Source organism: Sturnus vulgaris, chromosome 12 (genome assembly GCF_052056855.1).
Source record: "Sturnus vulgaris isolate bStuVul1 chromosome 12, bStuVul1.hap1, whole genome shotgun sequence".
Lineage (NCBI taxonomy): Eukaryota > Metazoa > Chordata > Aves > Passeriformes > Sturnidae > Sturnus > Sturnus vulgaris.
The window spans coordinates 5,825,530-5,934,874 of NC_142254.1; the positions used below are offsets into that span (position 1 = coordinate 5,825,530).

General features: G+C 40.1%; 2 protein-coding genes across 6 annotated transcripts; one reads left to right on the forward strand and one right to left on the reverse strand.

Annotated features, from left to right (window-relative positions):
• The first annotated feature begins 10,756 nt into the window (after nt 1–10,756).
• LOC106856340 (neural-cadherin-like) lies at nt 10,757–71,569 on the forward strand. The gene is made up of 34 exons (XM_088172252.1): nt 10,757–11,473; nt 11,636–11,768; nt 25,367–25,564; nt 26,643–26,868; nt 29,138–29,342; nt 31,023–31,134; nt 32,295–32,544; nt 35,324–35,466; nt 37,764–37,936; nt 38,917–39,085; nt 39,876–40,046; nt 40,581–40,753; nt 41,774–41,941; nt 42,138–42,387; nt 42,485–42,612; nt 43,472–43,658; nt 44,407–44,550; nt 45,622–45,905; nt 46,416–48,030; nt 49,090–49,183; nt 50,360–50,544; nt 50,757–50,986; nt 53,850–54,121; nt 54,928–55,142; nt 56,154–56,281; nt 56,837–56,964; nt 58,262–58,385; nt 58,936–59,116; nt 59,974–60,140; nt 60,846–61,110; nt 63,358–63,538; nt 64,458–64,702; nt 66,187–66,341; nt 69,273–71,569. Exons 1-34 carry the CDS (start codon nt 10,757–10,759, stop codon nt 69,660–69,662), a joined length of 8,406 nt encoding a protein of 2,801 aa, XP_088028378.1. The 3' UTR covers nt 69,663–71,569.
• A 1,923-nt stretch (nt 71,570–73,492) lies between these two features.
• On the reverse strand, nt 73,493–107,173 carry DPY19L3 (dpy-19 like C-mannosyltransferase 3). 5 transcript variants are annotated; one of them, XR_015806197.1, is made up of 20 exons: nt 107,030–107,173; nt 105,732–105,874; nt 104,168–104,301; nt 97,707–97,797; nt 96,736–96,857; nt 96,386–96,531; nt 95,041–95,164; nt 94,458–94,592; nt 92,680–92,811; nt 91,609–91,710; nt 91,079–91,152; nt 90,670–90,828; nt 89,943–90,065; nt 89,475–89,586; nt 88,896–88,952; nt 84,600–84,682; nt 82,408–82,502; nt 77,876–78,008; nt 77,050–77,208; nt 73,493–76,435 (listed from the first exon to the last, which is right to left on the reverse strand). XR_015806197.1 is itself a non-coding variant. In XM_088171843.1 (19 exons), exons 2-19 carry the CDS (start codon nt 105,832–105,834, stop codon nt 76,274–76,276), a joined length of 2,142 nt encoding a protein of 713 aa, XP_088027969.1. In that variant the 5' UTR covers nt 105,835–105,874; nt 107,030–107,172; the 3' UTR covers nt 73,493–76,273. The 5 variants fall into 5 exon arrangements, 4 of the variants coding, with proteins under 4 accessions (XP_088027969.1, XP_014737655.2, XP_088027970.1 ...); XM_088171843.1 differs by lacking the exon at nt 82,408–82,502 and having other exon boundaries at nt 104,168–104,292; nt 107,030–107,172; XM_014882169.2 differs by lacking the exon at nt 82,408–82,502 and having other exon boundaries at nt 107,030–107,171.
• Between the last annotated feature and the right edge of the window lie 2,172 nt (nt 107,174–109,345).

Here is a 109,345-nt window from a genome sequence, read left to right on the forward strand (position 1 = left end):
CCTCTCACTCTTCTCCAGACCAGGTCCCACAATCCCTCCTCATCACAGAGATGCTCCAGACCCCTCGTCATCTTTGTGGTCTCTGCTGGACTCTATCCAGCAGCTCCTTGACTTTCCTGAGCTGCCCCTTTTGTGGGAGCTGCCGGCATGGGGAGCGCAGCGGGACGGGGCGAGCCTGGGAGTGCGCTGTGTGTGAGAGCACGGCCCGGGAGTGTTCTGTGTGTGAGGGCACGGCCCGGGAGTGTTCTGTGTGTGAGGGAACAGCCCGGGAGTGTTCTGTGTGTGAGGGCACATCCCGGGAGTGTTCTGTGTGTGAGGGAACAGCCCGGGAGTGTTCTGTGTGTGAGGGCACGGCCCGGGAGTGTTCTGTGTGTGAGGGCACGGCCCGGGAGTGTTCTGTGTGTGAGGGAACAGCCCGGGAGTGTTCTGTGTGTGAGGGCACATCCCGGGAGTGTTCTGTGTGTGAGGGCAGATCCCGGGAGTGTTCTGTGTGTGAGGGCAGATCCCGGGAGTGTTCTGTGTGTGAGGGCACGGCCCGGGAGTGTTCTGTGTGTGAGGGCACATCCCGGGAGTGTTCTGTGTGTGAGGGCACGGCCCGGGAGTGTTCTGTGTGTGAGGGCACGGCCCGGGAGTGTTCTGTGTGTGAGGGCAGGGTCCAGGAGCGTGTGAAGGCACGGCAGGTTGGGCACAGACCAGGAGTGCTCCGTATGTGAGGGCACGGCCCGGGAGTGTTCTGTGCGTGAAGGCACGGCAGGACGGGCAGGGTCCCTCTTGGGCTGATGGTACACCGAGGTTTTACCGTGTCCCTTTGTGCCTGCTACAAATGTCATTATGGACTGGTGGCCAGGGCTCTGGGTCTGCCACACGTCCTGTGATTTCCTCTAAAAAGCAGCCATGGGCACACAAATCGGTGGATCATCCTACGGGAGCAGCAGGGAGTGGCGCTGCCCCCAGCTCCACTAAAGTGCCTCCCTGTGCTGGGTCCCCCTGCTCCCTAGTTCGGCCCACAGTCCTCAACGGGGACTAAAAGACATCCTGACCTTCAGCCACGGCCTTCTCCCTGGAATCAAATAGAAAAAAACCCCAAACTCCCCCAAAAAGGTGACAAAGGTACTGGCCTTCATCAGACTGGGTACAAAGACACTCTAATGGCGTCAAAATAGCAATGCAAGTACTACTGACACTCTCCTTTAATAGATTAAATCATGTTTAAAAAGTAATTTTCACACCTCGAATTTCAGCCTTTATTGTTGGTCACACTTCTTACTAAATGCTGTAGGTTTTCCACTCGTACTTTAAGATTTAATTTAACAGAAGAAACAGCCCCAAAAGCTGCTCTAACAAGATGGATAAACCACAACTCCCTTGAAGCAGGGCTAATAAAAATGCATTACCAACTACTTCTGGTCTAGTTTTAAACAGTAACAAAATGTTACTGATGTTACAAAATGTTACTGAACAAAATGTGTCAAGTGCTTGTTCCTTTCACAATTCTTGCAGGGAACGAATGCAGACAAAATTAGTGGAGTAAATTTTCTCTGGATCACAGGAGCCGGTCCATCCTGCCTGGAAACTCGCATCCATCCTCTTGTTCCGAGAACCATGTTCAGATCGGAAATCAGGGCTATTTGGGGATCAGTTTTTAGCGGCGGGGAAGGCAGGATTTGGTTTGTCCTTTCCCGTGGGCAGCAGAGGGAGCCCTCGTTCTGCACAAGAGTATTCGGGGCTCATTGTTAAACCAGGAAACAAAACAAAAAATTGCTGGTTTGTGGGGTTTTGTTTTGTTTTGTTTTTTTTGTCGCGCAGTATGTTCTCCCAGATGAAGCTTTAATCTATATCGTACATCTCTGCTGCTGTAAATTCATGCTCTATTATACCACCATATGCTTGGCTTCGCTCAGAGAAAGCTGCAGTAATCCTAATACTTCATCTCGCTTTATAGATATTTGTGTTGCGGCTTTCACTGCGTATTTTTGCTCACACACTTAAAGGTTATGTCTTAATAAGTTGTTCTGGATGAGTTTATTAGCAGGGAGCTGGCAGTTGATGAGTTGCTGTATTTTGAGAAGGTGTCATTGTCAATTACAATATGAGACTCAGGAAGCAAAAAGGGAGAGTTTGGTTCATTAAAGAAATCTGGAGGCAATAGTGCTTTAGGTTGTATATCATTTTTGGCTTGTCAGCTTCCTGGTTTCTTTTTCAGCTGCTCCCAGGTATAGATCATTTCATTTGCAAACTGGGCAGCTCTTAATGTGAAAACATGAAAGGATGGACCAAGGTTTTTCAGAATCAGTTGAGTTGTTTATAGTGTTCAGAACCTTTAGTTGTGATGCAGAAATTGTGGATTCCTGAAAGTTCTAGACACTTTCGATATATCCACAGAATTCTGTGTATCATTTATATTGATGAAGGATGGTAAACAGAAAAGAGATGCTTTTAAAGACTGCTTTTTCCATTTTTTTTTTAATTATACTCTGTGTTCTTTAGGAATGTCAGCTGTCAAAAATGCTCAGTATGAGTTGGTTTGCAAGTAATAATGCAGTATGTGTACATTAGGAATTCAGCAGAGTTATCAGGACTACTTAAGATATGTAAAAATCTCCAGGAGATCACTTTCAATAAGCAGGATCCTTCACAAGCCCTTTGAGACTCAATTTCAAACACTAGAGGGCTAAAGAAAAGCTGCTGATTTTTTCCCCCAAGGTTTTAATCACTATAAATGGTGTCTTTCTTTAAGTAATACTCACATTGACCTCGTAATCATCCTCAGAATGACACCGTATTAGAGTGATGAGCAAAAAAAACTCATGAGCAAAACATTTCATTCCTCAAACAATTGTAAATAAAGCAAAATAGTGATGGTTGTGACAGCACTCTGCAAACTCTGTGTTTAGCACTTCTGCTTGGAACATACAGTGGAAATCCTCGTTTGATGAAATCCTTGCTTGATGAAATCCTTGCTTAGTCATCTCTGGCCTAAATTAAAATTTTAATAAAAAATTAATCACAGAAACATTGCTATAAAAATTGGCAAACATTGCAACACCTTCAAAATAAACATTACGAGATTTTTCCACCTTACAGAAGCTGAAGTAAGATACCTTAAGAAAAGTAATATTAAGAAAAAAATTAAAACTGAATTGTTTGATGAGAAAGGAAATAAGAAAAAATTACAGCAAGAGCGGAAATTACAATCTTCAATAATTAACAGTGAATTTTAATCATCTAATTAGTAATTATACAATAACATCGTACCTGTTCCAAATCTTACTGAAACCATAGAAGATTTCCCCTTTAATTTCCATTGTCCTATAAACAAACACACCAATGCAGATGAGGATTATTTGCAATGCAACACTGAATGGTGCTTCAGCAGTGGGCACTAATTAATAAATAAATGTGTCATGAGAAACATTGTGCCCAGGCTGGATCATGGCTTTACAAAGATTTGTATGCAATAATAGCAAAATATAGTAGAATAGAATTGGAAATGGAATGATGTCCATGTGTGAGGAGATCTCAGATAGTAAAAGACAGGAGTGAGAAAAGAAAAAAATATTACTCTTCACAGTTTTGTTGGCAGACTTTTTAACTACATTTAATTACAAAGACTAAATAGCAAATGTTTTGTAGGAACATAATCCATATAGTGCCATCAAATGTGAGGAGCACATTCAGGTATTTCCATATTTTGTATATATAAAGTGGGATACAGAAGCAGCTAGGATTAGGTGATAGTATCTTGCAGATTTCAGTAGGAACTGAATTGGGGTTTAAGTCCAACCCGCAAACTACTTCAGTTCATGTGTAATTTTCAGCCTATTGAAATTACTATATGTATATATATACATATTTCCTATTTTAGGATTGTCATCACTGATGGATTTGCTCTGCTACATAGGTGTCCATAGGTATTTTAACCTGGCTGAAGCCATTAAGGGGAATTTTTATTACTATATATATGCTCTTACAACTTAATAATTTTTTAAACATCTGTGTTAAATGTGGTTTGGGTTTTTAGGGTTTTTTTTGCGTTATCAAGAAGTAGAGCATGAAAGCCTTTGAGTTTTTTGGCTAAAATCTCATATTTCAGGTAGTTCATTCTCCTTCTGGGTATTGTACTTGTGCCCCAGGGAAGCAGCTGTGTGTAATGAGCTGGAGAATAGCAAAGCAAATGAAACAGGAACTCTGCATTATCAGCACATCTATGAAGTGAGGGTGGACTGTGGCTTAAACCAATTCTTGTTTTTCTTTTAGAATTGTAATATTTTCCTCTGATAATATTTACTGTATTGTTAAATTTCTATAAGAGTAAGTACTTAGTCACTTATTTGTTGGTTTGGTTAATGAGCTATGTTGACTGTATTGTTTTACTGTCCCTTCTTAAAGACTTTTTTCCCATATTTCAGGTTCAGAGTAGGAATTAACTTGAATGTGACAACTGTATTGACAGTTTAGGACCATTGCATTCAGCTGAGCAGGTTAAGCACTGCCTGTAAGAGATCAGGATTGTCCTTCTTCCTTAGCTCTCCTTGCAGCTGAACATTGCTTGTTCTGAAACACATTCCACAGCTCCCAAAAAAATATCTGAACTATGAATTACAAGGAGTAGACAATTTAGAAATATCCCTCTAAGGTAAAAGCTCTTGCAGTTGCCAGTAGAATTGTTTTATTTAGTAAAATTAGATACTCTCACTTTTATAGAAGTGTTCATTTAGGAGTTTTATAACTGTTGCTATATATAGATGTAGAAGTTTATCCTTGTTCTCCACCAGAATTACTTTTGCTTTAAAAAAAATCAAAACAACCTGAAAGAAACCCTTCCATATTCTTTAAACTTCATACATTTGAAGCATGGCTCTATCAAAAGATACTGCTGTGCAAAAAAGTGATGCATTAAGCCAGCAGTTCTCTCCTGGTAGTGAATAGATACTTGCTCTAGTAACAGACATGAACTAGTGCTGGTTTTTTACTTATTTTTGGAAATGACAGAGGTATGAGATGCACTAGAGTTTTTTTTTCATTGTAAATATTTATTGGATTCTAACTATTAAATTTTGCTGTAGTTTATGAAAAAATGTCTACTTTAAATGGTCTGGAACACTATTGGTTCCAATTATTTATTTAACAGCCCATGGAATAAAAGATTTAAAAAAATGAGGTTGCCCACTTTACCTCACTGTTTCCCCTTTTGACTGCTGTTTCACTGAAATGAAAAGATAGAGGAATAAATGGAGGGCAGATTTCACAGAAAGTTAGAAAGTTAGCTCTAGAAAGACTAGAGCTGGGAGAGGAGAGGTGAGACTGGGGTAACAAGTAGTGCTTGTTTATGTTTTACTTCTGTCGTTTCCCTTTGCTCAGGTCAAGGTGTGCTGAGAAGGCCCGAGCTGACCCTGCAGAGCTTTGGCTGTTCCAAAACTGTTCCATGAGCTGTTCTGGGAGAGGGGAGCAGAGCAGGACAAAAGTGAATATCAGAACTGTATTATGAGGAAAGCAGGGGATCTGCTGCCTGAGCAGTGCTTTACCTGCAGTTATTTCCAACAGAATTAAACAAGAGGTAGACTGACTGCCTCCAGCTTGTCTCACCACACTTTCATATCACATGAAAGATGAATTCTTCACAGAGGCATCATTCCTTACTGATTCCTTGGGCTGTACAAACAACATTTTCTCTGTATCCCCCATACAGCAGCCATAGGCTTTGGTTTCCAAATTTCCACCATTAATATGCTTGAGTATTTTTAACATGTAAGAGCATAAAATGCAAGTTAGATAAATCAGAATGTTAGTTTAGGTTTGCATCGCTGTCGAGCTTCTTTAATTTTCAAAGACGAAGATGAGATAATTACTTTATAGGTGGTTTCTGCCCTCGTTGATAGCATATTATTCTTTATCACTGATTAAACCAGAATATTTCTTATAATACTGTTCTGATTGACACCCTTGCTAATTGTGATGTACAGTATAAGATACCTCAAATGAGCCAGACATCAGTGCATGGCACTGTCACTGTTTGGAGTTATTTAAACAAATGTTATTTTCAAAGGATTGTTTATAGAAACAGCTTGTAAGTACCTTTCTGTTAAATGTGCTGATGTGTGACACTTCGAAGTTTGCTTCCTTCCATCTGGGAGCAACCCCTCCTCAAACCCAGGAAGTGTCTGTGGAGGAATGTTGCTCTGGACACTGGATCTAGGTTAGTCCATCTGTGGCTTTCAGAGCTACTGACCTTGGCAGATGTGGGCTCCCTGATTTTGTAGCAGTCGTCTGCTCCAGACCCTGGAAGCCTTCACATCCCAAGCCATAGGGCTGCAGTCCAGTGATGTCCTTCCCAGAACTGGGGAATCTGAAATCCAGCAGCCCTTTAGGCCAGATGCTGAGCAGCTCACCAGAAGCCTGTCTGGCTTCTGCTGGATGCTGGGCAGAATGGAATCAGATACATTTTCTTTGCCAAATCTGCGCATTCTGACAATGTAATTTGTTCTTCTGATTAGTTCTGCTGAGGTAAAAATAGTTTGGGTTTCACACACAGAGAAATGTGATGACCAAAACAAAAGATACTGAAGTTATGGAGGATTATACTTGTGAATAGGAAAAACAAGCAAGAATAAATGGGTTCTTTATGTTTATTGCACATATACAAATAATTGAAAAAAATTGGAACAAGGTTTACTAAGATTTAGTGTTGTGCATATGTATTTACTGTGTTTTATGTATTGAATGTGAAATCAGCAGTCTTCTTCTCACAGACATTTTATTAAGGCAGTATGGGGATAGAACATAGTTTTGAGAAAAATTATTTTTTAGAGAGTAGGATGAAGTAATGCAAAAATCACTATTAAAAAAAAAAGTTAAATTACCCTTTCTGTGTCAGTCACAAGTTGAAAAAACTTAATCATGTCAAGACTTAGGGGCTTAAGAAAAGCTTTTCTGTAAAGATTTTCAAACTGTTTAGTGACATCATTAATAATGTGTTTCTATTGGTAAGCAGTAAGGCACCAGCCAGGGAAAACAGAGTATACCTTTAGAGTATGATTCAGTGTCAATCGATGGTTTCAACACACCTCAGGTTTCCCTTTTTGATATGGTTGTATAGCTGATTGAATTTGATTATAAGTCATGCAGGAGGTGTTTCCAGCCACATAGGTATGTCCATTTAGGTACATTATTGTAATTAAAACATTTGCTCTAACCTTCTTGGACTTGTATATAGCATATCATGCTTAACGGCAGAAAGGGTCTTCCAGCTGGTTGAAATAAACTGGAAAGTAATTGTTATAAAATACTGAAAGATACTGAAAATGTCACAAGCTTTTCTCTTTTGGAAGAAGAATTCTGCTTTTAGCATGACAGAAGGTGTTTCTTGCACTCATCTCAGCACTAGATTCCAAGAAAAATTTGTGACTTATAGAGAGAAAGCTGCATAAAGAACTAGCAAGGATTAGACAACAGCAGCTGTACTTCTGAATAATTTAGGTTTAATTTGCAAAATTATACAGGAAAGGATTATCACTTGTACTTGCATTTGAGAAAATGGAGCTACAAGTGTTGTTATAAAAAGTGACAATGTACAAACCATTCAAATAGCACGGGGGCTGTTGTGTCACTCTGGGCTGGATCCTGCAGAGCTGCTTGCCAAGACACTTGTAGAATCCTGAGTGGGGAGTAAATAGTGCAGGAAGAGCTTCCTTTGTCTGGATACACAGCAGAGCAGAGCCCTTCCTGAAGGTTTAAACTTGTGCTTGAGAGGAATGTCTGTCGGGTGCACCCGGTGAGACATACAACATCTTGCTCCGGAGGGGTCAATTAATTCTGTTATGATTATATATTTAGTTATTTATAGTAAAATATCTTAGGGGACTTCCAGCCCCTTTCTTCTCCTGGAAAGCCAGCTATTGAGTATGTGGCAGTCAAGAGCACTCACTGCTTCAGGCATATTTGCCTTTTGATCAAAAGCAAAGCTGATTGTCCCACTTTTCCCTAAGCCATCCTGCTCTTCAGCTACAAGGTATATGTAAACCAGGAAGAGTGTCTTGTTCTTCTCTCCTGCCTCGATATTGACACCGCAGTCCCATAAGGTTAAGGCAAGATTTTCCTCAGAATGTTTCCTGCTCATATTTCAGAGGAATTCTATTTTGTAAACTGCAAATTCTGCATGAAATGCTTGTCATGATGTTTCTGTAAAAAATTAAGTTTATATATAAATCACTAAGTTACCGACTGTTACATTTCAGTAATTTCCAAACATGAATTTATAATATTGACAAAGATTATGATTTTGTCTTGGCCTTGACATCACCTGGTCACACAGCTGAACCTCAATAACCAGCAGGTTGGTTTGGCCTGATGCTGTGTGCGACCAGGAGATATCTGTGGTCATGTGAGATTTCTGGAAATGAAGCTCACCTGCACTCCAGGCTTGCAAGAATCTGTGCAGCCTGTGAGCCTGGGCAGGAGATTTACTCCCAGGTAATTAGGTGTACCTTGAGGGTTGTAAATCCTGGATTTTACAGAGAGAAAAGAGGCAAACTTCAAGTTACTGTAATAAAAGATACATACATGTAATCCAAGACAGGACCAAAAAAATTTCTTGCTTTAATGCAAGAACTGGTGCATTTGACAAATCCAGATTTAGAGGTAATAGAAATAAATGTTTTCGTAAATGGGAGAATGGTCTGGAACATTCAGAGTCGTGATGGGACCTCAGAGAGTGCTGTTCAACAATCAGGAAAAGGAAGCAAATTATGTGTAAAGTTTATTGTGTTCTAGATCTCAACAAACTTGTGAAGTAGAAGACCTGAGGAGCTTGTAGTGTAAAGCCACCATGGCCAGGATTTCTGGAGGTAGGCTGAAGTCAAAAGGATTCTGACTACACAATATCCAGGGCACCAATTCAAATTCCCACTGATTTGCAGAGTTGGTAATAGGGTTAGAGAGTCTCAAGTATTTACCACAGGGCACTGAACTATAAAACAACTTCCTCTTATTTTTTAAATGAACAATGGTATGAGGTTTCTATTTTTTCTAAAAAAACCTTGTGCAGTCTCCCAGTTTCTTGCCCACATTAAGATAATGTAGGTTGAGTTCTGCATTTGAAATCACGCATGAGGCTCATCTTTAGTCTGTTAAAACCACATCTGTGTTTAAATTACTTATCTGTCGAACTTCTGATGCAGAAGTGAAAGATCTTACAAAATATAGTACTGTTACTGGTATGTTTTTATGGAGGGAAATCCTAGTGGGTGTAGAAAACAGAACACACCAAAATGCTCTCACAAAATGGTTTGATCAAAATTGGATCAAATACTAATTGTAGATTCCTTGTAGTATCCTACTAGTTATGAAACTCTGGGAAAAAATCCTTATATCTTGAAGCCATGTAAATCTTTGTGACCAAATTATGGGTTCTTCCCATCCCATTCCATTCTTTAATGCCCTTTCCTCTATACACATCCACAGACTCCACAGATTTTCCATTTCAAGGCAAAGAAGAGCCTCCACAAAAGCACTGAAGATAACATCCCATATAGGAGGGTGCTTTTATAGAGACATTTCAATATGAGGTGTAAGTGGAGAGAATATATTACATTATTAATGTGTGAAGTTGATGATTTGTATCTCCTTGATTGCTTGCAGGATGAAATGGAGACGGTCACTCTGTGTTGGTAATAGTAGAATGCTTGGATTTTTCATTCTGAGTCTCCCATAGGCTTCCTGCTTGATCCTGGACTGCCAATTCCCCAAAAAGGCAACTAGTTTCTCTAAAAGGCTTACAAGAAGGCACAATTTTGTGTCTATAAACTTTGTTGCAGTCTTGAGTGGCACACGTAAAAGAAATGCACTGTTTTATAAGAAATGTAAACATTATTCAATCTCATGAAATCTGAGTAATGTGACCAATATGGAGTATCTTTTATTATTTTGCTGTTCTTTCATCTCAGAATGATTCTTAATTTTAGATGATTCATGTACTACATAAACACAGCCAATCCCCATTTTATATTGTGTTGGACTTTATTCTTGAAAGCACTGATCTGTTTTGAAGAGGAATTGCATAATCTAGTAACTTTTTCTACAACATCCCTGATTTATGTAGTCATAACATGGCAAAATTCAGTTTTATTGGGTTTTTAGTTTTACTCCAAAAATCCAAACAAGCAAATAAATGTTGAATTATATTTCTCTCTGGTTATCACCAGACACATTCTTCAATCAAGCTACATTTCATCAAGAATTCTTTTCCCTTCACAAATGGGCAGGTATAAGGGAGCTGATTAATTGACCAAAGATGTGACTTTAGGTCAATGATAGCACTCAAGTACAAGCTGAGAGCAAAACTAGAGTTTTAGAATAGGTAGCTGTCTAGAAATCAACAATTACATGTTACCGGAGTGCTGGAGGAGCCTGTTTGACGTGTGACAGACTGCAGGACATCACCTGTGCACTGATGCCCGCTGCGCGCGGACGAAGAACTCGGCTGCTGGAGAAGGCGGCAGCTAGAGGAGGTAAAGCGAGCGGTAGGTTGTTACCTCAGCGGGATCATTCGGGCAGTTCCCCGGCGGGGACATCCTAAAGCAGGCGCACGGGACGGTTGGTTCGGCGTGCGCTGGGACTGGGGGAAGGCAGGGCGGGGGCGGGAGCGGCCCCGCGTGCCCCAGCCCCTCCCCGCCCGCCCACTGCGGGCAGGGCCGGGCCGGGCCGGGCAGCGCGGGGAGCGCCGCGCACCCGCCCGCAGCCGCCGCCGCTCGCAGCCGGCATGGGCCCCCGCGGAGCGCGGCGCGGAGCCCGGCGCGCCGCCGGCTGCCTGCTGCTGTGCTGGGCTCTGGCCGCCGCCCCGCGCAGGACACCCTCGTTCGACGGGCACGTCGCGGAGAACCGGCCGGCGGGCACACGGGTGCGCGGGCTCAGCATCCCCCTGACGCGGCTGGGGCCCGAGCCCTGGTGCGCCAAGGTGCAGGGGCGCCGCTGGCACCTGCAGCTGCTGGGCGAGGGACACTCGCACTTCCAGGTGTCGCTGGACGCGCGCACGGCCCGCGTGTGGCTGCGCACCCGCCGCCCGCTGGACCGCGAGGCGCGGGCGGTGTACTCGCTGCGCCTGGGGCTGTGCTGCAAGCGCTGCGCGCCCCAGGGCGCCGCGCCCGCGGAGCTGGCCGCGCTCACCGTGCGCGTCCTGGACGACAACGACAACGCGCCGCGCTTCGTGGGCCCCGGCTCCGCGCAGCTCCGCGTGGAGGAGACGCTGGCGCTCAAGTCCCAGGTGTGGCAGGCGCGGGCCGAGGACGCGGACGCGGGAGCCAACGCGGAGCTGCGTTACTTCGCCCTCCCGCGCAGCGCGCACTTCTTCGTGGTGCCGCGCAGCGGGCGCGTGGTGCTGGTGAGCTCCTTGCTCCACCTGCGCGCTCCCATCCCGCTGCGCCTCTACGCGCGGGACCGCGGCCGGCCCGCGCTGCTCAGCGAGCCCCTGGAGCTGGAGGTGCTGCCGCAGCCCAAGCGCCTCCCGCCGCCGCCGCCCCGCCGCCGCCGGGCCGCGCTGCCGCCCGCCGCGCCCCTGGCGCTCGCCCTGCCCGAGGATGCCCGCCCGGGCACCCGCCTGGCCACCCTGGCCCCCGCGCGCTTCGCCTCCGCGTGGTTCGAGCTGCTGTCGCCGCCCGTCGAGGAGTCGCCGGTGAGCGTGGAGCGAGAGAGCGGCGAGGTGACGCTGCGCGCGAGCCTGGACAGGGAGGCGGTGGCCGCCTGGGAGCTCGTCGTCCGCGTCCAGGAGCGCCGAGGTGGGTGTTAGGAAAAGTGTTAGACAAAGCAATGGTCTTGTCCCATCAGGGAGTCGGAGGACAGTTTGTCTCCAGGTGACAACAAGCACCTAACGGTGGTTTAGCATCAGGTGTCATACGCAGTGTTGTGGATTGTACTTTTGCTCTTTTAAATCTGTAAAACGCTAGTATTAAAAACACTAGAAGTGACAAGAGACACTGTGTAGCTTAGGGAAAGTGGACTGCACAGCTGTGTGAAAAGGCTTGGAGCAGTAAGGTGTTCGGCAGAATTTAGGTGTTTCCATCGGTTAGAATTCTTAGTTGTTATTGAGTGTTTGAGGCACCGCATGTTACATACAGCACTCTTCTTACGTACAGGTGTTTGCTGTTAAAATGCTCTCTATAGCTCTTATCCAGTATCCTTACTTGAAGCATGCAGCTGAAGGAAGCCATTGAGTTTTGAGTCGTTATTAAAGTTGAGCATGTTTGACTCAAAAGCATGATGTGAGGTTTTGCAGGAATGGAGCCTTTGTATTTAGGCAGCTGTTCTTTTCAAAAAATATCTCAGGAGTTCAATGTGCACCATTAAAATGGCACGCCTGTGACTTAAATTGTCATTTTTCACAAGCTCTTACTCAAATTGATGTAATAGCCAATTTCATTTACTGATTAAACGTACTGCTTTTTAAAATTCTCTTTTCCTTTTTATTTGTCATCTTGGCTAATATTTTTCACTTACAAAAATACAGATTAGTTTAAGCATATTTTTAATTTATGAATGGTGGATATCTCTGCACATTCATCATGTCGCTTTTTAAATTTTTATGTTACTTGCGATTGTAACAAGGTTCCAAAGATTGCCCAGAATGAGTATTCTGGAGAAAATCTTAACAGAAGAGATGCGTTGGTTGGCCTGATTTCATCTTGGACAGGTTCAGGAAGGGTTTGGCATGATGGGACTTGTCGTGGCCGTGAAAACGATTAATTGCTCAGCAGTGCAGCTGCTCAGAGTGATTTCCCTCAGCCACAGAGCAGCGCAGGCGGGAGAGATGAAAAGCTTCCCACGCCATTCCTCTCCCTTATCTCGTCTGTTTTCTGACTGAGGGGCAGCCCATAGGAGTGAGAGGCAGTTTATTCCTCGGTGTCTGTGAAATCCCTGAGGATGCCTGCAGGGCTCTAATTAGCGCTGACAGTTTCTGTGACACGGGTACTTCCCCTGTGAAGCAGGCTACACCAGCAGCTCCTTTCGCTCGAGTCCTGAGGAGCAGCTCTCAGATCCTCCTCTCGTTCTCTCTGGGGTTTTGTCGTGCCTGTCGCTGTCGCGTGTTGGTGTCAGTCACTCGCACTGGCTTTGTGCTGTGTTCCAGCCTGAGCTTTGGCCGCAGACCAAGAGCTTGATAGACCAATTTCCAAAAGACAGCACTCTGTGTGTCCTGCCGCCGCTCCTCAGTCTTGAGCAAGGCTACCTGCCAAAGGGAATGTCATTGCTCCGAGGCAGTGACAGAATCCATCGGGGCGATCCGAGTGTGCTGCTGGGATGTTCACCCACTCTGTCATGTAGCTCAAGTTCCAGCCCTTTGCTGGTGTCACAGCTCCCTCTGTCAGGATCAAGAAATGTTAGAGAAGTCGTAGATAACCTTGCCCCCGGTTACTGCTGGTCTCACCTTTGTGATCGTTTTTTCCCTTACCTAGTCTGAATATAGAAGTCTGAGATTGCCCGGAACAAAGCTTGTCATTCTCTCATACCTGAGATTTCACTTCCAAGGTAATGCTTGCTAATGCAGTTTTAAAAAATCTGAAACCGGTTTTAATCTAATTTCAGGGAATTTTTTTACCATCATGTAGTTTCACTAAGTAGTTTGGAGCATTTTCCACTAGCCTAATATATCACTGCTGGTTGTATGCAGTAGTAAGAGAGTAAATCTCTAAGAAATCTGTAGGACTAAGTTTTGACTCTGAGATTAGGTAGACAGCAATTAATTGTGGACAGTCCAAATGCCATATTTGTGATGATTTTAAGTTTATTCGTTTAAAGGAGACTAAATTCAAAATAAATCTTATTAATACTATTGTTTTCATAAGTTAAAGGTTAATAATGACTCAATACTTTCAAAACTTTTTTAAGTTTCAGAATTCTTTCATACTCCTTTTATAGGTGTCAAACTACCTTTAACATAATACTTTGAAACAGATTTATAAAGTTCTGTCTCTCTCCTTGCTCACAATCCAAACTGTAGTAATCTGAGAAGAGAAAACCAAAAGGAAGGGGTAGGAGAAAAATGCCTAGCATAACTATGTGTTTTACTTAGTCTGATACAGTTGCAGAATATTGCAAAAGCTCCAGGAGAAAACCCAGTATTTACAGAAGTGAACTTTCAGGATGAATTACAGTGTGGAGATGGCTACACTGAATTTTGTTGTGAATAACAGTGCAAGGTCAGGTTCTTTCTCCAGTTTATTTGCTTTGCTTTTAACATTTGTGGTCACTTATTTTACATTACACATACCCATAAACATTTTAGTAGCTCTGGGTCTCTAGTATTAGATCTTGTGGTGTCAGGTATCTATCAGGTATCAGTATTAATTTATTAATATTTTTTTTTTACTTTCCACTATTCTTGCTGCCTTGTAATTGAGAACTGAAAATGAACAAATAATTGATTCTGTCATTACTCTCTTCTTCAACCCAGGCAATGATGTCAAGGATAAGACAAGATGTTTAAATGCTTTAGCATATAAAGTCTACCCTCTTTTCCTTTCTCTTTTCAGTGTAGTTTAGTCTGATTCATTTGTAATGTGCACTTCATTATCTACAGCAGTAAAAAGTGCTTAAAAGCATTGTGCACAGCCTCCACTCCTGAGTTCATAAATGGGACTGTGTAGGAGATGTCCTTTGCTTGAATTAACTTTTCTTCAAGTGACATGTAGCAGGCTGTATGTTGGTTTATTTTTTTCTCCTTCAGCTGAAATAGAATTTTGAATATTTTTCTGTTTACTTCTTCTCAATTCTGTCCTGGATAATCAGCACAGCAGCGTGCAGGGCTGCTGTTCCAGATGCAACCAGACCTTTAGCATCTCAATATCCAGCCATCTTCCACATCTTCATGACAAGGAAGGGTTTTGTCTCTCTGAGTTGCATTTTGCTGAAGGTATGAGTTAAGTGAGCTCACTCCACTTGGCCTGGTCAGTACCTACCAATGTAAAACTCACTCATCACTGCCTGGAGTATTTCTTAGTAGACCATAGGCTTTGTGCTGGTGTATGTTTTCCCATGTCTGGGTAGATTTGAGGGGCTTTTGTAGTATGAAGGACTTGTCAGCATTCAGGGTAAGGTTTTCTGGCAAAGCTGCAGTTGAGCTCTAAGATTTTTGGTAGTGATGTGCACAGATCACTACTATAATTATTATCATAATTACCAGTGCATTACATGATTGCTTTGTGACTGGACATATTTTGGTTATCAATGTCATGATTTTATTTTAATGCAGATGCCAAAAAAACAATCCTTTTTTAATTCTTTGAAATAACAGTTTGGTCTAACTGCAATCTGTAGAGGAAATAGTATGTTACTAGTTCTGTTTATTCATTGTGCATCTCTTTGTTTTTTTGATACTTTGTAGACTTAGTTTTATCATACTTTTTGTTTTCTGGAGGCAGTAATTAGTTGCTAGAAAGTAGCAACAAAAAAATCTGGACCTGTAGTGCTCAGTGCTTTTTTAATGGAATGGGTTCTCTTGTGCCTGTGGAGGAGTTTCAGGGCCTGACAAGAGAGGACATAGTGCCTTGGCTGGTATTTCAGCTTCAGGTGAGCTCTTACCCAGCCTTGACTTGAACACTGCCAGGCTGGGATCATCCACACCCTCCCTGAGACACCTGTTCCAGTCTCTCACCATGCTCACAGTAAAAGATTTCTTCCTAATATCCTAACCTATATTTCCCCTCTTTCAATTTGTACCCATTGCTCCTGTTCTTGTGATGCAATTCCTGACAAAGGATGTCCCTGTGGCTTCCCTGCAGGCTCCTTCAGATCCTGGAAGGTGCTGTGAGGTTCTGCCTTGACACTGGAAAGAAAAATCAATCTTGAGAACTGAAAACGCTTGAAATTGAAGTATGGCCTGGAAATCCTTACAGTTTTCATAATTAGCAAACATTTTATCCAAAAGAAAAGAAACCAAAACACGAAATTTACAACCCCAAACCAAAGGAAAGCACCAGGAAAATCTTATGCATTAGTTTCTGCCTTGAAATGCTAAAGAAAATGACAGAATTTCAGAGCTTAACATGGTTTTTGACACATGGTCCTTGAGGAGGAGTTGTCTCCAGTGACCCCACTGATCACTCAGCCTTGGGTTATATTCTTCAGTTAACCTTGCCTGGAAGGTTATGCTCACACTTTTTGGTGGAATTTCAGGATTTTATGCCATTCAGTTTATTGGGACACAATTTATTCTTTGCAAAAGCATGATGCTATTTTAAGTTTTTACCCAGTGAGCAGAAGGTAAAATTTCTTAGACTGTCATACACATTAATATTTCATCATGGGGTAGCATTTAATTTGAGAAGGAGCCATTATTATTCCATTAGTGCTTGGGGGAAGTGCATTAAAGATCCTGCCTCTCTAATCCTGCTGTCTCAAGCTCCCTTGACCTGACTTGATCCATGGGCATTAGCTTTGTAATCTCCTGTCGTTCATTTTTTCTTATCAGGGCATTCACCAAGGGTGATGTTTGGTGTGCCTTCCAACAGTTAACAGCATCACTTGTATTTTAAATATATTTATTCTGTTTAAATCAACATAGAGAGTGGAGATACCAATTTTAGTAATATTTTCACTTTGAAGGATTTCAGGCTTGGAAGTCAAGGATCATCTGTTTTAATTTTATCTTAGGCCTTAGTCTCTTACTGGCTGTATTGATTCTGGGGGGGAAGGGGATCATCCCTAAGAATTAAGTAGCTTCTGGGTGATGTTTTGCCTTTTACATTTCTTATTACCTCTTTCATGAATTACAGCTGTCAACAGCTACACTTCAAGCTGAGCTTAAGTTGAAATCATCATCTATAATCCAGCAGATGGGTTTCATTAAACTGCAGTGGGTTTCATGCAATTAAGTAAAAAAAAAAGTGTGTTCTGTGTGCATTCAGGACAGCTATGGGTGTTTACAGGCTTGGAATATTACTGATTTGTGGTAGAATGTCTGAGGAAGCTGTGGAGCACCATCTTGATGTTTGATCAGTCTGAATATTTTGAAATTTTCTGCTTTCTATTCCAAGCAGTCAGATAAAAAATATCTTTCTGAGACTGCTATGACTTGAACACCAAAGGTGTTTAGATTTTCTAGCTGTTTATCATCTCAAACATTGTTTCTTCAAAAGAAATGAACTTCTTTTTTTTCTCAAGATCTAACTAAATTTCAGCACAAATTTGACAATTTGATAGAACTAATAAATTATAGAACATACAGGCCAGGTTGGATGGGGCCTGGAGCAGCCTGGTCTAGTGGGAGGTTGCCCATGGTATGAGGTTGGAATGAGATGAGCTCTAAGGTCCTTTCCAACCCAAATCATTCAATGACTCTGTAATGATCCAAGGAAGTACAGCAGGCTCTGTTGGTCAGGCTAATGATTGTGGTGGCATTTTTACCTTTTTTTTTCTCCTTGCTTACACATTAAAGACTACAGAGAAACAAGCTGGATTTTCCCTAAGAAATTCTAAGGAAATTTCCAAGAGAACTTCCCATCTTAAGGTGGCACAGTAGCTTCTCCTGCTTTAGCCAAGTTCTCTACTTATGATAATGCTTTTTGGCAATCAATAATAATTCATTCAGACACATGTTTTGTTATTTAAGGATGTCTGTTGTGATTATTAATTTGCAGTCATTATTTCACATCTGGGCATGCTTGGTTTCCCTGACTGCCAGCCTTAGAAGATTGATGCCACACTGGGAAGTCCCTGATAACATGGTCATCACCTTAATGTCTTTTAATTGGTTATTTATGCTAACATCCTTTCTGCCATGATCATTCAGCTCCTCTGATGCTTTCTTTAGTTTTCTGGTTTGCTTTAACTTCTATTTTAAAAGCCATATGATGGTAAAGAGCAGAGACATGCCAGACTGTCATTATTCTGTCTGCAAAAAAGATGAGGCATAATAGGAGAGAACGTGGGCTGTCCCCAGCTTGAGCCCATCAAAGTTATCTCTTTAGAAGGTTTATGTTTTATGAATGAGCAAACTACTGTACTTAAAAGTAGCCCATCATATACCTCAGGAATTTTCAGAAATGACAGTAGAGAAATGTTTGTGCATAATTGTCCTATTTTTGGAAGGATATACAGTAGGACTGGGTACAATAACCAGTAGATTTTATCTCATGTTATGGTATGAAAATGGGAAAAGAGATTTCTCCTGATTGCAGCTAGAGGCTTAGGGCATTAAGATATTTTTCTGAAAATGTATCTTCCCAAACTCTATGCCAGTAGGTATTTTACATGAAGACATATTATAGAGTAAGGTTTTAAAATAGCACAGTGTGATATTTGCAGAGTCTTCAAAACTTTGATATCCTCTCAACCAACTCCAAACATTTAACTTTAAGTAACCCAAACAAAAACCCCCTGAGTTTTCAAGAAACACTTGTCTATTTAAGGTAAGAAGTGGGAGCAACCTAAAAAAACCCACAAGCCATAAAGAAAAATACCAGCTTGAATACTTAATTTGCTGATGGATGTAGGGCAGTATGTAATAGCAGTAGTAACCTCAAGGCTTGCAAGACTTTTAACACTCTCCTAATCTCCTTTTAAAAATAAATTGTAATGACCTGAAAATGCCAGGAGCAACATAGCTTCTCACCCATTGTTGTTTAATCATGATAATATAATACCTCTTCCCTCAGTACATTCAAGGAATGTATTATGTTTGTCCACAATTCCAGAGACATGTTCACTCAACTACATATTCTCTATTGTCAAACTTTAAAAATCAGGATGTCAGGCATTGTCAGTTTTATCAATTACACTGATGCAGAGAAGCCTACATTTTTAGTGAATATAAGGATTTTATTTTCAAGTCTCATCTTATAGAATTATCCATTGGATTTTTGAGAGAAAAGACAGTCATATAATCCTAATGCAATCAGAAGTCTGAGAATATGTTGGATTTCACAGATTGACAGCATCTTTTAAAATTTGACGTGGTGAAAAGAGATGGTTTCAGAGGCAGCTCTGACCTACAGTATTTGAAACTGCAGTCAGACTGTTTCAGCAGACATGATTTTCAAGGCTTGGTTTAACCAGAAGAGCCTTCAAAAGTTGCAGTTAACTGAATGATTAAGAATTAAATTCTTTGCCTTATTCCTGCCACCTTTGGTGTAACTTTATTGGTAGATGGGGGAATATTTTTTTCGAGTTGCTGTTTGAAATGACAGGATTTATCAGTTTGCAATGAACCTTTGTAACCAGCTGCAATAGCAGGTTGGAGGAACTGGTTTGTGTTACTTTATGTTAAAATCCCTTCCCAGAAAATTAATGGTGAACATCACAGAAGAGATTTTTCAGATAAACCTGGATTCAGAAAAGCTGTGAAGAACCTAAAGCAGAAGAGAACCATTATCTCATCAAGATACATGATTGCTTTTTGTAATTTTCAAGTTTGTAATTTTCAATTTTGACACGTCATTAACTTGAACTGTCCCAAGAAGCTCATGATCTTGAGAGGGCTTTCCCTTCCTAAGTTCCTCTATATATCTTAAATTTGATGTGAGTGATATAACCCAGTTTTCATAGTATATGAGTATTAAGGCTTTTTCCTGTTTGATTTGTTTAGTTGCTGTTGTTATTGCTGTTTAAATATTTTAGAGACTTTCTCTATTTTTTTCCTGACTCATTACCATTTATTTCCATTTTTACTATGATTAAACTTCTCAGCAAGTTACTTAATTTTTTGTTTGTTTGTTTTTCTTTCTTTTTCCCTAGGGATGAAAATAATGAGTGATGACATATCATATATTTTCTGTGAGCAGAAACTTGGCCAGCTAGTGTATTACCTTACCTAATGTGGTTGGATTTCAGAGCAAGGCAGTATAATAAATTCTTCTGTTTATCAGTTTTCAACCACAGATAGGCATGAAAAATAAGCAATTATAGATAGATACCTATGATGAGGTTTCAGCAGTGGATTATGAAGATTGATTTTGGTGATAGGGAATGAATTTCAGTGCTGCAGCTTTTGTCAGTAATATTAAGTTAAAAGGAAGTAATTCCAACTGGAGGGAATATCAGAGAGAAAAAAAGCAGACTTCAGGATGAGCTGCCCTAAGAAGGATTTTTGATGATACACGAATTGACTCTAATAGGGAATTAAGCAGCTAAAGTAGGAAAAACCTCTGGACTAGAGTTTATAATTTTAGTTTTAGTTTTCTGTATAAATTGAAAAGAGAGCTGTAGAGGGGGCTAAGATTTGATACTGTGAAGGGCAAATAAGTGGTGTTTGCAAATATGTGGGAAAAAGCAATCTGCTTACAGAACCTGTTTTCATTAGTTTCCACACTGAAGAAAAATAAGAGGAAAGATACTTTGATTTACCCTTTTGAATATGAAGCATTGTTTTCTCTATGACTTCTAAAAAGACTCATTTTTGACATAAGATGTTCCAGTGTTATGTTACTGTCATGTTTGTGATCAGCAAGGGCCATTTTGTGTTTTATCTCCTCTTGCTCAGTATCTGTGAGAAAGCAATTTAAATTTTTCTGTTGTCTGAAGCTAGGGAAGGAAATCTGTCAAATGCAAAATGAGTGTGTGTGCCAACAATCTAATTAGCAGAACCATTCTTTGAGTAGGATTTCTTTTGAATGGATGACATTGTGTAAGATATTCTGGGTGTGCTTGGCTTGAAAGTCAAACATCTAGCATTTAATATTGAGACAGTTGTAATTGGTATTGTGTTACACAACAGTTTGAAAATTCTTTTTGGGAAAATGAAGCCTGGGTCAGATTCCTGAGTTAGGATCTCAGCAGTGGTTGACTTGCACTGTTGGATGTAGTGGCAGATATCTCCACTGGTTGTCAGGGCCTGGTAGTGGGAAAGATAATTTCAGTAGAACCTCTCTGTGTGTTGGTAGGACTTAACCCAAATCCACAGAGGATTATCAGTTTTAAGCTGTTTCTGCTAAGATTTGAGTGGAATTGTAACATTTTATTTTCTCCCATAATGTAGTAATATTACTGCACATATACTACTAATAAATTCCTATTAATCATAATTTATGAATGCAGATTCATGATCATGTACTGTTACTATTAATATACTGATGTACATATATAATTAATGTATCCATAAGGTACATATGGGGGATGTTTTGATGGACAGAGACATTGAGACACCTGAACTATAGAGAGGTGTATATTTCTAAAATTTCTATCTATCCACTGTATTAAAGGACCAAAAATTTTCATAAGTAAGGGAGAAAATTAATTTAATGTACCTTATTCAAAACGAGTTGAAAATCTGGTTTAAGGTCTGTTCTGCAGGCAAGCAGCTGTGTCAGATACAAAACACAAGAGACTGCTTTTTGTGTGTGCTGTGGTAATTACAATAAAGCAAAAACTTGGAAATACTTGCTGTGCTAATTGGAATGTGGAGTTATGCTTATAAAAATCATGTACTTTGAAATCCTTAATGCTTTGTCCTGCTAGACACCCACATATTACACAGACATTATTGTTGCTGTCAGTCTCTTCATCACATTGTTGTCCTCTGGCAAGTCCTTGTCCAGTCATGCTTCACTGGACACCCTGATGTTGTTTCCACAAGTTGTCAGGTCACATTTGCAGGTCTCTGCAGGGAAGCCCAGTCCTGTTCAGTGTTTCTGGTGTAGTTTTTCCTTTGATATATGGTATGCAGTCAAGGAGGGGAAACTTACTTGCAGTCATTTTCCTCCAGAGTGCCTTTATCTAGGAAGTCATGATGGTTTATTCAGCATTTTTTCTTATGTATCAGATTGTCTGGGGTTGATGGAAGAAGATAATATACCATTGAGATCTGTAGAGTCATATGCAGTGGAAATGGATGCTGGTCAAGAAAGGCATTTAAATTCTGTCTCTTCCACTACCTGCACTGCAGTTCCTGCTGACTGTCCTAACAAAATTCTGAAGATTATTCACATGTTTCAGAAGTAACCAACATAGTACTGAAAGCTTTGGTCTTGCCAAGATCTCAGAATGACACTAAAGTCTCTTAAATGCTAAAATAAAAGTACCTAGAGGAGCATGCCTAAGTCCTTTGAGTTTTTGAGCAATAAAGTTTGTTCGAGTATGTGAGGATTAAGCTTGGTCCTTATGCACTTTTGCACACTTTTATTACAATGTTTCTCAGTTACAAGTATGTTCTAAGTATCAGCATATTAATTTTCAGTGAATTGGCATTGGTTAAGTGATGAAAGTGGGATTTATTTCTACTTCTTTAATTAAAATAAATTATTCTTAAATTGGGACTTTACTTTTTGATAGAGGAATACATAATACATGCATATTAGGAACCCTAGCAGGACTTGAACCAGAGTAAGTTCAGGGGTTGATTAAGAGAGTGATTTCCAGACTCCAGAGAGACAAACATCAGTAACCTTTCTACTCTTAGCAGGGTTACCAAGGTAGCATTCAAATCCTCAGTAGGTCTTGCTATTATAGGGGCAGATTTTCAAAGGTTCTTAATTCAGCTTCTAATTTAGTGCTGCTGCTTTAAGCCCACAGTATGCCCAGTCAAACCAGGCTCATAGTGGCTATTTACAAACTTGGAGCAGCTTTCACCAGAGCTGTTCTTTTGAGAAGAGACTGGCAACTTTGATATTAACTTCTCCCTTTTGCAACTACTCTGTTTGGACACCTTTTAATTAAAAATTTAGGAGTGTTCAGGCAGTCACTGATTGCGTTTGGCACTTCTCATTTAGAACTCATCCTGGTGTGGGCTGCCGTGGTGTATTTTAACCTTAGATCAATGTCCAGCACATTCCCTCCTCTGCATTTTCTTCAGGTGTCTTGGACTGGCTGACCTGGGACTTTTGGGACACACGTTCTGACACGAGAACAAGTCTATTTAAAACACATCTGGTACTGTTTAGTACAGTAGTGAGAAGTAATACACGTGCTGCTGCTTTCGACATATTTGGGGATTTTTACAGGTTTTTTCAGCTTCTTGTGGCCTTTTTTTTTAATTTTTTTTTTTTTGGTGCTACAGAGAGGAGAAAGCAAAGCAGCTGCTTTCAGAGTCTGTCTGAATGCTGAAGGGAATTATACCTGGGTGACTACAAGGCAAGTGCAGCAGCAGAGTGGGCAATTGTGCCCTCACCCTGGGGTGTGGCAGCTGTGTGTTGTGGGCAGGCAGTTTGAGTTTGTCTTTGGAAACTTTGGCTTCACAGGCACTGTTTTAAAGAACATCTGTCTACAGAAGCTGAATTGACACAGGGTCTCCCTACACTTCTGTCTGCAGAGGTGCAGTAATACATAACACACAGGTGGTCTCACAGTCAGGAAGGCTGTGTAAGACTTGGATGTACATGGAAATTGGGAATTTTGCCACGAAAATGTCAGAACAAGTGTTCCATGTATCCATGTTCTACAGTGGTGCAAGGCATATTTAATGGGCAAACCCAATACAGGCTCTTTTTCAGAACCAATAACTTCTGTAATTTACTGCTTGATAAATTAGATATTGGGTTTTGCTATAAGCACTGTTTTTTCATATGTGCTACTGTAAACTGGTATTATACTCCCTGGAAGTTAGATTCTGGGTACAGGGTGTAATTACAAATAAATTAATTTGGATTTATCAAGTTACTGTCAATAAAATTTTTGTTGCTTTTTAGAGAAAAAAAAAAAGGCCATGTACTTACAGGTTTACAATACAGATGAATTAATACAATTTTACAAGGTGAGCTCAAGAGAGCCTCAGTGATTATCCTGGATGTGTGCTGATTTTTTCTGGGTAAAAATAGAATGCACTCAAAGGTCGTGATGGATTAAGTCTCAGGAATCTAAACTAAGAAATTTATATTTGACTTTGCCAGTCCCAACACCAAGGAGTTTTCTTTAAACAGTCCACGAACTGGTTGTTCACAGATGGCAGATTCTGATGTGCTGTGCTAAACTTGCCACGTGCCAGCAGACAGCAACTTCTGAGGATGGAAAGCTGAAGCTGCAGGAGGTGGTGACTCTGTGGGAGTGAGGGGATGTCTGTAAATGCACACCTCACCCAAGGGGGCAGTTTTCAGCTGGAATATGGATGGTTTTTGTAAAGGGATGTCACTCTGCAGTAGAGAGGGAAAAGGAGTGCAGCCTAAGTGAACTTCCTGGGAGAACAGGCTTCCTTAGCAACATAACACTGTCTGCAAGATTAGATATTTTGGCAGCACTTTCTACTACAATATATACTTAAATAACAAGGTCTTTGTATTAATTAGATTTAAATTAAAATTGGTCGTTTTAGATGTTCCTTTTTGCACGTTGTTTCAATTCCTGTAGAGCTGTTTTGAAAATAAATGCTTGTCCGTATGTTTTCATGTATGTATAAATAATAAATCAACACTGAAATCAAGCATTAACACCATCAACTTGAAAAATTCTGAATTCACATCCATTATTAAGCTTGTGGATAAGGCACGTTGTAAGTGTAGATGGCTGTTTTTACCTGGGCCACATTCCAGGCTGCAGCACAGTGCAGTGCCAGTGCAGTAGTGCTGCCTTTTCTGCAGCCACAGGCATTGGGTATGGCCTGCAGGAACACTCAGCCTGGCTCCTGCAGCAGAGCTATGCACAAGGTCAGTGCCAGCCTGCCCAAGTTTTATTCATACCGTGCTCCCTGATATTACTGATAATTATCAGTTAAAAAAAAAACAACCTTTGCTCCATCACTGTCTCAAGTGTCTTTTCTGCCACCTTTTCAGCAATACCTGGCTGATAATTATTACTTGTTAGAAGCTCTGCTATTTCATGGGCTAATTTAATAGTGGTAAATGTATAATAATATTTTTTCCTCAATTTTTAAGGATCTTATGCTGTTGATTTTTTAGAAAATTTGATAGATCCAGTTTGTGGTGGTTTGTCCTTATGGATTTTGATTGTATGTACCTAATATTTAAACTTAAATAGGAGTGAAAGCTCTATTAGGATTTCAGTGAACTTTATAGAAGGGCAAACCACTGGTTAGGTAGATTAGAATTTTTTGACATCAAGTATTTAATTTTCAAAATTCAGAGTTGCTGTGACTGCATAAACAAAACATTTGATGCTTTTTTTTTTATTCTTTAGAAAAAAAAGAAAACATCTTTTAGAAAATAGGTATTTAAAGTTTGAAAATTTGAAAATGTGTGATTTTTCGTAAGAAGACATCTCAGAAGAATGTGATATGGCTGGCCCCAATCTTGCAGTTCAGTAGTGCTTGTGCTGGTTATTTCTTCCTCATGTTGTGTCTTCATTCCAGAAGAACTTCAGACTCCTTCAGACTCCAGGTTTTTGTGGATTATGTGCCAGCAGTACTGCAGGAAGTGCACACTCAGGCTGTGATAGATCTCTGTTACTCTCAATGCCATGAAGGAGCTGCCTAATGATTTCTTCCTTTTCCTGTGACCTTTAGGGAAGGATTGGTACTTGGTGCACGTGTCACTTACTGTGACAGATGTGAATGACAACGTCCCTGAATGGGCCATGGAGCCCTTCCCCTTCCTGGCTGTGGTTTCCCCTGAGGCTGCAGGAGGTACTGAAGTGTACAAGCTGCTTGCTGTGGATGCAGATGAAGGGATCCATGGAACTGTAGAATATTTTCTCTTGGAAGGTAAATTTTAACCCTGTCATTCCCTGAGTATTATGCCTTACTCTTGTGACTTTTTTATTCTCAGCTTCATTTTCCTGTTCTCCTGCAAAAGATTCATAAACCTTCAGCTCTCTGTGTGAGAAAAATCAACTTTTATTGATACATGGACAGATTTCTTTTCAAAGTTGAGTTCCTGCCCATATATATCCCTGGGGATGATGGGGACTGGAGCAGTCAATAATCCCAAGGCTTTGGCAAGGGGGTGGCAGTGGGGACTGTATTTATGAGACAGTCTGGGGAGGAGTAGTTTGTTGGGTGGAGAGGAGGGTTAATGTTCCTCTCCCTTGGGGGAGTCATGCTTCTGGTTCATTTGTAACAAACTTTTAAAGGCCTGGGTTGTGCAAAGCTGATATAAACTCGGTGATTTGGGTGTCTTCTTTTAAGAAACTTTAGTAATAGTTTAAAGGTGTCTGAGCAGATGAGGAACAACAATACCTCTCCAGTGGAGTATTTTCTGGTAAGGGATACTTGGGGGTCAAGCAACAGCAAAGTTTTGGAGGATAAAAGAAAGATGGAGAGAGACTGTTCAAAGAGCCTGGAGTGACAGGACAAGGGGGAATGGCTTTAAACTGACAGAGAGTAGGTTTAGGTGGGATATTGAGAAGAAATTCTTCCCTGTGAGGGTGGGGAGATGCTGGCACAGGGTGCTTACAGAAGCTGTGGCTGCCCCTGGATCACTGGAAGTGTCCAAGGCCAGGTTGGACACTGGGGCTTGGAGCAAGCTGGTCTTGTAGGAGATGTCCCTGCCATGGCAGGAGGTGGAAGGAGATGAACTTTGAGGTCCCTTCCAATCCAAACTGTTCTATAATTCAGTGAAAAAGAAGAGTGATAATTGTCCAGAAGGTGAAATGGAATTTGAAGTGCAATCATGAATGATGAATGTAATGACTGATTTCTAAGTTCTGAACAAACTTTTGAACCTTAGTGTGTATGCAGATCCTAAGCCAAAGCCAGCTTGGGAATTGACACTGTATTGTCCTAATTTTAATCAAGTAAAAATGTTCTTGCTGATGACGATTTGTGAACCTGCTCCTTTTAGGTGGTGAAGACAGATTTGAAGTTGAGAAGGACACTGGCTGGATTAAAACAACAGGTTTGCCATTGGTGAGGGACAAGGAGTATTTGCTGACTGTATTAGCAGCAGATAAACTTGGACTCAGAGGGTCCCCAGCCTCTGTTTCTGTAATTGCTGGATTTCGACCACCACAGTTCACCAACATGTCCCACTTTGTGTATGTTCCTGAGAGCACCCTGCCAGGAGAACCGTAAGTAACAGCTCAAAATAATGCAGTGAGGTCCTGGTATTGTTTGTGAATCACAAATAAATACTGTGAGAAGCAATTTAGGCCTCTGTATACAAGTGATCCAGACACAGGATTAGATGTTGGTTGTTTCTTAATTTTCAAACAAAATGCAGAATACAAATTAGTAGTTACATCATGAAGAAAGATACTCTGTGTGAAAGAATACATTAATTTTATGTGTCAAATTTGGAGAAGTGCCTTCTCCACCAAGTGAAAATTGGAAAAACCAAGATTCATTTTCCTGTCTTCATCACAATGACAAACTGAGCTAAAATGAAGATGTCACAGGACTTGTCATCTTATTTCTCCATCCTTTGTATAACCATGTCAATTGAAATATCACAGAAAATGTTAGTAACATAAGTCCACCTGAATACTCAGTCTCTTCTTTTCCAAACTGTTTTGTTCTTACAAGTATTTTCTCTTCCACTTGAATTGAGAATACTTCTGTCCAGTCAATGTGTTTCTTCTGTGGCAGTTCAACTATTATTCATACTATATTATCTGTGGTGTTAATGTTCAGTCTGCAACATTCAGTTTTAAGTGTCCAAATAACTAAGGACTGTTAAGATTTAAAAAAAAAAATATTAGTAGATAACAAGGTTTTTCTTTAAAACTGCAATAAAATTAAATTGCACAGGCATAAAAGAGATTGAATAAGTGCAAAATACTATAATATTTAACAGGTACCTGCTGTCTTGGGTTCAATAATGTTTAGAATTTAAAAAAAAAATTCATAACTTTATCATTATTAGAAGTAGGTTTGCACACCTTAGAGGGTAGTAGATTAGTGAATTCTTCAACTGACTTGGTAATATCCTAAAAGGAGTGAAGTATTTTGTGTGATTATTATATTTGAAAAGCTTTGAATATATACAATGAAAGTGTGAAAGTTGTTTCTGTAATGTATTGACCAGAAATAGCCATTTAGAATCCTTAAGTTCTCATATTTAAATTGGACCAGTTACCAAAGTAATGCAGGTGTAGTGATTTTGGTTCACCAAACCAGAACAGAGTTGCTGTCATGCACTGGATTTCTGGGTTTAGGATTTCCTAATTAGAGGCTGCTGCTGGGCAGAGGAGCATTACCAAATCTTTCCCTTCCTTTGGTCTGCCTGTAACACCAATGAGCTACAGTTGCATGGGCAGGCTGAGCTGAGGAGATAAAAAGATAAAAAAGGCAAGAAAAGTTTTCAGTTGCTTTTTAAAATGTGCTCCCAGAGCGGCCTTGAGATTTTCAGTGCTGGCAGGAGAGGAGAGATGCAGCCAGAGCAGGGATCTGGAAGGAGAGCAAAATAATTCCTGTTAGCAGGAATTTCAGCACTGGCTGAAACTGCCTGTGAGACCTCAGCCCAGGAAAATACAGGAGAAAACTAAAGTGAAATAATGACTTAGAGCAGTGTTGTCCATTGGTTCAGCAGTGCACCAGAGGGAAGTGAGACACAGCAGCATGGAGGAGGAAAGGAGTTTGCACAAAATGTGTTTGTGTTTTCTGACTGTAATTGCCAGAGGATCACGTTGGTGTGTTCTCCTGGGAGATGGAATTCTTTTTCCTAAGAAACTTGCATGTTAAAGCAAGAGAACTTGAGGAATTAGTTCTCTGGTTTAGATCCTTTAAAAATACTTAGTTTTAAATTTCTTCTTTTACTTCTTACTTGTGGGTGTTTCCACTTGAAGGCTTTAAACACATTGGACTTCAGTAGGAAAACAGATAGTGCCAGATGAGCTACAAATGCACTTCCAGTGTAAGCTGTAACACACGCTGCTCTTAGGGCCTGGCTTTTATCCTTTGGCAGTTATTTATTGGAACTTTAGGATGGTATGACTGCAGCAAACTTACTGTGCTGTTATTAAAACAAATCTTTTTCATCTTGCTTTATCTTTTAGTTTCCTGCCTGAAAACCATCACTACCATAGAAGGAAATTGAAGTAGGCAAATTCAGTTGCAGCAAAAATTAAATCCTCTGTTCCTGCATTTTTAATCCTTACTGTGTTCTGCTTCCAAGAATCCTGTCTTTATCTGTTTAACCCCAAGGTGATAGAACCAGTGTGTAACAAAATGCTTGAATTTGGTGTTTAGATACAGCTGTCACTGACTTCATTGAGGATACCTCTGAGCAGACCTACAGGGTTGCACCATCATTCTGATAAGCATCGCTTTTGTCACATTTTTCAGAATGTCGTATTATGTCCTTGAGTTCCTCTCTTTTCATTTTTTTTTTTACTGCAGCTTTCTTACAGTCAGTGCTGTGTCATATCAAAAGAAATCCCTGAGCTACAGTTTGCTCACTAATCCTGGGGGTCTGTTCAGTATTGATCAGACAACAGGAGAGATCAGCCTAACTCGGAGTGTGGATTATGAGAGTGACCCCCACCAGTACCTCCTTTTGCTCAGGGCAGAGGAGAGCGAGGAGCAGCTCAGCAGTGCTGCTGAGGTAGGTGTTCCCCTCCTGCAGCCTGGCTGCATTTCCACCTTCCTTCATCCTTTGGAATCCTGTACAGATTCACCAGCAGCTCCCGTTTCCCCATGCTGCCCACTCTGCTGTCCCTTGAAAAGTCTTGCTGTCTATGGGGAGATGTTGACGAGTGTTTTAGGTACTCCTAGATTTCACTCTTGCAGATGCTCTAAAGGTTGTTTCTGAGGGATCAATCTGCCATCCCATCATAGATCCCAAGCCTTATCTGGTAACACATGGAAATGGATGTGGCTAAGCCAGGCATGAGGTTATGTCTTACTCTGCATTCATCAAGTATGAGGTACACTTGAGATTATTCTACTCTAAAATAAAGGCAGGGCAAAGAATTATTTGTTTTGTATCAAGAACACGAAGTGAAATTGTAAAACAAAAAAGTAATAAAAAAATCACTGATATTAAAAGCTGACATTTTGTAGTATTTTAGAAAGCTGTTTGACAGCATAAATATTTCTTAATATAATTATTACAGTTATTTGCATTCAGAGGTTCACTGAGCTAGGAAGAGCATACTATGTGAGTTTGTTCCTCTGCGAGAAGTAGGATAGGGAACTGGAGACAGGATTATTAGGATTAAGTGTGAGGACACAGAGAGACAGGAAGCAGTATGCCAGTGTAACTAACACTGTAGCACACCAGAACCTGATAGTTTCTGTTCACCCTTGTGTACTACAAGATGAAGAATGGTAAAATACGCCTCAAAAGAAGATTATGAGATGATTTTATATGTTTAGCCTACAGGTAGTTTAACTTGCACCTGCTTTACACTGATACAACCTCAACACTGGAGAGAGCAGCTCTAGCTCATGCATGTCTGCTCTGCAAGGCTCATGGAATACACCTCTGCCTGGTGCTCTGTAATGCAGAATGCCTCCCTAACTGCATGAGATGCAGCAGGATGAGCCACCAGAAGGGCTCCTTACACTCCTTTCTGTTGGGAGTGTAAACTATGCAACTGTGCACTCATATTTGACACAGGAATAAGAAAGCATTTGTAAAGATGTTAGAGCCAAAATTGTATCTCTTACTTGGTTTACCAGAACCATGGAATATTCTGAGTTGGAAGGGACTCACAAGGATCAAGTCCAACTTCTGGCCCTGCACAGACACCCCAACAATCCCACCCTATGCCTGAGAGCACTCCCTGAGCTCTGCCAGGCTTGGGGCTCTGACCACTTCCCTGGAGATCAGTTCCACTTATATCTGATTTGTGCTGCTGTAATTGAATTCAGAACTTGGTCTTGGAGATTTATACTGCTAAAATGTAATATGCTTGGCAGTAGAGTTTTTAGTGTTACAAATCACAGAAGTGTTGCAAGATAAGATAATGGAAAAAGAGTGCTTGGCAAGCAGATGGTCCATTTTCCTTTAAATTAGTAATAAGGAATAATCAATGGAGATGAAGGGTGAGTGGAAAACATTGCTGCAGGGTCAGGGACTTGGCAATTGCTAGTATCTTGGAATGTAATATTTCAATGGCACTCAGCAGGAAAAGAGCAATGTAAGAAAAATGTCTTATCCTATGGCTGCTGAAGACTTCAAGGATGTTTTTGGGAAATTCTTCCATGCGATATTTCCAGAGCAGTAAGGTCATTCCCTTGATTCACTTTGCTGTTTAACATTCCCCTCTTCTCCATAAAGGTTTTGGTTGTAATCACAGATGTGAATGATTGCGCCCCTGAATTTCATCAGTCGATTTACAGCAAAGTCGGTGTTCCTGAAACAGTTCCTATGACAACTGCACTTCTCCAAGGTTAGTGCTCCTGAAGCTATTTATTACATTCACTGTATTTTTCTCCCTTGCACTATTTAAAATTCAGTCCAGAAAGCAAAATTACCTGTCCCAGTGTGGATAGTTTCAGCTCTCTCTGAAGGCAAATGACATCTTGTAGATTCATGTCAGAGTTATTTACTACTGCCACAGCCCTAACAATTTTGGGGGACAAGAAGATAAAGGAAACAGATTTTCTTTGTGGAATTCTGAAGTAACAGAGCTTTGTTGTGGTTGGTATTACAGCAGCAGGCTGATAGTAGGTAGCAGTCTTGCTATATTTCTTGAAGGAAGAGAGTGAAGTTATGGACACCTCAGCTCACCTTCTCTGCCTGTCTCTGAGAGTCCTGTGTGGGCTTGCTGTAGGAATTCTGCTCTCCTGCATTAAAAGCCTCTTGTACAGTTTAACTCTTCTATGTGAGGTTTTGTTTGGATGCTTGGCAAGGAGACTTTTCTTCTTCCCAGTGAGACCAAGAATTTGAGCTTCAAGTGGTGGTGCTCTGTGAAGTGTAGCAATAAGGCAAATTTGTTTCAATTAAGCAATTGTACAAGGGCCTTGTATTAGTTTTTAACTCTTACATAAGCTTTCTCTAAATCTTGAAGGGGCAAAGGAAATTCAACTGCAGGAAAATTGCTTTTCCCTAATAAATAGGATTCTATAACCTCCTACTGTTCTACTTAGTGATTTATCCTGTAGTAGTGGTAGTTTGTCAGTTACTGGTCTGGAAACTGTGCTTTTAACATAGATATTTGTAGGTTATGAATGGGATCTGCCAAACACATAATGGACATCAGTTGAATAATGTAGGTAAATATTCCATCTTTAATTGCACAGTGTGTGATCTGAGTGATTTGAAGTCAGCAGTGTACACTTCTCTATGTGGGAATATATTCTTGATGATACAGGACTCCTTGACAAAGTCAAGATCTAGCATCCTAATTCTCCCAGGACTTCGCTTTTGTTTTTTTAAATGCCTTATTTTTGAGTAAGGGTTAGTTCACTAAAAAGCACAAGGGACAGCAGTTTTCTGACTGATTTCAAGCACCACATGCCAAGGCAAGTCCTGCTACAGTAGTAGTAAATGTTCTTCCAGTTCCAGTTTACTAACTTTGATCTACACAATGTCTTTCCCTTCTACCAGTGACAGCCACTGACTGTGATTCGAAGGAGAATGCCCAGTTGCTGTATTACACTCTGAGCCAGGACTTCAGCATTACTTCTCAAGGCATTATTTTCCCAGCAACACGGTTGGACTATGAGCGCCCGAACCACCTCTACGAGTTCATCATTATGGCTGTGGATCAAGGGGAAGAGCCCAGGACTGGGACAGCCACTGTGAGGATCCATGTCTCCAATGTGAATGATGAAGCACCTGAGTTTTCTCAGACAATGTAAATAGATACTCTTCAGACTCTGTTATCTTTTACTGTTGCTTTTTGTATTTTGGTTGAAAGGCTGCTCACAGGATGGTAACTGGCTTTGCTTCAATCAAAGCTGAGAGCTGGTCTGACAAATGTGGGGTGATATTTGGACTCTGAGACTCCCAGTTAAAAAAAAAAGGCAGTATATAGACAATGTATTTTATTATGTTTTTATTTCTTGTTGTTGATCATATCTCTTTTATGCACTTTTATTTTTTCCCGTGTGTACTGGAAGATATGGTGGAATAATTTCAGGTTTTACAGTTCAGTTATATCAGTTCCTCCACCACCAAAGGAAATCAGGCAGAAGAAGCAGGCAGTTGTTGCCATCAGCCCTCATCCAGAGACATGGGGGAATTTTGCCTTTTAATTAGGCAGTTTAAACTTAGAGTCAGCAGTCTGCATCCCTGGTTTATAGCTGTCAAAGAAAAATGCTTAGATGACACAATCCTAAATGGCAGCTGAATTACAAAACCCACAAGATAAATGCCATTAACAGGAGTTCACTTAATTTCACTTAGTCTCATGTCCTACAAACTGTATGTATTTTTTTTTCTTCTAAATGCATGTAAGGACTTTTCTTCCATAGCTGGGACTCAGAAGCATCCAAAGCAATGCCAGAAGTACTATAAACTTATACTGGTATTAGAGACTTAGTAATGGAATTTCCAGTCAACTTTTGCACCAGCCTTCTATTCTTAAAAGTAGAAGTTGCTCAGAACAAAACCAAGGCAAAGATTTCGGTGATGCTAAGCTTGGGTTTTAGCTGAACAAAACATCAAAGCTTTCTGACAGTCCTTGTTTTATGTGCAGATAAACTCTGGCTTCAAAATCTTGTGCCTTCCTTTCTTTTCTAAACATTGCTGAGGAGATATGACTTGGAAAAATTTGATCTTTTGCAATTTATTATTGGATATCTCTACATTTTCAAATACTAAACCAGGTTACATTTCCTACTCTTCTGCTGATGCCTATTTTTAATTTATTTATTTATTTTACTATTCAGAGATATTGAATATTTATCTGCATCTGTTCCTAATATTTTAATCAGAAGCAAGTGATACTATTTAAGATGCTGTAAACATCTCTAACAATTTGAAACAGAAAACATAGTTTGAAAAAAAACCCCTGCCAGCTCTTGTACTTAACGTTTACTGAAGAATATGATTAAAATGAATATAATTTTAAATTACCAAACCTTCACAAGAAGCTTTTCTGTTCTTTCTGCAATAGCAGGGAAACTACTATTGTGTGTACCTGTAGTTAGGCATTAGAATTGAATTAATCTCCTGGAATACAAACTATCTCAAGTTTTTGGTTACCTAGGCTTTGATTTTGCTTTATCTTTCCCATTATGAAAAATATCTTGAACCCAGAGGTAAATTTCAGACAGAACTTAGTTGAAATTTTCCATGAAATAGAGCCATTGTGAACACAGGTAAATTGGGGCCTGTTGAGTGCCTGTTTGCAGTTAATGTTGTGCTCTGTGGCAGTCTAGTACAAATCTAGGTGATGATGTTGTCCTTCTAGCCCTTTGTTCAAACAGATTTATAGCCCAGTATAAACAGATGATTCCTTTCCATGAGCTCTTTTTCATCACAGTTATTCTTTATCTCAGTTATGAAATGCTTAAGACTGCCACTCTATTTTATGTTGTTTTACTTTCTTTTTTAAGAGATCTCTTCTTAACTCCTCTCTCCCTGTATTTAATGTAAAAAATTATCAGAATTACTGTTCATATGCTTTTGAGATTCAGAGCTAAGACAGTGTCTTGTCTTGATCGTTGTGACTGAGCTAAACTAGAATAATTTACTTCACTTACTTCATTGCATATAAAATTGGGAGAAGAAAAGAAGCTGTTTCTGGGGAGGTTTTTTGGAAAACGTGTCTTGACAACAAAAGCGGAGGAAAAGCTTTTCTGTGCATTCATTTTGTTTTCCTTTGAATTTTTTGCTGTTCTCAGCATCTGGCCAGTGTGTCCATGAGCACTGTAACCCTGTGGTGCATCTGTGCTATGCTGGACACAGCCAGATGCAGTTCATTCTTACAGCTGAGCTTTGGGATATCTACTGGGGACAGGCCTGGTGGATGCTTAGTGTGACACACGCTCAATCCAGTCAGATAAAATAATAAATATTTGGGACTTTGCTAAAGCAGGGGGCTTTTCTACTCCAGAGAGCATTAAGCTTAGGCTGATAATGCCTCTTAAGAGCTTACAATGTCAGTGATGTGTCTGGACTTGAGCAGAGATTTTTGTAAAACTGACATTACACACAGATCCTCCACATCGCATTCTCATCTTAGTCCTGCTGGGGCAAGGACTGCACTGAAAGTATTTTGAGGGCTTGTGTCAGAAAGTGCTGTAATGAGAACTGCTCGAACTTAACAAATGTTTGCTTGGAGTCTGTGAATCAGGAAGCTCATTTTTTTTTAAATTAAGACACCCAAGTGAATTCTGCATGTAGCACAAGTCTTGTTGCACAGCTCATCTTCAAGGCTGTGATGCTGCTGGAAGTTTGGAGTGGAAATGTGGGGGTAACAACAGAAAGATGTGGATGGTTGGATAGATCATCAATGCTGTAATTTCACTGCTTAACAAAAAAGCATCATATCAGTGTAATTGCATTAGAAAATTACAAATTCCTGCAGTGCCCTTTGAACAGGTAGTTAGTAGGTGTTGTAAAGCTTACTTCTCTATATATTATATCCTGGTTAAATTAATGAATGTGCTGTCTGGATTTTTTAACAGCTACAGGAGCTTTGTTTCTGAAGATGCAGGCCCAAACACTCTGATTGCCACAGTTAATGCTGTTGATCCTGATGGAGATGGTGTGACATATGATATTCTGTCTGGGAATCAGAAAGGGAACTTTGTTATTGACCCTAAGAAAGGTAATTAAATATTAGATATTTGCTGCTGTGGTCATAATGTTGATTCTGTTGTGATGCACCTTGAATTTGGTCTTACTATCAAACTGAATAGCATACACTGTCTTTGAAGCCTAATTTTAAAAAATGCAGGGAAGGAATGCATATGCTTTCTTATAATATTTTTTAAATGGTATCATTTCCTAAAATCTGTGTATAATTGACCTCTCATAGCTGTTCAGTGTTGGCTTTAAGTCAGTAACTAAATAGAGGGCATTATTATAGATAACAGGTAGCTTAAGAGACAGTCACTTAATAGAGAATGTTATTATTGATAACAGGGTGACATTCCAAAATGTCAGACAAGTATATGAATAGAATTTAATATAAGAAACTGGACATCTGGGATTTTAAATGAGGCTTTTCCCACCCATGCTTGTGTCAATGTCCTGATTATGCTGGTGAGAGCAAACATTTCTTGGCTGAACTTATCTGTGTTATGGTGACACACAAGATGAGGTGGAATGTGTTCCACCTCCAACTTCACTGTTTTATTTCAGTGAAAGTAAAAGTATATAAAATCTGAATTAAATAAGTATATTTTTGATTTAAGGCTAAAATCATTCACATGACCAGTGTTGTTTAGCCAAGAATACTGCATGCATGAGAAAAAAAGATGTGTGGAAAATACTTTGCAGTTTAAGGCATTTGTTCTGAAATGCCAGTTTTTGCATCTTTTTCAACTTTTTTCAATAGTCATAAATTTTCAAAACATGAAAAGAAAAAAGGTTCCCACCACATTGGAGTCTTCATTAAAAAAAAATAAGTGCACAAACACCAACATCTGAGTAGGTTGGCATATCCCTTTAAATTAATAGGATTTATTTGCTGTTGATTGCTTGAAAAAACAGAAGAGGATGTTTTGAGATTGAAACAGGCAAACAAATTGAAATCCCATTGAAGGATTGAAGTAACTTAATTAACTTCAGTTAAACTATTTTGTATTTTGAACTGCAGTCAAAACTGAACTTAGATTTTCCAAAGTAGAAGCATTGAATACAAAGGAAGGAGTAAACTGTCCTTAGTTATTCCTTCCCTTTCTTTCACAGAGTTCACTTAACATGATGATTAATTTCAGTGCAATCATGGTTTTGAAATATTAATGTTAGATTCTGAAACGTTCCCAAAAATATGGTCTGCAGGTAACTTGCAAGCATTGAATCATGACCCTGAGTTTACTATGAGATCCTTTACTTCCTTTCTAACTTAAAAATAGACTTGCATGTTCTGAGAGTTAAATTTCTACAGATGCTTTGCACCTGAAGAGGAACAAAGGTTTTGAAAGTGTCTAAATGCTACAGCACTAATATACCTGACACTTCTGAAAATCTTTTTTGTAAGAAACAGATTTTTTTGATCAAAGCATCCTAACATTTGATTGATAGCATCTCTTGGGGTTAGCTCCACAGTTTTAATATAGAAAATCTTATATAGGTACATTTATACTTTTTTGCCAATTAAGTTTATAGTATTTGAAACTTAACTTTAGGAACATTAGCATTTTTTCCAAAACACTTCTAGGCTTTTGTTGCTGAATGAACCAGTAGAAGTTTATAGAGTGACTTACAGCAGTTTCTTTTCAGGAATGATGTCAGGGGAATAGCCTGTACCCCCTTGTTGTAGAGATGTGGAGGTAAAGTGGAGAAGTGTCAAAGATAAATGCTGCAGCTAGAACAATAAATTTTCAAGTAAATTGAGTGACACTGATGCTGTGAAAATACTCTGTTGTGATGACAATTGTGATTATTCTTGATGAATAACAGCTGTGATGGATGGTGGAGCAAAAGAATGACAGCCTCTTTCTGCAGGATCTCAGGCAGCTGTGGTCCCTTTTGCATTTGTAGCTCCTTTCTTTCTTTCTTTCTGTGTCCCAGCTGTGGGAATTCTGAGTGGCAGAACAGGGGTTTCTCAGCCTGTGCCTCTGTAGCTCAGTGCTGCTGTGACTGAGCTGCAGGAAGGAAACTTGAAGCAGTTCAGCTGAGCTGTCCATGGGAGCTGCAGATTGATGAAAGCCATTATGTACAGATCAGCTGAGTTGTGGCTGTTGGCTCAGTTTGCTCTGTAGACAAACCTGTTGTGATGTCTTAATTTTGTTTTAATGTGGGACTGCAGTAAAAACACTGTAGTTAAATTAGATAGTACAGCCTTATGGTTTATTGGTGAATAGGTAAGCCAGAGTGCTTTGTTGTCATGCTTACTAGTGAGGAGAATAATGGGAATGGGTTAATGCAGCAAAACCCCACAACCTGTTGGTTTTACAGGGCTAGTAAGACTTCGTGCAAGCCCATTTCCTAAGCTGCAGGGGACAGAATATGTCCTGAATGTCACAGCCACTGATGATAACGCCTCTGGAGGGCCCCATCCTCTCTCAAGTACTGCCCAGGTTGTTGTGAAAATTGATGATGTCAACAATAACAAACCTGTCTTTCAGAAGGTAAATATATGAGCCTCTATCATTTGCACTGGACTGTGTAAAAATGTTTTAACACTGTTGGCACTGCAGGTGTGCAGCAGATGATCTGGTCAAGAGGTGCTCTGCTTCCCTCTAAATCTTCTCCTTCTTTTCCATCCCTCCTTAAGGCCTTCAGGGTTTGTTCTGCTCATGTGGCAGAACAGCTCCTGTGAGCTCCTGTCTGTTCCCTGAACCTCATCTCTGGCATTTCAGAGGGTGAGGCCAAGTGAAACACTTTTGGAGATCCCATGTGACACATGTGAGCAGGAATCCATAGGGACAGCTGTCTGTGCAGTGGGCTTGTTCCAAAATACTCCAGAATACCTCTCTAAATTACATAGGCTTCCTTTGATGATTGTGTGTCTGGAACTAATGAAAGAGAGAAGAATGAGTGTTTCAGGTTTAATAGTGAAGTACTGTAAAAATAAATGCTTGAATTCAGTTTCAGAATGTTAAGTTGTGTTAAAGATCTTTTGTCTCAAAGTTTCAGGTGTGGTACTGATGTTGATGACAATGTAGCATGTATTAAAAAGTCAGCAACTATTCATGTTAGTCTTAGAAATTCTCAGTAATCTCTCCTTGACAAAGTTACTTTGTGTAGAAATCCCTTTCTGATCAAAACAATTCTGTGGTTTGGGCAAGTGTATGCCCTCTTTTTCATTAGACCTTTGCTAATACAGAAAAAGATTTGCATTTGGAAGCAACTTTTTCTCCAAATATTTGCATTAGCTAGAGATGCTCAGAGGCCTCATGTTGTATGTTGTTTGCAGAACCACAAAATAACAAGGGAAATTTAAATTAATCGTGGTACAGATAAGGCTTTAACAGCAGAGCATAGCAGTGCAACTGTAGCTAAATAATTCTTTTTTTCTCCTGCTAGTAATCAAATCAAATGGCAAGGGAAGCCCTTTGTTTTTCTCTTCTTAAAATTTTTCTTTCTTTCTTTTCCTCCCTTCTCTTAGTGCCAGTATTATCGGGAACATGCCTCTGTCCTGGAAAATCAGCCTTCAGGGACTGTTGTCCTGCAGGTTGAAGCCACTGATGCTGATGAAGGGGCCAATGGTATAGTGAAATATGGCTTGATGCACAGAGATGGTGTCCTACCAGCATTTAGCATTCATCCTGACACAGGTAAGGCAAACAGAACTGATAATGGTGTAGAGAAACCACCTTGTAACACTGTTGGAGAAAAGGCTTAGATAAAATCAGACTTCATGCTTTTTCATTTAGTGTTTTGGCAGCAGACCAAATTTAAACTGTATTAACTGCATGAACAAGTCTTCCATGAAACTAAGTTTCATACACGTCCAGTAGTGAACTAAAACTCTTATTCTAGCAGGAAGTTCTGCTTTGTGAAGTAATTTGTGTGTTTTTGTAACTGGATTTAAAAAACCCAAACAAACCTATTTTAAGTGTACATTATCTTGCAACATTGCTAATGGCATATAAGTGATTTATCCAAATGACAGCAGTCTTACAAACAGCAAGGGAACTAAATCTTAGAAGGCCAAAACTTCAGTTTTGAAGTTCAGGCTGAACTTCTGGAGGATAAAAGATATAAAACATTCCTTTAGCCTGTACTTACAGCTCTTCAAAAGAAATATTTTTTTGAGAAACTCATTCTCTTAGTTTGTACTTATCTCCATTTTCTAAACTTAAATTACACTTCCATTTTAATTCAAATTCCTATTGCATGTAGATGTAAGTGTAACTAAAGTTTGAGTCTGCCTGAGCAGTACAATGTCAGCTGCTGCAATTTTTAAATCTTGGTGTTTGGATCCTTGAACCTGAAGCCAATGTCATAGGTGTACTTAACCTACTGCTTTGTATCGCAGTGTATTGACAGAAGAATAAACATCTGCATGTACAATATTGCCAGATGCACAGAATTTTAACTCTTTGATATTTAATTTGTTTTCAGGAGTTCTGACAACTGTTCAGGTATTTGATCGAGAAAAGCAGAGGGAATATCCAATCACTGTGACAGCAACAGATCAGGCAGCGGAGCCACTCATTGGAATATGTCAGATAAATGTTGTCATCCTGGACCAAAATGACAATGATCCCAGATTTGAAAACACCCACTATGAATGTAATTGAGAGTCATTGGATAGAGTTTCAGTGCCTTGAGTGTGAGCGTACCCCATGTCTCAGATATTTGGGTTTTTGCCTTTCCTGGCAGTAGAATATGTGACAAATTTTGATGCATCCAGAGATGCACTTTGCTTATTTATTGCAGAGCTGTTAGTCTGTGTAATGTGTGATATAACATGTAATGTGTGATATAACATAGACCTGCCTTATGGGAAAGTTCCTTGAAACAATAGCCATGTCATTCATACAGAGCAATTATTCTCTGAGTTAAAACACAGTTAAAAGAAGTATCTTATAAGAAATAAGAATTCCAGGTTATGACTGGGGTAATATGAAGTTCAGATATGATCTGTAGCTCTGGAGTGATAGCAGCCCTTTGAAATACTCAGTGTGTGTGGCCATTGTTCCAAGGAAGAGAAAATTATACAAAAATAATGATGTATGGCAGTTATTTCTTTCGGACTTACTAGAATGTCCATGGTAGAGTTTAGCAAATTAATGATCAATTTGAAATATCCTTTCCTTACATTAGATTTCCTCAGAGAGGACACAAGAGTTGGGACCAGCTTCCTGCGTGTTGCAGCCCGTGATGATGACTACAGCTCAAATGCTGCCATTACATATTCCATAGCAAGTGATGAACCAAATTATTTACAGATTAATCCTACCACAGGCTGGGTGTTTGTGAACCAACCCATATCTCAGGTATAGTGTTTGCTTTCCTTTTTAAGCTGACTATTTCAATATATTGTAGGAAGGACTGAGGTGATGAGTTTGGGTTACCCCCACAGGTTAAAGGATCAATGCAACTATTTAAATTAAACATGAGTCTCAGGCTTTTAGCTGTTGGGTTCATGGATTGTGAATTGCATATGAACAAACCCTGCTTTCAGCTGGGAAGCAGCAGCCACAGCATTGCCTCTGAGACTTGCTCTTCCCATTTCCCAGGCTCTGGCATGCTGATTCCAAGGGCTGGAAGTCTGGGGTCATAAGCAGGGGAGAGGGAGCCCAAGTGCAGGACTTCATTGTGTTAACAGGCAATGAGTCAAGACACAAACCTGAATGGGAACAAGCATGAAATTTTGGTCCTGATACAGATTGCCAACTTGATATATGTCAGCTGTGTTGCATTAAGCATAGCTGTCCCTCAGGAAGGTGAAAGCATAATTCATTTAGTTATCTAAAATTGATCAGTTTCAGCTATTTCTAAATACCTATACAAGAAGTTTGATATTTTCAGGTTTTAAAGTAATTTGTTTTGAAATGGAACGATAGTTGTAGATGTCAATCTTTAAAAAGATATTTTTAATACTGACATTTAACTTCTAAGTAACTGCAGTACACACAAAACTTTGGCAAAGGGGTATCCTTCTATCATATTTTCTTTAATGAATCTAAGAACCCTATAGACTTAATAACAAGAGCTGTTAATAGGTAAGCTTGAGAACTTCATAAAGTGGTTTTTTTTTTTTTTGTTCTGTTTGGTTTTAAATTTTGTGTGACATTTGCTTAGGTTTATTGAAACATATAGCAAAATTTGACAACCATCTTCAGTAAAGTAAATAAAATTTTCAGCAAATTTACACCTAGTTGATATTTTGAGTCCAGCTTCAGATCTTTTTCCTCTGTGAGGGTTATTTTTAAGTGCACCTTTAATTTTATGTATTAATTTATTTTGGAGGCCTGCTCAAAACCTTCTGTAATGAAACCTTTTTTACTGTTCAGAAGTCATCTATAATTCGCGAGATTATTGCTACAGATGGAGGCAACAGGAGCAGTAAAGTTGAACTTGCTGTAACTGTAACCAGTGCAAAAAACCAGCCTCCACAGTGGGAAAGAGACAGCTATGAAGTTGTTATTCCAGAGAATACCACACGGGATGCCTCAATTTTGGTAAGATTGCCTGTCTGTCTGTAGCTCTCAGGCTGCAGAATTACTGAACATTGTTTATTTGCTTAAATGTAGAGAGCTTTTATAAGAGTTTTGTGTTTTGTAGCTGAGTATCTGGGAGCATCAAAACACAAAAGCTTTTAGAAATGTTGCTGTACTTACAGAGGGGTTGATTACACACACTTTTTGAACTGTGCAGACAATCAAAGCAACTTCTCCCCTTGGAGATCCCCGTGTCACTTACAACTTGGAAGAGGGGCTTGTCCCAGAGACCAACATGCCAGTTCGTTTCTACCTGACTCCAAACAGACATGATGGTTCTGCTTCAATCCTGGTAGCTGAGCCACTGGATTATGAAACAACAAAGAACTTTCTGCTGCGGGTGCGAGCACAGAACGTGGCTGCAGTTCCTCTGGCAGCATTCACCACGGTCTATGTTAATGTCACAGGTGTGTGAGCTGTTCAGTGATGTCACAGTATAACCCTGCACTATTTTCCTTTGAAGTTTTATGGTTTTCTCTCTGTGTACTCTTTTTGATGTTCTAGATGTCAATGATAATGTCCCGTTCTTCACTTCATCCATTTATGAAGCCTCGGTAACAGAGGGAGCTGATGTGGGGACATTTGTCACTCAGGTGTCTGCCACCGACCTTGACCTTGGTCAGCATGGTGAGGTGAGAGTGTGGGGACCTTCATGTCCCCTGATGAAAGATGGAATAACTTCTGCATGAGCAATGGCTAAATAGTCTGGAAATCTTCAACCTAGAAAAGGGATGACTTATAGGGAAATGTAGAATGAAATAAAGTAGTTAATTACATACTTCTCTCTCTTGCCTTGTGAAAAATGCAACAAAAACTAGTAGATGTGAGAAAGAAGACAAAGAGGAAATATTTACACAGCCTGTAGCTTAGTTGAAATGCTTGCTGTAGAATACCCTTGTTTGGAAAGTTCTACATAGACCTAAAATGAGATTGGATAGATGAACGGAAGAAAAGCTGTGTTGAAACCTTCTGTGAGTTAGAAATCATTGGCAGTACTGCAAACTGAATCCTTACAAAATATGGCAAGTTAACACCCAAACAGGATGTATTCCTTGCTGATTAAAAAAATGGAAAATTGACACATCCTTAGAACAAGAGTGCAAGCTGAAGTCAAGTCACAAAGCCATTCATGTAATAGAGGGTAGAACATGGCCTGTGATCCTGAGCAGGTTCAAATGCAGCTCACCTGTGGCTGTTGTAGGAATACTTGGGATCATTAGCAGAGTTTGAATGCTGCAGCACAAGCACTGTACAAACATGTGCTAGTGAAAGCAGGAGCTGATTAGACAAATTATTTTCCTTTACAGATCAGCAGTCAAGGAAGTTAGTTGGCTTTAGACCAGATTGCTGAAGCTGCAGTTTTACCCAGTTTCCTTGGTCTGATCAAGTACTTGGACATGGGACAGCTCTTCCTCTCTTTAAGTATTATTCTAGTTGTGAGCTATTCAAACAAGGAAAGTATATACTAACCACTTCTTTTTAATCCTGTAGATAACTTATTCCCTGTTACATGACAGTGGCAGAGACTACACCTGTTTTCGCTTGGACCCCCAGACAGGCTCCATTTACACCACCTCAGTGTTTGACAGAGAGGAGAAGGGCTCCTACCTTCTGGAAGTCAAGTCAGTGGATGGGTCTGAATCAGCTCGACCTGGAAAGCATGGGAAGCCAAATTCTGGTAAGAGACAGATGGCTGTGCTAAGTGTGATATTATTTGGATTGTGTCTGAAAACAGAAGCTCTGAAATACAAGTTTAAATGGTAATTTCTTTTTTTTTTTTCCCATGTCTTATGAAAGAGTGTTTTTCTGGTTTTGTGGTGGCTTTTTCACCCTTTATCTGTGCAACAGTTTTGTCAGAGCTGGAAGATAAACTTTACATGATGATCAAGCAAGGTTTTTGTTCTGAAATTAAAAAAACCTATAGACCTTCATATTTAGAGTTTATAGAGTGTTTTCTAGCTAGCAAAGATGTGCCTGTTTTTTGTAGGATCCAAATCTTTGGGCTGTTGCAAGTGTTTCTCAAAGCACTCATATGTTACGGTATTCAGTCAAAAATAATTATGAAGCAGGAATATACAAGATAGAAAATCTTTTTCTCAATCGATCGCCCTGCTTAAATAAAAACTTAAAATTTTGTGGCTTCAGGATGAAAAGTTATGACCAAACACTGTACAACTGCCATATTAGGCATCAATTATTCAATTATTCATGTGGTATGTGTTTAAACAAATTGGATGTGACATTTACTTGATACCCAAGTGCTTTTGAGTAATGTTGGTATATATACAGTCCACAACCCTAAGGGTTTGTTTCTGTATTGTCTGCATATTTGTCTTCATTTAATGTGCAGGCAGGCAGGTTAAGGGATTGTAGCTGACAGAAGTGGCACAGCTGGGATTTGAATCTCTGGCTCCTTGTCTCTGCAGACACAGCCTATGTGCGAGTGTCCATCAGTGATGTCAACGACAACCAGCCCGTGTTTGCCCAGGGTGTCTACGAGGTGAACGTGGATGAGGACCAGGATGTGGGATCCACCATCCTTACAGTCAGTGCTAATGATGAGGATGAAGGTAAAGCACTGGAATCCCCCACAGCTCTGTCCAAAATATTAATCAGTTGATCTCAGCACACCAAGACTTACTTGGTGGTGTGAGAAAGGGAAATGTCTTTCTGTCTCTACATTTTAAAACTTCTTTTAAGTGTGCACTGATCAGGCATGAGCATTAGTTCATAATAGAGCTGTGAGGCACAATCTCTTATTTCAGGAGACATGCACTAATATAGGATGATAGGAGATAATTTTTGTGCCCACAGATACAAATTTTTTATAGATCAGATCATTTTCTTACAATAGAGTGCCAGTAAAAATGTCCTGGTTAACTAGCATAAGACAGACTTGATTTCAGTGAGATTAATTTGCTTTCTCTATGATGGATAGTATAGCTTATGTTTGGTTTGTTTGTTTTATTTGAATCTAGACTTCCTAAATGCATATGATGAATTTTAACTACACTCTTTTATCCACAAATCAGCCAGAAATTCAGCCACTAATCACGTAGAAGTACATAACCAGTGCTTGTAAAAGAGAGAGGGATCAGTACATGCTTCCATCTTTTGACCATGGAGCACTGCTAATTCAGCTTCACTGTATGGTGAAACACTGCTTTTTTTGTTGTTGCACAAGTCCCAGGGACTGTTCCCTGTGTGTTTCTGAAGTGCAAGGAAATCCTGACTGCACTGGATTCCTTCCACTCTGTAGGAGGCTGAGGCAAATGTGGTGATGTTCTGCAGATTTACCTACTCAAGGAACTTTAGTTTGGTACTGTAAATCTGCTCTATAGTGTTGGACAGGGGACCTGATGTGATGTATATATGGCACTTCATTTCTGCTCTCTAAATAAAGTAAAAACAGAATTATTACTTCATTGCATAGACACATTTTGTAGAGACAAACTACAGTTAGACACACCAGAACTGAATAGACTGCTAAGTAATCTGACATAGCCACTTGTTTTAAAAGACCACAAAAATGATAAAATAAAAATAATACTACTAATCAGTCATGGTGTGATTTGTACTTCATCTCACCATCAGTCTACTTCAAGAAATGTGTGTTTTCTGACTCTGTTGGTAATTGACAGGAACAAATGCTAAACTACGGTATCAGATCACAGCTGGAAACACAGGAGGAGTGCTGGATGTAGATGCAGAAACAGGAGCCATTTTCATTGCCCAACCACTGGACTATGAAGAAACAAAAATGTATGAGATCCACTTGTTGGCTTCTGATGGGAAATGGGAGGATTATGCAGTTATCATCATCAACATCATGAATAAAAATGATGAGGCTCCAGTTTTTTCTATCAACGAATACTATGGAAGTATAATTGAGGAACTGGATGTGTTGCCAGTCTTTGTACTTCAGGTAGTGTATGCAGTTCCACAGATTATAATATTTCAATGAAAGAGCACAGATTACTGTGGTACAATTATGTTAAAAATAACTCAGTGCATATATATTAATGAAGTTTATTCTGACAAATTTTTTTTGTCACTGAAGAGAAGAAATGGACTTTTGTGGAAAAAAATACAAATTACAGGGATAGTAAGTAGGATAAAGAGGATGCATCATTTGTTGATCCTGAAAAGCAAATAATTAACAATTTAAAGTAGCTATCATAATTTCATATTTAAATTACCTGTATGAATATGAAAAGTAAAATATTATTTTAGTACTAAAATTTTTTAATTGTTAACATTGTTACAAATGCATATTTGCCTGCTCTGAATTGTACCTGGATTTGCTGTCCTTTGGCATGGACATGTCATATGCTTTTGCTTGGACTCCTTTAGACTGGAGCAGCATACAGGATGTGATGCAATCACTGCATGTTTCATACTTTCTATGCTTGTTTCTTTTTCAAAACTTGTGCAGGTTATGGCCAGCGATCCTGATAGTGTTGTTGATGGAGGAGATTTGAGATACTCCTTGCATGGGTATGGTGCAGGTGATATTTTCACAATCGATGAGAGAACAGGCAGCATTTACTCACACAAGAGGCTGGACCGGGAGGAGAGAGCACTGTGGAGATTCATTGTGTTGGCTACTGATGAGGGTGGAGGAGGACTTACAGGGTTTGCTGATGTGATCATCAACGTGTGGGATATAAATGACAGTGCACCCACGTTCACGTGCATGCCTGATGACTGCAATGGCAATGTCTTTGAAAACTCTCCTGCAGACACCTTAGTCATGGAAATGGCTGCGCTCGATCGCGACGACCCAAACGTGGGTCTAAATGCTGTCCTGGCGTACAGGATAACGGAGAATGTGAAGAACGAGTTTGGGACTGACATGTTTAATATCAATCCCAATACTGGGACCATCCACGTGGCAGGGGGACTGCTAGACAGGGAGAGGACTGAAAGTTATTTTCTTATTGTTGAAGCAAGAGACGGGGGAGGGCTAACAGGAACTGGCACTGCCACTGTTTGGGTTGCAGACGTCAATGATAACGTTCCGAAATTCACAAAGAAGTTGTGGCAGGCAGCAATTCCTGAGAACAGTGCCATCGACTCAGAAGTCCTGCAAGTGTGTGCTATGGATGCAGATATTGGGGAAAATGCAGACTTAATGTTCAGTATCATCGGGGGAGACCCAGATGAGAAGTTTTATATTGAGAACGACAAGGAACAACAATGCGGCACTGTTCGACTGAAAAAAAAGTTGGATTTTGAGAATGCCCGTGAAAGACAGTTTAATCTTACTATTACTGTGGAAGATCTGGATTTTTCTAGTGTTGCAGTGTGCCTGATTGAAGTGGAAGATTCAAATGACCACAGCCCAGCTTTCCTTTCTCAGTTTATTCAGACAAAACCTGTATTTGAAGACGTGCCTGTAGGTACTACAGTAACCACAGTGAGGGCTACAGACAAGGACTCTGATTTGAATGGGAAGATTATCTATTCTATCAAGTCAGATTCAGATCCTATGAGACAGTTTGTGGTTGACCAGTTTGGTCACGTGGTTGTGGCAAATGCACTTGATCGTGAAGCCATTCAAAAATACACTTTAATTGTACAAGCTGCAGATCAGGGGACACCTGCCCGCACTGGAAGTGTTACAGTTTTAATTAACTTGCTTGATATTAATGACAATGGACCAAGGTTTGAGGCACCATACATGCCTGTAGTTTGGGAAAATACATTGAAGCCTGAAATAGTGCATATGAACCATACATCAAAGCTGCTTCATGCGTTTGATCCAGACAGTGAGGAAAATGGGCCACCCTTTACCTATTCATTGCCACCAGATTATCAGAATTCCTTGGATTTTTCTCTTACTGACAACAGAAATAACACAGCAACTATAACAGCTTTGAGGTCCTTTGACAGAGAAAAGCAGAAGGTGTTTCACCTGCCAATAGTTATAACAGATAGTGGGATTCCAGCTATGAGCTCCACAACCACCCTGACTATAACAGTTGGTGATGAGAATGACAACTGCCATGAGTCTGGCCACAAGGACGTCTATGTGTACAACTACAAAGGTAAGTGCTAGATGGATATTAGATCAGATTCTGGATCTTACATCAGATTCATGAAATGGCAGAGTTTTACGCTTAATTTCTTTCTTGCATTCTGTTAATCTATTTCTTTAATGATTTACATACTTCAAAACTGCAGCTTCTGTTCTGTAAACTACTAAGTAAAGTGGAGTAAGTGAAATGTATTTGTAAAACTCAGACCTTCGTGTGTAAAAGATTATCTACCAAAAAGCTGTTTGCTGCAAACAGGTATATATTGAACTTGCAGGAAAAGCAGTATTTTTATAAACCCATAAAATCTATTTTCTATTAATGAATGTTCACCTACAGCAGGTATTTTACAGTTATATTTTCTGAGTTTGGATTGCCTAAATTAGAGAAAGATGTGACCAGACCATACTGTAGAAATGAGAGAACGAAGCATGTAGATTGGCTTGGCTCCAGACTGAACCTTAAAAGTCTCCCATGTTGCTGAACCTGCACTGTGGATTTCAAAAGTCTCCTTCCCTGGATTTGTTCCTCTTGCTGTTTTAGAAAAATTGATTGGATACTCCACTTCTATACCAGCCCCCAAGGGCCTGGAAAAATCACCAAGACCTGGCCCAGCTTGGTGCCTTCTTGCCCTTTTCCTTTTCCCAGTCATGTCCTTCTCTCCCAGCTGTACCCCATAAGATGCTCCTTCTTTTGCTGGGTTCCACTTGTGTGCTTTTTAAAATAATAGAGTAGCAATGAAACATTTGGGATTAACTCCTGATGTGGTGATTTTTAATATTTCTTTTGTCTGAGAATTTTTTTTAGAGAATTGTATTTATGTATAATTCTGGTGTTTCGTGCTGTTTCCAGCTTTTCTTCTTTCATGTGACATCTCCAGTGTACTCACACTGCCAGAACTGGCAGAAATCATATGACAGGCTATGCATTGTTTTAAGAATCCTGGATCATAACCATCACTAAATTGAGCAGGAGTCTGAAAATAATAAATGCAGTAATGAATGTGACAGAATATCAAGTGCACTGAAAAGCAAAAATTAAATGCAGATTTATTATAATTTATCTCAACAGGAAAATGGTCAACAACAGTGCTTGGGGAAGTGTTTGCACCAGATCAGGATGACTGGGACAATAAAACATTTCTCTCTGAAGGAAAACTGCTCAAGTGAGGATTGTATTTCTGTCAAAATGAGTAATATTTATGCTTCTGTAATTATTTAGCTCACCATGTATTTCTCTGTGTTCAGGATGTGCATAAAAGACAGGGTTATTGAGTGTATTAAGGGATGTACCTTGTGAATGCTCTTTTTCTTTTTCACTTGAGTTACTAGGTATTAAGAAATTATTGCATGAAATATTTTTTCCAAGACAATGCAGGATCACACTATGATGTTGATTTTTAGTCAGATGTCATAGTTAATTTACATAAAAATATGCATTCTGTAAGCTCCAGTTTAAAAATAGGCCGAGTTTCTAATGCTTGCTCTTAGATGTTAGGGTTGATGGAATACAAATCCTGAATTTAAAAGCAAAGAATTGAGTAATTTCATTAAAAGTGGAAGGGAATTTGGTGCTCTCCTTTGATGGCTAAATTTACAATTGCATGTGAAAACCATGACTCAGATTAGTGGGGTTTTTTTTCTGTTAATTGAAATGTTGAATTGGATCCTTAATTTCTACTTAGACATTAGTTGTTCGTATCATAAAGTGAGATGGTTTAGGGCATAACTATATGCTGTCCAAAAGGGGAAAAATGGATGTGAAAGTGAATGTGAATTTTAGTCTGTGCTGTGACTAAAAGTTTAACAGCTTTATGTAGCCCAGAATTAAAGACTTTGTCCATCAGCAGCCCCTGGGACCTGTTTCCATGTTAAGAGGTCACTGTTCCATAATAATGGTCATGGAATATTTCCATAACTGCTGATCACTGGCCCTTTGAGGTATCAAATGACGATGCTGTGAGAGATTTTATACAGACTTAGCCTGTTCCAGACAGAGATGTGAGAACCTGGAATGATCAGTGTGGGTTTGTCACTCCATTACTGACCTCAGAGGCTTGCCCATGATGACTGTGCTGAAACACGTGGTTCAACTGCATGTGTGTTCTGTTCAAATCTGGGAAAGGCTGAGTGGCAGGAACATCTCTTTCTAAGTTCTACACATTGCCATTTCTCAGTTAAGGTGGCTGAAGTGCCTTTCTGAGGTTGTTGGATAATTCCCGTTAAGTTTTGGCCCTGTAACCTTCACAGTAACATTTAAGGCTGCCTGAATGATGTTAATGAATAAAGTGAGTCTTCAACTTCGATTTGTGAAGATTTCCTAATTGAAAGTTTCTGTCTAGATCTTTCAGATTAAATCAGAGGACTGGGTCTTTGCTGATGGTGGATAACACCCCTCAGGGAATATACAACTTAAGAGTTAGAGTTTCTGATGGAGTTTGTCCTGATGTTGTATCTACAGTACAAATCCATGTCAGAGACCTGGAAAATGAAGCCATACAAAACTCAGCCACTGTGCGTTTCTCAGGTTGGTTTTATTTGCTAGTGAGAGTTTAGATGGCTGCTTCTCTAACTGACTGTTTATGTGATGTGGGTATTATTACATCAACACTTGATTTGCTTACCACTGTAGGGCACTTTCTGATATGTTTCCATATTGTTAAATAAGAAATAAGTAGAGAAATTAACCTGTGAGCTCCCAGTTGTTCACGTTTATCTATTTTTGAATCCCCTGACCAGATGTCACAGCAGAGGAGTTCATAAGGAGAGATGAACATGGCAAAACGAGACATGGAGAGTTCAAGGAGTTCCTTGCAAAACTGTTGCCTGCCAAGCTGAGTGATGTGATTGTCTTCAGTGTGATGAGCAGGGATGGAAAACAGACAGATGTGAGATTTGCAGTCCATGCTGGTTTGGCCTATTACAGACCTGAGAAACTGCATGCAGAGATGGCAGCATTTAAAACTGAGGTTTGTTCTCTGGGATCATCTGTGGAACTCACCCAAACACTGAGTTTGTAGGGTGTATATCCCAAAGCTCAGTGGAAAAATATACTGCACCTACAGATAAGAGTTTTATTGCTTCACTCAGGACAGAAACACTTGTCAACTGTTTAATTCAAGCTTTCTCCCTTCTTTTTAGTGCCATACATATTGGCATTGTATGGCTGTACTAACTTCTGGTTCAATGAATAGTCACTGAAGAGCTGCAGAAAAAATGGGTCTGCATTGCTGTCATGGGTTAGATACCTGTGTTTTCTCCAGTCAATGTTTCATTGTGTAATCTCCAAATCCCCATATCAGTCTGAGCTTGACACTTAGAGTGGAGGCCTGATGTCACCTTTACAGAAATTCTGCAGTACAAAGAGGTGACACTTGAGAAGAAAAGTCCTGCTGGAAGGAATGTGCGGGTTAGGGAACAGTTGCAACAGGTGAGCAAGATGGAGACAACCAATCCTGTGGTTGCATTTATCTCACCAAAGGACAACTTCAAATACAAAGTGACACTCTCCCCCAAATTCTTGTACTGTTGTAAGGGGCAAATATTTTTTGGATGGAAGATATTTTCCTCCCCTTCTTAGTGTTCCCTAACTGTCCTGCTCTCTAACTCAGTTACACAGACACAGTCTGTCTTGGATTTTTCTGTAGCCCTGCCCAAAGGCAAAGTGACACTGCTCAGCTTTTTACTTGCACTGGCCATATTTGGGTTTTATACTTGGTACATCATATGGATGATTTTCCCAATTTTCCCACTTTCCATTTGTGTGAATATGGTGGAATCTGCCTGAGTCTGGGAACCAAACAGGGCTGTCTTAACTTACAACCTGTGTCCATCTTGGTGTATCTTGAATGGCTCTGTGGATTATGAGAGTCTTCAGAGTGACCAAATAGGGAATGCCAGACAGAAAATATTCATGAAGGATAATGACTGCTTCTCTTGCATATCTATTGAATTACTGCAACAATAATATAGAAAATCCCATAGATTTTAAATACTCTCTGCCATAATATATGACACATGAATTCATCAAAGTGGTAACAAGGGGATTGCTTCACATATTTTAATGAAAAAGTATGTTTTTATTAATTATATACCACCTTTCAATATTTAATGAATAGCTCTAGTGAGTAATTGCCAATAGTTTACAGAAAACCAATCATAGCTGGAGAATTCCTCCAGTAGTTTTCTATGTGTATAACTATAAATATAGAAAATAAGTAATTAGCACTGGAATTATTCATTGAATTGCTACATAAATAATATGTTTGCTTTACCTCCTGGGGATATAGTGTTACAACAGCAATTTTTATTTAGCAGAAAAATAATCCATCCTAATACTTTAAAGGAGCCAAGGTTGTTTACATACAGTTTTTCAATAACAGTATTACATAGATGTCTAAATGTGCATTACAGACCCTCCACTGATGGTGATAAATGTGGGCAGCAGACACAGACCTGCATTGACAGGATGTATCATGTCATTACAATGTATACTCTGTGCCTTTGGGGGTATGGGCATCATTACGTGTTATGGTATTTGAGAATATAGCAACAAAGGATTATAAAGATCAAAGTTCTTACAGTGGTGAACTGAGATAACTACACAAATGAGAAAAAAATAGAAGCACTTTAGTATTTATGTATTTGTTTTGATCTTTTCAAAGCTTATTTTTAAGGTATTTGCCATATGTTTTACCATTTGGGAAAAAAAAAACATGTTACATATATAAAGCTCTAGTGTTGTTAGTTTTACATTTGTATACCTTGTTCATTTGTGTACCACTGTGAGAGTAGTGAGGTCTTTTGCCTCACTCACCCAAACTCAAATTTGGGTGCTAAAGACACATTTAGTGTATTTGAATCAACAAATACAAATCAAATTCTGAAGCTTTATAACAGACACCTGTGCAAAATTCACAGATAAGCGGAAGGAACAGACTGTGATAGTTTAGGTGTGCAGGCTGAAGGGCAAAAGCCAGGACTAATGGCAGCTCTGTTCTTGCCTCACACTGTGAGCAGCTCCCTTTCCTCCCTCCCTGACAGTTCTTCCTTGCTCCATTTGGAATGGAAGTTGCGATCTCAGAGTCACTATTCCTGCATACCAGACCTGCAAGGTCTGAGGCTCTTTTTATTTGGTACTTGGGCTTTCAGGTGCAACCCCAATTACCAATAAAAACAGTGAACTAGCAAAGATTAATGTGGCATAGAATACAGTATCCAGTATGCTGAACTGACTGTGTTTTGTTGCAGACAGCTCGACATGAAATGTAAATCTATGGGGCACAAATCATTAGACTGAATCCAAGTTGCTACATAGTTGTCTTGTCAGGTCACTGTCTGTGGACGTGATTATTGAAAGCAGCTCGACTCTGCATTTTCCTGTGTCTGTATCCTTTTGTATGAGATAATATAAGAAATAATATCTGAATGTTACTGCTGAAGGAGGATTTATCCGGCTTAAGCTGAAACACTCCTGTTGCTGTTGAAGTGCAGAGAGGTGTGATGCAGATGCTGCAGCTCAGAAGGTGGAGTGTCACTGCTCTTCTCAGAGCTTGGGTCCTTGGAAATAATGTTATTAGATCAGTGCAGATTCAACATATTCACATGGATAATGTCAGTGATTAGGTTTTTAGGAAATGCTGCTGCTGTAATTTTTAAAAGAAATGTTTCCTGAATTTTTCAGGGTATTTTCTTGCCTGTATAATTAATTACTAAGTAATGCTCAAGAAACTAAACACTGCATTGTCTCTGATGGCTTTGATTTTTCAGAATTGAGGTAAAAGCCTTCTTTAGGATGAGAGTGGTGATGTGTTAAACTGTCTTTTCTCTTAGATGCAGTCAGCTCTACAGCTGAACATCTCCCAGATCGATGTTGACGAGTGCAGCAGTGCCAACTGCAGCGAGGGCTGTACGAGCCACCTCAGTGTGAGTGACATCCCCACCGTGATGGACACTGGGGGTGTGTCCTTTGTGTCCCTCACCACCTCCAGCCGCGGCATCTGCACCTGCTCTGCCCGTGAGCGGCTGCACCAGCCCTGCTCCTCCTACCCTGGGAGCCCCTGCCTCAACGGGGGCATTTGTATTGACACTCTCAATGGCTACAGGTGAGGAAACCTGCACTGCACGTTATTTCTCCCCTCTGTTTTACAAGCGTTGAGTGGTGCTTACAAGGTACTGGTCTGGAATAACCATCAATGTGCTTCTGACTGGAGGAGAAACAAAAAAAACCCACAAGTACACTGGGGTGTAAACCTAATGGCAACAGGGGCTTTCCTGATGACCCTGATGGTGGTCCCAAAAAGTGCATGAGTAACAAAGAAAACCCTGGGGAACACATAATTAACACTTGTCATTTTTTAAGAGCACCTAATTCAGGATGAAGGCATGTGTGCCCTGTTTTTTTTCTTTTCCAGGAGAGTAATAATAAAGGTGAATATCAGTGGTAGCAGCAGGGATGTAGGAGTGAAATGTAGTTCAAACAATGGGTAATAAGGAGCCTAAAAAGCATTAGATAGTAAACTTGCTTTATTATAGCATCACCTGGCATGCAGCAGTATTCCCCTAGTAAAATTAATTCCAGCTAGGAATTAACCTCCCAGACTTTACTCTGTAATAAATCGATGTTTGGTGTTCTTTGTTATTTAGGAAAAAAGTTCATTGTTCTCAAAAGCTTGGCCTCAAAAATACTTTTTTCTTTTTTTTAAGGAGTTAGTATAGGGAATAAAAATACTTTGTACTCTTAGAGCATTTTAATAATTGCCAAACAGCCCTAAGATTCTGCTAAAATCTTTGTTTTGTTGATTTTTTAAACTGTGATTTAAGTTCTGCGTTTTCTACATGTAAAACCAAAAAAAAAAAAAAGCTGAACATGGAGGAATTTTGACTATTTCTTTTGTTTATGGTCTTTCAGATGTCTTTGTCCTGCTTCCTTTCATGGACCAGACTGCCAGCAGACTAAGCACAGTTTCCATGGAAATGGTTATGCATGGTTTCGTCCCATCAGACCTTGTTTTGAAAGCTCACTCTCTCTAGAGTTTATTACTGTGGTTCCAGATGGACTTTTACTATATAGTGGCCCTTTATCAAATCCAGAACCTGGGAGTACAGAAAACTTCATTGCAATAGGTACTTCTGCAAAAGGGTGTGGAAAAATTAAATGTCTTTTGGGAATGGATTTTATATGACCAATGTAACAATTAGACTATGAAGTCTGTCTTTCCATTTAACGAGGTAACTTATTTTCTGGTGTAAAAAAATTTTGAAGCATTTCCTAACAAGTCTTTCTCCTTTGATGTCTATTTTTGTAGCCTTTACCTCTGGCTTTGGGTTCATCACAGAGTTGTAGACATGGAGGGGAAAGCAAAACTGACAGATTGATATATATATAAATAAAAAAATATTCTGCCTAGGAAAACTGTAGTTCTATAAAGGAATTTAGGTGCTTTGAAGATAGGTATTAGATGAGTAGTGCAGTCTTAGTTGCATGTCATTTGTATCTAGTTTGGTGAGAAAAGAAATCCACTTAAACTCCCTTTGGTCTTGGGGCAACTTTGCACATTTTTTTGAACGGACAATGATGTGATGGATGAATCCAGGCCCATGTGCCACTGTGGGAAGATTCATCCACAAGTAGAACTCAGTGCTTTATGTTGACAGGTATTTAAAAGGTTACTGCTGCTTATTTTTTGTGAATTAGCACACAAGATGCACAGTATGGTTGGCATTTTATATTCTCCTGATTAAGTGAAAGGTAATGTGATTGAATAGTTAATAATTTACCTCTTTTTTTTTTTTTTTTTTTGGCCTTGCTTTGCAGTTACTTGTAAATTTGAGTAGAAGATGGGAAGGAAGAAACCTGCATGTATTAATCGTTTTAGAGCATCATAAAATTGCAGATTGCTTCTCAGGAATTAGTTTCAGTGTTTTGACAGAGAAGTGGAATAATCTAAAGTATATAAGTAAATAATATACTGAATGAGTACTTCTGCTTAATAGAAGACATAGGGTATAATTCTAGTTATTTCTGTTGTGAACCGCCTGTATGTGACTAGTAATAACCATAACTGTAATAACTGCTGAGATACCCAAAAGTGACATTTTATAGCTGAATTTAATTTCTTGTTCATGTTGTATTAGAACTCTCTAGTGGTATTCCTGTGCTGAAGATGGGTCATGGCTCAGGTTCTGTGGTGCTGCAGTTTCCAAGTCATCTGAATGTAGCAGACAAGAAGTGGCATAGACTGGAAGTCAGAACCAATGGTCAGGTCAGTTATTGTAATTTTATTTTTTTTCCACATCAGGATATTAATATTGCTAAAAATATTTCTCTGTGCACAGACTGGAGGGTAGAAAGAACAGCCTTTCAATAAAGAACAGACAACATGTATTGTCTTAGCTGTTTGTGGAGGTTTGATGAGTAATAGGAATTCTGGGGCAACGTTCTTGTGAATTCCAAATCCACTGATGTTATAATCCATACTCTGCAATCTTTACCATTTTTAAGCTCTACTGCAGCACATGTAGAATGTGGTCACTGGAATCCGTTACTTATGCAAAAAAAGCAGATATTTATTTACTTGCAAATGCAGTTACAGGTCTTGTGTAAGTGGTTAAAATACTCAGAAGCACAAAGTTGAGAAGTGCCTATTTTGCTAAATGCTACCATTTTAGCTCTAGTGGTTTTTGCAAGGCCAACAGAACACGGAACAACCCAGCCCTTTTTGCTTGATAGTATGGAGGAAGTATAAGCTGGGGATGTGGTGTGGCAGGTGCAGTGGGCTGTGCAGCAGCTGCAGCTCGGTGCTGTGTGCTCTGTGCAGGATGTGCGCTTCACTCTGGACCGGTGCAGCGCAGCCGTGGTGTCCGAGATTGAGGGGGTTGGCCGCTGGCTCTCCACTGAAGATCGCTCCAGTTGTGAAGTCCTGGGGTCTGTCCCACGGAGAGCAAGGTACATTCCTGGAGATCCCCTGACAGGCTGTTGATTCTAAGGCCTGTGAACATTTGACCTGTTAGATTGAAGCCAAGTTATTCACAACTAGGAACATAAAAAGAATTTCCTCTTTTCTCAGGCATTCTAGGCCAAGCCTGGACCTTAAAGCACGAAACAAATTTTAAGGAACCAGTCTCCCTCTGAGTAATGTTTCAGTACTAAGTGACAGCCCCAAAACCCTGTGGCTATTACTGGAGTTTCTGTGGTCCTGTGTACCACCCTCCACCCACAGGATTTCTCCCTGTTTATCAAGTCACTGTGAGCCTGCTCTTTAAAACCTCATGAATTTAGGCCAGTTGACATTGGAGTCCTAGGCCCAATTTGTGCCCCACAGTGCAGGGTGGACAAGGAGCAGCTGGGTACAGTCCAGAGGAGAGCAATGACTGATCAGCTCACCCTGAGAGTAAGAATCAAGAATGGAAGAATTGAGGTCAGTTAACAGAAAGAAGGGAAAACTAAGTAGAGATATGATAAGTCTCAGTGTGTATAAAAGAATGGTACAAAGAGGATTTAGACAATCCCTTCTGTACAGGGCCTACAGTTACAGTGAGGAATATTCAGGCTATGTTTTAGGGAAACCTTTGTAGTAACAAAGATACTTCAGCTGTGGAATAAACAGTCTGAGCAAGCATTCTGATGAGCATTGGGATTAAGCCTTGTCCACAGTTGCATGGAGGTCTCCTGGTCATGAACGGAGCACAAAAAAGGGAAAAATATAAGGAAAAATGAAAACAAAAGAAATGAATTCATAACTCTGGGGAAAAGAAAGTATGAGGACTAAAATACATTGAATTCTTTGGCTTGGAGAGATGATTGGGAGACAGTGCAGAGCTTGGACATGTTTACCATGTCTTTTAGACCACATGGACCCAACTTTTAGATTTCTGACTTTTGTCATACATAGGGCAGCCTTTGTTGTAGTATTCCTACAGCACAGGATGTCTGTGTGCACACAGAGCACTTGAAGAACAATACGGTGTCTAGAATATCACAGCTGTTTCTGACTTGAACACAAATATACCCAAAATATAACAGTGTCCCACAGTTAAACTTCCAGCAGGTTTCACTGTTATGTTTAAAAAAATACTCTTTATTTTAAAGGGCTTTATTTCAGAGAGAGAAGATAAAGTAGTTGCATTCTGCTGTTATGTTAAAAAGCCTGTATTGTTTGGAAATGCAGCGTATTTATTTATTTATCTCCATATGTTTCAAGGTAGATGCACATCTATTTTTATTATTTATATGATTTTTAAAGGTATTTGAATGTGAACCATGTTCTCCAGCTGGGTGGTGTGAAGGAGTCGTTACCATATTCCTACCCACAATTGCTACACAAACATTTTTCTGGCTGCTTGCGCAATTTCATCTTGGATACTCAGGTAAGAGCAGAGTAACATTTGCTTTAGCAGAGAAGAAAACGTCTTTATTCAATTTTCGGGAGATCCGTATTATACATGAGATTTCTGCTTCCATCAATGTATTCAATATGCCCTCATCCATCAGTGTAAAATACAAAAAAAATTTCTGTGACAATTAGAATAAGTACCTTGAAAAGTTATTTCTCAATAGAAGGATTAATGAGGCAGGAACTGTGCGTTTGCTTATCCCCTGCTTCATGCAGCTGTTTTCCAAGCTTCTTTGTGCATTCAGGGAACTTCTGAATGGCAATTGTATAAATGTATATTTATGCCAGCTGTCTGCTTTGTTAGGAAGTATTAGGGGTTTTTTGGTTTTCATAGTCACTTGAGTTTATTCAAAGGCAAAATATGCTCTTGATAAAATCAGCTGAAGTCTGAATGTCAAAAAGCAAACTTAGTAACTTAAGCAATGCGGATGAGGAACAGACAGTGAAATGGTGCAGCAATTTCTGTTTAAAAATGAAATATGTTTCTCAGATAATATTTTTGTGTCCTGAATTGTCTCTTGAAGGTATATGACCTTCAGTCTCCTGCAGAGTCCCTGAACAGCTTCCCTGGCTGCACGCTGACGGATGGGAGCTGTGAGACCATGGGATCTTCCTCCTGTGGTATCCATGGGAGGTGCCTTGGGGATTGGGGCTCATTTGCGTGTCACTGTTTGCCAGGCTACCACGGTTATCGATGTGATAAAGGTGAACCCTGTTTTCTGTTTCATTAGTGCTAGGCTGCTACATTTTACAGTACAGAAACTTCAGTTATTTGCAGGTAATGATTGTTGAAGTGATTTTACATTACATTATGTAAAGCCATGTTGCAGTGTAGTTGCCTGGGATCGTTAGTAATTTCTTTCTCAGTACAGGATCATTTATTTAATCCTGAGGGTGTTTGTGCAATGACTGTATAATGACATGGCTGCATGACAAAAATTGTGATAAAAGCATTTTATTTTATTTTATTTTATTACAGTTGTTTGATTTGCATCTGTTTACACTTTCAGAAATATCTAATAACCTAAAAAATACAAGTGTGACAGTACCACTTTATGTGCAGAATTAGAACCATACAACTGGAATTGGAAATTACTGCTCCATTGGTGTCAGGAAGACATTCTGCTGGCTTAAGAAGCTATGCTTAGGAATAGTAGGATCTTTAGCTCTCATGGAGCCAAAGATTGCACCAGAAAGACAATTATAAAAAAACAGGTTGTGAAATTTGATTGTGGTACTTAATACTTGGTCTTCAGTCTCTTGTCTTGGTCAGAGGTGCTGCTCCCTGCTGTCACCCCATGTGAACATTGTAAGGAGGAACATTAGCAGGATCAAGTTGGGTGGGAGAACACCTCTTTGCAGAGGAAAATGAAGGATGAGAGTGACTGGAGAAGCTGTGGAAATAAATACAGGAGCATGTCCCAAAGGACAAATTGTCTCAGAGATCCATGCTGTGCATTGCAATGGTTCCCTTTTGCTTTCAACTCTTACTATGCCATTAAGGGCAATAATAATGTTTCCCTCTCCTCATGAGATGGCTGAAAGGTTTCTGTCCCTTCCAGTGGCCAAGGAGTACAGGTTTGAGGCAGGCAGCCACATCCGTTACCAGCTCCCTGTCAGCGTGTCTGCCCGCAGGACACAGTTCCAGGCCCTGGTGCGCACGCGGCAGCCCGACAGTGTCATCACCACCATGCTGTCCCGGGGCAGGGACGAGCACATCACCCTGCAGGTGAGGACACTCCACACAGACACTGACTTCAGTCCAGAGACAGCTCAGAGAAACACTCAAGTGATGGAAACAGAACAGAAACCTTTCGCTGAGCACCAAGACTCTGGAATTTGTTTTATAGATAGACACATCTGATCCTTTACTTGAGATATTGACCATTCACCTGCAGTATCCCATTGGATTTCGATGCCAGTTGCAGAGAAATACAGGTTCTACACAGAATAGGATGAACAGGAAGTGTACCTGGTGTCCTTTTGAACCATGTGGCCAATTCTACATAGTTCAGACTCTGCCAAGCAGGGTGCCTGTGGCAGATCTAATGATGTCAGGCTCTCAAAGTGACAGCCTTCTCATTTTATACACACCACTGAACAAGTCACCTCTTCAGCCAAGTTGGTTTGAGCTGTCACTGTAGCTGTGACACACCAGGCTCTCGACTATTTGAAGAACCCCATAAATTTGTGCAAGAGAGATCAAGGTAAAATTGCTCCTAAGGTGACTTAGATACCACTGTGAGTATATTACTACCACATTTAGGTTGCCTAGTTCAGTAGCACCTGAAGCGTTTATATATTGCACCTAAACCTAGAGTGTAAACATACCTTAAATTTAAACAAATATTTTAACATTGAAGTTACAGGTCAATACAAAATGCCAGGCAATGACTTTTCTTTTCTTTCTTGCTATTTGTTAATTATCCACAAGGTTGTTCAGGGACTCTTAGTGGTCTCATACAATCTGGGTGATGGAAACTATTCTGTAAGCCTTCCCTCCTACCACATTGATAATGGTGAGTGGCATCACATCACATTGGAGAGAAATGAAAATGAATTTACTCTTCGCCTTTATGAAGGAGGTGGGAAGAGAGAGATTACTAAAGCAGCAGGAATATACAAAGAGATTGTCATTGACCCCAGCAGCTTGGTCCTTGGAAACACCTACCCATTCAATCAAAACAAGAGTTTTCAAGGTAGGAATTCTTGATCTCACTGTTCATAATACAGACCTGTAAAATTAAAGGCATATTGCAGGAAACTTTCTTGTTTATATAGAGCCCAAAGTACACAGATTTCCTGCATGACACTTTGCAACAGGGACAGATAAGCTGTTCTGACCAGGAGAAGGTACAGCAGGGAATTGCATGCACATACACTTGCCTACTGGACCTGGAATATGATGGTAGCCTCTTGCCTTGGCTGCAGAGAGTTTGTCCCTGGAGATCCAGAAGCTTCTCCCAGATGGACTGGGCATGGCTCCCTGCCTTGGATAGACAGAGCTGGTTCAGTGCATGGTTCTATCCAGTCTGTTTGGCAGCTCTCCTTCCCTCCCAAACACATCTGTTCCTATGCTAAAAGGAATTTTTATATGTGCATTGCATATCACCCACCAAATCCTGGTTTGTTATCACGGTATTACTGGATTTTACACTCAGTCAAAGCATTAACTAAAATTAGAAATGATTTATTGAATTAGAGCTAAAAATGTGAATTTTTAGCAACTGTGGATAAGGTCACAGTGTCTGCTAAAAGCAAATCAGTTTCCAGGCTGGAAATTGAGTAGTAAAGAACTGGAAGTTTGAAATATTCATGGCAGTTCTTTACTCTGAGCTCAGCTGGAAGTTTGGCCTTTGCCTAAACCCACAGTGTAAGTAAAGCAAATCAGCACAGCTTTTACTGCCAAGGAACATTATCACTGCTGGTTAAGCCTGCCTGGTGTCTATAGGTCACCTCTCTCCCATGCCCTTCACCTCTTTAACCAGGCCCTAGTAAATCCATTCAAACCAAGTTGGTCATCTTTTCACCATGCAAAAGTACTTCAGTGAGTAATACAAAAGTGCCTGGAGAGAAATTAAATAGAGTAATAATTTACAACATAAGTGTATCACAAATTATTTAGAAAAATATTGTTTTCTATTGCTTCACTAGAAGTATTGCAATAAATAAAGTTTATGATGTGAATTAGGGAGCATATTTTGAATTTTTTATTTATGGGAGTAATAGTGTTTGTTTTTAAGTAAATAAAGAAGTCAAATGGTTGCATGAATATCATTTTAATTAGGACTATTAATGTTGCTTCTAAGTAGCTGAAACTTTAAAGACTTCAAAGTCATAAAATGTACTTAATTAATCAAAGTATGTTTTCATGCTGAGGCAACTTGTGCATACAAAGTTAATGTCACAACATCTTCAGTACAAATTTTCTATCCCTGATAGAAGACTCTCACAATTATTTGTGGTTTGCTCTTCATACTATAAAGGTAAGGTAAGCCACAAGCTACAATTTAAAATTGGCAAAACACAATTTTTACTGGTACATTGAAGAATAGAACAAGTTATCTACATGTAACAGATTCTTCACAATATTTGAACTTTCCTATGAAAATCACAGTGGAGGGATACTGACTACTGTAGGCAAATAGAAGCCCTGTCATGGTTTAACTCCATCCAGCCTCCAGCCCTTCAAAACGTCTCGTTCACTCCCTACCAGCAAGATCAGGGAGAGAATCAGAAGGGTAAAAGCTGGAAAACTCCTGTGTTGAGCTAAAGACAGTTTAATAGGGAAGGCAAAAGCCATGCACACAGGCACAGCAAAACATGGAATGAATTCCCTGCTTCCCACGGGCAGGCAGGTGTTCAATTATGTCCAGGAGAGCAGGGCCCCATCCCATGGAATGGTTATCTGGGATGACAAACACCTTCTCTCCAAACATCTCCCCTCCCTCCTTCTTCTCCTCACTGCATATCCTGAGCATGATATCCCTTGGGTCAGCTGGGGTCACCTGTCCTGGCTGTGTCCCTTCCAAGCCTCCCAGGCAGCCCCAGCCCCCTCCCCAGCATGGCCCTGCAAAAAGCAGGAAAGCTCTGCTCAGCTATGACAGAAACATCTCCATGTGATCAACCCTGTGTTCAGCACAGATCCAAAACACAGCCCCACACCTGCCCCTGGAAGGAGAATTAAGTCTGCCTCACCAAAACCAGAACAAGGCCTGCAAGCAGCACTTGATTATTGTGGAAAACACTGGGAATCTTGATCTAAAACTTTAGCAAATTCGGTCAAAAAATGAAGGACAATGCTATGAAAATTTATGTGAATTCAGTCCTGGATTTAATCTTTGATAGCCTGTGTCCTTTATTAAGCATAAACTGCCAAATCTTACAGCTGCTTCAAATGATTCTGGCTGAATGGTTTTTAAAACTGTCTCTGTGCCTTGCTGTAGGTTGTATGAAGGATGTCAGATTTAACAACTACAGAATCCCTCTGGACACTCATGGGAAGGAGCTCGTGTCAGTATTGAGTGCCCAAGGCATCAAAGAAGGCTGTTCTTCGGAGGCCTGCAGGAATAACCCTTGCAACCAGGAATTTATTTGTATTGATTTGTGGATGATGCATGAATGCAGGTAAATGGTGGAAATAGAAGCACAACACCCTTCAGAATGAGGTGGGAAGGGGTGGATGTTGAAGTGTGCAGCTTGAAGGCTGGCACTGGCAATCTCATCAAATCCCTGGAACCACAGTGGCACACAAAGCTGGACACCTGCACAGGGGGCAGATTACTGTGTCCTTCGAGACACTACCCCCGCTGATGTAAATCAGCCTGGCTCCAGGGATTCTGGAGCAAGTTCAGCTGCCCTGTCTAATGGAAAATATTTAAAGAGCAGCATCAAATCCAGAATGCTTGTAAACCCTGGAAATAGGACAGGTGGGTGTGTGAGCTGGAATGGCACAGTTCCCTGGCTGTGCTGTGAAGCTTATGCTGTGTCAATGCTTTATGCTTTTTAACTGTGTGCCCCAGGCTGTCACCTCTGTTCCCTCCCAGGCTCCTCCAGCTGCTTTAGGAACATTATTGAGCTCGGATTCTTGTGTTTGTGGCTGGGGTCAGGACAACACTAATTCCTGTTGCTTGTGGTGTGCAAACGAACACTTTACTTACACTTTAATGTTTGCACACATTCCTGACTGCCATTGTCCACACAAATGGAGTTCTCTAACCCTGGAAACTCAAAGAACATAGCTCAGCTTGTCCTGCCTAGCCAGAACTGCACATGCCAACCCAGCTGGTTCTCACAATGATAATCTTGCAGAAGGCAGTGGAACTTCCTGAGTTTTGAAAGCCCCAGACATGAAGTTGTGGAGCTCATGCTATGGCTGCCTCACGAAAGGCTACGACCTGCCATGATTTCACATAACTTACTCCCAGTAGCTGCTTTGGAAGCCGTGCCAAAAGTGTCACCAAAGTGTGTTTTAAAATCTTCAGTGCTGCCTGTCACGGCTGCTGTGTCCCAGTCTAACGGTGCCATTCTGCCCTGGTGTGTGCAGCTGCCCCGCAGGACACATGATCCTGGAGAACGCCTCGGGCCGGCAGTGCGTGTACACGGCGTGCGCCGAGCAGCCCTGCAACTACGGCACCTGCGTGGCCCTGTCCCCCAGCACCTTCCAGTGCCACTGCCCCGACGGCTACAGCGGGCGCCACTGCGAGATCACCCTGGCCATCTTCCACAAGGACACGGGCCTGAGCTTCACCTCCCTCTTCGCCATCTGCGTCTGCTTCCTGGCACTCCTAGGTAGCTACGGCAACTACGTCTTGTATTACCTGTGGTGAGCACACGTGTCCACCTGTCCCGAGCAACCATCGCCTCATCTCCTGCCGAAAACAACTGAGGGAGACTCAACTCTGCCTTCGTTCCTTTGCCGTGCTCCCATCACTGATTTCTCATCCCTCTGTGCTTCCATCGCTAAGTGAATCAACATTTGTGAGCTATGGAAGGTCTCTGCAGTTTTGTTTTCTTCACATTTTCACGTCATTGCTGAGGAGCTGTTCAGATGCATAATTGGAAGCAAATGCAATTGAACAGCAAGCGTGGAGATTGCTACCAGATAAGCATTGTTTAAAATACTGCTGAGCATGAAACAGATTTTTCAGTCTAGGAGAAACTTCCTGTCTGATAGGAATACACCGGTCAGGCAGGAGCAGACTTTGCATCTTGTCAGTTGTGTCCCAGCTCAACTGATTTTGTCTTCCTCAGCCTTTTTCAGGCTTAGGCATTGGATCTTGAAGAGGAAAACCAGAAGGATCTTATAAGTGAGGAAGGATCACATCTTGGAGTCTTGTTTATTCAAATGTCATGGAATTTTGTCTGAGTAAAGACACAGGATTTTTCTCCTGGCTGTTAGTGTTAATGCAGTTTCGTTCAGAAGTTGTAGTAAGAGTATGGAAATACCATGATTCTCCCCAACTCTGCTAGGTACTATGTTTGCCATGCAAATATGAGTAACAAATCCGCGGGAAGCTAAGTGGTACCACAGCTCTTGGAATTCCAGATAGCTGAGGTTTATGTTAGAGGAGTGCAGGGCATGACTTCTGTGTACCTCAGTTTCAGTCCCAAGGTCATTCAGATTCTGCTCCACGAAACTGCTGCCATGTAGATATTCTGTAAGAGATTCCAGTTTCTTTAATTCACTGCACTGGTAATTTATGGTATTCAATGCTTTGAGGTCCTACTCTGAGCTTTTATTGATTTTTATAGAGTTGATAGTATGGTGATACACAAGTTTCTATTTATAGAATGTTCAGTATGTGATGTTGAAGCTTGTCAGTTGTGTAAATACACTTCAGCATTTAAGAAAAAATTTTAAATTAATGAATGCGAAGGCAAAATGTGCCTGATTCTTGTGTTCTAGTAAACCATCTAAAAGTAATTTCCTCTTCTGTCTTGTGTTTTGTGTTTCATTTGTGTGTAATTGTGTCTGTTACTGTCAACATGTTATTACTTCTTTGTCCCCCTCTGTAATGCATTTTCTGTGACAAAGTTCAACTCCACACGGGACAGAGGCAGGTCAGAGATGCGACTTGGTCTTTAACCAACTTCGAGTTGGGCTTTAAAGGGTGTTGCAAAATGCTCTTTAAAGGCTTTTCTTCTTCTCTGTTTGATGTTCTGGGCAGTGCAAACCCCAGACATTTGCTGAGAGTGCAGCCGTGCTGGCCCTGCTGTGCTCTGGGGTTTACTGGTGCCTGCATCACGCGTGCTCTGCTCCTGTGTCCCCACAGCTCTGCTCAGCGCCGGCTTCCTCTGGGCTCACTGCAGGACGCGCAAGGCTCTGCACGGAGGCGTTTACCACGGATCTGCTCATCCTGAGGATCTGGAGGACATCAGGGAAAACATCCTCAACTACAATGAAGAAGGGGGTGGGGAGCAAGATGAAGTAAGGTTCACTGTTATGTTACAATTAAGAGGGGACTGATACCTCACCATGCTAAGGAAAATGCATTTTGTGCTTTTTCCTCAGCCTTCATTCTGCTGATTCAGCACTGCAATTGGCAGATGAATTATTTGGAAGGGTCTGTACAGGAGGGTGCATGTTTCCTAAGCAGAGATAAGTGCCTATCCATTTTTAATTTGTCTTAGAGCCAGTGATCCTGAGTGCATGTTGAAAGGAGCCTGTAGGGCAAGTTTAGCAGTAGGGAACAAACAGCTGCTGGGTTTGGTTTCGGGGCTCAGGAGACACTGAGCTTCTCAGGGCTCATTTCTGATGGAGCTGCAAGGGCTTGGAAGAGCCTGGTGTGACTGTTGCTCATGGCCAGGCTTTTCCAGAGACTGCTGCCAACAGCAGGTGTTCACACCTCCCTCGTTGGGAAGGGGAGGTTCTGAATTGGCTCCTCTGAGTCTCTGGGGCATGTGGTGGTTGTGGAAGAACCTTTCTGCATTTTTGTGTTTAGGAGATAAATACACCAGTGAACATAAGCTGTTTATATTGAGAGTAGAGCAGATTATACCCAAAGCAGGTATTCTTAACATTGCTGCTGGCTTTTCTAACGTTCTCACATGTCAGTGAAAGGCAGAGCTTTGAAGGAAAACTGTAGATATTATAAACAAGTACTCTTAGTAGATTATTTACTGACCTATAGATGCTTTCTATGTTTATAAAAGGTAAGAAACTTCATTGCCAACTGCACATTTCATGGATTCAAGGGGTGGTGTGACTCTGCAGAGGTAATAATAGTGGTGCCAGCGTGATGGCCCAAAAAAAGCCAGTGATTTAAAAATATTCTAACTTGTAGAGTATCCTTATTTTCTTGGTGAATTAGTGGGAACGTAATAAACACAGACATTTCCCATGTGATAACATAGACAGCTATAAATCCTGTTTTCCTTAATCAGATTAACTTCCTCTGCAATATTTTGCAATTTTACACCCAGAAGGTCTCTTTGAGGAAATCTACACTTATTGTACGACATGTTTAATTACTTTTGGAGAGTTCTTAAAATACACTCCTTATTTTAAGCAATGGAATCAAATTAGTGACCTGATGATCTCCATCGGAGGAGATCTATTACTACTACTCTGCCTGAAAAAACAGTGCTTGGAGTGAAGCCTTTCTGGGTTCTGTGTACTCTTCCTAAATTATTCAGATTTAACAGTTGCTGGGATTGCAGCTGAAACTTTTTAAGCTAAAACATAGTTGTTTGTCTAGATTTAAAAAGCCAAACTAACCAGCCCCCAAAATACCTAGAATTACGCCTTAGTTGTGTTCTAATGTTACCTCAACAAAAGATCATGAGGCTGCTTGGATAAGAGAGTTTCATTTTTGTAATGTTTGTGGATGGTGGGGCTGTGGGGACAAGAGGTTGTCATATGAAGGAGTTTCCGCATCTGAAATAAATACAATTTTCCCCTAGAGAAACTGGGAGCTCATAAAAATTGCAGGAGGTCAGTGCATTGTTGAGTACACATTGAATTCAACTGACCACCAGATGTTAAAAGCCAGCTCTGGACCCAGAGGCAGGGCTTGAGCTGGGTTTGTGGATGGCCAGACAAGAAGCATTTATTATCAGAAGAAATGCCATTTTAATGAACAATTAGTAGCTGTGAAGGATGCTTTTAATATCACTCAGTTCAGTGAAGGGACGATCCTCAAGTTTGTATTGGAACACACTCTCATTTAACTTGTGTCTGATGAAAAGTTGCTTCATGTCATGGATTCTCCTGGTATCCATGCTCAGAGTGGGGCTGGACTGGGGCTTGCACACATTTAGGACATGCCTAAAGCAGGGATCTGGGCTGCATGTCTTGGTGCTCATCACCAACACTCCTCAGTGTCTGGAGGAATGGGAATAAGCAGCTCCTGTCCCAAACTCCATCCTGTCACTTAGGCAGATTCTTGATTGCAGGTGTGGGGGGTAGGGGATTAAGTTGTTCTCTCTCTCCAGGGGAAATTCAGCAAATCTCACTGAGATTACCTCGGTTAATCTCTTACAACATGGTTATGCACAATGCCACGTGCTGGAGAACTAAAGAAATCTCTTGGGAAGTGCTGATTCCACACCTCTGTCACTGATGGCACCTGTTCCCATGAACAGTATTAGCAATACAAATCATTATTTGTTTGCTTTGATGACTTGTGTCTCCCACCACCTGTCTGCATTCTTCTTTGGCTGTAAGTCAGTCCAGGGACACAGGCTTTGGGTTGTAGGGAGGTGAAGGATACTGGGGGACACGATTTCTTCACTGCAGCTGATTCTGATCAGTGAATGCCGTTAACTGTTGGCATTGGCAGCTTTGTGCCAGAGGTTGTGGCACAATTCCCAGACAGCATTTACTGCGGCCGGGCTGGGAGGGAATTAGTGACTTTTTTGGGAGTAGGTAGTTTTACTTGGCTTTTACAATTGTGCCACTGTCACATTATTAGGCATTACTCCAGAGACTGGTAAAATTTTATCAGAAATCACGGTATATTTTTGTACTACTACTGCAGGAAGATTTCTTTAACGTGCTGTTTGCGAATACTCCTTCTCACCTCTTCTACCACGCTTGTGGGATCAGTGTCCAGTGACGGTAAGACACTTGGATCTGAATTTCAGAACAAAGATTGGGGCATTTCTGTCAGGCTTATTTAGCTTTTGGTATCTAATCAGACTTTGATTGTGACGCTGACTGCAGCAGTGCAGAGTGCCCAGGTGTTCCTCACAGGCTTCCTCAGGCGCATTGCAGGTGGCAGAGTTGGCAGAACACCCAACCCTTGCGGAGTTCACAGCGAACGGAATGACTCGCGATCATTCCTCTTTATTCCCAGCAGAACGTGAACTTTTGGGACCCACGGAATATTAACTGCACGTGCCCGATTTCTCCCTGCAGGACGCGTACGACATGGCAGAGCTGCAGGTGTCGATGCAGGGCAGCCCGGCGTGCTCGGCGCCCCGGAGGAGGGAAGGCGCGGTCCCGCGGCATGGCGCCGTGAGGGCGCGGCCCGGGCCTGCGGGGGGCGCGGCGCTGGGCCGGGCGCTGCCGGCGCTGCTGAGGGAGGCCGAGCGCCGCGCCCCGGCCCCGCCGCAGGACTCGCTGCGCGTCTTCTGCACCGAGGGCACGGGCTCCAGCGCCGGCAGCCTCAGCTCCCTGAGCTCCCTCAGCTCCCTGAGCTCCGCGGGGCCGGGCGGCGGCAGCGCCTGCGAGGACATCCACGAGTGGGGACCCAAGTTCGAGAAGCTGAGGGAGCTGTACTCGCACAGAGAGGCAGGAGATCAGTAGCTCCCCAAGGCTGCTCTTTTCAGTCCTGGAGGCAAAGCTGAGCCACAGTTTTATACTCCTGCTCTTTATTACCCCCACACGGCCTTTTCCCCTCGTTACAACAGGGATTCAGATTCCCACTAAGGAGGCACACTTGGCAGTAAGTTGAAAGATGAGTAGGAGGTAATCTTGGGATATATACTTACTGGGAAGAACAAAGAGAGAATCACATAGCGTCATTCACATACCGTGTTTAGGAAGTATATAAGAAGTATTTTCTATCACTGAAGTAATGCAGGACTCTTGAGGGATCCAGTGCACGCGTTCGGAGGTGTGCTGGAGCTGAGGGAAGCATGCTGGGTGTGCTGTTTCTGGTGCTCTAACACTTAATAGAAGAAAAAAACACTTTGTCTTTTTGTCACGTAAATGAAGTCTGTGGTGTATTATATCCCTGTCGTTCCCCACAGTGGCCCAGGACAGCCCTGCTCACTGAACACAGTGCAGGTGCCAGTCCAGGGGCACAGGTAAAGAAGCAGAAGGATGAACTGGAACTTCAGTTATACTGTGAGGAAATCCCTTTATGCTGTCATACAAAGGCAGAAACTGGATTTAGGCATAACACATGAACCCAGCTGCTTACGACTACATAATTTTCCCAAGGAAAAGGCCAGGTGTTCTGGCTACCTTCCTCAAAGGGGGCTGGTCAGGAATTCTAGTAGCAAACAGCACAGTTCATCACAATCTCTCATTCCTAATGAGCTGCTAAACTGAGCCTAAATCAGCCTGAACTGTGCCGTTTGTATCTACAGCTCTGTCGCCCATGTTTTGTTAAATCTCCTTTGATAGGAGCATTGCAGGATATATCTGGGGACAGAGAAACACAGGAAAAAACTAACAGCAGTAGCAGGGGGTGGAATATTATGCTCTAAATTAATCAGTCTGTTTTTCAAACCATTTAATGTGCAACTACCATGCTGGATTTTTCTTAAACTTGACAGTATTTGGAAGAGAGAAGGTGCCACTAAATTAATTTTTTTTAAATTGAGACCACTTGTACAGATAAATGGAGTACAGTGCAGCAAACCCCAAATCTTAAGCTGTGCTGTTTCTATGTATCATATATAAATTATATCTATTATAATATGTAAACTATATGTAATATGTACATTATATATTATGAGCTAATAGTATGAATATATCCTAGTTTCTAACAATTTATTTCATTAAAACAAAGCATGAAACAATGTATTGTAACAGACATTAAAACTGCTTTGTTCACAGCAGCTTGTTTTGGGAGATCTGGCTTTTATTTTTATACGTCTATTAAAATCCATAAGCAGGTGGCCTGCCTGTCTGCAGGCCAGCTCAGTTTGCATGTTTCCCAAATGAGAAATGTTCACACAGTACCTTGTTCTCACGTGCATTTGTGCCACTCTGGAAAATCTTGAGTGCACCATTCAGCACTGGTTACACACTGCAGGTGGTGGGCATTGTCCTCTGGAAAACCTAAATCCCGTTTTTACTCACACCCAATGGTTTTGGTTCACAGACATTACAGAGTCTGTGATTTTGTAATTTTACTGACACATTTATTTGCCTGGGAGGGAACCCTGACTGAAACATCTTGCAGTGTTCACCAGTCCAGTGTGCCAGCTCCTGTATTCCATCATCTCAGCAGTCACAAGCACGATATGGAAAATTAACTAAATATATATTATGCACAAAACCCTATTCCTTCCTGAAACAGCAATAATTTTGTCTACATACCTTGTGTTCTTCCCAAACCTATGGACATGCTGTTGCTTTGGCTGGTTTTAATTTAATTTAGTCTGTAAGCTCCTTGGGGCCAACACTGTCTTTATTTGCCCATGAAGTGTCTTGCCTATCTCAGGCACTATATAAATAATAAATCAGCCTTCTGTCCCCGGTGTCTCTGCCTTGTTTGTGTTTAAGGATGACTGAAAGGTGGACTCTGTTGAATGATTTCTCTCAGTTTTGATTAGATGCTTCCACAGATATGAGTCACGGGTGCTGTGCTGGCTGAAAAGTTCCTGCTGGTGGGCTTAGGATGCAGTTATCCACCCAAAGAACACTCTGGCATTTCCCCAGGGGAACAAGACCTCGTCCAAGCTCTTCCTCCATCCCTGAGGAACTGGACTGGTCCCTGGGTGACAGTGACAACAAGCACAAGTAGTGCCCAGGAACCCTGTGGGTGACAAACACGGGTCACACAGAGCAGCCAGAGCTGCTGCTGTTCACGTGTCTCAGTGCTGTTCCAAGCGTCGGTGCCCTGCTGCAGCTTCCTGCCCCATTACAGCTGCAGCTTTGCTTTGTGCCCAAACACGAACACACCCCCAGAGCCTGGGAGCTGCCTCTGCACTCACGGTGAGCCCCACCTTGTACAGAACATACAAAATACAACAAAAGGGCAGGAAACATTTCCAAACTGCTCTAGGAGCTTGTGTCAATACAATCTCAGTAATAGGACACACTCATTTGCAGCTGTCATGCCCTATTAAAGCCTACTCTTCCTCTTTCCAGAGTTTACTAATTAGTTCACTTAATTTATCTATTTTAATTTGCATGCTGCTCTTTTAATCACTGTGCAATTGCTGAAATCATATCCTGGCTTGTTCTGCATTTGTACAGACACACAGAAATATTTCAGTGCCTCTGTAGAAAGGCTTATCCCAGCACTGCCATGGCTCCCAGGAAGAACAGCTGGCTTTCCACAGAAAGCTGTGCCATGGGTCAGGAGAGAAGGAAAAATATTGAATAAAAAACCCCATTGGGTCCCTAGGTAGTGGGATTTTCAGTAATCTAGTACTTTTATTAATCTTCTTCCATGTTCTTTACAGACTTTAAACATATAGTAAGAACATTTTATTTAGCATAAAATGTTTGTAAAGGTCTGAAATTCACATAATCGTGTGGTTATTAGTATTTAATCTGGCTGCCTGTCAACTACATTAATCTTTGTGGTTTTCCCCTGTTAAAATAACATTCCAAGTACATAATATGGAGCCAAGCCACAGGAAAGCTGATTGTCCTTAGGTCTGACCTACTGACCAGCAGGTTTAGGATGGAAAACAGGGCTGTAAAGAAGCAGCATCAGATGGGCAGAAGAAAGTCGAGCATTTTCTTAATTACAAGAATGCTAAAACCCATGGCCATCTCCTGGGGATTTAAGGGAGGAGGTTCCCTGGAGCCCAGAATCCCCTCTATGCAAAACCACCACGTGTGGCTCACATGCCATCAATTACATTAATCCTTAATTAATGCTGGTGACAAACTCCCCCCAGCCCCCTTCAGACCAATCCTACACATGGGCAGTTTTATCTCCAGCTCTGCACATCCTGCAGCTCCTGCCACAAGAGTCACATCAGGACATCCTGCTGCATGTACAGCCCTTGAAATGTGCTTCTTCACTCCTGAAGAATGCACCTCTCTGTTCCTTAAAATACTAAACTTGAGCTACAATGTGCAAACAAGCAGGTCCCTGTTGGTCAAAGCATTTAATATATTTTTATATATATATAAAAAATACACTTAATAAATATTTACTTAAATGGATATATTACTTCAGTCTACTGACCTTAGTGGTGTTGACATGCACATGTGATGACTGGTAGAAATCATGGTTGGTACCTTTAGCTTCTAAAGGAAGCCCAGTGAGCTGTTAAAACATAAAGGTGATTCTAAAGTCAGTGATAAACACAATAAAATGAGCTTGAGAAGCCAAAACTTCCTCATGAAAAATATTTTGCTTTCCTCCATATGGACTGAAGCAAAGCTGATTCCCAAACCAGGTCTTTCTTAACCCATCCCAACATAAAAACAAACAAAAAAAGTGACTTGCAAATTACACAATTTATTTAGTATACAATAGTCATTACATCTCTTTACAACAACATATTATAAAATAACTATGTTAGATCCCACCAGCAGAACACTGAAACAAGAAATGAAAATACACTTATGGATCTCAAAGGCTTTTCTCTCCCAGAAAGGTCCTGGCTCCTTGATAGCATTTTGTCTCTGCAATCTAAAAAAAAGTAATTTATACCACAATCCCACTAATGACATGCAGCACAAAATCCTTGTGGACACCAAAGAGCCCACAGGAGGTGCCCTGTCCCTGCCATTCCCACTGCTGGTTTCAGTGAGTGGTACCTCGGGAACAGGAGGAGCAGCTCTTCCCCCCCAGCCCCCCCCAGGCCTTGTCTCAAACAGGGGCAGGGAGCAGCTGCTCCCTCTGAGCTGGGAACGGCTTCTGGCCTCGGCACTGGCATTTACTGTTTGAGCAGCTGGTGTCTGAATGCTGCACTACAGCCCCTCCAATATCCCTTAGTGTTACACCTTTCTGATAATCTCTCATAATACATCTTTCTGTCTAAAAAACTTCAAACAAACCAGTTTGCACTTGGTAATTTCTACGAAAAGGTTAAATTTCTCCTTTAGCCATACTAGAGACTGCATTTTTGAAATAAGTCTATTTAAAAAGAATTACTGTTCCAGCAGGATTTCTTAGTCTCAGCTGTTACCTATAAGTAACTTCTGAAGACAGCAGGCTATCACTGGGCCTGGGAATCCCTCCCCTCCACCAAAGGAAAGTTACTGCACCTTTCCAGAAAGATCCAATTGCATTCGGGAAGAAGCCATAGAGCCCACACATCTTTTACCTTTTGTGTGCTTGTTTTCAATTACTGAAGGCACTCACTGAGGGATTCACTGACCCAGGCTTGCAGCAAGAACCACCATGCATCATTACAGGCCTAATTAAAGTTTTAATACTGATTAAAATGCTTTATTATTGTATTATGTTAAACTGCAGTGGTCTTCAACCTCATTAAAGGATACAGGCTAGGAATTACTCAGGAGTTTCAGCTGCTCAGTGTAACAACCCAGCTCCTGTCAGCACATGATTTAACACAGCCTGGCTACAGCACAGCCTTCTGTGCCAGAGAGAAAGGGAGAAGGATGTTGAACATTGTTTAATGAGTATTTACTGCATATAAAATTGTTTGAGCATGTGACATAACCATCTCCATCTCTTCAGTAATTTACCTTGGTACAACTGAAAGGGAAAACACTTAAATCATCTGGAATTGGAGCCCAGCTCAGTTGTGACAGCTAATCTCATTACACATCTTGATTAAATTAAATGTGGAGTTTGCTATCTGTAGCACTTTAAGCTTCCCATCATTAGAAATTAATTGCAGTGGTAATTACTGTAACTGAGTTATTTGCACAGGCCACAAACACTCTTATAGGTGTTCAAATGTTAATTCAACCTGGGCCTAGAGGCACTTGATTATTACAATTTAAGAAACAAATGAGCCTAGTGGATGTCTAATTCAAGATGGAGAATACTGTGAGGCTTTCAAATTTGATTTCTGATTTCAATCTAAAACCAAAGCAGTGCTAAAAACACAGCAAAAGCCATGTGGTACCTTCATAACATTTAGAAATCTGATACAAATCACAAAGTTCAGGCTGGTAAAAAGACAAAGGGTACAAACAAATCACAAATTCTCAGCATTAGGTCTGGCTTCACTTAATCTTCCATGTCATTTTAAAATACTGATAGTCTGTTTTAGGCTAAAGACCGAGGACACACAGATTTTGTGCTAAAATACAGAGCTTTGTGTCTGAAATAATATAAAACAAGGCTCTACTATCTGAATGGATTTGAAATACTGGTTTCCTGCTGATTTAGAGATGAGTTTTTCTTTTGTCCAATTTTGCTATCCTAGTGGGATTCACACAAGGAGAAAAAGGATCCCCTGTAGTTCAAAAAGTATATACAGAAAAGTGTAAAAGTGTTGTGAGAATCCAAACTGAGAAATTTGGATTTTTGTTTGTTCTGAGCATCTTACAAGGATGCAAACATGCAACATGTATCAAGCATGCTCCAGCCTTTTTTCTCACTAGAAATACCTAACACTCCATCGTTAAACACTGTTATAAACCAGTTTGTTTCTGATCACTAAAAATGCTGGACCAAAGATTAAAGTTTTTTCTTCAAAACTGTTTGCTTACAATCTGCACTCACTGATTCTGCAATCACACTTACAAGACTGGAAACTCATATACACATACATTCCCAAAGAATTCTAAAAAGAGGCACTAAAAGAGCACAAGGATCTGTCAAAAAGGATCAGACTGTGAGACAAAATTTCATTTTGTGACTATTTTTAGGATTCACAAAGGCAATGCTTAATCAGGGCAGGAGCAGCATGGGCTGCTTTCAATGAATTCCTACCATTTGAGAGGAAAATCTGAACTGCTGAGCAGATTCACAGGCTGGCACTCAGCAGTGCTCCCACAGGCTGCTGCCTTTGTCTTCCAATCACTTGAAACGGGAAAACAATTACAACCTAATATTCTCAGGGTCAGGATTTATAACTGAAATGGTCCCTGCTAGCATTTATTAATGAATTTATGAAAAATTTGGCAACATCAATAATGTTATCAAAATTAAACTGTCTAAAAAAAGGATCACAGTAATTAAACAAGAAACCACCGGTGTAAAATGTCTTACAAATGTAACCTGTTTGTAAACTTCATCTGCATTTCCTAATGTGGGTCCTAGCAGTGAAATATTGAACTTGAAGTCACGTTTGGAAACGTTATTTATGCTTGGCAAGTTTGTAAACATGGAATGTTTTGTTTTGAAACACCCTGGTGAAGTGCATGGTGTAAGAAGGAAGGTTTTTTTTAATTTCCTCACAGAAGCGAGGATACAACGAAGGTTTCAAATCAGGTTCATTCTCTCCCAAGCCATCCATGATCTGCAATGAAATGGAACAGATTTCTTTAGCCAATTCACAGTTACAGGCAATAACAAGTTCATAAAAACCTCCCTGTTACATTTACTGGGTGAGGCTGGCCAGGCTTGTTCACAGTATGAAACAAGTGGGAAGAACAAAAACAGCTTTAGACCAGTCAGACTTAGAGTCTGGTCTCTAAATGATAAAGCTGCTTTGTCAGAGGTCTGTATCTGCTTGGCTTGTGCAGCCTGCTCTGGCTCCACCTCAGCCCCAGAAATGCCTGAGAACTCCCCTGACACAGAGTGGTAACAGAACCACGCTGTGCCTGAGGGAACTGAGGCTCTGAAGTGATTGATTTACACCTGGGAGGGAACTCTGCTTGTGTGCTCCTAATCTGGAGCTCGTCAGGAAGTGATAACTTATCCTGCCCAGGCTGAAATTCCCCCTTTTTTATTCTCAAACACCCTTAAAAGCAAGCAGTGTTAATTTGGCCATTTTGAGAATGTCTAAAGGCTCCAGTAGGTTTTCCTCCCCACAGTGCAAACACCTGAGCTACCTCAGATCTCAGCAACTGGGTTTCAGAGCGAAGTGAACCAAAATGTATTTTGTTCCTTGATCTTGTCTGTAACACTCACGTGGCCATTGGCTACATCCAGCAGGTCGCGCAGGCGGCAGCCCCTGCTGTGCCTCCTCTCATAGCAAATGCTGTCCTCCAGGATCACGTAGTCCGTGCCAAAGGAGCGCAGGATTCCGTGCACGTCACCGGGAGAGCGCTTGGCGTAGATCTGGTAAATCTGGAGAGCAAGGAAACTGAGCTCCAACACACACCACAGCACCACTCACTGCTGCTTTGTTTGCTCTCTCACGACTCCTCTATCTTGAGCCAAGCAGAGAACTGAGACTGTGAAACCATGTGAATTAAGTATTACAGAAACAATCAAGACACGCTTTACTCAGTAGCCAGGTGGAGGTGTGTGTTATGGTGACGATGCTGCTGGCTACACAACACTGGATGGTGCTGTCAGGCTTTGTGAATGTTTTCATCTACCCTTTTCTGGACTCGAGACAGTCTCCCCAGCTCTGTGTGCAGTTTCTCAGGGTGGTTTCTGCATCACATGCTGTGTGCTGCTCTGAGAACTGAAGGGAGTCTCAGGGAATGCTCCATGTGAGTTTAACAGCCCAAGTGGGCACCAGGATCTACTGATGCCACAGTAGCCAAACCAGTGCCCTTGGGACTAGCTGGGTACCGGGGCACAGAGCTGCTCAGACACTCACCAGCTGCCAGGAGTGAGTCAGGAGATCCCCAAGCAGTTAAATCCTGGGCCTGTTCCTGACAGTGAGTTACTCCATGAGTAAAGCACGAGATGCCTCTTGCAGTGTGCCATTAGGACATTACTGTTTTCTGGAGTGGAGTCAGTGACATTGGCAAGGATTACTTTAAAAAAATCAGAAATCTCTCACCTGCTTTGTTCTCTCTCTCAGATTCTTATCCTCATAGTGGGGATGGTTGGTTAAGGTCCGGCCAGTGCACAGTTTGACTCCTGCCAACAGCTGCATGCTCCCAGCAAACACTGCTGTGTTTGGAGTGTTTGACCTAAACAAATGTTGATAAGTCTGAGGAAGTCTCTGCAGGGATATTTTTGCAATGCTTGTGACAGATCAGAAGGAAAAAAAAGACTGGCAGAAGTATTTTTCTGCTTCTCCTCTATTCAGGGAGCAAACTGTTCAAGCAACTGTGTTTTCCTCAAATGCCAAGTGGATAAATTATGATAATACTCAACTGCAAATAAAAAATTTACTAAGCACTATGAGGAAATCTAAGGAAAACATGATCCTGACAATTTCAAAGTATTTCTATATTTCATATATTTCTGAGGTTCATAAAGCCTCTGAATATTTATAGGTTTCTATATTCTAATTCTTTTAATATTTCAAGAAACTTACTGTGACTTAGGTTTGTGTCTGATATATATAAGGTACTTTATATAAAATGAATTATCTAATTTGAATGGTAAAACTTTCTGTTTCTGTCCTGGCATTCACCATTCACTTGGAATGAAAACTTTGTTCCATGAGACATTAATCTTCCTATTCCGATAACTGTAGGAGGGAAACTATGAAAAAAAACACCCCAGTTGCAAAAAGCTGGGGCAGGGTGATGCAGAAGATGCCAGAATAATGCTGTCACTTATTGTTACTGTAATCTTTGAAATTCCAAATAGCAGTCCTGGTATCTCAAGATCCCTCAAACACCAATAATGAAAAAAATATCTTTGTTCACCTTCTTCCCAATTACAATCTAAAATATTTGCAAGGACGCAACAGAAGGGCACAGCAAAAAGAAAGAGTAAAAATGCCAGGCAATGGACACTCCTATAATCAGGCTAATTGAACCTGGCATAGTATGCTGAAGTGTTTTCTAGTGCTTAGTAGGCATGTAACCATGGAAGGCTCTATGAAGACTAAACCAGCAGAAAGCAGCACACATTAAATCAACTAAAATGAAATTAGAATGTAAATAGGTGCCTAACATCTCCATGCATACACTGAAGTACTCCAGTAACTGTGACACTTCGGGGTGCACTTCAGGGAGCCTTTGGAAACTGCAGCTACAGTCATCTTTAAGCTCCATGATCAGCTTGAAAATGTTGAGAGGCAAGTATTAAATTTTACTATCGCCTTTCAAGAGATTATGCTTAGCAAATGAATTAGTAATTACAAGCCCTTTCTAAGAAGTCTTGCACTGGTACATTAATCTCATCTAGGAAGCCAGAGATAGTATTTATAATAGGCCAGTTTAACTTTACTGATAGACTAGTCCTTCAGCACTTTATAAAACCAGTTTCATTTTAAAGTCGGAAAATATTTAATCTCTTAAGAAATTATTTATTACTTAAAATATTCAAAGCCACAAGTGTCCTGAAGTACGTGTTTCCATTAAAAGAAATTAACTGCTGCTAGAATTTAGTACTATGCAAATGGGATGGCCTTGACAGGCTGTCAGCCAGGACTCATCCCTGGAGCTGTGGGAAAGCACAAGTCTGTAGGACTAAGCTGCCAAGGACATGGGCTGGACTCACAGAGGGACTGGGGAGAGTTTAGACACCCAAATAAAAATGATGATTCTTAAAGCATCTTCAGCATGTTTCTGTGTTTATGCCTGGGCCAGGCAACTTGTAATGTGACAAGTAGGTTTTTGTGCTTGTTCAAGATTAGTTCAAATTTTAAAACCTGACTGGCCTTACCAAGGCAACCCTGCTCTTCTGATAGCAGATTTGCATTATAATGGGCTCTGCAGCAGACTGAAACTTTCTTAAACCCACTCACACAGCCCCTCCCAACAAGTATCAAAGGCAAAACCACAAGGAAAAAAGCAAACAAACAAAAGAGCAAAACCAGCCTGCAGGCTTTTTGATTTGAAAAGAAAGCTAAAGGGTGATAGTGCCCTTTATCAACAACCTACTGGTAAAAATGCAGGTCAAAAATGTAGACTCACGAAATATACTGAGTTGGAAGGGACCCACAGGGCTCATCCAGTGCAGCCCCTGTCCCTGCAGCCCCCCAGCAATCCCCCTGTGCATCCCTGGTGTCCCAACGCCCCTGGAGCTGCGGCAGCCTCGGGGCTGGGACCATTCCTGGGGAGCCTGGGCAGTGCCAGCACCCTCTGGGGGAGCAGAACCTTTCCCTGAGATCTATTCTAACCCTGCTCTGGTCACAGGGAGCAGAGATTGGAGCTGCAGCCACCAGTGAATATCCCATCACAAAAAGGATCATGGAGAAGATCCAGGGTTCCATTCCTCCCCTTTCCAAAAGCATTCATCCTGCCCAGAAGGGGTGAAATAGAGCTCAGTTGCATTCTTTACCAGATAGAAAGAGTTTTGACAGCACTTCTTGCTCTCCCTATCCCTTGAAGACCATCTAGTGACCCTTGCTTGCTTTTCAAACAACTGCCTTAAGTGCTTCGGTCCAGGGTGGAATTTAGAATCTGGTGTTCCAGGTAAAGGCAGATGTTTCCCTGAGATTTACAGGTTTGAAGTCCAGGAAATGATACTCCTTCAGACACATCACTGTCCATATTTTACTGGCCAGTTCAGATATTCCCAGACCAGCAGGAGCTACTGGAAGCTCTCTTTCCCTGTGCTGCACTGGCAGTGCCAAGAGCACAAGTGCAGGATTTCAGTGCCCTGAGCAGAGAGCTGGCAGGTGACACTGGGAGGTGACACAGAGCCCCAGGCAGTGTCTGCCCTCTCCACTTCCCTCCCCAAGAGCTCTTGGGAGTGCCACTGCTGAGTTCTGGGGACACAGGAGCACCGAGGAGCATTCCCAAGGCCAGGATGGTTCCTGCATCCCAGGGATGCTCCTGCCCATGCCCTTTCTGAGGCAGGCACGACCTGCAGGGTTCTGCAGCCAGGGCACCTCCAGTGCTGCAAACCCCTGAATGACACTTCTCTATTACACAGAAACCAAGCAATTTTTACAACTGTCTGAGCAAATGATGTATAAAATGAAAGGATAATTTGTTTTTATAGCTCTCTGCCAAGCTCTATACCACACTGCCCAACCTGCAAACAATTTATTCTCTACGAAATGTCACTAAATAATGACAAGGACTTACAGGTCAAACTGATTTACATTATATAATTTAAATGCCATTCCAAGCAGACCTGATGGCATTTTGAACAAATAATCTCATTTATTTCTGAAGCTCTAAGCTTTCAACAAGTTAATTACAGCTGAGCTAATGGGTAAACTAAGCACTATATTACAGTGTAGGAACCTTTTCTTTACCTTACACTTCAGAATTTAGAGAATTATATAAACACTAAATAATAACTCATTAAAAATAAAAGGGTTTTACAGGAAGTACTTGCACAGACTCTGAAAGTGGTAGTAATTCTTTCTCTTAAACTACTAAAGAATTATTGTGAGCTGGTTTTAGGAAGCACTAAGAAGAAAGTGCCATTGCAATTACAGGTTACATCATTAGAAATAAAATGGCTATTTCTAGTAGAAGTCCTCCAGAGCTGAACCCTGTAGCTGGCTTTCAAAGCCATAAAGTCTGACAAGTCTCAGATTATTCCTGTACTAGTACCTGAGTATGGTATGAATCAACAAAGAAAAGAGATTTGAGAAAAGGAGATTCTGAGGAATACGCCATGATAGATTTTGCTTTTTCTTTAAAAGAAAATCTTTTTATTTGCAGAATGCAATATTAAAGTATCACAGATTTAGCTGCAGATGATAGGCAGTAAAGCATATTCAGTCACACTGTCATGGTTCTTTTTTTTCCCTCTGGTTTGCAAAGACTGAAAATTGCAAAAATGGAAAACGACAGCCACAAAGAAAGAGCAACAAATGCATTTTTGTGAGTCCCAGCTTCACTTTTATGCATGCAGATTATGCTCACATAAAGGAGTGCACCTACACAGGTGATATAAACCTACTTCTCAGGCACTCTCAAGTTCATGCCTGAAATTTACTCATATGTCTGTCAAACAAAAGCCCAAGAATTTACAAACAATATTTTTTAAAAAAAAGTGTAATGTTGCCTTTAAAGTCTGGAACATGTGTTGATTTCAGTGTGATAACCCTTGAAAATCAGGAATGTAAGTAATAGAGTTAAACTTTAAAGCTGGCTTGAAATTAAAATATAGCCATTCATATAAATTAGTATAAATTACTAAAGGAGAGAACCACCATTGAGACACCATGGGTGTTTCATTTGCATAACCTTAGGAGCTTTTTGGAAATTTGTGGGGTTTCCACTAATATACAAATTTGCCTGCTTGTCCCCACACCTGGTTCAGGTCCAGCTGACATCCAACAATGCTCTGCTGAATCTCAGTCTCAGTTAACTTTTCCATTGCTTTGGCCATTGGCCAAGATTTCTAAGAACTTTTTCTGTGAGTTTTGGCAACTGCTATTGGAATATTCCACAACTGTAGACAGATTTCCCCTTTAAAGGCAGAAGACATTGCTTCTTTAACACTTACCAGGAGTAAACAGAGTAGGGAAGTTCACTCTATTGATTTGCTCATTCTACTGATATTCTTCCCCATCTCACAAATGAGCATGTTGTTCCTGTTGTCTTAGGGAGAAAGACCAAGACTAAGAATTTTAATGTACCTCCCAGCTGGGAACAGAGCTGTGAACTATCCTTGGAGCATTGGATTCTTGACTTTTTTGTTGAAAAAAAAAGCTAAGAAAATGAGATGGCAGGTAGGAAAAAAAGCAGGAGACTGGGATATGCAAGATCATTATGTAAAAAATTGTGCTCTGCAATTGTACAGATACAAACCAGTAGATCTTCCTGAAAATGCTATGGCAATTTTAGTGAGGGGAATATTAAGAAATGCATCTGCAGACACTTCAGAGGGGACAGACTAATAGTTGGCCATTATTCAGACTGCATATTTGGACAAGTTAATATGCATTTAGAGCTAAGCGGACAGAAAGGTTTCCTTGTTGTGGAGAGATTGCAAGACAGATGAGTTACTCCTAATTCACTGCTATACATGACAAATTAGAGCTTTTCATACTGAGTTTTAATAATGAATGATTAGTTCCTGACACCAGCCTTGACAGGTCATTAACTACAGCACAACTATCAAGTGTTAGTATAGTAAAAGTGTTCTCTTACACATCAAACTTAAGAAAATCTGTCCCACTTTGAGAAACTTACCATAAATTTTGTTGACTGGTATTTAAAGCATAGATAATTAACTCTTCTTCACAGGAATAATATTTCTAAATACAATAAATTCTAAGTAAAAAAGAACTCTGTCATGACTCGGAATGAAGAGATGACAAGCACCAGTTTAGCATTCTCAGCACTAAGAACACATGAAAAATTATTCTCATTGGAGCCAGTCAAATCCAGTTCATGGCTGGGAATAACTCCACATGCATATTTTATGTATAAATCTATATATAACTCTATGATATTGCACACAGGAGACCTGAACTATCAGACATTTACCATCTTTTAATAAAACAGTAGTGCTAAATGGAACTGGCTGGTAAACATTAGTCACAAAAACATGCCAATAAGGCTGCAAAGATTCTAAATGATGGAAAAAATCATGGCCTGCTTTCAAAATAAGTCAGTGAAGGCTTGTAATATATTTCACTTCTAAATTACTCCTTCTAGTATGGATTAAAGAAATATAACATTATGGAGTGTAAATATGTTGCTATGGGGAGAACGGGCTGGGTGACTGGTTTCACTGAAGTTCATTGCATATGAAGGAAATACTCCAAGGAAATACTTCAGAGAGTTCAATATTTAATGTGTATATTCAGATTTACTTTCAGAATGTTTTCCTCCATAACATGAAACCAATTTTCTTTTTTTAAAATCATTGCTGGAGTTGCAAATAAATACAAGTCCCAGGAATCTCCCTTTCAGAAACTTAACCTGAAAGTTTCCAGTGGTTACTCTGTGTTTATAGAGGATGTATCCCTTCAGCTCACAGCCCTCCAGAGAACATCCTGCCTGGCCTTTTTTCTCAGTGACTTCTACATGCAATATTCCAAACTATTTCCACCTAAAAAATACCAACCTATGCTCTGTGAGAAAACAGAAGTGATGAAGGGGGTTGGAATGATTAACTCATACTCCTGAAAGACTGCACCTATGCTTAGTTGTGACAAGTTCAAGTTCAATTAAAAATATCCTGCTTGCAGTTTGGAACATATGTTGGGATTAATTCTAACTAGCAGAAACAACCTAGATTGTTTTAAAGTCCAACGAACAGACTGCAGAGTACAAATTTTCCAGCACTACATCCAAGTTTTTTAACATTATAGAGCTGAGAAGGACATTATGCTGGGGGGGAGAAATAAAAGTACTTCACTGCAGAGGCCTATTAATGTAAAGAAGTAGTATTACATGATGAGAAAAACTTGACACCTCCACATTTACCTCTTTTGACTGGGAAAACTGTGTCCTTATGGGAGGAAAGGGATCAGCTGGTGCCCTGATGCACATGGAACACAGCAGTGATACTGAACCCGAGCATGGAGCTGCTCATATCCAACCTTCTGATAACCCACTCACCCTAACTACCCTCATGGGTCACCAGAGTTCACTGCTGAGCTGTGACAAATAAGGAGAACACTATAACTAAGAACATTAGATCTACACAAATAGCATTTAACTGAAATAGAGAAAAAATCCTCTTACTTAATCCAGTTCATCAGCTCCACAGTGTCTGGGTCATAGAATTCTCTCAACTCTGATAGTTCATCCATTATTCCTGGCCAGAACTAAAATGGAAACAAAATAGAACAACCTGAAGACAGAATGAACAAAACAAATTCTGGATGGCAACATGCATTACTTCCTCTTAGCTGGCAAATAATCATCTTGTCCAGCTCATGGGTAAATTGCAAGACCTAAGTGCATCTATCCCTTCCTAGGAAGGAGGGGTGGCTGTCACTGCAGGATGAACACACAGTTTCAGAGTCTGAGATCTGCAGCTCCTGCCACATGACCAGCAGGACCAGAACTGCCCATTGTCAATGATGACAAGAGAAGGAAAGGCCCCAGGAGTTAACATTAAGTTTGGAAAGGAAATATAAAACTAAATTTAAAAAGGTAGGAAATCTGTGTCACAAGTAAAGATTATTAGATGTGCTGCAGATGCTATTGATGTTATTTCAGAAGTCTGAATTAATAGAGAGCCACCAAAGGCAAAAATAAAATTGTGACAGAATGACAACAACCAACAGACCATTGGGGGAGAGCATTTCAAAATTTACTGTAGACAAAGAATATGTAAATCAAATCTGGAGGAGAGAAAAAAAAGATTGAAACTGATTCTGAAAAGCTTAGCCCTTCCATCCAAAAAGCAAAGGGAACAATGATTTATTTAAGGGTTTATTGTTTTAAGCCAGTGAATATTCCAGGGCAGAAGGGAGCAATTGAGGAAGATAATGACATTGCTAATGACAGATTGCTGTGCATCAGTCTTTACTACAGAGGATGTTATGGTTAAACTTATTCCAAACCTGCTTTCTTTAGATAATGACTGCTGGTTTGAAAATTGAAATGCTACAGGAAAAAGTGTAAGAAAACCCACCTGATAATCTAAAAAGCCATTAATCATCCCATTTATATAATGCTCATCTGAGAGTTCAGAAGGAATTTGAATGTGGTGCTGCTGAGCCCCTTAGCAAACACAGGCATTCGCTCACTAAAACTGTAATTACGTGGCAGGACTGGGGGCAGGAGGTATGACTGGGCCAATTAACATTCTCACTAGTGTAACTGCTTGCTAAAAACACTTGTTCAAGTACTCCTGGCATCTCCCAGGTGGAGCCATGGAAGCATCACAACCCTGGGGAAGCTTTGGGAAGTACAGCAGATATATCTCTGCTCTTCAGAAGCTCTCACAGAGATCAGTAAATACAGCTGTTGTGAAAGGAGATTGTGGATTCTCATAATGAATCAGAATTTTCTCTCTTCATTACTAAACTGCCCTGAATAGCTACACATTCTGAGAGCTTGGAGTCCTTCGGGGTGAAAACAGAAGGAATGGGCTCTGCTTTGCTTTTCAGTCAGTGCACCCTGCCCTGCAACCTCCTAAGGAACCAGTGGCACAGCTCCCTGCTCAGTGCTGGGGCTATTCCATGGCATTCACTCTATAAAGGTTTTTAGGTCACAGTAGTGCAAGTTTTGAGAGAATACAAGCAGTTTTCACTGGAGGAAATTTTGGTCATGGGGCTTGCTATTACTGAATTGAAAAATTTCCAGGTAGCACTACACTTGATTAGTGAGAAAACTAAGGTACTTCAGGAATTCCAAATACGAGAGAATGACAAATAAAAAGTAAAGCATATGAGAATATGGACCAATAACACTGAAAGAACTTTGTCTTGTAAATCAAGTATATGTTAGATTGAGAAAAGGTCTGGTGCCACCAAGAGAGGAGAAAAAGAACAGATGGAGCACGTTAGGGATGTAACAAACTGCTCAGAAGACTGAGGGAAATGTGAAAGAGGTTTCCAACTTGGAACAGTGCTTGTCTCTGGGGTCAAAGCCTTCAGGAAAAGAAACCAGTTGTCGAGTGGCTTAAGTTAGCCCTGAACTGAAGCTGTTCAGTACAGCCAAGACTGCTCAGATCATGGGCATATGTTGCAGTATGTGCAGTAATAAATGTCTGTGTTTGGAGCAAAATGACTTGGCCATGATGAAGCTAAAAATGCAGCTGGAGAAATAACAGGAATAGAGAGTTTACTGTTCGAGAGAAATCAAGATTATTTGGCAATCTTTGGAATTAGAATGCTCAAGCTCAGGAGCTCACCTTAAGTACCAACAATTTACTCAGGAATTATTGACATGCAAATTGATGAGCATTACTCTGAAGTTAAAATACAATGAACACAGATAAAAGTGAAATCTACCTACAAAGTGTAAGAAGTGAAACATAAATACTATATGGTACTGCTTTATGCATGTGTTGTGTTATCTGCAGCACAGCTAAAGTAGGCATGGAAATACTTCAGCATTTCCACTTTATCTGAAAGATGTCTGCACTGCAATAATGGAGAACACATGTAAACAGGAATACAGATGTCTTACAGGTCTCCAACATCCTGTATCTGAAATCTGAAAGAAAGCCAGCATCGTAGCTGCAGCTGCATCTCAATAAATTATTGTTCAAGTCATGTATTTGGAGCTGTAGTAACCACATGCCTCAAAAGAGGCTTTCATTAGCTTATTCCAGATTAAGTTAATAATCCCATGAAAGTCCTATTTTGAGGAACTGCACTGAAAAATAGTTCTTCTGACAAATATAGCAGATAATGAAATAGTAAGCTGCCCTCCTACAAATTCAAGAAAACCAGCCCTGACAGCCAGTTAACTTTGTGGTGCAGAGACACTGCCCCTGCAATCTGAGCAGTCACTGACTGAACAGATAAATTGTTGTCTGGAAAAGAGAAAGATAAGTCTCTGTTCCAAAAATCTCCTTCCACTATCTGGTTATACGGTTTTAGACAGAGAGAATATAAAACCACATTCTCACAGAAGCAATGTGTAATTCCTGGAATTCTCTGTAAGAATTCTTGTCTGACCACTGCCAGGGCACCTGGGACAAGAACCTTGTGGGTCCCTTCCGGCTCAGAATATTCTGTGATTCCCTCAGGCTTTTCATCAACTTTCAGCTTTGCAGAAAAAACCCACAGAGACATCCAATCTTCTGGAAGCTCAACTGCAAGAACTGACTCAGGACAAAAAACCACTGAGAGATGATGAATTTCTCATTCCTACTGAGAAATTTGAAAAATAGTCTTTTTAAAGTCAATAAAAAAATTTCCTCTATTTAGAAGGAACACAAAAATTATGCTTTTCAGGCAGACTGAGCCCCACTAATGACTGCTCTAAAGCCCATGAAATCTGTGGTTTCTGTTGACTTCAGAATTGAATCTGACAGAATTTAGGAACTTTACATCTGCTCATGAAGAGTGGGAGGAAAATTATTCCTAGTGATCTGTCACATTAGACTATCAGAATGTCATGATCTTGGTATCCCCCATGTCAAAAGAAATGGCATTGTTTGTGTCATATTCAGAGATGATGAAAATGGTAAATGACTTCCTAACCTCACATCAGTGGACAAAAAAAGTCCTATCACAGAACAATAAGACGATTTAAGTGGAAAACGGTGTTTTTTTAGTTTTTGTTTCAGTTTTAGAGGGGGGAACACAATACTGGAGTGAACTACATTAGCAGCTTTCTTAACTGCTTCACTACTGCCTTTTAAAGTGTATCAATGAAATTAATCTTGTGTTTTTCTGAAGGGAATTATTTAACAGATGTATTTGCATCTCAGACTAGTTACTACAAAAACAAATTCTCCATCAAAGCAGACTCTGAACTTTTTGTCTTTGTGACTACAGACTTTAAAGGATGGTTTTCCCATTAAATCAATGTTCTAAATCTCACTGCTATGACAGACTGATACTCTTGTACATGTTCTTGATTTAGGTATGTTTTATGCATTTACATTTAATTGTTTGACAATAATAATATTCTGTTTCTGGAACAGACAGAAGACAAACCAGGCACTTGACCATTTAATAATTCTGTACTTTAAAACATATGAGATGAGGGACAGCAGTAGAAATTATGACTATTTCTGTTCTTACAATAAATCATTACACAGTGTGACAATCCACATATTATCCACAACTTAGTTAAAATCAAAAGAGACAACTCCTATTTCCATAAAATTTAAATTTAAATACCACCTGCTACTTACACATACAACCAGATAAACATTTGTATCTGTGAACAACTACTTTGCATCAAATAAGCCCAAGTGATCCTTCATTTCATAGGTACAGCTATCCTCATTTTAAAAATTCAGTTACAATTCTTGTATGTAGTTACTAATAAGAGAACATCCTTCTAGGAGAAAGGAAAAATTTCATGCAACTAAAAAATGCTAAAACATTGAGAAAAAAAAAATCTTACCTTAAATGAAATGTACAGTAATGTAATTACTGGTACAGAATACTTAATCACCTGTGTCTATGAGAAATTGAAAAAAAATTGGTTATGTGGATGATACATTTAATAGACTTAATTTTTAAGGTATTGATATCTGAAATATTTAATATGTAGTGGAATTTAAGAGATTGGATTTTAAGCCCATATTCTGATCTTATTTTCAAGTAAAACCCTAATTACAGACCCATTACAGAAGATGGATTTATACCTTTAAATCTATATTCTACAAGGTAGAAAACACTGTCATTCAATATAATTGACTGCAAAGGTCTTCTCAGACTGCTTATGATCTCTTAATATGGAGACTTTTTTAGTAGAAATGTGGTTATTTTTCATAGCCACATCTATATTGCCATCTAGTGTATTCCAATGGAATTGTTTAATATAGAAACCATCAGAAAATCCATTTTACTTACTAAATGTATACAAATGTACAGCAGAGATACCTGCTTTGAGAGAACTACAAACGTTATTCAGCCCTGAGCCTTGGCTTAGGTACAGCTCCAACCCCAGTGGGTGAAATGCTGTGAGTACAGTGCTCACCCTCTGGGATGTGTAGAGATGGAGACACTTGAGGGTGAGTTTCCAAACCTCTGTACTGCACAGGCCAAAGGATGCAAATACACACATGTGGGATGTCCAGAGGTACTTCATCCTGGAAGAACACAAGTTTTTCAGATCATTTGGAGCTCTGCAAAGCTGCCTGTGAGAGCAGCTGATGTTTAGAGAAATTCTGAGCACAGTTTCCTTGGACTTTCAGGCCTCTGAAATAACTGAGTACAGGACTGACATTGCACTTTGCTACATGCTGTTGAGAACATCTCTGTTCCCAAACTTCCATTCTTTATGGCAGAATTTTGGGAAATGCCTCGTTCTACAAGTAGAAATACACTAGGGAGAGAAAGAAGGTTCATGAACCTATCAGTTTGTGGTCAACATATTTTACACTCTTACAAAAATACACTCAATCATCTAAACAAGCCCTTAGTAGAAAAAAAAAGAAAGATATACCTCATTGTGCTTAATGCCAGACATCCAAAAAGAATTGTGTGAACTAAGCTGTAGGCAGCATCAGGCTTCAGTGTCACTGTGTATTCTTCCATTTTTTCCTTTAACTGGACTTGATTTGAACCACTAATTGAAGAAAAAGACAGTGCTGTATTAAGTTCTGTAACATATTTGTGGGACACATATTGAGAAAGTAAGAAAATTACAGCCTGAAAAATATTCCAGGCTGGAGCTTTTCAGCTCTGTTCCCAGCCAATGAGCTGGTCCAGCTCAAGGCCAGGGAGAATTTCTCCCAGGGTGATAATTTGGTCAAAATAAAAAGGAATTAATAACAGAGATAGAACACCTGTTGTGGTGTGTGACCAGGCCCTGGCAATGGAAGTGCTTTGCACAGGGAAAAAGGGACAAACTAAATAAACTAACATTGTTTTAGATAAAGACATCCTACCCCTGCTTTCCCTCATCCCAAAAACCCAACCAACATTATACATACTGCAAAATTCCAACAGCAAAGAGCTTGGCTGAATCTAGGGAAGGCTGTTCCTTTGTCTACACTTTTAGCTTCAATAGGAAGTTACTTATTCTGCCTGATTTCTTTATCATACACCTCACTCCTCAGTAGCTGTGCAAAGCAATCCTGTATTTGCTGCTGTGTTCACCTGTCAGTTCCTCAGCCAGCTGAAGAAAAGAAAATTGATAAGAATGTGAATTATCTTTAAACTGTATTTACCTGAGGTTTCGAAAGGCAACAATTACAGCTGCTACTGTCAGAAGGAAGAGAACAAATCCATAGATGTAAAAAAGTAATGTACTGGAGAGTCTTGAAAAAGTATTTAAAGGTAGTAAACCAAAGGCTTCTTCACAAAGATACAGGTTAGCATCAAAATCTCTAAAAAAATAAAAATAAAAAAAAAAATCTTTGTCCATCAGGTATTTCATAACTTGATGACAAAAAGGATCAGTTTCTTTTTCTCCCAAGAAATTATAAAGTCACAGTTGTGTAGATTATTCTTAGGGCAAGTATGACATAAACATGAAGTAAAACTCTGTGATTTATTGCACACATTTGAAATAAGAACAACCTGAAGGCTTCAATTAAAGAAGTCAAACGAAATAGTAAAACTGCAGCTAAATCATACCTTGTCGCTCCAAATCCAAATTTTGCTTTCAGGAATTTGAATATATGCTCATCTGACTCAAGATTAAGGATTTTCTACAAAGTGGGGAAAGAGAAAGGAAATTATATTTTAAATAATAAAAATGTCACACAGTAAACAGCTTTTTTTGTCATTTAAATGTAACTGTAAAGGAACACAGGCTTACTAAGATGGGTGCTTAGCAATCAGAGAAGCCTTCAGTTTTAACTGCATTCTTTGAAAAGAAAATTCAGTGAAAAATTTTGCAAATGCTCAACAGTATAGATCTACAACTGATATAAAATTACAGGTGAGCTTCAGGTTAACACCAATTATTTGGCGTTAATTTATGGAGTTTTTAAATCCATATAGCAAAGATTAGCGAAATGATCTTTAATTTCTAAAATGCAGTTTCTGAGATGTGGAGAAATCTCACTGCAGTTTTTATTTAATGATATTCCTGTAGATGGTTAACAAATAGCTTTTAACATAATACAATGTGTAATTTTTCATATTAAAAATGATTTGCCTACCTTAATGAATTTATTTATTAGGAGAGTCAAGCACAAGACTAGTAGAACATGGAGGATAAGTTTCCCAAGCCTATTAAGCAAGCCACCCTTTTTTAGGTTTTTCTGCAAAGAAGAAAATATTAGTATTTCAGTCCTTTTTTTTTTTTTTTTAATGTATTTGGAACAAAAGCATCACAGGCTATTTGAAACAGCTGATCTGCTAGTCCTGATCAGCACCAAATTGTATTAGGGTCATGTAAGCAAAAATGGATACAGAACCAAGTACCCAGAATAAAGATATACTAGCACAAAACTGAAGGGACAATGTCATAAAAGCTTTGATCTGGCAGTTTTGGGAGCAGCCAAACAGCCTTTCTTTGGCAGCAGCCCTCTTGTACTCACAGATTATTCCCTAATTTCCACAATATTGTGTGCCTTTTGAAATACACACTCATTACACATTCCACCTAAACATGGCAAAGGTATCTTCTGGCTCTGTCAGCTGATAGGATTTTGAGCAATTTTCCAGCTACAAGCTCCAAATCCAGATGAGCTGCTCACAGGTGCAGACAATAGGAATGGCCCTATAAACTCCTTTACTGTGGTCAGAGGCTGTCATCAATGCCAGAATCAGAAAAAAGAGAACTGCAACTACAGTAAAAAATTCCTCATCTTTGAAAGAAACAATGGACTTCAGGAAGCTGAACTCGACATGAGTTGACTTGTTGTCCTAGTTGTTACAGATTATTTTGTTGGAGGCAGATCCATAAATTCAAGCCAAGTCCTGCTGAAACAGGTGTAAAGTCCATTATGCAATTTTTTTTTCAGGATCCAAACTGCAGCTTGCACAATCATTAATGTTAATAGCAATCATGGAATTATGATGTCTGATGTACTTGGTTAAGCTGCAGTTAGTGTAATGGAATTAATTATTTGATCAGGCAATGTTTGGGTTGCTGTATGCTATAGTAATTCCTCTAATTAGTATTAGTAAATGAAAACTGTAATTCATCTAAATTACCCATTCACACACACACACACATATATATAAATACTCTTTATTTAGTTCTACAGAAATATTTTGGTACCTACCTGAATTGTTCTTGCTACTAAGACAGAAACATTAAAACTTATAAGTAATGATCCAAGAATCATAGAATTGAAGAACTGTAGGACACAGACCAGCAGTAATCCAGAAATCTGAATGATATAGAGCCATGTAACCTGTAACAATAATGAGATTTTTATGTCTACAAAACTTTACAGTCATAGCTGCTTTTCTCTGAACATGCTTTATAATTTATTTCAACATCAATTATTTCAAAGAATGTATCATCTTGCAGTGAATCATTACATTTAAAGCCATTACTATATCCTTTTTATATTTATGTCCTAAATTACTTAGGTTAATATTTTTTGCCCATTTTATACTTAAGAAAGCCTGGTCCTATAATCAAACAGATAAATAACTGCAGTGTGAAGAAAATATTTATTACTTATATTTGGAAGATATTTTTATTTTCTTTAGTCCAAGAAGTCTTTCTGTAGCCTCTGTGATGTCTTTATGACTAAAGAGTTATGGCTCAGTGCAGTTCAGCAACCAAACATCACCTGCCTTCTCAAACTTTGCAGTAATAGTTCAGTAGAATCCCTTTTGGGTTATGCTAAACCATTATCAGTGTTCAGCTCAATGTAAACACTAAACCCCAGCTCATTTTCTGACACAGTGGTACCAAAATATACATTTTACCTCACACAAAGATCCCAGCTTCAGTCTTGTATTACAGCAGTGGTGTAAATCAGTATCAAAGAGCCCAACAAACTCCAGCAGTTTCAAGTAGTGCTTTTTTGAAAATGAGTACAGACACAGTGGTGTGCTGAGTCTGTTTTGGAATAACTCAGGATGAAGCTGGTAATTTGCTGACTTTTAAGATAGCTGACCAGTCACATTAAATGTTGACTTCAGCTTGCAGTTGCAGATACAATGAAGAGTTCAGAAATGTAAGTAAGCCAGATTTATCTTGATATGCAGGCACCATACTCATTTTCAGTTAAATTAATACAATCAGTAAAGTTCAAGTCTGCTTCAAATTTAAAATAAATTTACATGAATTACTCTTCATCCTCCTTTTGTAACCTTTCCAAAAGTTAGAACCTTTTTCAGCCAGTGCAAGCTTTCCCCATGCCTAAAATGATCTTGGTAGAATTTCACAGCAACATTAAAGTCAAAGCCAGCATTTTCATCTTCTAAGTACATTTCTGTTTTGTAAGATTGACTGTCAATGATCCCTGACCTTCTTAGTGAGAGTGTTTTATTTTCTGGCTTATCCAGCTCAGCAACACAGCAGGGGCAATACTATTATTTTGTGGTGAATCTCAATGCAGGCAAGACATCTGCTTCTCCCCAGCAACCTGGTGTTCTGCATCCTCCTCCTGTGCACAGAGCCTGGCCCTGACTGGCAAACGAGGATGCACAATGCTTGAGGCAAAATTCATACACTGCTACTAAGATTTCCTGTAGTACTTTTTTCTTCTGGCAGATTCGAGAGGCCATGCTAAAGCTGTGGTATCAGATCAACTGTTAGGATGGTGTTTGGAAGTGTCAAATAGTGTCTAAACAAAAGTAGACAAAAATTAAATAGACATGAACTACGTTAAAGTGAGCAAAAATCAGAAATGGTGTTGTGTTTTCATCATTCACTTTTACACTTGCAGGGTATATACACTGTGATTACTTCAAAGCACAAGACACACTGTATAATCTGTATTACTCTGGGCATCCAGGCCACTGGTTAGGAAAACATCTTCAAAACTGTTGGCTTTGTGAAGACAAAGCAACAAAAGTAGATTATTTCTAAAGAGAAAGTTACCTTTGCTGTGGGGAGCATGTCCAAGCAGTCCAGTATGAATAATGCCAGTGCTTGTATCAGCATCATAAACTGGTTAAACTGCCAAGTCAGGCTAAAGAGAAATGTTGCTATGAACACAGCCATGAGTGTGAGCCTCTGGAAGGAGGGAAGAAAGTTTTATTTTACTTTATAGTTTCCTTTGATAAAACACAAAAAATCAAGCAAAAAGAATCCCCAACAAACCCAACCAAAGCCCACCTTAATCTGGTTTTATTGTAAAACTACTTTTAAAACTCTGAATTTTCTAACTGCAGTAACAGTTTGGAGATAACAAACATACAAATTCTTGACTTATGCCTATGTTTTATCACTGTAATACAATTTGCAAGAAAGCAGTGTGATCTTAGATAGTTTCAGCCTCCAGATTAAAATGTAATACGTGTTTTACTGTGGTATAAACAGCAGTTACTTGATCAAAATGAGGAGTAGTAACTTAAGAACTGTTGGTGAAAGAAGCTGAATCACCCATTTGCTTTAATTCTTGCAGATCAGGACAGTTTTTTGTTACTAAGTTTATTGTGTCATACCTGTCAGAAATACTCACTTCTTGAGCAGGCTGTAAATGAGTTCTGAGTAGGTATGTGATGGCTGCTATCTGAACAGCAAAGAATGGCAGTGCCCAGTTCTCCCTTAAAGGAATGGTGAATTCTACCCTTGTAGTATCTACTCTGTACAAAACAGAGAGTTTCACAAACTTAAAATCAAGCAAACACTTGGTGACAGAGAGCTTGCAATGACAGGCATCTTTGTGCTATTTTAACTCCTTATTTATAAAAGAGGAGGCTCTACAATCCAGTTCCTTCAACACACATGGCTCTGAAAATAAATCACTGTGAAGGTTCTTCAAGTTATCCATTGTTTCTGCATTTCAAATGATGTACTTCAGCTTCACTAACTGTAAAAAAAATACACTATGGATTACATCTTACTTATGAAGCACAGCTTGGGTAATTTAGAAATGGCAAATACACCCCAAACTAATAAACAGAATATAATTTTCACCGTGATTCCAATAGCTTGAGCTTGAGCACAGTCCAATTGCTCCAAATATTCTGCAAATGGAAGAGATGACCTCATGAAAGAAACATGTGAAATACTGTACATTGCATGTGGCTTTTAATAACTTTTATATTTGAAGAAAGAATCTTGCCTCCATACACCTGTAATTATTCTGTAGTGGATGTGCTTGCAGATAAATTCCTTTAGAGCTGCTCATTAACATATCAAGTATTTCTGGTAGAATCAAGACTGTACTTTTATTTTCTTGAGTAATTTACAGATAACAGCCAATGTCACCAGTCTTAGCTTCATGCTAGCAGCTTAATTCTGGCATAAAGCCAGTTCTTAGGTTTTTATCTCCAAAGTCAAGTGATAAAGCACTAGAACAGCTCAATTACCATGTTTTTCTCTGAGGCTTAGTGAAGGAGATGCTTTCAGGAATAAGGGGAGAGAGAAGCTGAATTTCAGATGAGCTGAGGTTGTGGAAGGAACCCCTGGAGGCAGGTGTGGGGCAGTGAGGAGACACCTGAAGGGCTTTCAGGCAGGTGTCTTTAACATCTGAAAGATTCTAGGCTGGAGTAGACAGGGTACATCACCTGGAGCTCCAGACACATCTGAAAGGTGTAGCCCACTTTCAGACACCAATTTATGACAAAATTTTCTACTCAAACTTCCTGAACCTTTAAAAACCCAGTCTGATACGTCAGCTCATTTCTGATTATTTTCTAATTATTTTTTGTTATTTAGACATTTTTTCCATTTTCTGCCTAATTTGAGTGAGTCCTTCTAGTTTCATGTTTTGTCCAATTAATCATGCAGTTAAAGCTTTAATGCCTTACCTTTGAAACTAGGTACAATTTTAGAAAGATTGAATGTTTAATCTCACTTACCTGTTTGTAATATACCAGCAAGCTGCCAACAACCCTGAAAGCCATGTTCCACTAAGAAGCCAGCTTGTTACATACAGAGCAATGACATAAACTGCCTGGAGTCCAAACAAAGTGTAGATATAAAAATAAACAGGCTCTAGGTATTGCTGTAAAACACAAGAATACTGATGTTGACATTAAAACACTCACGGTGGGGGGGATTATACTTAGTATGAATTAGGTTTTGCTTTTACAAATTAAAAAGGCATCAGGAATATTTCGAATTAGAAAATATCTACAAAGGGGAGCTATGATTCACTGGGCAATCTTCATAATGCACTTACAATCTAAAGCCATAAATGAATGCCTACCTGAATTGGAAGAATCCTATACAGAATGCTGAGAAACACCTCCTGGTAAACATTCATTCTTTCAAGTATGTTAATTGTCCTCACAGATTCAGTTTTATTGTCATATACTAAACCATGTAAACCTTAATGATAAAGAGAAATTGAAATAGGAGATTGTCATTTTCCCCCTCCATCTTCATTTGAACAGTGAATAACTTTTTCAAAGGTATTTTAGGATCTCTCATCAGAAACTGCAAACTTTGAGTCAACGACTCAGAACATATTACCTCTGAATCAACATGACCTTCTGAGGTCTTCAGTTTCCCTGCTTCAAATGTGACTCACAGTGCTAATTCAAGTACTATATATTTAGTGCTGTATAAAACATTTATTTTTATACTTCCATCCCCAGCATAGACTCTGTGGTACATTCTGCATCCTGAGAACTGTTTTTTGGCACTACTTTAATCACAGGTGAAGTTAATATTGAAAAATGTGTAGCATAAGCAAAATTGTTGGGAGCAACAGTTAACTATCTAGAAAACATGAGACTGTCTGAGAAGGGCCCACCACTGTATATAGGAAGCTGCTCCTTCTGTCACTGACTGTCCAGGAACATAGCAAAAAACATTGCCCCTTCCAAGAAATAGCTCATAGCTCAAATTAAACAAGTGAAGAATAAAAAATGAAAGTAATAAACTGAATAAACCAGAAAGCTGAAACCTTAACAGATATGAAAGTTGTCCCTCAAAGTGATTGCCTTCATCAGCATGTGAAGGTGTGGCACAGAAATCAATGCACCATTGTGAAATTTATTATGTCCATAACTTAGTGGCTCCCCAGCATAGGAAGAGAATAAATCTGTCTCCAACACAATTGGTACACTATCTTTCATAGTTATGGCATGCCTTGTTCTCAATTATATTTGAAAAAAAGCCCCAACCAAACCTACATGTAGTCAGCTGCAAAACTTACTTTACAGTTTACAATACCTTGCTGTATGGAAGGAGCCTGAATCATCTGTTTGTAGTAGGAATAATAAAGTCCACACTCAGTTCTGAATGAAATTTCTCTTTCGACCTCCTGCAAGTGAAGTTCAACAGTAAATTCACTTTCCATTTGCTTTTCACCATCATCCAAAGCTGCCTTCAACTCTGATTCTTGCTGCACCACAGAAACTGACCTCCAGGGAGGCTTCAGTCTCTGCATTTCATATTCTAAACAACTTAGTTCAACTAAAGGTAAACATGGACAAGTTAGGGTGAGAGGCAAATGGCCGGGGTGTAAATGACTCTTAATGGGGAAAGTGCACATGCTTTTTGTGATTCTGATATGCTGATTGGAAATACTGTGGGTGTTTCACTATCCTTGCTTTGTGCATTTAACCTTTTCTCCCAGATGTAGTTACCCCATTGTGTTCCATGGCTTTGCCAGCTCAAGGCTCAATGAATTCAATGTGCTACGTGGGGGCTGCACCAAAATGCCAGGGATATTTCAGCTGGCAGGGGAGGCTGCTGCCCACTTGTTCAACACTGCTTCTTGCAGGAAGCCAGCTGTCATCACTCTCACTTAAATTACAGGTGAAAGGGAAAGGGACTCTTTACTTGGCTTTAGGGCTAGGTGAATTTATTTCTAATTAAAAATGTTCAAATTATTTAAACTGGGTACACTTCAAACCAGGTACATTTCAAACCATGCCTTTTTCTTGGCTGATACTGCAGCAGATGGAGTCTAGTAAGATCTGAAAGCTCTTTGCTTTGGAATGCACCTCCTTTTGTTACCTCACTAGTTGTGAAGACCTGATGACAAAATTAACAAATCTACAGCTTTGGGCAACCACATTGAAACAAAGATGGCATGAACAACCAATCTGATGAGAACTAACAATCATCTTATATAGAATTGCTCTATTATTAGTGATTTTTCTAGTAGTTTGTATAACAACATCCCAGCAAACACATCTCCTAAGCAGTAAGTTAGAAAAAGGTTTCTATCTAATTAGAAAAAGTTTATACTGAGACTTGAAAATCCAGTGAAATCACTGCATGTGGTATATGCAAGTCACTAAAAAATTTGTGGGATTTATAAAAATAACCTTATGAATTCATCTTTCTGTACAAAAGAATGTTACTGAAATAACAGAATATTAATTTTTCAGACACTTTTATGAATGCCATTCTTGTTAATGCAACCTTGCACAGAACCCCAAGATTTTCAACTTTCTTACACAGTACCAACTCTCATGCTGGAGCAGAATCAATTCTATTTGATTAGAATAGCTAATTAGAATATTTAATTAGAATAGCTACCCATCAGAGCTAACAAAAAGCTTGACAAAAGATCATGTTCTTCTCTACTGCTCAGTACAGGTTCTCATCTTAAAGCATGTCAATTGTTGACAAACCAATATTAGTTCTGGTCTGAGAAAAGTCAACAGATAAAAACACAAGTGATTCAATCTAAGTTCACAATTACACTCTCCAGCTGCCCTGTGACTTAGAAATCATCATCACATACTTAGAAAAATTAGAGTTATGGATTTTGAACAACTTCAAAATCAACAGTTTCAAAATCATCACTACGACATCATTAGAAAAGTTTTCTAATATCAAAAAGTGTCTGACTCTTAAATGCTCATAAAGAAAAAAAAAGGAATGCTAACATTTGGAATTTATTAAGGGGGAGAAAGGAGTCACAGAGGGGGATCTAATTAGCAAAAATGCATTCAAACATGATTAATTTGTAATCCTGGCACCAGCTGTATTCAACCAAATGCTATACTTTATGAGACAAACACTAGTGAGTTTTACATCTGTTTCATGCTAAGATAACATCTGTTTTATTCACTCAAAATACTTTTCCAGTTCTACAGCAATTTATACTTTTCCTAGCATTCCATGTCAATAAAAACATACAGACTTATGGGTAAACATTGTAAGAGCACATGCCTATCTGTCTGTATATTCACTTTGTGAGGTTGTAACAAAGAAGTTATCACTGTTCCAAGGGAAAAATAAAGGACACTGTCCTCTGGAACACACAGAGAGCTGCTTACTATTTCAATTTACAATGCAATTGTATCCTAATAATATTAAGCATTCACAACCAAATACAAAGGACTTTCTCTCAAGGGCAGTGCAAAATTTTAGAGCTTATGATTCTTCAAACTCCTTAAGCAAGTCCTTCAGAATGCTGAGCAAGCAGCCAAAGTCTGAGTTGAGTTTTTCTATAAATAATGAGCATAAATAAAGCTCCAATTACTTTTCTTTTTTTTTGGGATAGCTAAAACAAAATTTGTGTAATTGAGACTATTTATTAGTTTTTCAATTTAAGACCAGGAAGATTTGAAAATTTTCTCAAGTGTACAAGTGGAAACTCAGCACACACAGCTGCTGTCAATGTCTCCAGTTGAGAACAAGCCTTCAGCAAAGGTATTTAATCCTTGGACAGCTCTCCTGGCTGGTTAACCTCATATCCCTCTGTTTGAGTGGCATGTTCCAGATGAGATGTGATGCAGAGTAAAAGTACCCCTAACACCTCGACAGGCACTTCTATGGAAAAGCACTGCCAAAATCCTGCATGCCCTCCTTCCCTTCCTGCCTGAGCATTCCCAGTGTACAGCTCTCATTACCTGCTTTGCTTCATGGAATCACTGAATGTTTGGGGCTGCCAGGGACCTTAAAGCCCATCCAGTGCAAACCCCTGCACTGTCCCAGGGTGCTCCAAGCCCTGTCCAACCTGGTCTTGGACACTTCCAGGGATCCAGGGGCAGCCCCAGCTTCTCTGGGCAATAATCTTTGGTTTGTATGCAAAATGTAAAACGGGAAAATATGAGCGCTTCACAGATCCTAAATCCTGGCACAGATCCTAAAGTCTTACAATTTTAAATTTTCATTCTAAACATCCTAAAGACTTACAATCTTACATTTTCATTCCTGACTTCCTGCAAGCAGCAATTTTATTAAAGAAAAAATCAATAAGAGTATCTAAATTCTTATTCAGAAGGGATGAAGAAGAAATGAATGTTCTGAAGTTTATGTGTTTTTCTTACAGTATTAATTTACTGTGTGGCCTTGGCTCATTCCTTTTCAAAGTTCCTTCAGAATTTGCAGTTGAGCAAGCAATACAACAGCTGACATGATAGGTGGTCCCCCATTTTGTTATTTGCATAGCAAATTCTGTTCCCAAAAGATGCTACATTGGAGGGGCAGCCACTAAACTGATGCTGAAAATCACTGAAAATAGACAAGCCATTTCAGATGTATTATGCCAGAACATTTACAGAAAACTGAGGAAGGATTTTTGGATAAGAAATCTGTTTTGACTTCCACCATCACAAACAAAAACGTTTGTTGGTTTAATGTATATGAGAAGGGATTCAAAATATTTTCTTCAAAATTATTTCATCAAGATAAATGATTATAACCTGTGATCCCTGCTGGAAAGGGGCACAAACACAGCTTCTAACTACATGTCAGGATATGCTGAATCTTTTCTGTTTTCTTTTTTTTTGGTCATTCTTTCGGGAAGTCTTGAAATTTAAAAAAAAAGGAGCAACTGTGTACCTCCTTCATTGCATAGACCACTCTTCAAGATGTGCTTTTTCAGTTTTTCTGGTAAGAAAACAATTGTACATCTTTCTCCTGTGACCATGGCTAATTGATAATAGCAGGCACATTTACCAGCAAACAAGACTCACACACAGAGCAGCAGCTGAAATCAATGCACTGTTGAAAGCCATATTCAAAATACAGCAAAACAGTTTAACAACGACCAGACAGTTTTTCTACTTGGGTGAACCATTGCTGGAAGACACCCAAAACTGAACTGGCTTTCAATGAATTGCAATTGAAATTACAGAAAGGCAATCACTCCAAGTGTGTGTGCAAGCCCTGACTCCAATTATTCAGGAGTTAGGAATCATGACTTTGCATAATAAACTCTTTTTACTTCCAGATTTTAGGGTTGAGTATGACTGCATAATTTTTAAATAGGGAGTTGTGGTGTTCATGTATCAGTAGGGTCTTCAGAAAAAAAAAAGCCACCTTTTATACTAAAAGGTGCAGGTACAAACATCTGCCTGGTGCAAAAGTGTCAGGAAAACACTGCAGACCTTCTTCAAATAGAAGAGTATCTTCATATAAAAGAAAAGATAACAAAACAGGTCTCCCACTACATCTCTGTATTAGTTAACTTGCTACACAGACAATTCTGGGCATGAATTCTTATCATCTGACTAATTGTAGCTTTTTGGATGAAAGGAATAAAATTCAGGGGAATAATACACTGTTACATAATTTTTGTATCAGATTTCAGCAACATGAATCCTCAAATTTTCCCCATTCACAGCCAATTCAGGGTGCCTGAAGTTAGTAGTTTAAAATATATGAAAATAGAACCAATTTAGAATTTTTCTTTCCTATGTTGCAGAGCAGTGGTGATGCTCTACTCTATTTCACAGGCATGGGGGTCAATAAAACATTGGATGTGCATTTGCAATGCATCCATTTGTTCTGTGTTATGTTTAATTAAAATATAATGAAATGAGATCACCTCTGCATTTCACTAAGTAAGGCATGCAATAGTTGTGGGGCAAGGATTAGATTACAGTTCTCCCTTCTGATAATCTGGGCAGGGGTATGAACTAAAATAAAACTTTCTCTTTTCAAACTTTTGAAAAGTTCAGTTAATACCAACTAAAAATTATGCTTTGGCCAAACTGTAAAATGTTAGAGAAAAAAGCAAATTTTCCATTTATTTTCCATGTAATTTTTGAGGGTTTTGTCTTTCTTAGTACATAGTATGTGCTGTAATGAAAAGATCAGCCAATTCAGGAGTGCTGGAAAACATGTAGATACCCCTGGAGAGATCACACTCCTACACACAGGCACAGAGACATCTGTGCATTGTTTCACAGATACTGGGATGAGCCTTCCTGCTTCAGCTTTGCAGGAAATTTCAGACTCATCATAGGCAGGCTTCTCTTCCCATACTACTCCTAAAGCAGTATTTTGTTTAAGATGAGCACTGTAGCCACATGCATGCTCTGGTGGAGATCACATCCCACTGAAAACGGGACAGTGAGACCAGAGTGTCTGCAGCTCGTTCTCCTTTACCCTGCTGGTAGATCAACTTCATGCTTTTTACAATCTTTCCATCAAATTGGCTGAAATTGCTCTTGCTGCAATGGTGCCAGCTATCCATCACCTCCATGGGATGAAATAACAGCTACAGACCCAATAGAATCCAGACTACAAAAAACCTAGAGGGGTTTATTTCAGTTTTGATATCTAATGGCATTCTAGTGTACTTAAAATGAAAACGGTAATTATCAAATAAAACGACTGTTCCACCCATTGAGGGGACAACTTATTTACAACTACAGAACTGCTTATTTCAGTGAACTCTGTGCTCCTCTGGGTCAGTCTGACAGAATAAAAAAGATGTATCCATTAGGTTCATGCCTACTTGTACTTTGAAATACACAACATCTTGAAATTATTCACTACTTGCTTTTGGAAGGAAGAGGCAAACCCAAGGTGTACCTTCAATATATTGTGGACAATCTCTGTAGCTAATCAAGGAAAGGTAAGGGTGGGCACAACACAGTATTACATGTATAATACAACAGCAATTGTTGCAGTAAATGCAAATTATTTGGATTAGGGGAATACAAATGTTTCTGGGCCACAAAAAGTGTATAGCATAGAAAGGACATATTGCAAGACAAGTATTCCAGTTAAATATATGTACTCTTTGAACAACACAATACACAGACCCAGCAAAATGGATTTTAGGCATTTGAAAGGGAAATGACTCACCTGTTCTTTTCTCTAGTTAAATTTAGCTGTGGGTACAGCTACATTATTTTCTCTGCAGTGATTCTACGAAAAAACTAGTCAGTCCTGGGTCTTGGGAATGGTTGGTTTACATTAGTAAATGGCAGAAATATGTTTTGAGGTTTGCATATTTAGGACGACATTACATAAAATCAGTTTTGAATATCAAGAGACTGTTCCTAAACTAAGTTACAATATCACAGTGTAAATACAATTCAAGAACTGCGTTCCAGGATTTTGCAGATTGTTTAATTGTTGGTTTTTATTTTAGTTTTAGATTGCTTTGGATAAAAGAAAGATGATTATAGAAAAACATACAGTAAAATGTTGGAATTTTATTGTAGATAAAGATCAATTTTTGGAAGAACCATAGCTACAACTAAGACAGGAGCTCTCTAGCAATATTTTTAGAGAAAAAATTTGGGACAGGTATTTATAGAACTGATGAAGTATGGTGGGAAGGGAAGCACAGCTTTTTTAAATTCAATTTTTAAAAAGGAAATATTCTGGTGTTGAGCGGGTTACAAGACAAATACACAAAAAATGAAATTTCAACTAATGATCATGTTAATGCTCCACAAAGCTACTGATGAAACTAGGAAAATGATTGTTACCTTGATATTGGAAAACCAGAGGTCATTTTCATGCAGTGTAGCAACATAAACAGAAGTAAGAAGTCCAAGAGAGATGGCAACAATTCCACCAACAGTTATTGAGAGTACATTCCACAGCTTTCCACCTGGAGGATCTTGGAAGAAATATATTTCAGTCTGTAATAGTGTACAGGGATTTTGGAAAGCCATTTATCCACTGCCTATGCTAGTACAGTTTACATCCTGCAGGTAACAGGACACCTGCTTTTAACACATCTTTATGGAAATGTGGTTTTTATTTTGTCATCTAGGAAAATCAGAATATTAAAGTGTGCCTTAATTGATATACTTTAAGAACACCATCATCCTATACAAGTTTAGCTCAATGCCTTAACTAATTTGTAAATCTGAATTGGAGTATCTTCCAGAACTTTTTAAATTCAAGGAATACAGGGTGACTGATGACAAAGCAAGAAATTTACATTTCCTTCAGAGGTCTAAAAAAAGCTGCCTTTCTGGGGAAGTTTGTTCAGGGTTTGTAAAAAAAAAACAGGGAAGGTTCAGAAGCCTCACTAAATACCCACAAAGAGACTGAACAGCAGCCAAAACAACCTCTGCTGATGGTGTCATGCTTTGAGTTGCAGATGGGCTCCTGCTGACACTGGAGCAAGGTCAGGGATGGGATGATGGCAAAGGGCTCTGGGTGCCTCCAGGCCTCCACTGCACACTTACATTCCTGGGGCTTGAGTTTGTGGGGCTTTTGTATTTTCACTGTTAATGTAAGGTTTAATATGGATTAGTGATCTGGAACTGCATCTCTGAAAAGGCTGTTTATACTGTGTGTGACATCTGCTTAAGGGTTCCAGCTATGCAATCCATGGAACTGAGGGCTGGGCTGCAGGTAACTGTGATCACTTGCCTTTTTCACATATAGCCTAAGTGTGTTTGTGCACAAACAACAATGAAACTTCCCTTTCATCTGCTCAAATGCAGAGACATATTTAGAATCTGGACTAAAATATCCCTTAAAATAAATTAATCTAAAAATCCCCCCAAAACAAGGAACTTTGTTGGCTTTAAAGCTGCTATTCCATACAAAATGTTGTCAGAATTTTATTACTTAAACAGATCCTGGAATTAAGACACTTAATGACTCTTTTAAAATTTACCTAACCAGTGTCCTGTAAATTAAAAAGCAAAAGTTTGAAGTTAAATTCAGATGTTATATGCAACCTGTCTATTTTTAAGTACATTTCATCAGCTGTCTTTAAATTCTTTCAAGTTACCAGTGATTTGGACTGGGATTCTTTCAGGAACTTTGGAAGGCTATATACAATCTGATAGTGTGCCACCAATAATAAACTGAAAAAATTATTCTCACTAATTCAAATGAGGATTTTAAAACAGAGATAAGACTGACATGCAGCAATCTGCATGAGACCCTCTGTCTCATCCAATTAATTTTGGTGACATTCAAGTATGGAAATGCATTTGGCACATAACTAGTTCTGAGCTGTGCTTAGGACAGAACAAAACCAAACCACTACTAAAAAGCCATAATGTCATTTTGTTTTCTATTACCCACCAGGTGGAATTTTCCCATCAGGCTTCACATTTGTCTCCTCTGAAGGCTGATCTTCAGCTGCTTCTGTGCCTTTTCCAACCCTTCTCTGTCTTATGGTTGTCATGATGTCAGTCACTTTAATTCATTATTCTTCAGCCTGACTCCTAAATGGACACACACAAGCAATGCATCTTCCTACCCAAACAGTCACTTGATACTGTATGAAATATGTGAAAATAAAACCACATCTTACTGACATCACAGATTTCTATAACTCTACTGTAAAGTTTATCTTATCAAAATGCAAGGTTTTTCTTTAAATCTGTACCAGTCAGCAGATGAAAGAATAGAAAACACTACCTTAGAATTATAAACACTAACATTCACCATTTTACATATTCTTCAACGTGTTTTCAGAATGATTCATTTTTTTGACTGCCCTCACTTTTTTAGCCCTTGCCTCAAAACACACACCTGGCTCCCCTTTTTAAGAAATCTAAGCCCTCCAAAGAAAAATTAGTCTTTTCAGTGTATTTTATTAAGCCAGTCATTTAAATCCCAGCTTTCAAAAAATCCCAAAAAGAGAGAGTCAAAAGATGCAAAAATGATGCCAGAGAACACTCGTGTTATAAAAAACTAGAGAGAGCATTAAAAGAACACTCGATGTTTTACACACCATAGAATTTGAGAACATCACAAGACGAGAAGCTCAGCCAGTCACTGCCGTGTCAGCTGCCAGGTGCTCTGTGCTCTCTGAGCGCTGCACTCTGCACCTGGCAGTCAGTGCCATCCCACCCCGGGCCACAGATCCCATCCCAGCTCCATCCCAGCTCCATGCCAGCTCCATCCCAGCTCCATGCCAGCTCCATCCCAGCGCAACAGCTGCTCCCTGCGCTCCGCCGGAGGAACGGGCTGCTGCTGGCAGCGCTGCAGGGACCAGCCTCAACCGCACAACTTTGGTTAGAGCTTCTGCAGCGGAGCAGCTTCGCCTCCTGCTCACACACCTGGCAAAACGCACGGGGAGCTACGCGGGCTCACGCTTTGGAAGAGCCGCTTTGTAGCACACCTGACAATTCATTAACAAAGGCGAGATGCTCATCCCCACCCCGCTCGCCCCGCGCGGTGCCAGCGCTCCTCACACGCCGGTGCGGCGGGGCTCGGTTCCGCCGGGGCGGGCACGTCCCGCCCGGCCCCGCGGCCGCGGAGAGCCGGAGCCGGGCCGGGCCGGGGCAGGGCCGGGGCAGGGCAGGGCCGGGCCCGGGGCTCCCCGCGGCCTGCGCGGCTCCCCCCGCCCGCATCCCGGCCCCGCGCCCCGGTACCTGCGGCCGCTGCTGCCGGCGCTGCTGGGGAGCGGCCCGGGCCCCGCGGCGGGCAGGGAAAGGGCAGGGATAGGGAAGGGAAAGGGAAAGGGAAAGGGGAAGGGGCGGGCGCGGAGCCGGGTGCTCGGCCCTGCCGGGCGGAGACCGAGAGCCGGGGCGGGCACAGCCGCCCGTCACAGGCCCGGCCCCCGCCCCGGCCGCCTCTCCATCGCTGCTCGGAGCTCCCGGGGCGGGCGTGCGGCGGAAATCCGGCACAGCGAGGGCTTCCATCCCTACATCCCGGGGTGGGAAGGGGCTCTGGGCCCGCTGCCCCCGGGGGCCGCGCTGTCCCGCCGGGCTCCAGCCGGCGGAGAGGATGCTGTGCTGAAATAGTGCCCTAGGATTTATTTGTAGTGGTTTTTCAATGTATGTGTCACCGCCGCCCCCCGATATCGTATCATATATGTGCGATTTTAAAATTGAAATTAGAGCTGCGTGTTCCGTTCAGCGCCTTATAAGCTCCACTGTATTTCTTGCTTAACTGCACCATAAACGTTTAAAGGGGGAAAAGACCTTTTGTAGCTGGAAGATAAAGGCAATACCAGACTTTGTTCTACTTAATGGCTACAACCTACCCCTGCAGTAAGTCTTTATTTTAAGTTTTATTTGCACTGTCTTTAGGAATTGCAGAATAAAACCCCCATGAAGCCATAACCAACACACCGACTCCAGGTTCTATCACAGAAGGCTGATTTCCCAATAATCCATACAAATTCTGCGGAATTGCTGGGGAGAGGGTTCACTTCTTCAGGACAGTATTTAGTTGATTTTCCATTATAATTTTATAGTCCAGCAATACTTTTATTTTTTTCCCCCTCTCTCATTCCACAACCTTGGTTCATTGAAAAACTTACTATTTTGAGCAGGAAGAGTCATGAAATTCATAGAAAGCGTGCTCAGAGACACCAAGAAAACTATGTAGTAATCACCCTGGTCATTCTGAACTTTGAAGCCATTGACACTAGAAATTAGGAAATTTTTCAGTATCTGCTCTGCGTGCTTATTTTGTTTTGTATTTTTTAGAAGAAACAATTACCTTACTTCCTCTGATCAAGCCCTCGAAATAGTTAAACATTTCTACTGTAAGTCAATTTACAGCCATATTTATTTTGGTTTTGTTTTGTTGGTTTTTTTGTTTTTTTTTTTTTTTGAGCAATAAGGCAGGTCATACACTTGTGAGGAATGCTTAAACTAAGAATGAAAACTAAATATATATAGGCCTTACCATGGGCATTACATTTACCTTCCTTTTATCACTGCCACATCATAGATGTCATTTGTTTGTTGAAATGAACACACTGTATATATACAAGAAATTTTTCAGTGTAGAAAAACATCTCGAGTGGTGTAGGTTTTTGTGTAAAGCAGATAATGTACTTACATTTCTTAGAAAGGGGTTGCTCTAGAAGATATTTCCTGGAATAAAAGTTCTACTTATCAGGGGATAAGTGAAGAGGCCAATGCAAACTAAATTCTACAAGAATAAGCAGTTACAGAAATGGTTTAGAAAACATAATCAGTGAAGAGCTTTAGAAATCCCTGAGAAGGGGGGGAATTGTCTTCATTCTCCTGTGTTTTATGGCTGTGTGCATGGATGTAATGGATTTGTATGTGATAAGTCACTGTGCTCAGCTGAAGTTTTCCCTTTTGTGTGGAATGATTGTACAGGATCAGCAGTACAAATCTCACTGACATTCCTGAAGTGCTACCACAACCTTCACTGCAGAATAGTGTTATTGGAACTAAAAAGTTCCCATAATATAAATTTGCTACACAGCCTTACACAGTTGTGAATGCATCTACATGCTCAGCTATCACCTTCCTTCTGAAATACTAACACTTACTGTTCCAGTTTCAAATGGCAGAAGATTAGATAATAGGGGAAATAAAGCATTTTTCCTCAATTCTGTATATTTTAACAAGTCATTTCCTGTTGCAATAAGTGTTTAAGTACAGCACTAGGAAAAAATGGAGTTATTATTTAACATATTTTCACTGAAACAATTTATTATTTAGGCAACGTGTCTGTTGATACAAATTTAATGTTTCAAGTTGAGAATACAGAAGAACTAAAGAGCTTCCAGATGGATATTAATACCTGAAAATTGTATTATAAAATGTAAATGAAAAGTCACCAAACTGTAGCTTGCAATCAGTAATACTGATGATTATATCATTACTGTATTAATACTGTTGCAATGCTGGCTTCTTACTTGCAAAAAGACACTTATATAATTATTATATATACAACAAATTTATATTTGTAACAAATTTATA

Bases quoted from the DNA above. Each gene is read 5' to 3' on its own strand.
- DPY19L3 (XM_014882169.2), bottom strand. From the start codon at position 105,834: ATGACAACCATAAGACAGAGAAGGGTTGGAAAAGGCACAGAAGCAGCT. The intron at 96,532-96,735 runs GTAGGCATTCAT...TGTGTTTTACAG, and splicing joins ATAGGATTCTTCCAATTCAG to CAATACCTAGAGCCTGTTTA. The intron at 84,683-88,895 runs GTAAGATTTTTT...TTTCCATTTTAG, and splicing joins TACTGTACATTTCATTTAAG to TTCTGGCCAGGAATAATGGA.
- LOC106856340 (XM_088172252.1), top strand. From the start codon at position 10,757: ATGGGCCCCCGCGGAGCGCGGCGCGGAGCCCGGCGCGCCGCCGGCTGC. The intron at 45,906-46,415 runs GTAGTGTATGCA...AAACTTGTGCAG, and splicing joins TGCCAGTCTTTGTACTTCAG to GTTATGGCCAGCGATCCTGA. The intron at 50,545-50,756 runs GTTGGTTTTATT...TCCCCTGACCAG, and splicing joins AGCCACTGTGCGTTTCTCAG to ATGTCACAGCAGAGGAGTTC.